This window comes from Mesoplodon mirus, assembly GCF_964341445.2.
Source record: "Mesoplodon mirus genome assembly, chromosome: 5".
Taxonomy (NCBI): domain Eukaryota; kingdom Metazoa; phylum Chordata; class Mammalia; order Artiodactyla; family Ziphiidae; genus Mesoplodon; species Mesoplodon mirus.
Window position 1 is genome coordinate 169,134,798 of NC_138980.1, and position 144,179 is coordinate 169,278,976.

Genomic DNA, 144,179 nt, shown 5'->3' on the forward strand with positions numbered 1-144,179 from the left:
ATCCTCAAGCCAATGAACTTATGGCTCAGACTCTGGACTTCTTCCTCTTTCAGCTCTGTGCCCACAAGTCCAGCCCACTCCAAATGCTCAACCGACTTGCCTGTAGCTGGTTACAGCATGCGTTTCCCAAATTGCAGTTCTTCTGCTGTTCCCAAATAAACTCAGTTTCTGGTAATTTGAGCTTACCTTGGTTTACCTCTTTAGTTAGGTTGACAAATTTCAGAGGATAGAGAAAAAAAAAAAAAGGAAAACCTAAAGATAGTGGTATATAGCACATACAATAAATATGTAAAAATATATTAAGGAGATGGAAAACAAAACCAATTCACCAACAAAATGGAAAGTTTGTTCCAAAAAACTGATATGTCAGATTGACCTTTGCAAATAATAAAGAAAAATTGAGAGAAGTTCAAAAAGTAACATTTGAATGAAAAATAAAGTACAATGACAAAAATATTTTAAGTAAAAGAGAAAACCAAATATGGTAACGTGCAAAAGTAAAAAAAATTGAGATGAAATGTTAAAAAAACATGCTCATTTCTAAATTTGAAATAAACACCACACACACACACAAACCTTGAAAGATAACTATTAAGATAGTTACCTTAAAAAAGTAGTTTACAGTATTTTAAAATTTATTTTGAAATAATTTAGATTTAAAGAAAAATTATAAAACTAATACAGTAAGTTCCCATATGCCTTTCATTCAGTTTCTCCTAATATTAACATCTTGCATAATATAATAAGTTTATTACAGTGAAATCATCCACATGGATATAATATTATAAATTTACCTGAAGATGTACTTGGATTTCCACTTTTTGGAAATTTTCACTTGTGGTATTTCCACTTTTTTCTTCCAGTTCTAGGATCCTAACACTGCCTTATAGTTGTATGTCTGCTCAGTCGTCTCCAATTTATGAAAGTGCTGTCTTTCCTTGTTTTTCATGACCTTGACACTTTTGAAGAGTTCGAGTACATTATTTTATAGAATGCCCCTCAATTTGGGTTAATCTTATTTATCTAATGCTTAGACAGTGATTATGCATTGGAGCAAGAATACCACAGAAATGATTCATCCTTCTGAGTGCTTCAATCCAGGAGTTTCTGATTCTGATATTGATGGTGTGACCTTGATCACTTAATGTAGTGTCTGCTGGGTTTCTCCCCTGGTAATTATTATTTCTCCTTTTGTAGTTAACAAAGAATCTGATTTTTCTCACCATCTTGCCCGTCGATTTTAGCACTCATTTGTAGAATTGACTACAACAATTCTATGTTGTGTTATTGGTGATTTTTTAATTTCCTTTATTTTTTTCTACATTTATTAACTGAAGTTATTCTGTGAGGGAGAGCTGTCCCTTCTCCCTCATTTAATTATTTAAATATTTACTTTTATCAGTATGAACGTATACATACTTTTTTCTGTGGATTTTACTCAATATTATCATTATTTATTTTATTGCTTAAATCATTCCAGCTTTGGTTATTAGGAGCTTTTTCAGGTTGACTCCTATACTTTTTCAACATTCCCTTTTGCTCTTTATTCCCCTTACTTTATTGATGATAATTGACAAATATAATTGTATTTTTTAAGTATATAGAATGATGATTTGATATACATATGTAGAGTGGTATGATTACCAAGATCAAGGCAATTAACACATCCATCATCTCACATAGTTAACACCTTATTATTTTGAGTAATTCTTTACTTTCCAGGACTACATCTTACTCCAGGTTCATCTTGTGTTTACCCTGCCCCGGACCTGGAATCAACCAATTTTTCCAAGCCATCCTGCCCTTAATTGGAGCATAATATGTAGAAACAAAGACCTGGGCTCCAGGTACACTTGTAGCTACTAGAGTGTCACTGAATCTAGACCTCAGAAGATAGACAAGGACATGTATGTATCTATAACAACCGATGCACACACAGACATTATCTATCTATCTATCTATCTATTATTAACAACATAGGCTTTGAATGATACTTCTTATTCCATTCCTACATAGGGTTAATGTTAGCCTTTCTCCTTTCCTTATTTCTATCTGTCCTATCTATCAGTAAGAAATCTGGCTCTCATTACCTACAAAATATTTACTTACTTTTTAGATCCTAGTATATGCAAAACACATTTTCAGGATTCCTATACCCATACTCCTGGAAAAAAAAGATTTATTAACACAAATATATATTTTATGTACAGTGCTTTTTTATTTTCTTCAGTCTTAGATTATTATCTCATCAAAATACTGGTTTCCAAAGTTACTTACGTTACTTATTTTCTTTCCCAACCTCAATATGCTTTTTTAAATACATCATGTATTGCATCCCATTTTGCATTCTTTGTATATCCTGGTTGATTTTTTAGAATTTACATATAGTAAAAATCACTCTCTGTGGAGTTCAGTTAGCTTTGACAAATGTATAGACTCTTATCCACCATAGTTTTGCCACAGTAAAGTTTTACCACCCCAAGTATTACCTTCTGCCGTTCATATTTAATCAAGCCTCCCACCATCCTGGGCAAGCACTGATCTTTTTTCTGTTCCCATAGCTTTGCCTCTTCCAGAAGGTTATATAAATGGAATCAAACAATCTGTAGTTCTTGAGTCTGCTTCTTTCACATAGCAAAATAATTTTAGATTAATTATTTGATGAATCGATAATTCATTCCTTTTTATTGATGAATAATATTTTGTTGTATGGATGTATTAAATTTTATTTATACACAAAATGAAAATTATATGGGTTATATTCAAGTTTTTTTTATTATGAATAGTGTTGCTATAAAAACGTGCATATAGTTTTTGTGTGAACACCAGTTTTCATTTCTCTTGGGAAAATAACCAATAAGTGAGATTGCTAGGCCATATGAAAATGTGTGTTTAACTATGTGATAAATTACCATACTGTTTTCCACAAAATGGCTGTGCTGTTTGGTATTCACAGCATCTATATACGACAGCAGTGCAGGCAGCCCATAGCCTCATCATCACTTTGTTATTGCCAGATTTTTTTTTTACTTAAACACGTTACTAAGTGTTTACTGGAATATCATTGTGGTTTTCACTTGCATTTACCCAGTGACTAATTATTCTGAGTATCTTCCACATGTTTTTTTGCCATCCCTAGGCCTTGATGAAGTGTCTATTTAGATAGTTTATTTACTCATTTTACTTAGGATGATTGCTTTCTCACTGTTAAGTTTTGTTGTTCTCTATTCTAGATACAAGTACTTTGAGAGAAAGCTGATTTGAAAACCTCAGTCTATCTATGGATTATCTTTTCATTCTTTTAACAATGTCTTTCACATAGCAAAGACATATAATATATATGTCTCCATATCCATATTGTTGTTATCTAAAACAACATTACATGAGGTCTAGAATACCTGGTCTAAATTTCTTTTTACTAAACTTCAGTGAATAAAGACCCAGAAGAAGATTATTATTATTGTTATTATTGAGTTGGTGGAAAGGAGGTTTTTGTTTGTTTGTTTGTTTGTTTATGCGGTACGCGGGCCTCTCACTGTTGCAGCCTCTCCCGTTGCGGAGCACAGGCTCCGGACGCGCAGGCTCAGCGGCCATGTCTCACGGGCCCAGCCGTTCCACGGCATGTGGGATCTTCCTGGACCGGGGCACGAACCCGCGTCCCCTGCACTGGCAGGAGGACCCTCAACCACTGCGCCACCAGGGAAGCCCCAGGAGCTTTTTTTTTTTTTTTTTTGTAGAAAATAGACGAAAAGATAGATATTAGACTGGAAATCTGCAAACTGCAAGAATATAACTGATGTTTATATAGCCATAAAAATCATGTATATGAGTTACAAGCAGATGTACAATTGTTTAATCATAATAAACATGTTGACCTCTTTGTAACAAAAAGCGATGGAAGTTAAAAGATACTTGACTTCATGGATAACTATTTTAACATGGACAAGAACCGAATAACAAATAATAATTTAACACTAATTCAGATATATCCCTACTTTTGCAAATGATAGGATGATGGGTCTATGCCATCCCATAATATCTAGTTCCACTGCACAAAGACAAATCAGAGCTGTGCATCCAAAATTAATAGCAAGGTGTTATTTCTCAAATTTTCAGAGAACTTGAAGGATGTCTCAGTTCTGTGAATACAAATCAAAATAGCCTACGTTTAGGAAATTTTGAAAGACATCTGGGTATTTGAAAATGCATTTTCCTAAAATTTCCAGTAGATGGCATAAATACTCCTATTTTCCAGGTGTTGGCTATCATTAGTAATCATGAGAAGGATGCTGTAGCTCTCCAGACAGAAAGAGGAGGTAGGGGGAATATTCTCAGATCATGCGGAAAAGACTGATATACCTCTTGATTTAGAAAAAGGCATGGTTATATATTCACTACCAAATGTCAAATAGATAGCTAGTGGGAAGCAGCCACATAGCACAGGGAGATCAGCTCGGTGCTTTGTGACCACCTAGAGGGGTGGGATAGGGAGGGTGGCAGGGAGATGCAAGAGGGAGGAGATATTCGGATATATGTATATGTATAGCTGATTCACTTTGTTATAAAGCAGAAACTAACACAACATTGTAAAGCAATTATACTCCGATAAAGATGTTAAAAACAAACAAACAAACAAAAAAAACCTTTTGTAAACAGAAATGACTGTTCTGATCTGTTTGTAATTGGTGACTTCAGAGATTTTATCAGAATGGAATTAAGAGTTACTGGTGTTCCTCTAGCATATATCTTAAACAAAATTAATTATTTTTAAATGCACATATATTTTAAAGTAATAGAATTATGAATATGACATAGTCCCAGTAAACTCATGGAAATTAATTACTGAAGTTTGCAAATAACCATTAATTAAGTAATCATAAAACCATAAAACAAGTAATCTAGCTGGATTCTATCCAGAATCCCTGTTTGGTCCAAAGAAGTTGTCTAGATTCACAACAGTTTTTTACATAAGAAACTATAAGCCAGATCACCTAATTTTACCTGTCCTCAACTACTAATGTTTTCCTTAGTCATGTAGCTTCTGTCACTCCACATCATTTAAATGTTCTAATCCCTCTTTAATATTCTTCTAATTCTGGCTGTCTCTCATACCATGTTGTCTATCTATCCTAAGAAATGTTTACACTCAATAGATAATAGCGTAACGGCCCCCATGAAGGACACCACTCTCCATGTGCTCATAAAAATTCACACACACACTCACACCTCATTGCATCACTTCTGTGTCAGTTAGGGTGCTTCAGACAACACAGTTTGGAGCAAGAAGTAGGTTGTTTCTTCTACAGCAGGAAGTTCAGACAAAGACTCTTTTTGGATAGATTCAGTGCCTAATGATGTTCAAGACTGGTGTTTTTATCTTTGTCCACTGTTCCATCCAGTCTGGAAGCAACCCCTCTCATGGTCACTGACGGATGTAGCTTCTCCAGACATGGCCACTTCTGGTAATGAAAAATTTCTGAAAAAACCCTCAGGAGTTGCCCCTTTACATCTTTGTCTAAGGCTAAATATGGTATGTGAGAATGCCTAAATTGTCAGGAGTTGCTTAAACTAAATAATATGTATCCCCTGGTGATGGGGTGGACCCCTGTGGCATGTGATCTCCTGGTACGTAAACGCAAGTAGGGTGTGGAAGAAGAGAAGCATAGCAGTTGGACCGGAGACCACAGATAACAACTTCTTTTATATTCAGGTCTCAAGTCAGAAAGGGAAACATTAATGAGACCTTCTCTGAGAACCCATATGTATACCCTTCCCATTCCCATCACTCCTGCCATTGTGCTCTTGCCCCTCACCTGGCTACTTCAAGAACATATTTTCTTTCAAAGATCTTATTGTTTCCCTATCCTTCCCCTTCCCCTACTATAAAGTCAGCCCCTTTAGAGCAGAAATGCTGTCTGTCTGTTCATCACCATTCCTCCAATTCCTGGAACAATTTCTCCTGTACACTAGATTTAGTTATTTAAGAAATAATGGTTGGATGTAAATATTAATAGAAGCATCCTGATCTTTACTGGCTCCTTGTTTTAACAGTATAGAGGAGGTTAATTAGGAAGTATCTTTTTATCTTGGACATGATTCTGGCATGAGACGAAAATACTTATGGAATTTAATAAGCACCAGAGAACATCAGAACTGGAAGGAGGAGCTGGGTGGTGGTGGTTGGCTATAGAATTAATATCCATTATGAGGACAGAGTGGGCTGGACCACAGCTCAATAAACAGGAAGATTGGACCCTTAGCTAAGGAAAAAGTACACCCGGAAATGATGGGGGTTTGAGTTTTAGTTGAAAAAGCACTTTTCTGTGTATTTGTTTCTAGTGTTGTTACTTAGTAGCTGTGTTATGTTAGGCAAATTACAGATCTTCTGAAAACCTTAGTAGCATCATCTCTAAACTATGGTTGCACGATTTGCAGGATCTATTGGAAAGAACACAGGAGTTGAGGTCAAAGATCTCAGTTGGAATACTGACTCCAGCAGTAAGGACTTTTGTTTGTTTGTTTGTTTGTTTGTTTCTTCCTCTTTAACCACAATAAGTTTCTTGACTTCTCTGAATCTTGGCTTCTTTAAGCGTTAAGTAGATATTTAGAATACATATAATTCAATTGACTCTGTTCCAGCTAGTTGTAATGTTTGCCTATGTGGATCCAATTTTCTCAAACTTTAAAAGTTGGCAACTAATTCGTTACACACACACACATACACACACACACATCAGCAGTGTGCCAATGGGGGAAATTTAAAAAAAAAAAATCTCTGGGATGCTTCTAGCCCATAGCTTTCTCATTCCAGCTGGGCTGCTAAGATGCTCAAGAGACCATCCATTAGTGAGGAAAATGGAATAATCATAAATATTTGTAGAATGAATACAATGGAAATTGGTCAATGAACTTGTAAAAGAAAATATGGCTATTAAAATTTAATCCAAGTTCAGTTCCATAAACAAATTGCAGCAGTGAACTAAAGTGAAAATTTAAGACCTCTTTTGGTCAGCAGTGTTTGAACATAGGTGATATTCTGGAGGTTTATAGTTGACCGATGCCATTTCTCACCCATATAGGCAAAAGCAGTGATTACACAAATGATGAAGTTAACTAAGCAAAATACTAGGGAAAGCAATTTTATATATGGTCTGTTGGCTGTTTGCTGACAGATATAACTAATTGGTTTTCATCAGACTCATTATAAGCTTAATAAGAAAACGTAAAATGTTTTCTTGGTTTACGTGATTGCGATGTTAGTAAAACAATGGACACACTGTAAGCACAGTCTACACAGAAGACAGAAAAGTATTTAAAATGGTTTTTCATAATACCCTGGTTAAGATTAAGAAAATGGGTTATTTTTAAAGAAAATTAGGTGGATTAATCACTGATAGTTTAATGTTTTACTGTTTGATCAATGAAAAATTAAAGTAACCTCAAGAGAGCTCTCTTCGAAGGCTTTGTGTCTAGTGAGAGCTTTGACATTTGTTTCCTTAATGTTTTCATAAAATAAGATTTAAAAAAAACGTTTCTCATATTTGAGTTATGTAGCATTATTTTTACATATAAGAATAAGATTGAATGGAACTTAAGGATCTAAAGAAATGGAATAAATCTAATGACCAAAGACAAGATTCAAGCAATGCTCTTGATTCTAGAAATCAATTGCTTACATGTAGGAATAGAGATGGTGAGAGATGGCCTAGCATCAGCCTATGATGAACGCCTTCTGCATTTACTGTATGATTACACTCCAAGCTGTGAAGTGGCTAGGAAAAAAAAAAGAGATAATATTCTGTACCCATTAAGAATAAAATCTAAGAGGTAATGGTTGAGTTCTACTCTGTTCAGATCACAGCATGCATGGAAATTTTAAAAAGTAATAAAAATCAACTAGATCATTTGACAGCCAGGTTATTTTGTAGAGAGCACAATTAGTATTTCTTTCACAGATGGCCTCACAAATGTATATCTCATCCCACTGGCTCTCCTTAAAATGGGACGTATCCCCCCCTCCATCAAAGGGTAAGATTTATTTTGCCTCCCATTGACCTTTGTAAGTGCCTTGACTGATAGTGTGAGGTGAAATGATGTTTTATGACTTCGGAGACTAGATCACAAGGGGTGATATGTCTTCTACTTCTCTGTCTCTTTCTCTGTCTCTCTGCCTGCCAGCCCCCCAAATGTGTGGACGTAGCAAGAAGATCACCGTCTGCAAGCCAAGAAGAGAGCCCTCACTGGGAACCAAGTTGTTTGGCACCTTGATCTTGGACTTCCCAGCCTTCAGAACTATGATAACTAAATGTCTGTTGTTTAAGCCACCTAGGCTATGGCATTTTTTTATAGCAGCCTGAGCAGACTAAGACAGGGATTAAAGTTATTTGAATGTCTACCACATGTGAAATACCCTAGTTTAATTGTTATAACAAGCCTATAACATAAATGTTATTACAACCTTTTCACATAGGAAGAAAATAAAATTCATAAAGATTAATCCATTGACCTTGTAGCTGCCAAACAGTATAGATAAAATGTAAATCTAGGTCAAAACTCCAAATTCTTTTTTTTTTTTCCTATATGAGCTGCCTCTAGGCACTTTAAAACATTTCTTTAGTATAAAAACCTGTGGCTTTCCTCTGCTGGTTCATAGGTAGAAAGTTGCAAGAGACAATTACTTCCACCCAAACAACCAAAACAACCCAGATAAGTGACAAATCATAGTTTTTTAAACTTAACAGAGATCTGAGAACACAAAGAAATCGAAATGAAGCAAACTCCAGGAAAGAAGGAGTCACTTACCACCAAATGCTTTCATCCCAGGCAGGACTGAAGAAGGAGGAGGAATCTTTCCCAGATGGAGACTAGGAGAAACTAGACAAATGTTTAGAGAACAATGAATAGCTAGTGTGTCAGGTCAGAATTCCAAGGTACCAAGCTACAAAACAAGGGCACCCACCCGCCAACTTTTTCCCATGGGTTTTTCCTGAGGTCTGGAGGGAGTAAGCCAAACCTTGGGGCTGGGGAAATGGTTGAGAGGGAGTCACCTTGAGCAGTGCAGGGGGAGATTGTATGCAAGGCCATCACCTTCAGAAAGTATGGGGGAAGGCAGGGTACAATGTAAAAACAAAGAAAAGGTGGCGGCCTCCAGAGTGAACCTCTGAGAGGCAGAGGGAGAAGATGGAGGGGGCGAGACATAAAAAAAAATAAGTAATAAAAAGAAAAGAAAGACAAGTCCTATGAGAGAGGAATCAGAATTCAGAGGAGATTAATCTATAGGAGAAAAACCATTCAAAGATTTTATAGGGAAGCGTTCATGTAGGTAAAGGGGAAGTCAGCAGATTATAAGAACTGAAAGCAGATTTATACAGTTTATAAACATACTCCTTCCCTGCAGTGCGACTGCAGGGAAGGAGTATATTTACTGAGTATATCTAGACTGGTAACTGCATTATCTTGGTTTGAAGCTGAGCACCACCCCTTAGTACTATAACATGAATTTGCCAATGTAACTCAACTTCTCTGCTTCAGGGTCTTCATCTGTAAAATGGGAGCAATGGGATGGTCTCTCTTAAAGAGTCATTATGACAATTACATGGTTCAGTTCACAGGGAACACTTAGAACAGAACCTGTGACACAGTGAACTAGAAATTTACTAAGATTGGTGGAGGGAAGACATCAAGGTACTTATATTGCCTCACTTATAAATTTCTTTCTGCAACCATGCAGGCTTTGTTCACATCCAGTATCCTCTCTCTGACCACCAGGTTTTCACACATGGCCTGGTGAAGTTCTCTCTTCCTGATAGTCTTTCTAACCCTACTCTTCTCTGGCTAGTAGGGCCAGGTTCATGAGTCACACAGAACCACGTAATTGGTTCAATGCTCTGCTGTTGATTTCTTGAAATCCACAATGATTTTTGAGTAAGGGATCCACATTTTCATTTTACACTGGGCCTCACAAATTATATAGCTGCTTCTGTTGGCTAGCTCCATCCTAAGTCTTGGCTTAGAAGCCATACCACCCAGATAGACTTTTCTGGAACCTGGGAAATTGCCACCACTCTATTTCCTTTTATTACTTTTTATTTCTTCTATTATATTATTATGAAACTCTAGAACATTTATCTCTGTGAGATATTGAAAGTTACAGAAAGTCAGGGGCATTGTCAATCTTGCTGAATATTTTTCTGTTCACCAGCATCTTCGATAGGCCATGGCAATATGTACTCAACAACTATGTGCTAAGTGAATGAATGAACAAAATGTTTGCCATGAAAATAGGGAAATTTCTGCAAACCACTGCCCCATGACCCTATACTACATGAAAATCATACAAATTTCCCCAGAAAGGATAAATCCATGACAAATAGAAGAGTGGAAGGCAAGGGACACAATGCCCATTGAGAAGCAATGGATTTCTCCCAAACTGAGTGCAGAGACTGGCAGCAAGTTGCCAACTGTGAAAGGAAAGAGTGAGTTATTTGAACATTTGACTCAGAAGTTGTAATATTTGCTGAAAGAGGCTGAAAGTGCTACCAGGTAGGTACTAATTACTGGTAATTACTGACGCTCTTAGAAAATGAATAGAGATGAACAGAGAGAGAGAGAGAAAATGCTTGTAAGCAGGTTCTCGAAGAACACCCCTCCCAAGGGGGGTTCAAAAAGACCTGTTGAGCAGGTACAGACACACGTAATGTTCCATATTGGTGGTTTAGGAGGAAGCCTACAGTTATTACAGTTTTTCTCTAGGTTGAAGAAACATACTGTGAGCAAATTTTCTTCTGTCCATGAGATTATTATCATTTGTTGTTGTTTTTGTCATTTTGTTTTCCAAACTATCCAGTAATTTTGAGCTGCTCTAAGATGAGAAGCTTTTATGATCACTTCTTTATCCTCTGTGAATTAGAAAGTAAAAGGTTTGTAGAGTGTTTTGGTAAAATAATCCATAAAGCATTATTTAATAGTTAAAGAATGCTGAGCCCTGAGTCAACATCACATGTGGACTCTCATTCAATTTCTACTAACTCCCTGGATTACTTTTGGCAATTCATTTAACCTTCCTACTCTTCAGTTTCTTTAAAATGAGAAAGCTTGGATGATTTCTAGGTTTCCTTCCAGCTCTACAGTGCCTAAGAGAGAGGGGGGAAAAAAGAACAAATCCTTTGGAGGTATAGGCAGTCAAAATTAGTTTGAGATGTTGTTTACAAGGAAGGGACAGAAAAGCAATAAAGTCAAAAGAACAGAATCTACTGGAGAGGGTGTGGAGAAAAGGGAACCCTCTTGCACTGTTGGTGGGAATGTAAATTGATACAGCCACTATGGAGAACAGTATGGCAGTTCCTTAAAAAACTAAAAATAGAACTACCATACGACCCAGCAATCCCACTACTGGGCATATACCCTGAGAAAACCATAATTCAAAAAGAGTCATGTACCAAAATGTTCATTGCAGCTCTATTTACAATAGCCAGGTCATGGAAGCAACCTAAGTGTCCATCAACAGATAAATGGATAAAGAAGATGTGGCACATATACCATGGAATATTAGTCAGCCACAAAAAGAAATGAAATTGAGTTATTTGTAGTGAGGTGGATGGACCTAGAGTCTGTCATACAGAGTGAAGTAAGTCAGAAAGAGAAAAACAAATACTGTATGCTAACACATATATGTGGAATCTAAAAAAAAAAAAAAAAAAAAAAAAAAAAAAGGTCATGAAGAACCTAGGGGCAAGACAGGAATAAAGACACAGACCTACTAGAGAATGGACTTGAAGATATGGGGAGGGGAAGGGTAAGCTGGGACAAAGTGAGAGAGTGGCATGGACATATATACACTACCAAACATAAAATAGATAGCTAGTGGGAAACAGCCACATAGCACAGGGAGGAGATCAGCTCAGTGCTTTGTGACCACCTAGAGGGGTGGGATAGGGATGGTGAGAGGGAGGGAGATGCAAGAGGGAAGAGATATGGGGACATATGTATATGTATAACTGATTCATTTTGTTATAAAGCAGAAACTAACACACCATTGTAGAGCTATTATGCTCCAATAAAGAGTTTAAAACAAAAAAACAAAAAAAGAACAGAATCTGCACACATTGGAAACCATACAAATTGCACAAAGATTTCCCCAGGACAGCAAGTTTTATGTAGAGGTACAACTGTTAGTAAGACCATAGTCTAGATGGGGATGCATACTTGGATGAGGACATTCCAGTAAAAACTCTCCACTCAACAAAACATAATAAAACAAAGCAATCCAAAAAAACCCAAACAGCAGGAGGAATTAGAGGCAGGCTCTCACATCGGTGTGGGAGTGTATGGCGTGAGTGTAGGCCAACAGGAAAGTTTACAAGGAAAAAGAGGCACCTCTGACTTTCTTATGAATCTCAAGGTTTGATTGGTAATGTTTCCTTCACTTAATGAATAGGCATTTCTTTCAGAAGTCTCCCTTGAATGTTTTGTCACACTCTTAACAATTCTTTGGTCCAGAAAATACCTTCAATGTTTTTTGTAAAGCTGCTGGTTTTGGAAAATGTTCCTGGAGAGGCAACTCCATCTCTTTTTGCCACCTCCCTACCCCTGTGCTTTTGAGAGGAGGGTTTAATAACAACTGTTGAGGAGGATGGTGACAAGATTAAGGTGGCTTGACATGAGTAATGGGAAGGTTCTGCAGCATGTGCACAAGACATCATAAGAATTTTGATATGAGTCAGGAAGAGAAATATTAATAAATATGTTTTATTCTCCTCAATGATTTGGGGTGAGGGATATTATATATTTTTCAATGTTATTATTCTCATAAAGCAGAAGGCTAGAGATATAGTTAGAGCTTTCTTTTTTCTGGAAAGGGTTATAGGGAACATGTGGCTAAAGGTTTGTGCATTTCATGGAACAGAATTTGATATTCCAGATTTGATATGTAACATCAGAGACAGAATCTCTTGGGAAAGTGTACAGTGCTTCCTATAAAGATCAGGATAGAACTGTTTAAAGTATTTTTTGGTCTGATCAAAAGGGTTTACACCCAAGACTAGAGGGCTAAAGACAAAGGCAAGGTGTTACAATTGGAAAATCAGATACTCTCATTGTGAAAGAGAAGCTATCAGGTCTTCTGAAGGCTAAGGTCAGATCTAGCCCAGAGTCCCTTCTACCTATTTCTATTGGCTACAACAAGTCACAAGCCTGGTTCAGACTCAATTCCCATTTGTAGACAGGAAATGTACATTTTTTGGAAAAATTAATATTGTACTAAAATTCATATTGATAGTAAGTGCTATAGCACATATTTGTCTGATTCTATATTTCATTTCACCTCAGCATGCTTCCTTTAAGTTCATCAAAACATTCAATAAGAAATTCTATAATATTATTGGAAATACGATGAACATGCAAGTTGGACAATTAAACGGTTATTCAATACATGTGGGCAATTTATAGGTGTCATAACTCAGAGATTTAAAAACAAATTTTCATCCTGTTTTATTCAACCCTTTTATCAATGACTTTATTTAATGTTTTATTAATTACATTAAGTCAGTAGAAGTCTCAGTAAATGAAGCTAGATTCTCAAATGTATTTTATATTCCAGCACATAAGCTATCTTTGAAATTGTTAGCTATGCTTTTGGAAAAATAGCTAAAATGGAGGATTTAAATCAAACAATAACACAGTTCATACAGTTTTAATATACTTCCTGTTTATGTAGTACATGGTGACAGGGTATACTGCAGAAGTTCTTTATTTCTTTACTTCTATATAATTTCTCTCCTTTCCATCTCTGTAAATCTGATTGGGAACACAATCATCAGGGTTATATAATTTGTAATTGTTTATTTGAGGGATTTTTTTAAGATATAATTGAGGAGGTTTTCCCCAAAGTTTGTATTTTTCCAAACATATCCTGTAACTGCTGAGTTGTTGAGAAATAGACCCAGTGACCTCAGATTCACTACCTTCAGTTTCTAACAGTAAATTTTATTTTGTCATGATTTGGCTTTATCAAGTAGGCTTAGTCTTACACATAGAATGCACCACAATTTGGTGTTTTCTCTCCTTCCAGAAAGGCAATAGAATAAATACAGTAGAAACATCAGAGGGCATAAATAGAGGAGCATAGTCAGAATGACAGAAGACAGCCGCAGGTGATAGAAAGCAGTTCAGGTACTGCAGGACCAACTATATTCAGTTTGCAACCAAGCAGAACCTTATGGGGACTTCCCAGGACAGACCCACACATCTTATGCCTGACTCTTATTTGTAGAAAAACTGTAGCCTCCTAGACCCTCCCTGAGTTCCAAAGAATACATTTAATCAGAGAAGTGAGAAAATGCAAAAACAAAGGAAAACAGTCAAGCAAGACAAAAAATAATAATAATAATCAAGGACCTTTAGTTCCTCCTCAAGGGCTATAGATGACATTCTGAGCCAAATCCTTTGAACAGTTTTACAGATGCTGAAACCCCTACCAGGTGGAAGAAGTTAACTGTACGTGGCCCACAAGCAAGTAGTACCTAGACCAGTTGGAACAAGAAGGTTGATGATGTTGACTCCTGATTACCTACCTCACCACCAACCAATCAGAATAAAGTCCACAAGCTGATCACACACTCAACAACCGCCCTCCCTCACCCTGTTTTTAAAAACTTTTCCCTGAAAGCCATCGGGGAACTCAGGTCTTTTGAGCAATAATTGCCTGGACTCCTTGTTTGGCACCTGAAATAAACGTTGCACTTTCCTTCACCACAACACAAAGTCAGCAGATTGGCTTTACTGCACATGGGCCAGGGGACCCAAATTTGGTTAGGTAACAAGTTGGGCACAGATACTGGAAAGGATGAAAGAGGAAAAAGCTTTTCCTTGATGGTGAACCAGCATCAAAGACTCTCCAGACTGGGAGTGAGCAAGAAGTGGGGAGTGAAAAAGTTGCCTGTGTAACATCCACTCCAGCTCAGGTCCATGTCCCAACACAGGCAGCAAGAGGTCCCCCAAGGCAAAACTAGATAATCCATCCCAAATTCTCCAGACACTGAAAAATCTTTCTGGGAAAGCCTAAGATGCTTGGAAGACATTTTGTAAGTGCTTTCAGTCTGAAGCATGAGTCACTTTTACACTAGAGAATTTTTATATAGTTATTTGATTATTGTTTTCTGTCTTCCCTCTTTGTTCTCCCTTTCTGGAATTAATTTTAAGCAAATATTGCAACTTCTGGATACATCCTCTAGCCTCTCTCCCTCTCCCTTGTCCTCTCACTCTCCCTTTTTTCTTATGTGTTTTCTTTTTGAATTTGCTTGCTTTCCCTTTTTAAATTGATTTCTAGGCAAATCACTCTACTCCACCTGCATGATGATTAATCTGAGAGTTTGCAGGGATCTGGCTCTCAGTGAAAAGATGCTCCTTGTTTACTCTGGCAGGAAATTACCTGGTGCCTTCTATTTCTCTGTCTGGCCTCAATTTCTAATGTTGTAAGTAGCAGGTGATGTGCATCACTTATAAATCTGTTTATGGCTTTACTTAGGACAGACACTGGTGCTTGGCTTCTTGAAACTGGACTCTGGAATAGCCATTCTGAAATCTTGTGTCAAAATCCCTCTACCTGGCCCATGGGATACTTTATCCTAGGTCATGCTGTATCTGACTTAAGGGTTTTGCTGTATATGTACACATATATTTGTCAGCAATCGAATTTATTTTTTCTATATTTTAGACATTTTCCTGTTTCACGTCCATTAATGATAGCCATAGAAGTTTCCTAACAGTTATGGATTATCTCTTATTCTTGTAGTTCTTTCATCTTAATTGGATTTTGGTAGTGAAGAAAGATATACTCATTAGCTTTACTGAACCTGAATCCAAAATCCATTTCTAAAATGTACACTCAAATGCCTCTACTTTAATGGGAAATCAATCAAAGTGACAATGATGGGAAAAAAAACCAAATCGACTGAAGGATATGAGGATTATGATTGACATGCTCTTGGTTTTTGACTAGAGAATTGGACTATATGTCGAATGGAAAACGAACATTAGCTTACACCATTGTAGCTCAATACTAGGGCCTTAAGGGAAGTAAAAAAAATAATAATATTGCATCACAACATCCCCATCATGTCAGAAAGTCATATGATGACTCTTTTCCACTTTTTAACATGTAAATCAATTTACATGAGATTAAAAAAAATTCATTTTACAATTAATTGTGGATTATAGAATTTCAAAATAGAGTGAGGGGTTAATGTCTTACTTTTATCTTTTCAAACTAGGTTATTTATCAGATTATTTCCTTATGAATCATGCTAACCCAATGCTACCCTTTAATGTTCCTCTCTTTTTCTTAATGCTGGCATTGTGGTCTCTCTATCTCATTGCTTTCCACTGTCGACCAAACTACTAGTGCTTTACTTCAGAAAGTTGATGTGAACTGGATGTAGAGTTTTAAATTATTTTTGGTAAAAGCAAAATATCTTTTATCAATAAAAATTTCCAAAAATCATATTTTCAAGTCTTTGGACTTTGTTTTTGAATGTTCCTGCTAGATTATTTTTAACTGGAATTCTCAGAGTGGATACATTCTGAATATAATACCCATAACTACCTCTACTTTCGGCATTCCGTATTTTACTTCTTCATTTTCCAACATAGTGAGAATTCTGGTATTGGTTTCAAATTTATAATCTCATCTATATTTTGATTGGTGTTTGATATTCGTGATGCTGCTATTTTATCTTCTTCACTGCTCCTTTCTCACACTAACGAAGGGGAGATCCAGAGAAAGCACAATAGTATTATCCAGACCAAAAGATGCCATTCTAAACCACAAGATTATCACCCTTAAAACACTTACAACTCTGCCCACTGAGCCAGTTCTCTCAGGTTATAACTTTTTGGTGACCTTAATAATAATTTAAAAAAAGCCTTTACACTTTTATTGCCCAATACACTAAGGAGTCTTATACTATTGTCACTTTGTTCCAAATGTAAACCATCTTTTCTTTACTAGCTCACAATAGACAGTGTGGTATTCCATAACGCCTTCTGCTCTCAGACTCTGCACTTATGGTAATTATCTTTGCCAACAATTTCATTTTCTGCATTTTCCCTTGTGTAATTTCCTAGCAATTGTGTGTGGTTGGTTGCTCTATCCAAATGGCTTTCAAGCTGAACACATGCTTCAAATTCACTTAAGCACTTAGGCAGCATGGGAATTATCTATTACTTTGGGTACTCTCACAGACCATATTTCTATTAGTGAGATAACCATGTCCTTCCTAATCAGAGGGGAAAAAATAGTGTAAGGTCACTATGTGTATGAGTTCAAAACAAATAGCATTCGAAGTCTGCAAATATATCAATGTATCCTGAACATATAAATCATTCAGTTTCTGCCAATGTAGTCAGAGCTGTAAAAATTGAATTAAGGTCTCTCTAATTTAGATATATTTATTTCACTTTGATCTTCATGCATCTCTCCCATTTCCCTTTCTCATTTTATTTATTTATTTTTGGCCAGCACATAGGATATGTGCATTTTAGTGAGATTTTTTAGTGTCATATAATTGCTATAATGTCCAGAATTATAGATGTCAAGTTATCAGGCAAGGAAGCTATTCCATATGTAAAAATTGCCCTAAAATTGACATGAAATATTCACGTTTTACTACTTCTGAGGCAAAGAATGAAAAAAATAGGATGATAAAGACATGTTAAAATAAGCTTGCATTTCCATTTAAAAACGTTATCTGTTGAACAAATATATAGAAGAAAGGCAGAGGGCAGAAGATTTAAAGAAGCATTCATTGATCATCTTCAGTATAAAAGAAACATTTTTATTCTCACAAAAAATGAAGAATTTAGCATTCTGTACATCTAGAGATCCACTATTCAGTTTTAACCACCAATTACATTTCTCTTTCTCTCTCTCCCTCTCTCTCTCTTTTTCTCTGCCTTCCCTTCCCCTCTCTCTCCAGCATTCTAGTTGAGTTTTTATTTTGAATAATGCTATTTTATCTTATATTTATTCCATTAACCAAAAAAAATTAAATTTTTTCATGGGATTATTCATTTATAAATGGATACAGACTATTTTATTCTACTGAATGGATATTAATTTATTAATTTATTTTTCTCTTTTTTATTGCTGGATATTTACATTTAGAGAGGAGATTTCTAGTTGTGCCTGAATATCCTTCCCTCATTTTCCAAAAACAAAAAAATGCAGCTGCATATGCTAATATGATTCCTGTGAGATGAATGTGGACTTGACTGTGTAACTGGACACAACCTCCCGAGATGACAGCATGATAGGCATTCTAGACAGAACTTGAAACCCTGGCAAATTTTGAGGCAGAGTAATTACATGAGGACTAAATTCCCCAGCTCAGATCGTTTGAAAGGAACCTCTATCAAGTCATAAGACATTAATCCAGTCTAAAGTGGATGATAGTTTGGAGGGTCCAGCTTCTTCTCTTGCCCTTGTTTCTACAGACAGCTCTGTACCACTGGGCTTTTAATGCAGTCAGTAATTCTCACATAAAACAAGTGACTCACCTTTGCTTTCTGATGGTCCAAGACATTTGCCTTCTACTATCACTCGTGGGAACTTCTCACATCATCTGTCTCTTTACATCCTATACTCACCTCTCTCTCTGACTAGGAAGAACAGATATTCCTCTGTAAGGATCCAGCCCTTTCACAGAGGATTTTTCACTCTGAAAAGGAGCAATGAAAATTAAACAGAGCATCCTGAGCTGTTGAGTAGTAGAGTTTTTTGTTTTTTTTTTTCATGGAGCTTCAGGACTTGGGTTTGATCAGGTTCAAGTACAGACTCTACATTTGAAACAATCGTCCTTTTCAACACTCAGGGAGTATGGCTTTGCCTAGCTAAGCTACAAGACTAGTACTGACATTATCCTTGTAAGGCTCCATTTTCTCTTATTCTATTCCACTTAACCCCTTCCCCTTTCCCAGTCCATTGGCAATGCTGTTATATTTTTGGACCTCATTTGTGGACAAGTTCATATTCTTTCCAGTGGTCTTCTATGACTCTGTAAGAACTGTAGCTGGATACATGTTTAGGTGACCTCAGGAATTCTATAAAAATAAAAGAAACTTATCTCTCCCTCCCCAAAAGAGAAACTTCAGAGATGTACCAGTGTTAACCTGTCACACCCATGGACTAGATTATATATCCTCTTAAAGCTGTATCTAGGACTGTGTCTCACACATATTATCTAGGTGTGCAAAAACGTTATTTAATTTATTCTTAAACTAAACATAACTTGTGATTCTGAGTTAACAACTTGATCTGAGTTAAACCATATAAATAAGTGCAGTCCAGATATACCAGGTTCTCTCTGCCTAATCCTGTCTATGGGGCGATGTGGCTTAAATTCCCATTAGTATCTACTGTCCTCTTATCCCTTAAGAAATAGGACTCAGGAGTTTACTTGGTATGTCAACTACCCATCTAGAAATTTCATTTCATAGCCTCTTTGTAGCTGAGATTGCATAAATGTAGACAGGCATTTGAGTAAGCTTTGGTAGAAGGAGCTAAAGTGGCATGTGTGATTCCTGGGCCATCTACTTTCAGAGAAGTTCTAAATTGACATCCATCCACAATACAAGCCACATTCCCTTCATAGTGAATTTCACTTTTCTCCTCCACCAGGCCTCTTGTTGGGACACTGGCTTCTTCTTCCCTTTCTGCAGACCGTTCATAAAGCTGTTCTCACCATCTCCTCTGTAGGAAAACACTGCTACATTTTTCTCAGGTCTTATCATGAAATACTTCACATTGCTACATGCTTTCAAAATTTTGCCAGAGGAAAGTAGGATTCTCTATTGAAGACCCCTGCCTTCAAAAAGAATCATCTCATGTTTCTTAAAATTTTTGTCCTCCCTAAAATTTATCCTGAGAGGGTCCACAGGCAAAGATGCAACCCTACTCCCTCTTGTTCTTATGCTAAAACTATTTGTCCCCCCATCTTGGAGCTTCTTGAAAACACATTTAATATAAGGCTGGTAGGAACAGAATGAGAGGACAACAAGGATGCCATTACATTAGAGTTGCATATATTCCCTAATGTTTTTAAACTCGCATTTCATACAGTGTCTTTGGCCTAGCATTTCAGAATGTCATTTTTTCCCCAGAAGTCCATATGTGGGGTGGTTTTGAGGGAATAGAAGTGGCTTTTGATTTCTTAAGTTGTTAGACTGCCACAAATTATTCCATCATGCCACATAGAAAGACTATGATGGGATACATGAAAAAGGAAAGAAAAAAGGGATATGATTAATATGTAATGCTCCTACTATATCTCCAGCCACTGGATAAAGAAAATCAGGGTTTTGATCATTTGCTTCCTCTCATTTTCCTCTGTGCACCTCTTGCCCTCTCCCCTACCTCCAAATGTGAACCCTGCCTGAGTGTGCATTCTCTTTTCTGCTGCAGAAAAGCAAAATCAGCAGATAGAGAGGTCCATAAGGTAAAAAGACTAGAGAGAAAGGGAAAGCACTTGATGAAATAAGCCATATCTGTTTTGTAACAAAGAGTTGACAGGGGAGATGTAAAAGAAAAAGAGAGAACCTGTTTGAGCTAGGAATGGAGAAAAAGCTTTTTGAGACTTGGAAAATTAGAGGCTTCTGAGCTTCGTAGATATGATAACATTTGAGAAAAAAGAAAAAAAGAATATGAGAAGAGTTTCTGGGATAGTTATCTTTTAAATTTATTCTGAACGATGCAAGGTAAAAATAACAATTATTATTCTTTTTTTTTTTTTTTGGAGTGCTTCAAATGGACTGGGAATTATGTGGCTGGCATTCATATAGGCCACTTGAAGACTTCCACATGGGATTTGCATATAAAGATACAACACTCAGCAATGCTTTCTCAGATCAAGGTCACCATCTTAAACTTGTTACCTTCAAATATATCTAGATTCTCATCACTTGTTGCCATCTTTTCTAGTTCCCATTCCACCCTCAGCCAAGCTTTATAACCCCTCTCCTAGAATATTGCTATGGACTGATAACTGGTCTCTGCTCTACATTGCTTCTGCCTTTGCTTTCCTAAGTGTATTCTCCCCAAAACTGATAATCCTTTTTTTTTAAATATATCAGCCAAATCATGGTATTAATCTGCACGAAACTCTATAATAACTTCCCATATCACTCAAAATAGAATCCAAAATCCTTGTAAGGGCCTGTGAGATTGCGGGATTTGCACATTGACATCTATGGCGTTTTTCTTATACTCAACCCTCACATACTCCTTTTCATGCATACTGGATATTTTGCTGTTTTACTGTTCTTCAGGAATGCACTAGCCTCAGGGAATTTTGGATTACTATTTCCTCTGTTTGAAATTTTCATTCACTGTGCATCCGGGGAACAACAAATCTCATTCTCTCACATTTTTCAAGTCTCTGTTTAAATGTAAAATTATCCTGGAGATCTGTTCTGCCTCCCTACTTAAAATAAGGAGTTTCCTTTCTCCCTGTGCTTTTGATTCTGTATATCCAATTTTATTTATTTTACTTCATAACACTTATTGTTCTCTGATATATTATACAGAGGCTTATTTATTTTCTTGTTTTTTTTTTTAATCTCCCACAGTTACAATGTAAGATTTATGAGTTTTTCTCTCTACTAAATCTCCTGTGTCCCCAAAATGTCTGGCACTCAATAAATATTTGTTGAAAGAGTGAATGACTAAATGCCATATACTGAGAAAAGAATGCAAAGTGGTGAGGGAGTGATACAGTTTGAGCCACGTAGCATTAAGAGAATATTGCATAGTCTATGAATGAATTCTGGGGAGATGGTGGCTAGAGTGGCATAGTTTCTGAAACCCCTGAATCCTCCAATAGAAATAAGCAAAGCAAGTAGGATATCAATATTATAAACCCAAAGATGATGTCTAAAATAAAATTTGGTGGCAGCATATGTGTAGGTAGGAGCAAAGCAAGACAGTTAAAAGACCCATGTGTTGTGAATCTACGTGTACTAGGAAGCAGGGAAATGCAAAGACATATCTGATGGACAAGAGAAGAGAAGCCCTCTTCTAGTGAGCAGACATCTCTGAGAACAGAAGCTGAAAATAAGAGGGGTTTCATGAGAATCCAGTTGGCAAATAAAATGCAAGGGAATCCTAGTAAATTCTGAAAGCAGTCTGAGCTCCAGGCATTTTTAGAAACTAGTACTCTTTCTTCCAGAATAAAGCCTAATATAAAGGAAAAATGATATGTAAAATATCCAGGACAAAAAGAACAGAAGATACAGATAAAAGTGAGGGAAGAAGCAGATAAGGCAGATCTCAGAAAGTAACAAGTATATTTTCTCCTTTTTTGATCACTTAATGAAAACAATATAAGAGAGTTCTAGAGCACTAGAAATGGAAAAGTTATCTTGCACCGTCCTCCCTTCTAATGGTATAGAAAAATTTATTTCATTAAAACCCATAACAAAAGTGACTGCAATCAAATTCTTTGTATGGATATTAAGCATAATAAAGTATATATAGAGAATGAAACACTTTAAAAAGATGAAACCACAAAATAAAATTATGACCTAAATTTCAAAATGTTAAATGCATTAAAAATAGAAACTATGAAAGAATAATGTAAGTCAGATATTTTTAAAAACTCAAAATGAGGAAGTTGATCTAAAGAATGAGTTGAGAAGAGGGGATATAAAACTCAGAAAAACGTTAAAAAGAAAATAATTTGAGAAATCAAGGCAAAAATTAGAGAAAGCACAAGAGAAAATATAATGGATATTGTTGTAGTTATATAAGATAGAAATAATCATTTTTGAAATTTAAAAATAAATGAAGGGAGAAATACAAGTGAATCTGAGATAAAGTAATAAATATAGAAGGTAGAAAAAAGGGCCAACATACATTAACTAACAGTCCAAAAAGATAAAACAAAAGCAATGGAATGGACTCATACTAAAAACTATTATTCAATAGAATATTCATAAAACAATAAAAATAACTAAATAGTTAAAAGACAGATCATATGCCTAAGATAATTCTGAAATGTATTTTAGTAAAACTATTAGATTTTTTTTAGAAAAATCAAATTTAGATACAAATAAATGGGGACACATTCCATTTACATGTATAGGAAGACTCAATATTGTCAAGATGTCAGTTTTTCCCAAATTAGTCTACAAATTTAACACAATTCCAAATAAAATCCCAGCAAGTTATTTTGTGAATGTCAACAAAGTGCTTTTAAAGTTTACATGGAGAGGCAAAAGACCCACAATAGTTAATTCAATATTCAAGGAGAAGAATAAAATGGAAGGATTGATATTATAAAGCTATAGTACTCAAGACTGTGGTATTGGTGAAAGTATAGACAAATGGATCTATGGAACAGAATAGTGTCCAAAAATAGCCCCACACAAATATAGTCAACTGACCTTTGATGAAGGAGCAAAGACAGTTCAATGGAAAAAACAGTGCCTTTTCAACAAGTGATGTTGGATAACTAGACAGGCACATGCAAAAAAAAAAAAATCTGGACATAGACTTTACACCTTTCACAAAAATGAACTCAAAAAACTCGAAATAGATCACAGACCTAAATATGAAATGCAAACATATAAAACTCCTGGGAGATACTGTAGGAGAAAATCTAGATGAGCTTGGATTTGAGGATGACTTTTCAATACATAAAGCAAAAAGCATGAAAGGAAAAAAAAAATCAAAGGTTAAATTTCTTTAAAAGTAAAAACTCCTGCTTTGCAAAAGACACCGCTAAGAGAATGAAAAAACAACCCACAGACTCAGAGAAAATCTTTGCAGAACATATATCTGTTAAAGGACTTGTATCCAAGTATACAAGTAACTATTAAAAAGTTAACAATAAGAAAACAAACAACCCAATTAAAAAATGGGCAAAAGAGCTAAACAGATACTTTTCCAAAGAAGACATACAGATGGAAAACAAGACTATTTAAAGGTATTCAATATCATGTGTCATTAGGGAAGTGAAACTTAAAACAACAGTGTGATACCACTACACATCTATTTGCATGGCTAAAATCCAAAACACTAATAACACCAAATGCTAACAAGGATGTGGAGCAAGAGGAACTCTGATTCATTGTTGGTGGGAATGCAAAATGTCACAGCCACTTTGGAAGACAGTTTGGTGCTTTCTTACAAAACAAAACATCCTCATATCATGTGATCCAGTAATCTCACTTCTTGGTATTTACCCAAAAGAGTTGAAAATTTATGTCCATGCATACACCTGCACACAGATGTTTATAGTAGCTTTATTCATAATTGCCAAAAATTTGGAAGCAACCAAGATGTCCTTGGATCGGTGAATTGATAAACCATGGTACATTCAGACAATGGAATATTATTCAGTGCTAAAAAGATATGTGAGTTATCAAGCCATGGAAATACATAGGGGAATATTAAAGACATATTACTAAGTTAAAGAAGCCATTCCAAAACAACTACATTCAGGCGAAACTATAGAGAGAGTAAAAACATCAGTGGTGAGAGAGAAGGGAGGATTGAACAGACACAATAAAAGAGCATTTTTAGGGCAGTAAGACTACTCTGTGTGATACCGTAATGATGGATACCTGTTATACATATGTCAATACCCAGAGAATATACAATACAAAAAATGAAGCCTCATGTAAGCTATGGACATTAACATAATAATAATCCATCAATATTCACTCACCAATTATAGTAAATGGCACACACTAGTGCAAGATGTTAATAATAGGGGAAAGAGGAGAAGGGGAAGAGTGAGTGGGGAGATGGAAATTGTTCTTTCCTTTAAATTTTCCTATAAGCCTAAAACTGCTCAAAAATAATCTTCTAATTGAAAACCATAAATATAAAAATTACCCACTTTCCAAAAATAAAAATCAATTGGATATCCAAGCAATAATGACTAAGTCCAGATTGGTGTCAGGCTCTAAGAGTACCTCTCTATTCCAGAAAACAGTGAATTGACACAGTTAATTTGGTATAGGAAAGAAAATGTGACTAAAGTCTCTGCATCTAGTCAATCTTATCTTTAGTTATGAGGGCTGTGAAAACAAACAAACATGATTGAAAGTGGAAGAACTCAGAGAATATTATTCCCAGGAGCTTTCCTAATGAATCTATTTTAAGCTCCAAATAGCCAAAGTGATTGAAGTGATATCAATTATTTCTCAGCCAGTGGTGCATTGACGGGTTTGCAGATGGTGGGAGCTGTCCACCCTGGCACAGAGGTGTATTTCATCATTGTAATTGTTCCAAATTGCCAGTTCATGGTGTTAATTAAAATCAGAGAGATTATAATCATTCATTACTCTTTACGCTTTCTGCATTCTCTCATTGCCTTCTTACCTACACCCAGGGCTCACCACTACCATCAGCCCAAATTTATATGCCACATAAATCACTAAATCACACGATCAATTGTAGAGTGGAAAAGGAAACAGAGAGAAATATAAAATATACACGCTATTCTGGGCATGAAATTCTCCGTGTTTTATGGGCTGCTCCCCAAAATTGTTTCCTATTTTGAATTGTTCATGGGAAATTCTTAAAAAATGGAGACAAAAGACCTTCTATGTCCAAAAGCTATTACCTTCAGGACCTGTTATTTTTTTATTCGAGTGAAGCCTGCAAAACTACTGAAACTTCTAACAAATTCGACTACTTCTGATAGGAAAAAGTAAGATTATTTTTCAAAACAAAAAGAACAAGAGATTGAATGGGAAAAGCAGAAAGTTGAGAATGGAGGAGAAACTATTCCTTGCCTTTATATTTCAAGAATTTTTTTTTTATATCTTCTACAGAACATTCCCACAATGAAGTAAATACTATTTCATTTCATTCTCTTCCCACCCCTGTTTCCCCACTACCCAGGATTAACACACACACACACACACACACACACACACACACACACAACTTTGTGAACAAGACATCTGGTGACTCCTGTGTTTTCCTCAACTCTATGACTAATTGGCTCTGTATCCTTAGGCCAGGAAGTACCATATTGGAGTTCAATTTTATCATTTGTAACATAAACAATGTTTGGGATAGATGACTTCTAGTGTCTGTATGGGAGTTAAGCAGATGGGGGAGCATGGTTAACAGAAGATTAGGTAAAGTAGTAAGGTGTAATAACAAGGGGTTGGGTATTTGGTCACAGGATCAGAGTTTAAGATGCAAAGTCTAGAACGACCCATTTATCAATACATCTTTGAGCTTAGTTACATAACAGAAAAAAAGATTTTTTACAGTTATTATGCAATAATTTATGACATTTACCTATAAAATGTTATACACTGATGCCATTAAACCATATATGTGTGTGTATATATATATATATATTTAAATGTCTGAGCTGCATTGGAGAATATACAGAAGTTGGAGCTGTTAAGTTTTGAAGTATGCAGTTTCAATCTTGAGGGTCTAGTTAGATAAACAAATGTCTTCAGTATGGTATGATTTCACTCAGTTAAGAAATTCTTATTACCTTCCTGCCTTATGCCTGCCTTCCTTTCACCAAACTAGAAAATTATTTTTTCCCTCCAAAGCAAAACTGGTTTCTTAAGGAATTGATGTCTTTTGGAGATCAAGTTCTCACCTACCCGAATTAGTTCAAAGCTCCCCCTCAGGCTTCACTAAATACACACAGAAATTATATTCTTATTCTGATAAACTTGAATGCATCATGCAAAAATTTTAAGCTCCCTTTTGCCTGATTTTTCTCCATGTACAGAAAAAAAAATTCCTGGTCCAAGTGGACATTTAACCATTTCTTATGAATGCAAATAGTAACTTACAAATAGTAACTCACAAATAGAAAACCCAACTACCTCAATGTTTTGCCACTAAGAAAACAGAGAAAAGCTGGTGGACCAGTAATCTAAGGAAGGTGAGCAGGGAAATGAAGGTCATGGCCAATCATTTATCTTGGTTTTCAAACTTTGAGCCTTGCTGTATATCAATTATCCTAACTGAAGTAGTTGATGTGTGCAGTGAGGAGGTGGTGGGGTAGATATGAGAAAATTAAGAAAAAGTACTGTCATTAAGTGTCTCAACAAGCCAAGCTTTACAAGGGACTACCACATTTAAATTCTTTTCAGCAGAACTACAGTTAACCAAAAATCTGGCTCCAGTTCCAGTAGTTGAACGTAAGTTATATTTAATAGACTGGCAAATGGGCTCCATGTTAATCACCATGGAAATAAGATGAATCCAATCACCAGGCAAAAGTTATGACCCAGTCATTGCTATATCTTTCAAATCCCATGAATAAAAACAAATTTAAGTTTGAAATATATCTTCAATGGGATATATGTTTCAGAGGGAATATATGAATATGCAAATATGGAAAGAAGAAAAAGTTAAAAGTTATTAAAAGACTTAAAGCATGTTAGTGCATATATTTTTAAATATCTTCAAATTATGCTGATTTTGTTTATGGCAATTAGATTTATATTAGCCTATCAATTATTCCCACATAGGAGCTTTGAAGCAGGGACTCTCAAATACATTTCTCTTAACCAGCCTGCTTTATGAAGTAATGCCTACAGGCTTTCTACCTCATTATGTCTCCCACAGCCCCCATCTTCAAATAGTTCTGAAACAGAAAACAAGTCTTCCAAAAAAATTGGCATTCAGTAGCCATTCTGGAACATGACAACACAAATGGATGTATATGGATGCTCCCTGGTGGTCTAGTAGTTAAGATTCAGTACTCTCTCAAATGGATGTATATGTATGGTGGGGACTTTAAAAACAAAAGGAAAAACTTCCATAACTTTACAGTAACAGTCTATAGTCAATCCTTAAATAAGCCTGAGAAAAATAGTGTAATACAAGAAGACAATGTGCAATCCTTGTAATTGAGGTAGAAGGACTCTGGACGTTGGACTTCAGATATAGTAGTAAACACAGTTCTGTAAATTGCTGGGATTTTATTGCCACTTAATTCAGTGATTGGAAACTTTTTCCAAAAAGCATATGATGAGAACTCAAAAGGTGAAAAAGCCAGTGAAAATACAGTGAGGAGTTCCAAGTACTTTTGAGATTATAGTCATCCATCTGTATCCTTGGGGGATCGGTTCCAGGATGCTCCTATGGATATCAAAATCCATGGATACTAAAATTTGCAAATGTTCATTAGGTCCATGGATGTTCATTAGATTCTCAGTTGTTTGAATATGTGAATACAGAACCCATGGGTCTGCAGTACCTAAAAATGTATAAATTTTATCAAGTTGTTTATTTTGTAATAGAACAAAATAAATAAACTCATATGTTGCTAAACATTTTAAAAGAGATAATTCTAATATGCACATGAATGTTCAATCAACATTTCCCCCTCATCCTTGTGGAAATTTAGGAAAAACAAAAAAATATGCAAATTTAAATGTTGGCAGGACTTCCCTGGTGGTGCAGAGGTTAAGAATCTGTGCTCCTAATGTAGGGGGCTCGGGTTCGATCCCTGGTCAGGGAACTAGATACCACATTCATGCCGCAACAAAGAGTTTGCATGCCACAACTAAGGAGACTGCATGCCACAACTAAGGAGCCCGCTGGCTGCAACTAAGACATAGCACAACCAAATAAATAAATAAATAAATAAATAAATAAATAAATAAATAAATAAATATTTTTTTAAGTGTTGGCAAGGCTATAGATAGATTCCAAATTAATGGCAGGAAGACAAAAGCCAACTGAGTCTCTAAAGAAGATACATAGTTGTAGGTGGAGAGGAAACTCAGCCTCTTCAATAGTGAATATTAAAAGGAGTTGATAAAATGTCTATATAAAATATTTTATAAATAAGGGAAATAGAAGAGTATGACTTAGTAACAGATAAAGAAATACTCACAAGATAAATGTTGCCATGTAGAAAATGACATTTGAAATTACACGTTTTGTGTGTGAAATTTAAGCAATCATCTCTAAAAAGTAAGAACATAAAGCAGAAATGCAAGGATTCAAGGAATTGTTGAAAGACAGAAAAAGTAGTTCAGTTTGAGGTAGCAGAACTCAAGAAAGATGTATGAGAAAAAGTAAGATTTATTTCAAAGAAATACAATAAAATTTAAGCAAGCATGGATGAAAAGGTATTAGGACAGCACCAAAAGATATAGAAGCTAGAAATAAGAAAATTAAACAAAATGTGTTGGTATTTTTTTTAATTTGAGAGGAAATTATAAGTATAAAACACAAAATTGATTCAATATATATAAAATTGGAATCCCTGAAGTTAAATTCAACTATTATAATAAAATGTGTATTTATAATTCAGAAACATTTTCTAAAACAAAAGATGCCTAGAAATTCCACAAAAGAGCATCCATTATGTCATTAAAAAATTGACCCACACTTGTGAACACTAAGATACACATTACTTAAATTACTAAGCTTCAAAATTAAAGAATCCTGTGGGCAATCAGGCAAAACTATTAAGGCACATTTAAAGGGGGAGAGAATTAGGCCCTGGCACCTCCGTAGCAAATTTCAAGAACAGATGACAATGTTGTGATAGTTATAAGATCTTTTGAAAAATAATGTGTGAACCACGGACAAACTTAATAGTCCTCAAAAACAAATGTGATAGTAGAACAGTTTTGAACACACAAGGTTTTTTTAGGGGAGGGGACTACTAAAGAACAACCTTAGCCAATCCAAACAGTTTTGGTGAGACTATAAGAAAATTTAGTGCCAACAAATCTACATTATGGAAAATGTTAAAGGAAGTTCTTCATGAGGAGAAAAATAACACCAGATGGAGTCCTAGAAAAAAATAGCTCCAAAATAACAAGTTTGTGGGGGAGGAAAAAAAGAATTTTTTTTTAATTTTAAAATTTATTTAAAAGTCAAATGGCAGTTTAAAGCAAAATAATAACAATATATCATTGTACTTATGTGCAACGTGTAGAAATAAAAGTAGAACTAAAATGTAAGATAAAAATTACACAAGGATGGGAGGAGATAAATGAATGTACAAAGTTGTATGGTACTTACATTATATGTGAAAAGCTATGTTATTATTTGAAGGTAGATTATGATATGATAAAATACATATTATTAATCTGAGAGCAACCACTAAAATTTAAAACAAAGAGGGTTTTTAATATATAATATTGGAGATTAAAATACACCCAGTTATAAATCTAAAGAAGATGAGTAAAGAGAGGAATAAAGAAAAATCAATTAGGTAAAAAACCAAATAACCAAATAGTGTATTGAAATCTAACCATATGATACTTATATTAAGTGTAAATGGACTAAACTCTCCAACTAGAAGTCAGACGTTTTCAAACTGGATTAAAAAGCAAAATCCAACTACATGCTGTCTAAAAGAATCACATTTTAATTAAAGGCCAAGATAGGTTAAAGTAAAAAAAAAAATGATGTGACAGTAAAAATTAATCATAATAAATCTGGATAGCTATATAAATATCAGAAAAAAAAACAGACTCAAATCATAATATTATTATAAGTATGGAGAGGAATTTCTCAATAATAAGGGATTAATTATTAATCAAGAAGATATTACAATCCAAAATGTTTATTTAGAAACTTAATGACAGAGTTCCAAAGTACATAAAGTAAAATATAACAGTTCAGAAAACACAACAATCAAATTCACAATTTTTGGTGGAGATTTCAACATTTCTCAATAAATGAGATAGACAACAAGCATGTGGAAGACTTAGCACTATCAACCAACTTGAGTTGGTGAATATTTATAGGACACTCCACTCAACAACTGCAGAATATATATTTTTTTCAAGTTCAGATAGTATGTTCACAAAGATAGATAATAATCAACATCAAAAAGTGTCTCAATTAAATTAATTACACAGAACATCTTCTCTCAAAATAATGAAATAAAATTAATTAAATAAAGATATTTGAAAATCAATGAGTATTTGGATATTAAATAACACTCCTGTGTCATTAACTATACACCTAAATCTTATTCAATGCTTGTTTGTCAATTATACCTCAATAAAACTGAGCAAAAGTAAATAATACTTTTAAATAAATTAGAAAGAAGAAGAAATGGCATGGGAAATTTTAAAATATTTTGAATCAAATAAAAATTAAAATGCAACTTATTAAAAATTATGGGTTGCAGTACTTTGCAACAAATTTAAGTTTATGTTAGAAGATCAATCTTCTAAGTAGCCATCCTAAGAAATTAGAAATAGAAGACCAAATTATGTCCAATGTAAGTAGATGGGAAGAAAAAATTAATAAAAATAAGATTAAAGTAAAACAAAAGAGAAAATAGAATAGAAAAGTTAATGAAACCAAAAGCTGTTTCTTTGAAATGAATAAGAAAATCAATAAATATCTACATATTGATCAAGATAAAAAGAGAGAAATACACATTACTGATATTAGAAATGATACAGGGAATACGCTAATAGACACTAAATGGATTTGTTGATTAAAAAAATTAGTCAATAGTTAATCTAAGAAAGAAATGGAAAACTTTCATCGAGGTAATCTGAGAACTAAAACCTGGGAGACAGTCTTCATAAAGCTCTGAGGATTGTTTCGAATAAGTAAGGGTGGAGGCCCGTATATACGCCATTTTGGCAAAGCAGTACATGAAATCTAGCATACATTGTGGTAGGTTACTGCTATTTCCAAGGAACAAATATCTTAGTGTTTTTCTAAGAATGAGAAGATGTAAGAAACTGGGCTCACAACATTTTCTCCTGAAAATACCTAACTATCTGAGAGCAGTTTTGACAGTTTTCCCAGAGCACAAAATATCTCATACTGATCTTTGTCCTGCATTCCTTTCAGGGTGTATTGTAGGTCAGCAACTACAATGGTTAATGACTTGATTCTTGTAAACTGGACAGTGGGCGGCATTCTTTATTTTACAATCCCCTCCATTTTGGTCTTAATTTTGATCAAGATTTGGGAGGCACTTTGTGACCAATTTGTCCCAGGGCACTAGGAATGCTCATTACTAGGTCGGGCGAGGATTTTGCTGATAAGCCACTCAATGTGCTGTTACTGGATTAGGCCGCTTAACAGTAGTCAAAAGCCTCTGGACTGCCTGTCTTATTAGCCAATAATGGTCCAGGAAAATGCTCATTGCTTATTCTCATAACTAGAGTTACACTATTATGATCATTTGATCTTATAGAATTATATATTCCATCCATCGTTTCAAGTCACCTAGTCATCATTTTTTTATTGGCAGCTTGGTCACACATTTGATAATGTAAGAAACATTAGTCTTGTAAAATAGGCAGAATACCAGTAATATAGCTAGTGACATTAATAAGGTCACAGTAAGTATTTAAGTTAAAAATTTCCATTAGATGCAGCCCAATGTCCCCCCCAGGTCATCTGACCCAGTCTGTTCTGTACCAATCACTGTCTTTAAGGGAAATGATATATTGGCATTGTACATAAAGTTCCCCAAAGATGTCTGCATGTACAAGGCAAGTGGTGGGTCATTGTGACACCTTACAGGATTGAGAAAAGTATGTTATCTCTTAAGGAGTAACATGGCTGGTGCCAGAAGATGAAAAATTTATTTTTATTGTTGAGCAGGTATTTCTGCCATTGGGGATGTCTGGTTAATGCATAATGCAGATGCCCAATGCACACTAGAGGGGAGGGAGGAGGCTCAAATGGACAGAGAAAATTTTTGTTTAAATTTTTCTTGTCTTGCCTTAAAATATAAATTTTATTTCATCAGATTATAAAGATCTATTATGAACAATTTTATGCCAATAAATTAAATGCACAAGTCCTTTGCTGTTCAGCTTGTAAGAGGTAAAGATGTAAAACAACATTAGATGTTCCATTACATAGTTCATGCTCTTAATCATTGTACTAATTCTTGCCAAATCCATTGTTTTCTTTTAAAAGATTTTGGAAAGCTTTATAATTTATAGAATTACCAGTATGGTAGGAAACTTAGATATTGCCTTTTCCAATTCTTTATTTTACTTTATATAAACACAGCTTTTATTTAATTATTGGCATTATCTTTAAATAATAAAATAATAAAATTATTAGGAAATCATAATAGATCTCATAATATTTTATTACCATCCCATGTTTAGATCTTTCTGCCAAAATGCAAAAAATATTGTTAAAAAAAACAAAATTAAACTGAGTAAATTTAAAAAATCTAATTGGCTTTATTGAACAATTCATGAATTGGACAGTCTCCCATATAGCATGTAGAGGGGAGATCCAAAGACCTACAGAAAGGGAAAGTTGTTTACAGGAAGAACAAGGAAGTAAAGAACAAAAAAAGGTTATTTCAAGTTTAGATAACCTACTTATGGGGGAAGGAAGGGGTCTGTGTGGCAGATTATCTCATGTTTGGGGGATGAAGAAGGCCCATGTGACAGATTACTTTATTAGTGCTGACCAGAAAATTCCTGACTGACAGGTTAAGACTACATTTCTGGGAAAGGTTGAAGTTTTGTTTTTTTTATTATTATTATTATTTATTTATTTTTATTTTTTATTTTTTAATTAGTTTCTGCTTTACAACAAAGTGAATCAGTCATACATATACATCTGTTCCCACATCCCTTCCCTCATGCATCTCCCTCCCTCCCACCCTCCCCATCCCACCCCTCCAGGCGGTCACAAAGCACCGAGCTGATGATCTCCCTGTGCTCTGCGGCTGCTTCCCACTATCTATCTACCTTACGTTTGGTTGAAGTTTTAATTAGGCTAAGCATCAAGCCCTAAGCCCAGGTCTGTTGACGTGGCCTGGCAGAAATGACTCCACTTTGGGCCTGTGGTTTTCTTTTTAACAACATGAAGTCAGTGGGATATAGGAAGAGGGAAAGAGAGCAGAAGCCACAGAATATAAAAATTGTCTTATATTAGAAATAAACCCCTTTTTAACTGAGCAATTTATCATTAATGTTTATAGCGTCTCAATTAGAAGAGGACTCTGAAGTTAACTGAAGCCAAATCTGGCCTCTGTACCCCAACACTGAATTAAATCTTGTAGACAGAGTTTTGGGTGAAGTAGAAAAGAATAGCTTTATTGTGTGCAAGGCAAAGGGGGCCACAGCAGGCTAATTCCCTCAGAACTGTATGTCCCAACCTGGAGGGAGTAGTGAGAAGTGTTATAGTAATAGTTCAAAGAGGGTGTGATCAGCTCGAGGACATTCTTCTGATTGGTTGGTGGTGAGGTAAGTGGGGGTCAGCATCATCAACCTTCTGGTTCCAAGTAGTCTGGGGTCCATGAGCTTGTGTGCAGCATACCTTTGTTAACTGTTATAACCGTTACCTTCTCCAGTATCTGCAAAACAGCTTGAAGATATTCTTGTGGTATCCCTTGATGGGGAACCAGGACCTTGTCCCAAGGCTGCACTATTATTTCTCTTGACTGTTCCTCCCTTGTCCCCTCCCTTCCCCTGTTTGAACCTGCCTTTTGGAACTCAGGGTAGGTCATGGAGGCTGAATGAGGCCTATTTCCTGTAATCAAAGAAATGGGGGACACAGGAAGGCTTTTGTGCCCAGGAGCCCCACAGAATCCTGCTCTGTATTGTAATCTGTGTATTCCATAACTATATCCAAAATGTAGTAACAAATTCACCTTAGTAAAGGCTATCCAACTCATTTCAATGGCACCATTAAAATCATTGATTTTTAAGACATGAATGAATAGCTCATGCCAATTTAATCATGACCTAAATTTACTAATGTATTGACTACCTTCCTCTTTTGGAAGAAAAAAATGCTTTCTGTCTCTTATCTGTTCCTCAAGGAAGCAACTAGAACTAATAAATACTTCTTACATCAGAACACTTAATCAGAAAAAGAATAGGTAACTGAGAAAGGAAGAGTTAATACACAGAGAGAGAAGTCAAGGCAGCTGTATTACCTAACTTCCTTCCACCACACAGTGTGTTAGTTCTAAAGCCAACTGAACATCTACCATGTGCTGTGATAAGTACCATGAACTAAATATTGCAAAAAATGAACTTGTAGGCAAGATGGTTTACCAATAAATATCCACTTCATATTAGATACCATGAGCATTCTAAAAATGTTACACATGTTGAAAGCAAGATTACTTTTCAACTGAGGAAACAAGGTCTTCATGTAGGATCGTTTTTTTACATGGAGCCTCTACTGAAGGTCAGATTCGTCCAACAAGGAGACATGGAGAAATGAAGTACCAGGTAAACCAGTATCATATAAAGAAAGGACTCAAAACAAAGAAAGGTAGGTGTTTTTATGATTAGGTGTTAATGTATTGGCAACATAGAAGGTGGTATATATGGAGAGGTATTTTGAGGTAAAATGTAGAGCACATTTACCATTATGTTAATAAGTTTTCTCTTCAGACTAATCTTTCTAAAGGTTTTGTATTAGGTGTCTATGACTGTAATGAGAAAAAATATCATAGTTATATAAATTTGAGAAATGCTTGGTAAACTCATTTTTCTACTGCAAGACTTCTCAGAGCTTTTAATATGACTTGTGACTGTCACAGGGAATGATCAGAATAAGAGCAGAGAACAGATATATAATACAATAATTACTCAACCTATTTGACCATAAAACTCATTTATTTTTTTCACTTAGTTTTTTGTGAGATGTTTCATTAGCATTTTGGAAAAATAAATAAAAGCATGTGGGGAGAAGCTATTGAAGAAAATGATAAGATATTCCATGAACATTGGTACATAAATGATATGACCATGTGAAAATCCATCTGAATAACAATGTATAAAATGTTTTACAAAGAAAAGATTAATTCAAAATGTTGACTGGACTCTACAGCAATTGTCCAATTGAGAGTGAAGACCTTAAAAGTTATTATCATGAATAGTAGAAACAGAAGACAGATAATGGTGAAAATTTTAGTTTGGCACATTGTAGGAAAATCAGTATTTGGTCATAAATTGTAATTCTCCATATTAAATCTTGGAAATTTGAAATATTTATCCATTGATAAATTTGGAATATCTGTACAAAATCCCATTAAAAAGTTAAATGATAAATAAAATATTGATAAATATATTTTAATACTAGTAATAATCTGAAGTATTAATATTATATATGTAAGCATGTATTATACACGTGTGTGTGCACATACATCTACGTTTAAAGAAGTGAACAAGCCAGTAGAGAAATAAAAAAAAAATTAATATGCAATTACAGAAAAAGAAATACAAATGACTGATATATTTATTAAAAAAAGTTCAACCTCACTAATAATGAATTGCAAAGGGAAAAGAACAGAATTTATTATTTTTGCTTTTTAATTGCTAAAACTTAAAATGCCTGAGTAATCCAATGTTGGTGAAGTAATGGGAAACCAGAGAAATTCCACTGCAGAAAGGAGTCTAAAATAGTACTTTTTAGAGACCAATTTAGAATCCACCATTTATCAACATCTTCTATCAAGTACTTGACCTGTTAAAATGAACACTTTATTCAGAGTGAGATTTGTGACAGGCAACCAGGAGGAAGAAATTTTTTTACCTCTTACATGCTGCATATTTTACACTGAAAATGTAATAGCATGCTGACTGTGAAATTGTGATTTATAAGAAAAATATATATTTGGTTATTCAGATGACCAAAATATTATATATATATATATATATATATATATATATATATATATATATATATATATATATATATATATATATATATATATATATACATATATTTGGTCTTCATCTATGGTTCCTGGTTCACAGCTCCCAAAATCCTTGGAATTGCCTAAATGTTGAGAAAAAGAATTATGTCTTTTGTTATTTTAATGAGGTGACTTTAGGAAAGCACCTAAGATTGGGGGCTGGTTGCCTGAGTATCCAACTGGGATTTGGGGGTTGGAGCTTTCAGTCTCACCCCCTGGCCTCCTGGGAGGAGAAAGAGCTGAAAATTGAGTTCTATCACTAATGGCCAATGATTTAATCAATCATACCCACATAATAAGGCCTCCATAAAACCCTTAAAGGGTAAGGTTCAGAGAGCTTCCACATTAATGAACTCATAAAGATGTGGGGAGAGTGGCACCCTGGAGAGGACAGGGCAGCTCTGAGGCCCTTCTCACCTGCCTTGCCTTTTTCATCTCTTCATCTGACTATTCCTGAGTTATATATATATTTTTTATAATAAACCAGTGACCTAGTAAGTAAAATTGAAACAGGAAGGAATGGGCAGGGCACAACCTTTAAAAGAATGACATAGCCACAGGACATGATAGAAACTGGTTAGAACCAACGAGGTCCAAGATGGCAGAAGATTCAACTTCCAGTAGACCTTGACCCTCATTATGCACTCATTATAATACATTAGCATGCTAAATGACACAACGACCAGCATCATGACAGTTCTGCGGCCAACCATAAAAGGTCAAAAAGTGGGCTTCCCTGGTGGCGCAGTGGTTGGGAGTCCACCTGCCGATGCAGGGGACACGGGTTTGTGTCCCGGTCCAGGAAGATCCCACATGCCGCAGAATGGCTGGGCCCGTGAGCCATGGCTGCTGAGCCTGCGCGTCTGGAGCCTGTGCTCCACAACAGAAGAGGCCACAACAGTGAGAGACCCGCATACCATAAGAAAAAAAAAAAAAGGTCAAAAAGTGGGAGTTGGCCCAATTCCTGGAAATCCCTGTGCCTTCCCCAGAATAATTGGAATAATCCTCCCACTCATTAGCCTATGAAATTATCCAGCCCATAAAAACTAACCACGCTATATTTTGAGGCCTCTTGCCTTCCGAGATGGCCCACACTCTGCCTGTCAGTGTGTTTCTCCCAAGGCTCTCTCACCTTCTGAAATGGCTCACACTCTGTGGAGTGTGTTTCCCTCTAAATAAATCCACTTCTTATCTATCACTTTGCCTCTCACTGAGTTCTTTCTGCGACTAGACATCAAGAACCTCAGATTCACTGGGAACAAAGCTTCTCAGAGTTCTGTGAGCCTCCCTAGCAAGTTAAAGAAACCCAGGGAAAGGGTGGCTGAAATCTATGATCTAACAACCTGAACTTTGACTACATCTGAAGTCCAAGGAGGGTATTGTTGGAACCCTCAATCTATAGCCAGTTGGTCAGAAGTAGAGATGACAACTTGAATCTGCGATTGGTGTCTGAAGTGGGGAGGGGGACTGAACCCTTAACCTGTGGAATCTGATGCTATATCTGGGTAGATAGTGTCAGAATTGAGAAGAATTATAGGACACTCAGCTGATGTGTGATTTCTTGGAGATGTGAGCAAACCCCCCACACACACTTTGAAATTGGGTCCAGGAGCTCTATTAGTGACCAAAAATAAAGATAAATGCACTAAGGGAGTGACTATTTTCTGAAAATTATAATTTAAGCAATCTTTTAAGATAAAAAGATTTTTTTTAATTTCAGTAATCAAATACTGAAATTTCTTAGAGTAGAATGTAGCCATATTATATAAATGCATAGGAACAGGAAATTACCATTTTAAACCATTTTCAAACATAGAATGCTCATTAGTAGAAATATATCAATAGATTTATAATAAAATAAAAATATAGCTAAATATACATTATATTACACTATATTAAAGCAAATCATACATTTTATTATAATATGTCTTCATAATATGCCATGCTTTAGTTCATGTCTCTGAGAAGGCACTAAAATTCCAGAAGGTGCTCTGTGTAGCTGATAAGAACACAGGTGAGGAAAGGATTCAAGCTTTGGCCCCATTATTTACCAGTGGAGTCACTTTTGGTAATCTGCCAACAGGGGCTTTGTCCTTGGTATTTTTACTATCTGAAATGTTCTTACTTAATCATCACCATGATTCTTTGCCTCACTTGACTCAGATATCTACTCAGATACTAGCATATTAGAGCTGTCAAACTGATCACCTGTTTAAAAGAGTGACACCAACTTTTATGTTATTACCCACCATTCCATATTCTGCCTACATTTTCCTCTTAATCCTTATCGAGACCTAGAAATATACCTGCTAGATTGTAAACTCCTTGACCTTAGGGGATATGCATATCTTTGCTTACTCAAACATAGCAAGCATTCAGTGACTATTTGTTGAATAAATGAATGAATGAGGAATAAACAGCTTTGAGCCTCATTTTTCTCATTTATAAAAGCAGGGTAATAATAAAGGTTTCCTGTGGTGTTTTTGAAGATTTAAATGTGATTAAATGTTTAGCACGTTTCTGGTACACATGTAACTGAAATTTTTATTTGTTGTCTCAGTTTTCTACAATGTTAGTGATTTTCCTTTTTGAAGAATCTAATTTGTGAAAATGGTTTTATTGCTTCCTTAGACTGCTCTCCTTTCCTTCTTTTTCTGAATATCTTATTTATGCCTTTTGAATTTATATATCATTGTTTTCAAAATTTTAATTGCAATAGGGCCTCATTAGGAAATTATGATAAAAATATTCTGAGAAGTATAGTTTAAAAGGCTATAAGATACAGCTATTTACTCACTGTTGTCATGAGAATTAAAGATTGCAGTGACTGAGGATAGAGAATGTTTATATGAACAATATGCACATTTTTTGATAGAATCATTTTCTATCAAATGATAGAAAAAAATATTCAAAGGTACGTAAAGAAAAGGATTCACTTATTTCAAAGCAGAAAGAAAAGTAGGTTTTACAAAATGTAAGGTTTGACATAGTTTGCTATATCTGATCTTGATACATTATTGGCTATCTTTCAATGTTCCTGGATAAAACAAAAACAAATATTATTTTTTCCCTAAAAACTGCCATTTAACTTGTCAAAATACATATATTTGTTGTTGCACCCAAGCTCTTGGGCAGTGCCCAAGGACAGCTGCATACTTCTACCCTTGTAATTCACTTCAGTAAAAATCAGATAGTGTAAAGGAAACTTAAGACATAATCTCATACCTAGAGGATATTTGACTTTACATCGTTCTTATTTAAGTAAAAAACAAAAACAAAAACCCTGAGAATTAGGCCACCCTAGAGAAAATTTATAACCTCAGACTGACCTTGACTTTGGAAAGTTAATTCCTTCAGTCTCAGTCTCCTCATTTATGAAATGTCACCTACTTAGTTAATCATCTTATGTAGATTCTTGATCCATTCATTTACCACTTGCCATTTGTGCTTCCATGAGTAGAACACTCAGTTCTATAAACCACCAGCAAATCCTCACTAAAACTTCGAGGATTTCCTTGAGTGATTGATAAAGGTATGTAAACAGGGAAATAATATCTTATAAAAGCAGTTTTTCTATTATTGAAAATGTTAAGTGGTAGTTTAGAGAAATATACTATATTTCCCCTCTAAGGAATATTTGAAATGTACTAGATCTTCAGTATTTTCACATTGGTTTATATCATATTAGTCAGAATTATTCTCTCCTGTTAACCCCTATAGCATTTAAATGCATGCATCAGTCATATGGAACATTAGAGACACTGCTTCTGTTTATTTCTGATTATATTATATCAGTAAACCTTTGTTTATGAACAGATTGTAAGATAATGTGAAATATACATTCAAAAGTTGAAAAGAATTTTCGGTGGAGCTAATATTGACCCAGTTTATAAATCTTATCACAATCTTAAAGATAATCAGATACCTTAAAGTTTGGAATTAAATGTCATTTTCAAAACTGTTTCTTATGAATCTGACAGGAAATATTTGCCTAAGCATATTAATTATTCTAGTTACTCTTTGTAAAATTGTATGGTAAAAAGCAGCATAGGAAAATACTATGAGTGAATTTCCTCCAGTTGCAATGTTTGCAAAATATTTTTTAGCCAAGAGATTTTGGCACCCAGAGCATATTTTCCCATTTGCCATGAGGAATAAATTGCAGTAAAATTGGACTCATTAGGAAGGACTGCAGACTGCTAGACAAGAGGCTTTTGAGAACTACTACAGAGATGATGGGCAGAGTTTGAGTAAAATTTTGAAGAGAAAAAATGACTTGCACTTTGGAGGAGAGATGGATTTTTCACATTGAGTAAGCAAGTTAACTGAGATGCAGATGGATGAGCTCCCCTCTGGTGGGTTCCAGACTCAGAAAGGCACAGAGTTCCCCCAAATGACTTTCAAATGACTTTGTTGTTTGGGGGATGATGAGACGGTTGTATTCCCAGGTCACAGGAAATTTCCACTACCAGTTCTATTTCCTGGGAGGAGAGGTCTTTGATTTTATAGCAAAGAACGTAAATAAGTTTCTTCTATCACTGTGAAAGTGAAAGATTTAGCATTTCAGGAGATTCTTACAGATTTGTTAGACTCTGATATTTTGCCATGAGCATTTAGTTTCCCTTCATATCTCACAGAATGCTCTGTTTTCTTCTTTAACTAAAGAGGATTACCCTTACTTTTTTTCAAATCTTGATTCTGACTATATGTACATGAAAAAAGAAAGTAATTTGAGGGAAAACAGTTGCTTTTCTCAGTTAATAGACGGGGGTCCATGGTTGTGAACAGCCTAAAGCCCAGTTTCTGGCCTCTCTCTCATATGTTCTCAATTCCTGGTTGTCTGACTACACAGAATCCATTTTCCGTGATAAGCTGGAGTCAGTCACACTTCTTCCCTTGCCGGAAGTCACAAATGAGTGTCGTAAAATACTAGAACCCACATTTTCATTGCTTTGCTTGTCTTGTATTTTGTCTTACTTCCTACAATCACCAAGCAGGCAACCCTCTACCATGTATCCTTTCTTTTTCTTGTTGTATTACATTAATGTGACTTTTGCATCTGGCTTGTATTTTCTGAGTATTTCATGGGATATTGAGGGTAAGAATTAATCACAACCATATAGCAGCAATCATAATGGAAAGGCTTTGTGTCTGCAACTGTTTATCTTTTTTTTTTTTGAATTCTGTTACTTATAAGATTCGAAGTAGTCCCTTCCAAAATCTAAGACTTCCTAACAGCCATCATAATCAAATCTTTCCAAAGCCTTAATGCACACAGGCAAGATATTCAAATTTAAAGATTCTAACAGATGTACTTATTTTCACATAATATAATATACTTTACAATTTAATTTTTAAGTCCTAAATTATTTTTCCAGTGTGCATGATAAACATACTCAAGGGAGAGATTAAAGAGATCATTTTCAAGTCCAATCCATTTTCTCTCTAATAATATTCATGTTCCTTCCAAAAAACAAAAAAAAACAACTCTTCCTTCTTACATTTAGAAACTGACTATTTTTTTTACAGTCTAGAAGGCTTCCAGTTCCTTTTTGGGTACTTAAGAATATGTTTTAATTAGTTATTCTGGGTATATTCTTTCGATTAAAGGCATCTTAACAAGACAAAATTTGATAAACATATACATTAAGAAAGAAAATAAGGAAGTTATTCTCTAACAAAGTTATATAAGCTTTTGTTTTTTTCTGCATTATCATTAACATAGCACAATACTTTTCCACTCCTGTTCATTCAGTCATAACACCTTATATCCATAGCCACAATGATTTGATCCAAGTGGTTATGTCATATCCTAAACCAAGAATATCAACGGCCTTCTTTTCTCAGCATTATTTCAACCTGGATTAGAAGAGGTGGTGTTACTCTTTTCTCTTTTCTGGTGAAAAAACTTCCAAGCTTGTTATCCTGGGCTTACAAATAGCTATAACTTCTGTCACAGAAATAGATTCCAGAAGAAAAAGAAGAAGGGTCCTCTTTTGAGTTGAATTCTAGGACATCCCTGCCCCTTGAAATTGCTTGAGATAAGAAGATTCATTTTCTGCCCAAGCAAATTTGAACTTGTCTTTTATCTCTTTTTACTAAATGCTGGACATCGTGGATGTTAGCATTTGAATGTTTGCTTTTTCTCTTGTCTTTTAAACGCCATCGCATTTATTTTAACAGGTAAATTACTTGTAGATCAGCTTGATCTTTTCTAAGATTTTTTTCAGGTTGTTCTTGTTTGGAGGGCCTAAAGTAACCTAGAACTGTTTTAACCCTACCACTAAAGCATACCTATTATGGTGCCTTTCATGAACACCACCATGTGTTTCTGAGGTCTCGCTAACCCTGTCTGTTCAGAATGAAACATATCCAGCAGTTTGAGACTCTTGGGAATTGTTCAGCTTACAACTCCTTAGGAATTGTTCTTTGACTACCCACACTTATAAAATTCTGTGCTTGCTTCAGCTGATGCTCCCGTAATTTGACACAGCCTGGACCACTTTGTTTTTCTGTTTGTTTTTGTTACGACCTCAGTTTGGCATTCTTCTTTTAGGTGTATAAAGTTTCATCCTGTACACATACCTGGCAGCATGTCATAGGTTTTTCTTTTTATTTTTCGGTGTATTTTTCCTATGAGTAAATTGTTTTCTTTCATGGGTCATGCTTTTGGTATAAGAACTCTTTTCCTAGCCCTAGATCCTGAGGATAGTGTCATTTTTTTTTTCTAAAAGTTGTTAAGTTTTATATTTTACATTTTATTGTGTGATCCATTTCAAGTTTCTTTTTGTATAATGTTTAAAACTTAGGTCATGTTTCATTTTTCCTCCAGTACAGTTTGTTGAAAAGGTTATCTTTTCTCCATTTAATTGCTTCTGCCTTTGTGAAAAATCAGCTTCACAGGCTAAAGTCTTTCTGCGAACAATAGGCAGGGGGAGGGAGTCTGTCTTTGGATGGCTCCATAGGGTCCTGCTAGGTTACAGATTCTTTAGGATTATACAAGGAAAAAGAAATCTCAAGAAAGTCTCCATCAGGTCCTTTCTCAGCCCCAAAGTCCTTATCATTCTGCTTTTTTCTGTCCAGGGTTTTCAGCCTTCTTATTTTTGTTATATAATGTCCACGGGATTTACTTATACTTAGTTGGGGGAATAGGGAAAAGTATATCTACTTGATTGTCTCATAAACAGAAGTCTTTAGCTCTTGTTCTGCCACCTTGGGTGCAATCACATAACTTTACAGACTGAACTGAAACCGACTCCCCTTAAAATCAAGTTCCCTTACTGAGTCTATAATTATTATCTCTCTCCAAACTTTACTGTCTTTCTTGTCCCCTCTGACTTCAATTTTGTGCTAACTGAACACTAATTAACCAGAGTCAGTTGACTAAAATTGCTGTTGTTGATAACACTGCTGATGTACTATAATTGCTGTTATCAATATCATCATTGACTTACAAACTCAGGTTGTTTCTCCAGGGCAAGATGAGCTAACAGAGCCATGGACCACCTGGCCAGAGAATTGTAAACCAGAGACATCCTGACTCCCAAAACTAAGATTAAGACATTTCACAGAAATGTCACAAGATGGTGATTAACCCTAGCTTCTTTGTTCTTCCCCTTTCAGATACCTCTAACTCAAAGACCAAGTTGGAGTGGATCTGAGACTTGTTTCCCAGTCCTTTGCTGGATGCCCTGCAATGAATTCTTACTTTTGCAAACCCCCACTGTCAGAGTTTGGCTTTCTGCACTGCAGGCACATGAGCCTTTTGCTCGGTTATAGAACTGCCTAAGAATTTGTACCTTCTGTGTGTGTGTATGTCCAGCTATGAATTTTAGCATGAGCATTTTGCAAATAACAATTCTGTCTGGCTTATTATTGAGAACATCACAACAAATTTTCAGGTAAGTTTGCTTCTATATATACAATTCATGACATAAGTCATCTGTTTCATTCCACACCTATCACAATTGGCTAGCAAAGTGCCTGGCTAACACTAGACATTTAGTAAGTATTTTCTGAATAAGTAGTGAGAGAATAATGCTTACAACAAAACAGTGACACCTAGCTACATGCTTGCCTTCTAAAGTCAGTTATTCATTGTATTAAGTAAATGATTGTTTCTTTTTGCATCTTTCCAGATCATCTGGCATTCAGATAATGTATGATTAATAGTTAAGAGTAAGTAAATGTCTAATGAATATTTAGCATACATTTTATAGCTTGAGCTACCACATCAGCATCTTGGAAGTGCCAGTGTTTGTCCATCTTCCTACCTGTTTCCATGCATATCTATCTACCCAGTCTCCACATAAATGGTTAATTAGATCAATCTTAGAGCTTCACTGCTCTGCCTTAAAAACCTTTTTTTTTTTTTTTATGCTACCTCCATAATGGCAGCCAAGTTCACTATCTGGCCTTTAAAATTCTAGCCCCCATATACTTTTAACTCCTCTTATACTAATCTCTCATATAGGCTAATGCTAAGTAAATTGGTTTCCAAATCAAATCGTACATTTATTCCAAGTCCCAGGTCTCAACAACTTCTGGCAAAAAACATAGTCCAAATTTCTCTTTCTGTCACAATTAGTAGGAGGTCTTACCACTTCGATTTTTAAAAATTGACCATCTCCTTCCTTAACTTATTCCCCAGAAACGTAAGCATTCCCTAGGGAGCTGTTTCTCAAATACTTTGAGACAGTTATCTCAGCTTCTTCCGCTCGAGCCTGCTACCTTGCCAAAACATTCACACTCATGGTGCTGCTGCCATTCCCAAGACCCCGTTTTGCTGAGCACAGCTTTTCTCTGCATCCGACTTCCAGTGTCAGCTCTTGCCTCATTAAGGTGTATGACATCGGTGAAGAAAGATGGTTCTCTCTCTTAGTTATCTCCAAGCAAGTCATCCTTCATTTTAAAAATGACTACAATCCAACTGAAACCAAGTAGTACTTCTAACTCTATTCCACTAGAGTATCATGGATTGAGGGTAAAGTATGCATCACAGAAGGATGCTTTATGTAGTTCTCCAGCCAACCCTGGACTAAGTTTTCTATGAGGTTAACCCTGTGCCTTGTTTTTGCTGCAGGCTCATCTCCACGAATGACTTTCTAATTTTCACACTTCAGATTAAGTCTAGTCTAACTTTTCTTGGACTCTGATAAAGGGATATTTGGAAGGGATAGGATTTTAACAATAAAAAAGAAATAAGCTTTTTAAAATTATTTGTAAATATAGCTCTATGTTTTATGCTTAAGTACAGGATTAAGATTTGTGCTGAAGTTAGCAAATTCAAGGAACTTATTCCATGTGCCTTTCAGTCCGACATTGAAAGAAACAGGCAAGGACTTCCCTGGTGGCATAGTGGTTAAGAATCCACCTGTCAGTGCAGGGGACACGGTTTCAGGCCCTGGTCTGGGAAGATCCCACATGCCGCGGAACAACTAAGCCCATGCACCACAACTACTGAAGCCCGCATGCCTAGAGCCTGTGCTCTGCAACAGGAGAAGCCATTGAAATGAGAAACCCATGCACCGCAATGAAGAGTAGCCCCCTCTCGCTCGTTGCAACTAGAGAAAGCCCACGTGCAACAATGAAACCCCAATGCCGCCAAAAATAAATACATAAATAAATTTATGAAAAAAAAAAGGAGAAAGAAACAGGCAAGAAAAGAGGAAAGAGCTGTAGATTTTGTTTTAGTTTTTTGTTTTGTGGGTTTTAAAAAATATTTCCTACAAAAGCAAGATTTAAGTGAGTGCACAGTTGGAGGTAACCAAGAAGAGCAGAGGGTCTGGCAAAGAGTAAAATGGCAGTCACCCAATCCAACTGTATCAATTAAAAGAAATCCTCCACAAGACCTCATGCATGGAAAAATAAAACATATGAAAGTGAAGCAAATAATTACTTGAAGCAGAGTGAATTTGAATAGCTCTGTCATGATGTAAGATCCAAATATGTGTCTGGGAGTTGTTTCAATAGGACACAGAAGGAGACCTTATGCAAAAGGGTACAGGTGGTCAACTAATGGTGTTTGCAGATCCTGTGTCCTCAGTGGACCATGCTCCTGCTTTCTGCCTATCACGTCTCCTACTGGCACAGTTATGTCCAGCACAGGTAATCTAAGGGTCTGTGAATTTTACATCACATTCCCTTTTTCTAGTCAAAAAGACAGTGTGGTATGAGGGAGTAAAGGGGGACTAGAAGAGATAGGGGAAGGGAGCAATATATAATTATGGTGCTATCCTCATGTAGGTTCTCCTTCTCTAGTCCTCACATCTTGCTCTGGAATCAAACTTTTTAAGGAAGGCTGAGAATAAAATTGACCAGTTCCTTGAAGAATCACAACCCAATTCTAACCCTGATGGTGATTAAAAAAAAAAAAAAATTGTCTCCAAGAAAACTACCTAAAAATATTCTGACATTGGTACATTTTCTAAAGTACAGCTTTCGGTTTCATCTTTAGTCAACTTGTTATACTTGCAGAGTTGGTATCTGCCTTTAATCACGGGTATGGATTTCTGGAAGGAGCAGCAGAGTTTGAGTGAGAAACTATGGTTGAAACCTGATGTTGTGTTTAACAATAATAAATTAATATAGACTTCCTCAACTTAGTCAATTTCAATTATTTGTTCTGCCAAAATTGAATTTGAAATGAATTGAAATGGATATATATGAAGTTGTTGATATGCTGAAGGGTAACGATTCAATTATTTCTTTTGGCAATCTCCCAGCACGTTAGTCTCAAACCAAAATACCAGCCTTTCTTTCAAGACTTTATAGATTAGCATTTTAAGTTCTTTTTTCTTTTCTAAAAAATATGCATTCCATCTGGTATAGAGTTGTCAAATGAGGTATTTCATTCTACATTAAAGATATAGCAAGCTACATAATTATGACTACTATAATTTTTTGTCCTCACTTTGGAATGCAGTTAAGCCTTTTTGTGATCAGAAAAAGAAAATGTCATCATGAATCTTTACATTGTATCAAATTGATAAATTGTATATCATTTATTAGCCATAACTTTTGTTTTGAGATCAGTATATTCAGTTGTCACATTTTCAAATGGTCTTTTAGGCTCTGGTTGGATTTTAGGCCTTATAACTCATTTAAAAATTAGATTCTGAATCCATGCTTTGCATACACTTTCACTTACACAGAAAGCTCCTATAAACTAATTCATTATAAATGATTTTAGAGGCAAGGAACTCTTCCCATTCTCTTTTACCTATTCCTATGATTCACAATATGATTAATGGTTAAAGTTGCAAATTAAGTTCATCTGCAATGAGATGCAGGCTTTAATCACCTTTAAATTTCAGAAATATTTTTACACTTTTATTCTAGACTAAAATTTTAGACTGCTGAGTTGGCCTTGCAGACTAGAACATTTTCTAGTCCTAAGTTTTCCTGAAATTATGTGGAGTCATGTATGTGAGGTCAAAAGGACTAAAATGACTTAAGACTGTAAATATGACTACAAGGTAAAGAGATTGTTCAATGTAATTTGATGGTGGAAATAATTAGCTTTCTAACGTGTGAAGGGTGCAGAATTTAGCAAAGAATTAGGTGAATGAGAAGCACTAACATGAAGTTACCCATTGACTTATTGACTGTTGGTAAGGAACACATTACCTGTATTCACATGTCTGTACGTGCTAGAGAACTTCCACCCCGGACCACAGGAGAAAACAAAAAAGGACAAAAAATGTGTAGGAAGAACCTTCCCAGTTTTGCTCAGTCCCATACCCTCTCCTTTGTATGGGGAAAGTGATATCTGATTGAATTTGGGGAGAAAGCCTTGAGCATGTTTCTTCCAGATTCTATCTTTTCCAGTTGACCTGTCTCCAACAAGAATGTGTCTTTTTAGGAGTATGTCTCTGTCTCCCTAGGGAAACTTTCAGGCTGTCTTGTTTGCTAATAATTGGGTGGATAATTCTGTCTAATTCAGAAAAGTACCAACAACAAATTTCTTGTCGATATAGATCCAGAATATTTTTCCCAGTCAAGTTTATCTAAATAAATTATAAATTTTATCTCTATTTGCCTCTACTGTTTCATTTCTCAAATAACCCCACAGTGGAGTAGGAATGGTCATATATTGCCTAGAGGAAATAGTTTTTAAAAAATATTGAGGTTTGTCAAAATGTTATCTTAGGGAATTTCTGTCCCTACCCAGCTTACATTTTGATTGTTTTGAAAGCAATGTAAAACATATAAAATAAATGTATAGGTATAGATTTTTGTAAAGAATTATGTAACATGTCAAATATCAACATTTTCCAGGCAGTTGTCACTTCTAGATACAACATAGTCCTTGCTCTGGGCATATACTCATTGTTATATGAATTCCTTGGTTGGAGTTTTATGGAGACAATAAATTATACTCCTCTCCCCAAGTTCAAAACCTTTGAGAAATAAACAGGATTTGATGGAGATCAAAATGTCAGCTCTATTAATCATACATTCATCAGAGAATGTAGCTTTACTTCTGTAGACAAATGAGTTCACTAATACTTTACCATGGCACCACATGAAATTGTAGGTCATTGGATACAGAGAAAAAAAATTCCTCTGGAATTTCCACTGATTCTGAAATGGGAAGGTCTGGGCAGAACATGCTCAGGTATTTCTTCTTAATTAGGTTAAGTCATTTATCAGATAAGACAGTTTTCTTCTTTCCATAGTGAAGAAAGTGAGAGGGGTGTGATGAGAAGCCAGGAGTGTTTTTGTAATAAATGTCCTTCATATTTCCAGGAGCCTAGGGAAATGGAAGTTATCCACACAGCTTGTAAATAATTTCCTGTTTTATTCTTGATGCCAGTGCTTTGAGACGGTTACTCAGTCACTTGCCCTAGTCCTGAATTCTTGACCAGACCTTGTCTTTTCTTCCTATCTTCTGATACCTCTATGTAGTCACCTGACTTACAGAGGACAAGCCTCCCTTGGTGACTCTGATCATCCTGGTCTGATCTTGATTTTACTTTATTTTATTAATTTCTTGACTATGTAGATGCATAGAGTCTTCTTTTTCACATTGGGTTGTGATTCCTAAAGGTGGCCTTTAGGTCTCTTGACTGTAAAACTTAATTTCATAATTTTTATTAAGTATTTTTCCTCAACTACTCCTTGAATTTTGGTCTGCCTCTTTGCATCCAAAGTCCTAGCATAGTATGTATTCTGTGTGTGTGTATTTTCCAATTCTGTACTTTGCTCAAATCCTTATTCTGCTTTTCTCAGAATACTCTATTTTCTTTATTCTACCTTTTCAAATTTTGCTACTTCTTCACAACCCAGGTGAGAAGGTATCAGGGTGGTAAAAGCTAGACATAAACTTTGAAATATTGGGAGCCTATATTTGCATGCTACCTCCACAACCTTCAAAGATTTGTGATCTTAAACAAGTCACATATCTAAAACTTCACTAACTTTATCAGAAGAAATTTCTCAGAAAAATGTCATAACTATCAACTATTAAATAAATTGGTATAAAAATTTCTTAACAAATTGTCAGGTAAAATAAAATGACTAGGATGCCCTTATACATGTTACAGTTATATAATTTCCCATTAATTTATGTCATCTATATTTCTTCCATAAAAATAGACTTAGAAAGCCCAGTTTTTATGAATTAATAGTACATTCTACCTACACTATTTCACTTTTGACCTGTACCATTTCATTCATTCATGTATTTAATTACTTTTTGGTTTGGCTACTTCTCATATTACTTAACATTTTATACATTCTTGCCTTATTTTCCTACATTCTCATTTCCTCCATTCTCTTGTGTAAAATCCTTATAGGTAGTTAACGATTGTGTACTTTATGTTCATAAATGTATTAAGCTTAGTGGATTTCACCTCATAGGAATTAATTTACATTATTGAGTGAATAAATGATGCTTAACAATAAATCAAGATGTGGAAAATGGAATGAATTAAAGTATTTTGCCAAACTTTTAGGATAATTTAGGCCAGCTACTTTTTTATCTATTTATTGGGCTGTGGCATTAACACTAAAAGCATGGTGATAGCAGAAAATGTTGTGATTACATAGTTTTCTCTATCTTTTGAGTATGAATTGCATTTCATTTATGTAGAGAATAATTATGAGGAGGTGAATTAAGCAATTTAAAACCTAGAACTGTTTATGTAGTCCTTAAAGGATCTGAAGATAGTATCAGAAGACTACTGAGAAGTGTAGAGGTAGGAGGAGACACACTAATCTCACAAGTAAGATTTCTAATCATGAAAATCCTGTTGGAACATCTGAAACATGATTAACCTATTTTGTATAGTTATAAGATTATATAAGTAAATATTGGTGAGATTTACAATTTTTATTTAAATATCATTTCCTCAGAAGGATTAAAATAGAAAAAGTATAAAATGGACAAGTAATACTTTAGTTATCTTTGTTTCACATCAATACAGTTTCATAAATGAACTACCATGGGACTCAACATCATTTTGGAGCCCAGAAAGTTATTTTGGAAAATTTTCATCTCTCATAAAAGTAAAAACTATACAATGAGGAATGAGAAATTTGCATATGGGTAATTGCTAACATTTATTAAGTCTATGACTCAGACCCTCTTCTAAACACTTCTTAGACCTCGACTCATTAATCTTCACCATCCCTTGGTCTTGCTATTCTCATTGACAAATGAAAACAAAACAAAACAAAACAAAAAAATGGCAGGGGACACCTATTATGTCCTTGGGATTAAAAAAAAAAAAAGAAATAGAAGACATGGTTTCTGGTTTTAATCAGCTCACAGTATAATCAAAGAAAAAATAAATAAACCTATGATTCCAACTCAGTGGAATAAATATTATGACTCACAATTATCCAAGGTACTCTATCAGCCCAGAAGACAAGGCAAAAGTTTCTGCCTGGATGTCCTGCTGAAAAGGCTCAAACCCAACATGATGGAAACCCGATAAGCTGTCCTGCTGCTGCCCTGAGTTCTAGCCATACCATATCACTCACATACCCTGACTGTCCACTCCCTTTCCTGCAACATTTATATCCATTTCTGATTTTATTGCTGAGCCATTTTCTTTACACACACACACACACACACACACACACACTATATATATATATATATATATATATATATATATATATATATATATATATATTCTTTTTCTTCTCCACTTTCATGTAATCAATTCTGACAGAAATTTCTGAATCACTTGAAGTCAGGACTTAGGAAATTTGGTCAGACTATAAATAAAAATGGATTAATCGTATATTAGTCTTGAAAGAATTTCATGAAAAATTCCAATTAAGTTGGAGTTTAGATCCCTGCCTCCAGAAAATCAAAGAATATAATATTTTATCATTGGCAGTTCTTAGCTCCTCTCTTCATTTGTTCCCTTGTGAGAGGGATAGAAGATGAGGGGCAGGCAATGGTTTTGTCAGCCTCTAAAATACAAGTGAGGTTATAGGTTCAGATGACTTTAGTTGTCTTTGTATGATTTCCCACATTTTTTGTCAAAAAATGTAGACAAAAGTAGGTTAAAAATTCAAGTTGACAGACAAGCAATTGAACATTAACATTTTTAAATGACCTAAATAGGATGCTTTTACACTTCTACTCGTTTCCTTTCACATATTTTCTCCTACACTTTATCAATTTAGTAGGGACAGAGTAACTGTGAACTTCAAGTCCACAAGCAATGCCAAACTGTCATTGGTGTTTCAAAACCAGCCTAAGACAGTAATTTGAAGAACTGCTCTCCTTGCCCTAGGTAAGAGGCTTTAACCACCAGTTTGAGGAAAAAATCAACAGCTATGAGTTTCAAAATTAAGAGCTACTAGTTTTCCAAATACCATATATTAATGAATATATATATATGGAATCTAGAAAAATGGTACTGATGAACCTAGTGGCAGGGCAGGAATAGAGACACAGTTGTAGAGAACGGACTTTGGGCACAGCAGAGGAAAGGGAGGGTGGGATGAATTGAGAGTGTAGCACTGACATATATACACTACCATGTGTAAAATAGATAGCTAGTGGGAAGCTGCTGTATAGCACAGGGAGATCAGCTCGGTGCTTTGTGATAACCTAGAGGGGTGGGATAGGGAGGGTGGGTGGGAGGCTCAAGAGGGAGGGGATATAGGTATATATATAGCTGATTCACTTTGTTGTACAGCAGGAACTAGCATAACATTGTAAAGCAATTATAATCCAATAAAGATGTAATAAATAAATTTCCAGGCATAATAAAAAAAATGGCTTTAGTTTTCAAAACTGTGTCAAATACCTTTAAAAACACTTCTCCTTTTATTTTAAATTTTGTTTTGTTAGTTTATGAGTGTTTCTCCTAAAGAGATGCCTGATGATTATAAAGATTTATGGGCATAAGTGTAAGATTTTGTGAAAGTGTCCCAGAATCTCTCCTAAATAAAATTGCTACCATTCTTGATTTCTAAGTGAGGTTAGCATTTGATGTATATGGGTCAACCCTTTAAAAGGAATTATTTCTTTTACTGTAAATATTCACGTAGAAATGCAAAAAACAATTGGGAAAATGAACTCATGCATAAATTAGTTCAGTAGATAAATTAAAAATTATTTTCACCCACAATGCACAATAAAATGAATACAAGGGAATTTTTTCACCTTGATGAACGAAAGTAATAGAATATGTAAAAATATTCTCCTGTAGTTAATAAATAATAGTTTCATGGACAGTCTGTTTTAAGCCAATTAGGGGAAAAAAGGATGAAATTAAACAGTCATTAATAGAGATGTCCACAGAAAATACACATGACTTTGAATGACCCTGAGTAAAAGTGTTGTGATTATATAAACCTAAATGGGTATTTTCATATATAAATAAAATTTCAGTCCATAGCTATTATTTTATTACACTTTTCTATGTGTTTTGAGCTGTCAGTGTTTCCTTTCAGCCTATCTTCTGTAGCTGGTCTTGGTTTTTTTTGCCTAGACTCCTTTCCTTCTATTGAGTAATCTGCTCCTTTACTTTTAGGGAGCTATTCCATCCCCATTACCCATTTTACTTATGGTCTTGAAAAATACTGTTATCTTCATGCATGACTCTGACCTATCTGGAAAGAATAAATCATCTAAGTGTAAGCATGCAAACCAAGCGAGCCCATCAGCATTCTTTCTTAGAATTTTTAACACAAAGAAAACTATTTTCCCAAAGGAAATTTTGGAAACTGGAAAATCCCAAGATTCTGACAACTATTGTTCTGGCACTTTGGAGAAAGCAGATTTGATATTGTAGTGGTCGGTGCAACAAGGTTCTCTTCATAAGGAGGAACTTGATCATAAGTTCTCCTGAGGTATAAATACATTGTAAGCCTTTGTGAATGTGTGTTTTGTTATGTCGAATGAACCCTATATCACAACGGGTAAAGATATGACCTACCAATTTGATGTTCCCTTTCGATGCTTTGTATACAGGGACCTGCTATATAGGAGAAAGCCTATGAGTGATTTCTCAGATTTTCTGAGCTGACCAGGTCTCCTCAGGGTCAGTGACCTTACTGGCCAGTCAGGGGTCCTTGGAGCTCTTCCAAGTCCTCTGGCCAGTATTTACTCAGAGAAATGAAGGGCTAAAGATGCTGTACAAAGCTTCATTTCTGCACCTTGTCTTTGAAGCCATACAAACCATTTGTTTACCTATTCTAATATTTCTGTGGAACTGATAAATTTGCATAAAAAGTAACAACTTTCCTTTGCAGAGAATAAAACTGATATCAAAGAGAGGCAAAGATGAGAGATGGAGAGCCCTGACCAGGCTCACACCACTGTTTACAGTGCCTGCAGTTGCTAAGTTTTTTGTCCCCATCTTTTCTACACTTGAGTGTACTTTCTACACTTTCCTTTCAGTGAAAAGCACTAGTATTTTTCCAGTTAATTTCTCTCTCTCTTTTTTTTTCTGGCTTAGATTGAGCTGTGTATCTTTAAAAATCGAGTCCTGAGTGACAGAGAAACTGTCAATAGAACTGGTACATTACAGGTGACAAAATGGGGACATGAGAGTAGGTGCTGAGGTATCAGACATTCAGGATTGGTGAAAGAGCTATTTGGACTATGCAAAAGCAATATCATCAAACTATAACATTCTGGTCCTTGAACCTCCAGGCATGTATTCACGTATACACAAAAAGCCATTTAGGTGACTCTGCAAAAATATATCAGCTATGTGTTGGTTACTTCTTAATTAAAGTGCTGCTAAAGTAAAACATACTTGAGCCCAAGCCTGTCCATCCCAAGAAAAATCAGGGACTGCAATTCAACCTGATGAAACCCATAGTCAACTAAGAAATTGGTTAAAGAGATTACTTAGAAAAAGATACATATATGTGTCTTCAATATTTTGTTTTAAATTAAATGTACAGTTTTGAGCACAAGTCGATTGATAAGATTTCTGCATCAATTATTTTTTTACATCTACCAAATCCAATATGTATCATTTAAAATTTCTAGTCTCTTTAAAGTGGAATATAGATTTAAATATGCTATTAATCTGCATTCAGATGGCTTTTAGATATTTATAATGTTTACTTTACTATTTTAGTTAATTTATATACACAAAATTCAAGGGTATTTTTGTGTGTGTGTGACTAGTTTTATCAATCTTTCCCAAACATTTCATTTAGTTTTCACAGAAATAACAAACCTCATTTCTTTTTACACTCATGTATCTAATTTGGTGTACATATAGAAATTAATTATTTACGGTGGTAGCAAATGAACTGACAAAAACAAGCTGGGGAAGCAAAAGCAACAGGCTCTTAATCACATACCTCAGCTGCTGGGAGCAGAGGTGCTCAGATGTTCAGGAATGTGGCTCCCGGGGAAACTCAGCAAGCTGGGGGGGGGGGGGGCAGAGGTCATAAAGTTTTACAGGGAAAATAGAGTGAGGGATGTATTCTTTTGCTAAGGCTGCCTTAACAAAGTACCACAAACTGAGTGACTTAAACAACAGAGGTTTTTTATCTCACAGTCCTAGATGATAAAAGTCTGAAATCAAGGTATCAGTTCCTTCTGAGGATCTCTCCCATGCCTCTCCCCTAGCGGGGTAATGATGTGTCATCATTACAGCTTCTTTCACATGATTTCTGTAAGAGACGCCTTTTTTGCCTGTGGCTAGTGATAGGGCTCTGAGCCTGATCACAAGCTGATCTGGTGATCATTGGTAAGTATGTTGGTGACTGTATAATTCAGTTGCACAATGAGAGGTGGGGCATTTGAGGATCAGGACGAAAAAGAAAATCAGTGTGTATATTATTTAAACATGTGATATAGGCTGGTTGCACCTGTCTCCTTATAATGCAGCAGAGCCAATCAGAGAACATCCCTGGGGAGTGTTTTTTGTTTGTTTTTTTCTTTATTTTATTACTAAAGACAATGAGAATGTTATTTTTTAAGGGGTCCTTAATAAAAGCCGTTACTAGTCATGTATAACATCATCATGGGGGGAAGGCTGTTTGAGAGAATGAGGCAGACACACAGAGGGAAGAGAAGAAAAGCATCTCTGCTTCCAGTTCCAGATTTTTTCAGAGCCAATTCTAAGGCATAGCTGTTTGATCGTTCCTTCAACATTGTGAGCAGTCCAGGAATCCTTTCAATACATTTCCCTTTTTGTTTACTGTGGTTCAAAAGTGTTCTTCTTTGTTTCTTCCCAAAAGTATCTTGATGTTTATATTTTCTTTTTAAGGCAATGGAATTTGCACAGTATTTCAGTGTATTTTAAATGATATTATATAGCATATGTATATAAAATTATAGATTTTGTTAAAATATCTTTATATTATTTGTGCACTTAAATATATTTATTTTTAAAATAGTCTTATGTTTATTAGAAAAGTAATACAGCAAATTTTAACAAATCTAAAATATATATAATTTAGTAATAATTATATCTTTATATTTCACTCCTATCCAATTCAGAATATATTAAATTTTTTAGGATGATTATATATTCCCAGGTACTTTTTGTGCTCGTTGGCATAAGATATCTTTCTTAACTTGTATTCTCTCTCTCTCTCTCTCTCTCTCTCTCTCTCTCTCTCTCTCTCTCTCTCTCACACACACACACACACATATACACACACAATTTTTTTTCCATGCAAAAGATCACATTCTACATATTCTACATATTGTTCTGCACCCCGCTTTTATAAATAAACAATAGTTTTTTAAAAAAATCTAAGTGAAAGCATGGAGGCTTATTTTACTTTTGCTAATCACTCCATTTTCTGTAAATACTCAGACATATTACATGTATTTATTTATGCATATTTGTGATATTTCCAGATTTGGTTTGATTTGATTTGGTTTTTGCTGTTACAAATGTTAAAGGACATCACTGCACATAAATCTTCATTGATGCTAGCACTAGTACAGGATAAATTTTCAGAAATAAAATTGTTATTCAAAAATGTGTTAATTTATAAGTTCAAACTACCATTTGAAAAGTCAAATTTACATTCCCATCAAAAGTGTATATGCTATCCCATTACTCTTATAAATCTCATGTGCAATTAAATATTTTCCTTTAAAAATCTAAAAGACAAAACTATTTTCTAATTAATATTTTGATGTATATTTCCTAATCTTTAATGAGATTTGAATAATTTTGTATTTGTATTAGCTGCTTTAATTTATCTTTTTCTGTCAATTATCTGTTAATGTTTTGGCCCATTTTCTATTAAGTTCTTAGAGACAGTGAATATAATTAACTCTTTAAGAAGTTTATGAAGAAGAAGAAATTTAAAAAGTAGTTAAATAGCATGTGTGATTGAAAAGACTTACTTATTTAGTTGGCCATATTCTTGTTTTTAATGGAAATATTTGAAGGTATCCAAAGACCAAGGAATAGCTACAAATATAGTACAGAGGGTAACTACAAAGGAGTCAGAAATAAAAATTGGCAGTAAAAGTTTCTGGCGAAAATGAGAAAAAGTGAGATTCAAACATAAATTGAGATTATTATTTCTTAATCCTCTATCCCCAAGACAAAACTTCAGATAAAATTATCCAGAAATGTCCAGAATGTCACTTTCTTTGAAATGTAATATATGCGCTCCATATTGAAACCATTTTATATAAAATGTAATAAATCTTCACATTATGAAGACTCATTTAGACTTACCATAATTTGAAAGCATCTTAGTTTACCAACTTTTCTTGTATTCTGTATTCTCCACCTTTGCATTTTCATTTTGTGGTAAAAGCACATCCTTAATTCGATTTTCAGAAAAAGTGTTACCTAGATAATGTACTTTCTGAGGGCTTGTGTGCCTCAATATATTTTTATATTTTGAAATCACAGTTGAATGATATTACATTGAATATATAAATTTAGATAAAAATAAATTTTAAAACTTTTGCCATCTTGCCCCACTATCTCACTATAGAGTTAAAAAGTATATACAAAAAAAACTGGACTAAATTTTCTTTTACACATGAAGAAGCTGAGGTTCAAGTGCTTAAATTAATTATGCAAGGTAAAATAACTAGACCATTGACACTGGAACTCATATGTTCTGTATTCTTGTATTAGTTTCCTGGGTCTTCCATAACAAAGTGCTGCAGTCTTGGTGGCTTAACAACAAAGAATTTCTCACAGTTCTGAAGGCTAGAAGTCCTAGATTAGGGCATTGGCAGGGTTTCTTCTAAGTATCTCTCCTTGGCTTGTAGATGGCTGTTTTCTCCTTGTGTCTACATGCTCTTTCCTCTGTAGGTTTCTTTTACATTAATCTAGTAAGGACAAACTCGGTGTTGGATTAAGCTTTACCCTAATGACCTCCCTCCAACTGAATTACTTCTTTAAAGACTCTATATGCAAATATAGTCACATATTGGGATACTAAGGGTTGGGACTTCAAAATATGAATTTGAGGGAGGGACAAAATTCAGCTTAGAAGAGTCCTCAATTCCTACAGTATCTCTATTAAATATATGGACTTTTACAGTGTTTAAAACAACCTATGGCTCAACTCCAGAACCTAATTATATCACTAAGTATACCAAAATAAAGACATCAATCTCTAGGTATTTTAGAAATGATAAGGCAGGTACAGCTCCTTGAGAAATCTTACTTAAATAAGTGTTATCTCTGATAAGTTGACTTCTTCTACTGCCCAAAGCAAGTCATGTCCAGCGTTTATATTTTGTTTTCAAATGAATCATTTATCTTACCTGGAGAGAGCTTACCTCTGACACAAAAGTTACCAACCTCAGCCTCCCCTGTCAGTCATGCTGCTTAGAAAACTTAAAGTAGTTATCAAACATATCAGAGTAAAGTTTATCTTTAAACATAACATAACTGGATAACATCCTCATACATTTTTTCTCATTTTATGCCACTGTTTTCTACAATGAAACACTGTTCCCCAATATCTTACCTTAATATATGGTATTATATATATATATATATATATATATATATATATATATATATATATATACATTAGCTGCTTTTTTAACATAGCAGATGATGCACATTTATTTTGTTTCAAATTTATAGCAAGAGCAGCATGAACAAAACACATCTTTTAGAGTCTTGTTGGATGATAGATGGTTTCCAAAGTCTGGGAAGATTTCCAGGTGCATTTCAAGGAAGTTAGTTTCTCAGTGTTGCTTGTAAAGACTCTTTTCCCCTGAATAAATACCATTAACTACTGTCAATCTAATACTCAGTTTAAGAAAATAAACTAATCAGATAGAAAGTAACCATCACGGGCTTCCCTGGTGGTGCAGTGGTTGAGAGTCCGCCTGCCTATGCAGGGAACGCGAGTTCGTGCCCCGGTCCGGGAGGATCCCACATGCCACGGAGCGGCTGGGCCCCGTGAGCCATGGCCTCTGAACCTGTGCGTCCGGAGCCTGTGATCCGCAACGGGAGAGGCCACAACAGTGAGAGGCCCGCGTACCGTCAAAAAAAAAAAAAAGAAAGAAAGAAAGAAAGAAAAGAAAGTAACCATCACATCAGAAATTTTAGTAACTTTAAGGCTAATAAATTCTTCTATCAAAACGACCCAGCAATCCCACTATTGGGCATACACCCTGAGAAAATCATAATTCAAAAAGAGTCATGTACCAAAATGTTCATTGCAGCTCTATTCACAATAGCCAGGACATGGAAGCAACCTAAGTGTCCATCAACAGATGAATGGGTAAAGAAAATGTGGCACATATATACAATATAATATTACTCAGCCATAAAAAGAAATGAAATTGAGTTATTTGTAGTGAGGTGGATGAACCTAGAGTCTGTCATACAGAGTGAAGTAAGTCAGAAAGAGAAAAACAAATATTGTATGCTAACACATATATATGGAATCTAAGAAAAAAAAAGATCATGAAGAACCTAGGGGCAAGACGGGAATAAAGACACAGACACAGACCTACTAGAGAACGGACTTGAGGATATGGGGAGGGGGAAGGGTGACAAAGTGAGAGAGTGGCATGGACGTATATACACTACCAAACGTAAAATAGATAGCTAATGGGAAACAGCCGCATAACACACGGAGATCAGCTCGGTGCTCTGTGACCACCTAGAGAGGTGGGATAGGGAGGGTGGGGGAGAGGGAGACACAAGAGGGAAGAGATATGGGAACATATGTTTATGTATAACTGATTCACTTTGTTATAAAGCAGAAACTAACACACCATTATAAAGCAATTATACTCCAATAAAGATGTTAAAAAAAAGTTTCTAATCGCATTCCATTTTCAGCTAAGGATCAACATTAATGGAAAACTACTTCAAACACAACTTTTTAATCAAACAGTGCCTGGAATAGTGAATAATTTCCAGAATTCTCTTGAGACAGCATTTTTTTTTTACAGATAAGAAAGCAGATGAGTTAATTGATCTGTCCAACTTGAACAGTATAATGTATGAATAGGTTTCAACTTTCCTAACCTGTTACTAATAGTCCTTGACATGATTTACCACACTTTTTAAATATATTTTTAAATTCATGTTAGTGAATATATATATATATATATATATATATAAAACTATGTATAATATATAACTATATATAAAAATTAAATATATATTTTATATATATATATATTATATATGATATTTTAATCACCCAATCATGGTGGTATTGCCCCATTGAGTCCTAGAAGAAACTGCTGGAACCACTACTGGGGACACAGAATGCTGTTGCTATGGTAATGAATTATCAACCAAATTTTGCTTCTCTGTATCACTAAAATTAGATGAAATATCCCAGATGGCGTCATTCAGGTAAGTGACTATGCTATAATGCTATACTACCTTGCTCATGCAAAACAGCAGTCTAGCATCTTTAGATTCCCTAAGAAGAAATGATGACCAATTCTCATGAAAACTCAAACAACGTTATGGTCCCTAAATATAGAAAGTTGGTATGGTATATACTCAAATTAAATTTACCTCAGAGGTCTACTTTGAGGATAGCCTTTGATTATCCCACATACATATACCTACTTCTCGTATTTCTGCTTCTCAAAGAAATGTCCTGTCTATCATAACCCAGCTGTGTCTGTACATTACCAAAATCATATCACTTCTCTTGGAAGAGACAACCCTAAACTCACCAGTTATTGAATTTACTTACAAATCTAAAATTTTGATTTATTAATCTGTTTCCTGAACTCATTAAATCCTGTCTATTTTCTGTCATCTCTGAGCTAATTTAAAAAGTCAAGTTTATATTCCATTTACATATATATGGAATGTGTAACTTCAGCTAGTGTGAGGGCTGTAAACAGTATGTGTGCCTTTGCTCCTATATCACCCACCCCATGAACTTTTTGTGAGAAACATAGCTATTTGAATCTTGCTGCTTACTGTGGTAGCTTGGTTGCTTTGCCTGTGTCCTCACTTCCATTTCTGAGGATTCTAATCATATGTAGGTCCTACAAACACATGGATGCACGAACTCTGTTTTGCAGCAGCTACACTATTTCCCTTTGATAGGGAGAATTGTTCACTCAAATCTTCACCATAACCCATCTTTTTTTTCCTTTATTTTGTTTTTTGTTTGTTTGTTTGTTTAGGAGAATTAGGAGCTTAAGTTGGCCAGGTTGCAATGCTAACTCTCAATTCAATAAAATCACTATTATTTACCAAGTAAAACTTTTTTTTTTTTTTTTTTTTTTGCGGTACACGGGCCTCTCACTGCTGTGGCCTCTCCCATTGCGGAGCACAGGCTCTGGAAGCGCAGGCTCAGCGGCCATGGCTCACGGGCCCAGCCGCTCCATGGCATGTTGGATCTTCCTGGACCGGGGAACGAACCCATGTCCCCTGCATCAGCAGGCGGACTCTCAACCACTGCACCACCAGGAAAGCCCCCAAGCAAAACTTTTTTCCTTTCACTTAAGAAGATCCCAAGGGATTGAGCAGAGAAATATTTTTCTAATGGGACAATAGATCAAATAGTGTTCACTGATTCCAAGCACACATTGCATCCAATTTGATAGCATCCCAGTCTAGATTTAACCATCCAGCTAGCTCTGCATCTGAATCTTCTTGAGTCATCCCACTGTTTTGTATAGTGGGTCTACTCTACTTAATGAGATACATTATAGGACCAATGGGTAATGCCATGGGTATCAGAACTTTCCTTATTATTTTATAAGAAAGTAAGTTTCCTGGCTTGTACCAAGATTGTGTGGTAGGTTCTGAGGATATTTTGACTGAGGTTGATGGGAGGAAGAAAGATATAGTGAAGAATAGAGAAAGTTTTAAATATTCATATGTAGCAGGGAAATATTCAAAGAGAAGGAAATTATGAATTTTGGAAAGGAATATTCAGAAACGAAGGTGATGTTGATGGTTTACAAAATACACTTACATGAATATAAGACTAATGAAGATACAAAAGCTGTCTCAGTCACATGCTTGGTGCTAGCCACAGTTCCTTCAGTCCATCAGTCTGTTGCCAACAGCTGATTAGGTTCTCCGGTCTAACCTTAAACGTAAACATCAAGCTTTGATTAGGGGACATATGTGTTTGCAAACAACACAAATATAATTGTCTTGATGAAATTGAAACTAAAAATTAGTATAAGATGAAGAAAATCTGCATCATTTAAGATAATAGATTAAATGTCTTTAACACCTAAAGTTTCTCTTTATCTCAAGAATACAGCAATAGTATTAGGAGAAGCACGGCTAGCTTTTATCCTATCATGAATTACAGTGGTTTCCTAAATCTTCTAATGGTTACCTTTAGAAATATGTAAGGAAATTGGCATTGAGATTTTCAGAAGAGTACAGGGTAAGGTTACTTCCATTCAGTGGAAGGGGTTTTAGTGTTTCCAATTATGGCTATTTCCTGAAAGCAATTTTTTTCCTGCCAATTACTTTTAGGAGATAAGAATATTTCATAATTAATTCTCAGTTGTTTCTTATTATGCTTCTAGTGATATATTTCTGTATGCTAATGGGTTGGAGATAGTGTTACAAAATAAATGTAATCCATATTTTCTATTTGTCAAAGACTTTTTTCAGCATGAAAAGTTTTCAGTTTGAAATGGGAAGTTATGTAAATTACATTCAAAGAAATAATTGTTGTTTGGAAAGTTTCCTGTCCTTAATTTTGTGCTGGTTTCTCTGGAAGATACACATAAATATAAACAGTTTCTATTAAAGGCTTAGAGGGAATATAAACTCTTAGGTTGATGGAAAAACATATTGATAAAGTCATAATTCAAAGTGCATTGTAAGAACCCAAGTGTATATCATGAAGGAAGTAATACTTGAATTACTTTTTAAAGAATGAATAGAGTTGATAGGTAAATATGTGAAGAAAGAAAGCCTTTTCAGACAGAAAAAATAAATGTATTTACCCAAGCAAAAATTCAGAGGATAGAAAATTTGAGTAACTACTAGTGAAATACTTTTACTCCAGTTTGTATAGATTGCATAAATCTTATTAAAGTTCAGTCATCTGTAATTCTGGAAAGGTGTATGGTGCCAATACATGTAGGATTTTGAAAAATTAAGACTATGGAATATGGATCTAATGAAATAGTCAATGGAAATGTTTACAACTTTGCTTGAGGACGATTGATCTTACAACACTATAATCCATAGGATAAATTTAGCTGAAATCATAGTAAAGATGAACTTAGCTGGTGGCCATGATTTCAGTAAGCCTAGTTGTATGTGAGGAAGCCTACAGGGTATTATATGTAGAGCTGATGGGAAGAAAGTGATTGCAAACAAAACAAATCAAAGCAAAACAAAAACATATTGAAAGTAGAAAAGTATAAATGTGATTGCTAAAAAGATTTAGGTAAGGAGTGAAGAATAATGCAAAGATGACTAAAGTCACATTTAGCTATTGGAAGATTCATTGTCCATTATCAAGGGTCGTCTGAAGGCATGATTTGAAGCCACGTCTCAGAGACAGCCTAATGGATAGCATATAAGTATCAGTGATTTCATCCTAATAGTTTTGAATGACTATTGTAATATTTAATGACATTAATACACTGATGATGTATTGCCTGAATGACTTTGATGAAAATTTGAGTGATATTTACCTATTAATCTTAAAATTGCAAAAGGGTCTATAGGAATTAAAATCACTTCTTGACATGATATGCTTTCAGGTGATTTTAAACTTCATTCTCCATGTTTATTTTCCAAATATAAGTTATACATTTACAGCACACATACATACACATACAATTATTTAGGAGAGGAGGAGATGGCAAAACACAAAACATACAAATTAAAGGGTTGCTTTGATATTACCTAATTCAAACCTGATAACATTTCCTACTAGTTTTGATTGAACAGCATCATACACCCCATGTTGTGTTTTTGTTGTTTTTCTTTGTTGTTGTTGTTTTTCTCTGTCTTAGATACTGAGTGCAATGATTCTCAGCGCCAAACTCTTTTTAATTTGGGGTTCAGTTAGGTAATGTTCAAAAGTGTATCATTTTCTATCCATATTTTTCATAAGTTTATTTCATTTCAGACTGAAAGAAGATGGGAGATGATATTTCTCATTTTGTGTGATTAGAAGAAAATATATTGCTCTGTTAAAGCTGTGGATGCATTACCTATGCCATTGATTTACAAACCCTTGCAGTATTCTAAGTGATGGGCTTTTCAGTCTCTCATTAGCTACTACTCCCAGCCCCCAGCCCCAAAACCCAGAGTGGCCCTTGTTCTTCTGAGTTAGAGGCTTTGGGGAAGGTTTGATTAAGAGATGGCTGTGTCATGTGAAATCTACAAGAATCACTACGCATCGTTTGAATCTCTCCCTCTCTCTCTCTCTCTTTCTCACATACACAGATCAACTATTTCCTTCAATCCAAGTCTCACAGACATATTTAGCAAAACTATTCCAAGCTTTTAGCATATGGAGGTTTAGATCAGATTTTTTTTAATGTGTATTTTGTTGACTTTTAAATAGGAATTAGGGAATGTTTGGTGCCAGGAAATACCCATGCCCTCAGTTTGCCTTCCTGTTAGGATAATTGAGGTAGGGAGGGAATATATTCTCACAGAGAACAATGTTGATTTTCATAGCACTGTCTTTTCCTGAGCTTAAACGTATTATTTTGATTTTCCCTAGCTCCTCCAACAAACAAAACCACAAATTTCAGTTGCTTAACAATAAATTTTATTTCTCATGTACGTAAAACCTAAAATTTTATTTCTTACTGGGCGCTAATCTCTTGGAAGTAATGATTTAAATACTCAGTCCCTTGCATATTTGGGGGCTGCTGTCTTCAACACATAGTTTCCAAAATACATTTGTTTCCTAAGGCTGCCATAACAGATTACCACACACTGGATGTCTTTAAGACAGAATGAATTTATTCCCTCACAGTTCTGGAAGCCAGAAGTCTGAAACCAAGGTGTTGGCAAGGCTATGCTTTCTCTCTGAAAATTCTAAGGAAGGATCCTTCCTTGTTTCTTCCTAGCTTTAGGTGGTTACTAGCAATCTTCAGTGTTCTTTGTCTGTAAGTACATCACTCCAATCTCTGCCTCTTTCATTACATGGTATTCTCCCTGTATATCTCTGTGTCCAAATTCTTCTCTTCTTATAAAGATCGCAGTCCTTATATAAAGACACAAGTTCTACTAGATTAATGGACCACCCATGTTCACAAGGACCTCATCTTAACATGACATGATTACATCTGCAAAGCCCTTATTTCCAAATAAGGTCATGTTAACAGGTTAAGGATGGACATAAATTTTGAGGTATGTTATTCAATTCAGTACAGAAGTGCACAGGACTTCTCTAAATTAATACAGAAGAGGGTAGATAGAATGGAGGATGAGACCTCAGATATTTCTACCTGGAGTAGGCCTACAACTAGTGTGAACTCCTGCTGTTCCACAACATAATGACAAGGATACACCCATGCCTATGGAGACTGGAAATTATAGCATTAGTGTATAGCTAGGCAGCAAAAGAAACAGGTTTGTGAGCAATAGTCAATGTGTATCACACTTAGTTCCTCTTTTTTTAAAAAAATTTAAAGGTAAGCTAAAATGAAACACATCTGAGAATAAGAACAAAAAATATCCTTCATTGTTTTGGTTTATTTTTATCACAAAAAAGATAATATTGTTAGAACCCTCCTGCTCACAAGATCAGACTAAATCCCATTTCATTTCCAAAAAAAAAAAAAAAAACCACTGTAGAAAGAAGAGTAATCAATCAACTAATATGTCTTCTATGGTCAAAAAAATAACAAATGTATTATATTTTTATCAGATGTTTTCTTAATAAACAAAATGCTATAGATAAATTTAAATGCTCTAGATTTTCTTCTTTAGACCCCTTACCTCCTCCTCTAGAAATAGCTATTATTGTGTAACTGATATGTATTATCAGTTTTACTTTCTTACAAATAAAGTTCTATGTAACTACATTGGAGATAGATTATATTTAGTTCACTCCTTTTAAATGTAGAATTTGACAAGTTTTGACAAATGCATACAATTATGTAACTGTCACCAGCATTAAGATAAAGACCATTTCCATCACCACAGAAAGGTTCCTGGTACCTCTTTGCAGACATTCCCCTACTCTCAACCTTAGCTCCTGGAAAGCAGTTATCTTATTTCTGCTTCTACAGTTTTGTCTTTTCCTTAACGTCGTATAAATGGAATCATACAGTGTGTATACTTTGACTTATTTTACTTAGCATAAATCTTTTGAGAACCATCTATGTTGTTGCATATATCTCCCTGTAGTTCCTTTTTTTTTTTTTTAATTGCTAAGTATTCCAGTGCACGGATGTACTACAATGTGTTTATCCATTCAACAGTTGATGGTCACTAAAGTTGTCCTCAGTATTGGGTTCTCATATCCCATAGGAATAAATTTCCTAAACACATTTGCATGCAGATTTCTGTGTGGACATTTGTTTTTATTTCTTTTGAATAAATAGCTAGAACTAGTATTTTAAGGTCATATGGTAAGTAATGTTTAAATTCATAAGAAATGGCCAGACTGTTTTCCAAACAGCTGTGTTATTTTGCATTTTAAAATCTAAAGATTTCCAGTTGCTCTACATTCTTACCAGCCTTTTTGTTATCTGATTTCTTAATTGTAGTGATTTTCATATATGTATATGGTATCTAATAGTGTTTATATTTTCCTAATGACTAATAATGCTGTGCACCATTTTTTGTGTGTTTATTTTTCACCCATATCTTAGGAAAAGGGTGTGCTCAAATTCTTTTCTCATTTTTAAAAACTGAGGTAATTTTCTTATAAATATTTAGTTGTAAAAATTACAGTTTTATCCTAGAAACAAGTCTCCAATATTAGATATTTCAAGTAGTTCCCCCAGTAAATAACTACTATTTTTCATTTCCTTAACACTGCTTTGAAAGCATGACAAATTTTAATTTTGATGAAGTACAATTTAACATTGTTCCTTTTATGTTCCATGCTTTTAGTCATATACCTACAAAAGTTTTGTCTAATTAAAGACTACAAAAATTTTCTCCTGTATTTCCTTTTATAAGTTTCATAGTTTCAGACTGTACATTTAGAACTACAATGTATTCTGAGGGGTTTCATTTTTGGTATAAGATGTAAATTGAATTGTTTCATTTTTTGCACATATATGCAGGGTTTTTTTATAACTAGAATTGTGACTTATAACATTATACCAGAACATATAAGATTTTTAGGAATTTCATGTAATGTCTGAAACATTTATATTAACATATTTCCATACAAATAACCCAAAGAAAGTTCAGTATTAGTTTTTTTGGGGTTTTTTTTAAATGTTTGAATTTTATTTTATTTATTTTTTTATACAGCAGGTTCTTATTAGTCATCAATTTTATACACATCAGTGTATATATGTCAATTCCAATCTCCCAGTTCATCCCACCACCACCACCACCACCCTGTGGCTTTCCCCCCTTGGTGTCCATACGTTTGTTCTCTACATCTGTGTCTCAACTTCTGCCCTGGAAACCGGTTCATCTGTACCATTTTTCTAGGTTCCACATACATGTGCTAATATACGATATTTGTTTTTCTCTTTCTGACTTACTTCACTCTGTATGACAGTCTCTAGATCCATCCACGTCTCAACAAATGACCCAATTTCATTCCTTTTTATGGCTGAGTAATATTCCATCATATATATGCATCACATCTTCTTTATCCATTCATCTGTCGATGAGCATTTAGGTTGCTTCCATGATCTGGTTATTTTAAATAGTGCTGCAATGAACATTGGGGTGCATGTATCTTTTTGAATTATGGTTTTCCCTGGGTATATGCCCAGTAGTGGGATTGCTGGATCATATCATAATTCTATTTTTAGTTTTTTAAGGAACCTCCATACTGTTCTTCATAGTGACTTTATCAATTTACATTCCCACCAACAGTGCAAGAGGTTTCCCTTTTCTCCCCACCCTCTCCAGCATTTGTTGTTTGTAGATTTTCTGATGATGGCCATCCTAACTGGTGTGAGCTGATACCTCATTGTAGTTTTGATTTGCATTTCTCTAATAATTAGTGATGTGGAGCAGCTTTTCATATGCCTTTTGGCCATCTGTATGTCTTCTTTGAAGAAATGTCTAGTTAGGTCTTCTGCCCATTTTTGGATTGGGTTGCTTGTTTCTTTAATATTGAGCTACATGAGCTGTTTATATATTTTGGAGATTAATCCTTTGTCCATTGATTCATTTGCAAGTATTTCTCCCATTCTGAGGGTTGTCTTTTCATCTTGTTTATGGTTTCCATTGCTGTGCAAAAACTTTTAAGTTTCATTAGGCCTCACTTGTTTATTTTTGTTTTTATTTCCATTACACTAGGAGGTGGATCAAAAAAGATCTTGTTGTGATTTATGTCAAAGAGGGTTCTTCCTATATTTTCCTCTAACAGTTTTATAGTGTCCTGTCTTAAATTTAGGTCTTGAATCCATTTTAAGTTTAGTTTTGTGTATGATGTTAGGGAGTGTTCTAATCTCATTCTTTTATATGTAGCTGTCCAGTTTTCCCAGCACTACTTATTGAAGAGACTGTCTTCTCTCCACTGCATATCCTTGTCTCCTTTGCCATAGATTACTTGATCATAGGTGCATGGGTTTATCTCTGGGCTTTCTATCTTGTTCCATTGATCTATGTTTCTGTTTTTGTGCCAGTAGAATATTGTCTTGATTACTGTAGCTTTGTAGTAAAGTCTGAAGTCAGGGAGTCTGATTCCTCCAGCTCCATTTTTTTTCCCTCAAGCCTGTTTTGGCTATTCGGGGACTTTTGTGTCTCCATACAAATTTTAAGATTTTTTGTTCTAGTCCCATAAAAAATGCCATTGGTAATTTGATAGGGATTGCATTGAATCTGTAAATTGCTTTGAGTAGTATAGTCATTTTCTCAATATTGATTCTTCCAATCGAAGAACATGGTATATCTCTCCAACTGTTTGTATCATCTTTAATTTCTTTCATCAGTGTCTTAGAGATTTCTGCATACAGGTCTTTTGTCTCCCTAGGTAAGTTTATTCCTACGTATTTTATTCTTTTTGTTGCAGTGGTAAATGGTAATTTCTCTTTCAGATTTTTCATCATTAGTGTACAGGAATGCAAGAAATTTCTGTGCATTAATTTTGTATCCTTCAACTTTACCAAATTCATTGATTAGCTCTAGTAGTTTTCTGGTGGCATTTTTAGGATGCTCTATGTATAGTATCATGTCATCTGCAAACAGTGACTGTTTTACTTCTTCTTTTCCAATTGGTATTCCTTTTATTTATTTTTCTTCTCTGATTGCCATGGCTAGAACTTCCAAAACTATGTTGAATAAGAGTGGTGAGAGTGGACATCCTTGTCTTGTTCCTGATCTTAGAGGAAATGCTTTCAGTTTTTCATACTGAGAATGATGTTTTGCTCTAAGTTTGTCATATATGGCCTTTATTATGTTGAGGTCGGTTCCTTCTATGCCAACTTTCTGGAGAGTTTTTATTCATAAATAGGTGTTGAATTTTGTCAAAAGCTTTTTTCTGCATCTATTGAGATGATTATATGGCTTTTCTTCTTCAATTTCTTAATATGGTGTATCACATTGATTGATTTGGGTATCTTGAAGAATCCTTGCATTCCTGGGATAAATCCCCCTTGATCATGGTGTATGATCCTTTTAATGTGTTGTTGGATTCTGTTTGCTAGTATTTTGTTAAGAATTTCTGCATGTATATTCATCAGTGTTATTGGTCTGTAATATTCTTTTTTTGTAGTATCTTTGTCTGGTTTTGGTATCAGGGTGATCTTGGCCTCATAGAATGAGTTTGGGAGTATTCCTTCCTCTGCAATTGTTTTGAAGATTTTGAGAAGGATGGATGTTAGCTCTTCTCTAAATGTTTGATAGAATTCACCTGTGAAGCCATCTGGTCCTGGACTTTTGTTTGTTGGAAGATTTTTAATCACAGTTTCAATTTCATTACTTGTGATTGGTCCGTTCATATTTTCTGTTCTTCCTGGTTCAGTCTTGGAAGGTTATACCTCTCTAAGAATTTGTTCATTTTTCCCAAGTTGTCCATTTTATTCGCATAGAGTTGTTTGTAGTAGTCTCTTAGGAAGCTTTGTATTTATGCAGTGTCTGTTGTAACTTCTCCTTTTTCATTTCTAAATTTATTGATTTGAGTTATCTCCCTCTTTTTCTTGATGAGTCTGGCTAATGGTTTATCAATTTTGTTTATCTTCTCAGAGAACCAGCTTTTAGATTTATTGATCTTTGTTATTGTTTTCTTTGATTCTATTTCATTTATTTCTGCTCTGATCTTTATTATTTCTATCTTTCTGCTAACTTTGGGTTTTGTTTGTTCTTCTTTCTCTAGTTCCTTTTGGTGTAAGGTTAGATTGTTTATTTGAGAATTTTCTTGTTTCTTGAGGTAGGCTTATATAGCTATATACTTCCCTCTTAGAACTGCTTTTGCTGCATCCCACAGGTTTTGGATTGTCATGTTTTCATTGTCATTTGTCTCTAGGTATTTTTTGATTTCCCCTTTGATTTATTCAGTGATCTCTTAGTTATTTAGTAACGTACTGCTTAGCCTCCATGTGTTTGTGTTTTTTTATGTTTTTTTCCCTATAATTTATTTCTAATCTCATAGTGTTGTGGTCGGAAAAGATGCTTTATGTGACTTCAGTTTTCTTAAATTTACTGAGGCTTGATTTGTGACCCAAGATGTGATCTATCCTGGAGAAAGTTCCATGTACACTTGAGAAGAAAGTGTAATCTGCTGTTTTTGCATGGTATGTCTTATAAATATCAATTAAATCTATCTGGTCTATTGTGTCATTTAAAGCTTCTCTTTCCTTATTTATATTTTCATCTTGGATGATCTGTCTATTGGTGCAAGTGAGGTGTTAAAGTCCCCCACTATTATTGTGTTACTGCCGATTTCCTCTTTTAGAGCTGTTAGCTGTTGCCTTATGTATTGAGGTGTTCCTATGTTGGGTGTATATATATTTATAATTGTTATATCTTCTTCTTGGATTGATTCCTTGATCATTATGTAGTGTCCTTCCTTGTAACATTCTTTATTTTAAAATCTATTTTATCTGATATGAGTATTGCTACTCCAGCTTTCCTTTGATTTTCATTTGCATAGAATATCTTTTCCATCCCCTCACTTTCAGTCTGTATATGTCCCTAGTTCTGAAGTGGGTCTCTTTTAGACAGCATATATATGGTTCTTATTTTTGTATCCATTCAGTGAGCCTGTGTCTTTTGGTTGCAGCATTTAATACATTCACGTTTAAGGTAATTATCGATACGTATGTTCCTGTGACCATTTTCTTAATTGTTTTGGGTTTGTTTTTGTAGGCCCTTTTCTTCTCTAGTGTTTCCTACATAGAGAAGTTCCTTTAGAATTTGTTGTAGAGCTGGTTTGATGGTGCTGAATTCTCTTAGCTTTTGCTTGTCTGTAAAGCTTTTGATTTCTCCAGCAAATCTGAATGAGATCCTTGCGGGGTAGAGTAATCTTGGTTGTAGGTTCTTCCCTTTCATCACTTTAGGTATATCATGCCACTCCCTTATAGCTTGTAGAGTTTCTGATGAGAAATCAGCTGTTAACCTTATGGGAGTTCCCTTGTATATTATTTGTCATTTTTCCCTTGCTGCTTTCAATAATTTTTATTTGTCTTTAATTTTTGTCAATTTGATTACTATGTGTCTCAGTGTGTTTCTCCTTGGGTTTATCCTATATGGGTCTCTGCACTTCCTGGACTTGGGTGGCTATTGCCTTTCCCATGTTAGGGAAGGGTTTTTTTTGTTTGTTTGTTTGTTTGTTGTTGTTGTTGTTGTTGTTTTGCGGTACGCGGGCCTCTCACTGTTGTGGCCTCTCCCGTTGAGGAGCAGAGGCTCCGGACGCGCAGGCTCAGCGGCCATGGCTCATGGGCCCAGATGCTCCGCGGCATGTGGGATCTTCCCGGACCGGGGCACAAACCCATGTCCCCTGCATTGGCAGGTGGACTCTCAACCACTGCGCCACCAGGGAAGCCCTAGGGAAGTTTTTGACTATAATCTCTTCAAATATTTTCTTGAGTCCTTTCTCTTTCTCTTCTCCTTCTGGGAGCCCCATTATGTGAATTTTATTGTGTTTAATGTTGTGCCAGTGGTCTCTTATGCTGTCTTCATTTCTTTTCATTATTTTTTCTTTATTCTGATCCACAGCTGTGAATTCCACCATTCTGTCTTTCAGGTCACTTATCCGTTCTTCTGCCTCAGTTGTTCTGCTATTGTTTCCTTCTAGTGTATTTTTCATTTCAGTTATTGTATTGTTCATCTCTGTTTGTTTGTTGTTTGATTCTTCTTGGTCTTTGTTAAACATTTCTTGCATCTTCTTGATCTTTGCCTCCATTCTCCTTCTGAGGTCCTGGATCATCTTCACTATCATTATTCTGAATTCTTTTTCTGGAAGTTTGCCTATCTCCACCTGATTTAGTTGTTCTCCTGTGGTTTTTATTATTTATTTATTTATTTATCTGTCTATTTATTTATTTATTTTATTTTGGCTGTGTTGGGTCTTCATTTTTTTATGAGGGCTTTCTCTAGTTGAGGCAAGCAGGGGTCACTCTTCATCGTGGTGTTTATGCCTCTCACTATCGCAGCCTCTCCTGTTGCAGAGCACAGGCTCCAGATGTGCATGCTCAGTAGTTGTGGCTCATGGGCCTAGTTGCTCTGCGACATGTGGCATCTTCCCAGACCAGGGCTTGATCCCATGTCCCTTGCATTGGCAGGCAGATTCTCAACCACTACGCCACCAGGGAAGTCCTTCCTGAGGTTTTATCTTGTTCCTTCATCTGGTACATAACCCTCTGCCTTTTCATCTTGTCTATCTTTCTGTGAATGTGGTTTTTGTTCCACGGGCTGCAGGATTGTAGTTCTTCTTGCTTCTGCTGTCTGCCCTCTGGTGGATGAGGCTCTATATGCAGTTTTTAATGTTTCTTGGGGTTTGCTTAATTTCTTTGACCTTTAGTTGTTGTCCTTCATTAACTGTGAAAAATATTTACCATTATGTCTTCAAATCCCCCATTGTTGTGCATTCTCTCTCCCTTATTTTTCTTGGACTTCAATTACTCCCATGTTAGAAATTTTGATATTGTCCATATATTTTATTTATTTGTTTGTTTGTTGGTTGGTTGGTTTGTTTGCAGTACGCAGGCCTCTCACCGCTATGGCCTCTCCCGTTGCAGAGCACAGGCTCCGGACGTGCAGGATCAGCGGCCATGGCTCACGGGCCCAGCCACTCCGCGACATGTGGGATCCTCCCGGACCGGGGCACGAACCCACGTCCCCTGCATCGGCAGGCAGAGTCCCAACCACTGCGCCACCAGGGAAGCCTTGTCCATATATTTTAGATGTTCTACTTTGTTTTTCATGTTTGTCCTCAACACTTTCTTTTTCATGTTTGTCCTCAACACTTAATTTTGGATAAGTTCTATTGAACTATTATCAAGTTCAGCATTTTTCAAAGTGTTTTAAAGGAATTTTTCATCTCTGATATCATCTCTTAATTCTAGAATTTCTAGCATTTCTTGTCATGTCTTTATCTCTCTGCTGAAGTTCACCATTTATTTATACATGCTGTCTACCATTTCCACTAGATATTTTAACATATCTAAGATCATTATTTTAAAATTCCCCTAATAGCTTCAACATCTGTATCTTCTGATTTGGGTTATGTCATTTCCTATATCTTTTGAAAAACACTCATTTGTTCTGCTTTTCTGTGTGTCTAATAAAGTTTGACTGAATACTCATCATCATAAACAGATGAGTGTTAAGTATATATATTTAGAAAGGAGCACCATTTTCCTGTCAATCTGATAACTTTGGGGTTTATTAAATCTACTCAGTAGTTGAACTGGATTTCTTTTTCTTGATCCTATCATTACCTCAGTGAACCATAAACTATTTTTAATTGTTTTATTTTTTATCTTTATTGTTATTGAAGTATAGTTGATTTACAATGTGTTAATTTCTGCTGTACAGCAAAGTGATACAGTTATATATATATATATATATATATATATATATATATATATATATATATATATATATATATACATTGTTTTTTAATATTCTTTTCCATTATGGTTTATCATAAGATATCAAATATAGTTCTCTGTGCCATACAGTAGGACTCTGTTGCTTATCTATTCTATATATAATAGTTTACATCTGCTAACTCCAACTTCCCACTCCATCCCTCCCCCAACCCTCTCTCCTTTGGCAACCACAAGTCAGACATTGAAGTTTTTATTTGAAAAGTTCAGTTTGGGTCTTTTAAAATCTTTACTGTTTACTTAAAAATGCTCAATTTTACCTCTACCTTCTTGAATATGTGAATTATAGTTATGTGCATATTTTAATGTCTTTACTAATTTTATCACCTGACATTCTGATCTGATCTTTGTTTTTAATTTTTATTGGAGTATAGTTGCTTTACAGTGTTGTGTTAGTTTCTACTGTACAGCAAATTGATTGAGCTATACGTATACATATATTGACATATATACACTATTTTTTTAATTGGAGTATAATTGTTTTACAATGTTGTGTTAGTTTCTGCCACACAGCGAAGCCATATGCATACACACATCTGCTCCTCTTGGATTTCCCCTCTCCCCATCCCACTGAACTAGGTCATCACAGAGCACTGAGCTGAGCTCCCTGTGCTATACAGCAGGTTCCCACTAGCTATCTATTTTACACATGGTAGTGTATTTATGTCAAACCTAATCTCCCAATTCATCCCACCCTTCCCTTCCTCTCTTGTGTCCACATGTCCATTCTCCATAACTGCCTTTCTATTCCTGCACTGCAAATAGGTTCATCTGTACCATTTCTAGATTCCACATGTATGCTAATATATGATATTTGTTTTCCTTTTTCTGACTTACTTCACTCTGTATGACAGACTCTAGGTACACCCACATGTCTTCAAATGACCCATTTTCACTTCTTTTTATTGGTACTATGTAAAAAATAGAAAACTAATGAGAACCTACTGTATAGCACAGGGAACTCTACTCAATGCTCTGTGGTGACCTAAATCAGAAAGAAATCCAAATAAGTGAACCATAAGCTTTAACACTTCTAGCAGTAAAGCCGCCACTATCTAGTCCTTTATGTTGTTGCAGAATCTTGAGCTCAAGCCTCAGATGAAATTTGCTTTTCCCTCTCCCTCCAAATCAGCAGATCTTTACCCAGTCCCTGTGGATAAGAAAGTTTTCTGTCCCTTTCCCAGTGGCTTAAGGCTTTTGTTTCATTTGGAAGAACATCTCAATTCCTTAAATTGGGGGAACAGAGTTTCCTGACTGTTATGCAGTGGCAGCCAGTCACCACCTGTTTGCCTCATTCACTCACTCATTGTTCCCAATCTTTTTTATGAGCATCTTACGGCAGCCTGTTTAAAAGAACTTGCAAGGAGCTTCAATGTCTCTTAATGTCTGGACTCTCAATCATTCTAAACTGATACATTTGCTGTATTGGTTTGAATAGCGGTGGCTGAAAATATATATCCACATCCTAATTTCCAGAACCTGTGAATGTTACATTATATGGAACATGAGTGTTTGCAGATACAAATAAGTTAAGAATATTGAGATAAAGAGATCATCCTGGATTATCTGGGTAGGCCCTAGGTAAAATGACAGGTACCCTTATATGAGGAATGCAGAAGGCTGTTGAGACAGATGGAAGAGAAGACATAGATACACAGAGGAGAAGGTGATTGAAGACAGAGAGAGAGACTGAAGTGAGGAAGCTACAAGTCAAGAAGTGCCAAATATTGCTGACACCTTCCAGAAGCTAGGAGAGAGGTCCAGACATGAGTCTCCCTCATAACCTCCATAAGGAACCAACCCTGCTAACATCTTAATTTGACTTCTGGCCTCCAGAACTGAGAGAGGATAAATTTTGGTTGTTTTAAGCCACACAGTTTGTGATAATTTATTACAACGGCCCTAGGAAACTACTACACTTGCCCATACCTGGCTTTTAGAAACTCAAAAATATGTTAGCCGATTTCTTCTTACATGCTGAGTGGTGGTCACTTCTTTCCCTTGTACTCTGTTAAGGTATCCTGTCTCTCCTTAGAGGGGCTTGTCGCTCTTTGAAATTCTGTTTACTTTGTTGATTAGTTTCTTTGATAGATTAAAATTCTGTTTACTTTGTTGATTCGTTTATTTCTTCTGTTTACTTTGTTGATTAGTTTCTTTGATAGATTAAAGAAAAAAATATGATTTAGTAGTTTATCTGCAATTTTCTCTTTGTTTGAATGAGAGTTTTATTCTCTTGCTGCTTTCCACATCTTATGAACAATTCTTTTTAACAAGATTCCTATGTATGGTCTCTAAAATATCCTTGAGTCAAAAAGAATACCCATGATAGATTGTGGCTTTGAATAGAAATTAATAAAATACTAAAGCATTTTATTTTCCCTTCTCACAGTAAATGTAAATTTCCAAATACACCAGTCTTGAGGAGGGGAAAGAAAATGACAATATATGCTCTCAGAGAAAGTACTGAATTGTAAGCCAGTGTCTGCCCTAAATATGGAAGTGCCCTTCACTTGTACATGGGAAACAATAAATTTATTACCTCACATTCTATAGCATTCTGCTTCTCATTAAATTGAGATTTCCTATAAAAGATAAAAATCTAAATATGCAATAAATCAAAACAGTTCAGCCTAGTAGTAGGTAATATTTAAACCAATGAGATTTAATTCCCAGGATCCCCATTCTGTAACTGACAAAACCAAGTAAGCTTTGGGCTGAGTGGACAGCATCAGCCATGTAGAGGCTGGAGAGTCTGAGAACTCAGAAGCCACACAGCCAGCTAGCTACATAAGGAGCCTTTGTGAAGTCAAAGCAAGAGAACCACAGAAGAGCCTCTGACAATGACTTCTACAGCACCATGCTAAGAATAGACTTTACTTCCTCTTCACACAAATAGAAAAGATGTGAACAAACTTGACGTTTCACACAGATACCTTTAATATTATTTTGAAATGTTAAGTGAACAAAGCTGAAATCAAGCAGATGAAGCAATAGATTACAATTTCCTGCTACCTGTTTAGAATTATCTTAATCCTGTGCTAACAGAATCATTTGTATCTGTATGTGAACTTTTCACACATTGATATACTTGCATGAAAAATCAATAGATATATCACAGGCTGCCTGCAGATACATTCATTTTGTTTTAAAATAGGTTTCAGTTTGACGCCTATTTTCCAATATCAACAGAGAAATTAGATCATTACAGTGAGAAATAAAATATGAAATTAATGATTTGAAGTTAATATACACTGGTTATCTTCAAAAGAGGGTAACCAAGTTTAACAAATTTGTGGTGAAAAAGTATTTGAATATTCAGTCAGTTAGGAGCAACAAATGACAAACTTTTTTCATTATTAAAAAAATTTAAATACTCCAATAAAAAGAATTAATGGCAGCAAAATTTATGTAAAAGGAAAAATCAATTCTATTATTGTGGGATAAAGTAAATAACCAGAGAATATTTTTAAAGTACCTTTTTGTATGCAAGTTAAGTAAGTAAAATGCCAACAAGTTCTGAAACATAACCTAATATGTATGCAAAACATTTAAATACTGGGTCAATGAGCGTTATTAGGGATACAGAATACAGCAGTATGCATTACACTTAGGTTTATTGCATTAAGCACTATACCAAAATCATCATATATATTTCTTGGTAAAGTTTTCCTTTCTTTTCTATTAAAAAAACTTCCCTTCAATGACATCCATAGGCACTGCTAGTATCATTACTCTAATTAAAGTGTATAGATTTCATAACCACAAAAATGTCCAAGGAAACAGAGGTGATATGATAGCAACAATAACCATCTTCTAGTTTTTACATCTGGTCTAGGTTGAATCATGAGGTGTGATTTTTGTTGCCTGAGACTATCCTTTTAACAATTATTTCCTTCCTTTTAATAATTATTTCCTTTCCTTGTGTAATCCAGGCTCCCTGGCCCAACCTAACTCCCTGATATTAAGAACTTCACAGTTAAATACCTCATATAGTCTATTTTTTCTTTATATTTTTAGTTTTCTATTTTTTTTGGAAGTTTCATAAAGACCTTTTATTTCAACTTGCATTGAGTACCTCATTTAGGCACTCAGAATTTAACTAGTGTTCACCTCAGAGAATATTCTTTTGAAATTAATTTATTTTATTTTATTTTTTATTTTTATTGGAGTATAGTTGATTTACAATGTTGTGTTAGTTTCAGGTACAGAGCAAAGTGGATCAGTTATACATATACATATATCCACTCTTTTTATAGATTCTTTTCCCACATAGACCATTACAGAGTATTGAGTAGAGTTCCCTGTGCTATACAGTAGGTTTTTATTAGTTATCTGTTTTATATATAGTAGTGTCTATATGTCACTCCCAACGTCCCAATTTATCCCCCCCATCCCCTGGTAACTATAAGTTTATTTTCTACATCCATAACTCTATTTCTGTTTTGTAAATACATTCATTTGTACCCTTTTTTAAGATTCCACATATAAGGCATATCATATGATACTTGTCTTTCTTTGTCTGACTTACTTCATTCAGTATGACAATCTTTAGGTCATTGGTATCAACTTACTCTCATTCAAGCAACATGAGAAAGGTAGTCATTCTTAAATTGTGGAAATACGTATTTGATTATTAATATTTCAGTGTGAAATATTACTCATTTCAACAGAGAAATAAAAATGTGCCTTTTAAATTTCAAGAGTTGGAGGTTTTGAAAATGAGAGCCATATAAGTGTAATAGATTTAGTTATCTGATATCACAAACATTTCTTCCTCCACTTAATAAAGCAATCTTGTTCTACCCTTTACAAAATATATTCTCATTCTACATATAATGAAATATCACCAAAGCCCAAGATGCTCTTTCAAGTATTTGACATCAATGAAACTATGTCTTATTTGCTTATATTTTAAGGTACATAACTCTGTTTTATAATAGAAGTATTCCATCTCAAAGCATCTGGGTGAAGCAGAAGCTGCTTTTCCATGTTGCATTTGAAAACATGAACTATTTTAGAAAAATGCCAACAAACTCTCATCCCATACTTACTGTCAAACACTTTCATAAAGATTTTCTAGGTTTTTGGTATAAAGTCATTTCTCAAAAATATAAGTCAATTTCTTGACACTATAATTTTCTCCTAGTAAGCTTAAGAGAAATGTTTGATAATGAAGCATTCAACTCTGCTAGGGTGACCTGAAAGAAAAATAGATGTCACATTTATGCTGTGAAATATTGGCTGAGAAAGTGAAACATGGCTATGTGTACTTTGAGGGTGAACTTTAAATAACAGGAAATGTTGGCAAGCTGCTATAAAGTGGCTCTGTTTCAGGGAAATGGATGTACCATCTGCAAGGCTAAACAGAAATGACAAGCCTTTGAGGCAGAGAGAATAAATGTTCAATCCATTTGGCAGATAAATCAGGTCATGGATTGGTTTATTTAGCTTCAGTTTCACATAAACAATATACAGGCAGAAACAATGAACCATTGCTAAATTCAACAGGAAATTCCATTTGAGGTGATACCTATGCTAAATCTTCAAATGGTCTCAATTCTCCCATTCCATCTCTTTGCCATGTTTCTGTCATGGTTTGCCAATGTATTTTGGTAGTTTAGATAGCAGAATCTATTTGAACAACACACATTCTCTACTGAAATAATAAACTGAATCATCACCATTCCAAAATTTACCTAATTATATTTCTCTAATAGAAGTATGTGTGTAAAGATAAAAATATAAAGAATGCTTTTCATGTTTCTGACAAAAAATGTAGCGGACATATATCTAGCCATTGTAAAATGTATGTTCCTAGCACTTCATGGCCATGTTCATATAGCAGTCTCAAACAGTTCTCAATGCCTTCAGCAACTAATCATCCACAGACAGCAGCCATTCATGCCTCCTTCTACTTTTGATCCTTAAGAAAAATTGTACTTTTCTTTGGTTAGTGTAATCAAATACTAGGTTCCAGTTCTGCTTGACTTTTTGTATCTATTTTATAGAATTTCATGCTACTCTAGAGAGAAAAGGCATATTTTCTTTTTCAATTTTGATGAAAGAATATGAACCACATTTCACCTTCATTCTCTTTGTGAAGGTCATAGTTGAAATATGACAGAGCATTAAGATCCAAGTTCTTTTTCCAATCTCCTATGATCCAAAGCAATAAATGCAGTTTAACAACTTAACTAAACCTATTCTCTATGTATACTATCAGAATATTCTATAATCCAATTATAATATTCTATAATTGGATTATAAGTAAGTGATATCTTATAGAGAGCTGTAAAGGCTGTTTATTCCCACTGCAAGAAACTTAAAGAAAAAGAAATATTTTTTCTTTAGTTTCTCTTTTACTTTAACAAGAGATTTTTAAAGAGTTTGCTTCTCTTCTCCTGTAATTATTTAATAATTTTGTTTTGTTTTTCTTTCAGTATACAATATTATCAGGCAATAACAGACATAAAATCCTCAATTTGTTGCTTATCTGCTTTGCCAAATTTGAGTTGCAAAATATTTACTGCAACAGGTAGGGTCAGTTAACACACACATAAGCACACATGCAATGTTTTGAATTATATGTTTTGTGTTATATTATATTTTGCATTGTATACTATATTTTCTATATATTATATATATACAATATTTTGAGGACATTATGACTTGACTTAATGTGAAATCAATAAAATGATTTGTTGAATATATTATTATGAGATCTAGCTCTGAGAAAAATGTATATATACCAACTACTCTTTACTTTTAATCTAGTGAAAAGTGTTGATTCAAATATAGTTAATATAATTGCTTCTGCACTGGTACAGGCTAAATTCATCATTTGTTCTCATTATCCTCTTATGGTGTGTCCTATGTTGATTGCCTCTTAGCCACATCATGCAGATCCCCTTCAGGACTGAAGGACTTATTCTTCAGATACTTGGAATGCTGCTGCAGACTGTCCTCAGCTGTCTTTCTTTTCCAGGTCTTGTCTTTTGTTGAAAAGGACTGTCAGGCCCAAGTTCATTTCTCCCTCCAGGGGACAGACCACATGAATGAATGGCCAGTGTGAGACTATAAAACCTTGTCCCTTCTATCAAACTTCAGAGGCCTGTAAAGAGTGATTCTAGTTTCAGAGCTTACTGTGGGTGATGTATGGCTTTATTGTAATGGCACTGAACTCTTAAACCTCCTTCTGCCACACCCTGTTTTCTTCCCTTTCCTCAAGAAGTATTAACGCTGAGTTACTACATATAAGTTTCCTGCATTCAATAATCTCCGTCCCAAGGGAATCCGACCAGCAATAGTTTGTATCAGATTCGGTCCAAGAAAGTGGGTGTTACAATGGGATATTGGAGGTGGATTACACAGCATTGTCACTACCCAGTTGGCAATGAGGACCTCATCACTGGTTGTATGTGGAGCATAAGAGTGCCTGGCAGGTTGAAGTGTAATTATTTAACTTTTATTAGTGGTAATTTGGGATTGTATATCTGTAGAATGAAATGCACTGGTGAATGTAATGACAAACATAGTGGAAAGAGTGATTATAACACAGTGGAATTGGATAGTCTTTGTTTAGGGTGAATAATTATGATTTAATAAAAACAGTTGTGAAAGTCAGAGGTCCTCCTTTCGGCATATCTCATCCTCTGAAGCTGGTAAGTAAAGAAAGCTAAAGACAAAACATAGAACTCAGACATAAAAGTTCCAAATAAGGATAAATTCTCAAACTAGGCAGGTCTGCTCTGTTGAGGTCAAGACTTTGATAGAAAAGAATGGGACCCTGGTACAGGGTATGGTGACATCAGGATTAATGCTCTTGTAAACCTTGCATTCCCCAAACCCACACTGCTGAGGGATAGTAAGTGCCCTTTTCTTTGAAGATGATCCAGAAGACCCTTCCTTGCAATAAAAAAAGAGTTCTCTCAATATCTGTCTCCACATTTCTTCACATGGTCATAACATACTAAGGTTAGAGAAGACCTAGACCTTTCTAGGGAGAAAAGAGAGTATATGCATAAGGAGCTACAGGACCTAAGCAAGATGAGTCAGAGGAGACCAGCTAGTGTATATATGACTTGATCCTAAGGGTGATGGATCAAGAAGGGGTGGAAAGTAAAGTTGGGCAAGGAAGAGTTTACCAAATTGATAATATTTTTCTGGGATACTGGATCTAAGGGCCTGACAAGAACCCTGAGAGATGGGATAAATATGCTATTAGGATGGGTTGAAGAAGCTTAAAGAAAATGATGACCAAAACTAAGCGTAGTAAAAATGTCTGAACTATTATGGTCAACAATAGAAGAAAGCGTCAAAGATTTAGAGACTTGGACATGATAGAATTTTTATTCTATGTAAGACCAGGAAATCTAGCAGGTATTTAAAGCACTAAGGATGCACTAGTGGTAGGGGTATGTGTACCACTGGGAAACTACTGGCAGGTCTGATGGAAGGAGATTCTGTATAGAAATGAGCACCCTAATAGCAATGGTGAGGTAGGAAAGATGATCAGGAAGCTGATGACAGTTGCCCTAGTAAGAAGCTATGACCCTTTGCCTAGTTTCTGGACCTGGACCAAATTTTAGACCTAAAACACATTTTGTAAGGGAGTGTCGTGTCCCCAGGCAAAAGACCCTGAAATACTAGAACAACTATGTAAAATAATACCCGTCTTTTCCCAAAGGGACCTACGGTGACTAACGAGTTATAGTACAGAGAGGGAAAGAGAACATCCAGATATTTTAAGGACGATTGAACATGCATAGAAGTTGACATAGATTCTCTGGGATTCAGATACTCACCATTAATTCCCTATTAGAGTGGGAACATATGGAGGACAAGTAATAAGGTCCTGATTCTAGTCCATTCAGCGAGGTCTACTGGGACCATGGATGGACCCAGTTGTTATATCTCCCCCTGCCAATGAATATTTGGAATAAGCTTACTAGGGAGTTGGCAGAATACTTATGTTGGTGTTTGGCCTGTAGGACAGGAGTTTCTCGCTAAAAAAAAAACGTAGTTGAAGCCTCTGAAACTCTTTCCCACATTCTGAGAAAGACGGTTAAGAAAGAACAAGCACATCCCACTAGAATAGAAGATATTAGTATGACCCCTTATTGGTTATCCATTTCTCCACTGCAGAATTTTGTACAAACTATTACATCTGCCTGTAAATCTCTTTTCTTCTATCTCATCTCACAAAATACTACTAATTCTTCAAACTTAGTTGAATCCCCACTTCCTTCTAAAGCTGTCTTATACTGTTTTAATTAGCTCAAGTCTCCCTTTTTTTATGGTACAATATCACAGACCTTTATTTTTTGGTATTTATCTTTCACATATATGATTATTTGAATAAGTAAATTTTATATACCAGAATATAAACACCATCGTATCTAATTATGTCTCAGAATTTAGGATGAATTCAAGAAATACTATCACGAAAGAGCTGATTATACCTAGTCTTTCTATGTTTCTAATACAGGAAAATTTACATTATTGTGCAATTTGATATATCTTATAGGAAAAGATGTTTATTGAACATCAAGAACTTACAGATTTCATAGTACTTTCTTAGAAGAAAAAATCTATTATAATATCCATCTCTGAAATAAGAAAGAGAAATGGATTTAAAACCATCCTAGGAATTAAGACTAGTTATGAGAACATTTAGATAAAGGGGGGGAAATGCTATATAAAATTTTATGATTAAACTATATATATATATATATATATATATATATGAATATAAATGGATAAATATAGTATAATATACTTAATATTCTCACAGATACTCATGTGCCTTTCTATGTGAGTACAAAAAGAGGAATATGTAACTCTGCCTTAACTAGGGGTATTAACCTAGGGAGGATTTTGAGAAGAAAACAGCATCCCAACTGAATTTTAAAGAATGAGAGAAGTTTTACCCAGAAAATGAAAAGGGAAGAGCAAGAGAGTGTATCATTTGTTTAGCCCAAAGCACAGTTTAAATTCCCTTTATACATAATTTTATTTATTATAAGCAACAACTCTGTAAATTAAATCCCATACTCCTACTTTATAGAAACAGCAGGGAAGGAATTAATACTTATAATTATGCAATAGGTACTATAAGTTTTATACATGTGCTTATTTAGTACTCAGAACAACACAGGCTGTAGGTTTTATTACTGTGGTTTTGCATATGGAAAAGCATAAATTAAAGGGAATATTTAATTTACTGAAGGTCATAGACCCAAATAATAGTCAAGACAGAATTTGAACGCAAGCCTGTTTAATCCTGCTCGACCAATGTGAAAAAAGTCCCTTTAGAGTCAGAACAAATCATATATGAATTTAAGGAGTTATAATCAAACTTGACAGAACATGAGACTTTTATTGAATATATTATTCTACTTGCTGTACACAAGCTGCTTTCTAAAAGGTTGTATAGAAATCAACTATATCTTGGTGTTTGGAAAAAAATAAGCTTTATAATGTAAAAGTGATTAAAAATTATTCAAAGTCTTTCTATATTTCACTTTTTACAAGTTTCCAATTATATACAACATAGAGACTCATAGGAAGAAAAATAGATGTAAAGAAAAATGACAAAGAGATTCAAATAAGAATCCACATATTTTCAAAAAGTATGGAATTATTTTAATGTGTTTGCTTTCAAATTACAATGTATAAGATATCTATTGAAGAGTAACATGCACAATAATTTATCCAGTACATTGTGTTACTTTGAGGAAGATTTTTAATTTTAAACTTACATTAATATTACATGAGTTTAGCTTATCAAGTCATATTCAAGAAGTAAAAATGTAGGGCAAATGAAATAACCTAATATTTAAGAACCCAGAATCTTGAATCCTATAATGATTTATTTATGAGCCATCTGGTTATATAAACATGATAGTAGGGTCAAATATGCTCTATATGCATGGAAAGAAAGAATTATTCAGAAAGAAATAATTAGGTTTTATGAGTGAAATCCCAAGGCTAACTACAGAATTTAGGTAACAGACTTTTCTTGCAAGTGAAAAAAAATGTATAAATATGTATTATATTATGTGTAATAGAATGTTACATATATATATATGTGTGTGTATAACTGAGTCACTTCATTGTACAGAAGAAATTAACAGAACATTGTAAATCAATATACTTCAATAAAATTTTAAAAATGTATGTTACATATATAATAAAATATCATATATAATGCATATATCTGTATATATACATATACACATAGCTATTGAATGATTTTGCCATAGCAAGAAAGACTAAGAACTACAACATTTTATCTAGGGGATTATGAATGTGAACAGACACAGTGAGTATGACTCATTCTGGACTCCTGAGGGAGACCAGGGGAACCCAAGACAGCACTGCCTTCCATTTCTGTTATTACCAGCATTAATCAGTTTTTACCTCCCCATCTGTCACATGCGTTTAGTGGACATGCACAAATGTGTGTCCAAGGTTATATCGGGGGTGGGGTGGGGGGATGGGGTGAAACCACAGTAATTTCTTTTCCATGAATTTCTAATTTAAGTACCTCTTATTTGTGGGTAAAATTACTTAATTTTTTCTCTTTGTTGCTAAGGACCAATTTACATTTAAAATAATATATGTTATTACATTTTCATGCACACACATACCTAACTGTATTTAACATGTTTGACTTTTTGAACTCACTTTTCATTTATTTACTATACAATTTCTGTCCATGTAGACCGGAAGCTAATGATAATAGAGCCAAGCTATATATTTTCTTTTTTTATAACCAAGGCATTCTAATTTTCTTCTTATTCATGTGTCAAATTCTTACCAATACTTCTGAAACAAGTAGAAGGGATATAAATTATAACAAGCCCAAAGTTTTTTCCATCAAAAAAATGACACTCCACTATAGCCAAAAATTAAAATGAAAATTCTCTAATTTATAATCAAAGATGCAAGCCAAGGCAACTAAAATTAAAAGCAAAAAATTGGAACAACTTCAGGATAACTTAGACACAAATATGGTAATACGTTGGAAACATATTTTTTCATAACATATATGTTGTACACTGCACAATTTCATTATGCATTCACATTTACTATGATTTTTATGGTGCTCTCCAGCACCATCAAGTTGTGTAACATGGTGGCCTTGTCCATCTATGTTTTAAACATTTATTGTATTTATAACAGTGAAAACAAAAACTTACCAAGGTCCGTGGAAGTTTCAGATACTTGAGCTTTCCACAACAGTCTTAAATACCATTTATCTTTGTTTTCATCTTAACAACCTATCTCTGTTTTGCTATGCAAATGAATAATTTTACCCTCAAGTGAGTAATGTCAACTTGGATAATCTGTATAACTAAATCAATATACACGGAAAATAGATATTGGTTTTTCACCTAAGGGACAAAAATGTTTTATATACCCCAGATTTTTGGTATTTGGGGGGTGGTGAGGAAGCAATCAAATATTTACAAGCATTTATCTTTTTCTGCAAACAATATAGGATGCAAATAATTTATGTTAGTATGAATATATGCAGTTTATACCTAACAATAAACCATAGAGGATATAGTGCAGAATTTATCAATAATACTCTGGTCCTGTGCATTTGTTTCTGATAGAGTGTAACTAAACCATCAACAGCTCTCATTCCTCATGAGAGTCTCTCATTTCTGTTCATCCTGATATAGGGAGATCTTTGATTCCTAGTCATATCTACCCAATGCTAGTGAGCTGATAAAGCTCCTTATTAAATAATGAGGTAGATTATGTATATACCTTCCTAGAACCTGAGATATAGGGTTGTATGGGTCATGAATGTAAATTTATTTCAAGAGATCCATCTCTGGTTTGCATCTTATAAACTTTTGTACCAAATGTCAGTTGAATATAGAATATTATCATTTCCTTACATGATATTGATAATTGTATTTCCTTATTTAAAAGATTCTGTATGTTCTATACAAAGAGCTTCAAGTTTCAAATTTTGAAGAAAACATTTAAACTTCCAAAGAAAATAGGTCAGAAAGAGTTTGTAATGAATTTTAGAATTATCTAAATAGATATGACTATCTAAATTGAAGGGACAAATGGACAATTCAACAACAATATTTGGACTCTTCAAAACCTCATTTTTCATAATGATAGAACAACCAGGTAGAAGATTAAATTTTAAAAGATTGAAAACATATAAAGTGTGCTCTTCAATCATAATATAAATTTGAAATAGATAACAGAGGAAATTTGAGGAATTCTCTAATATGATGAAATTAAACACACACTCACTCCTAAATAATGAATGGGTCAGAAAAGAACTGACAAAGAAAATTTTAAAAGTACTCAAGATGAATGAAATGAACATAACATGCCAAAATTTATGGAATTCAGATAAAGCAGTACTTAAAGGGACATTTATATCTGTAAATGCCTATACTAAAAAAAATTATTTAATCAATAACCTAAATTTCTACCCTATGAAACTAGAAAAAATAAGAACAAACTAAACAAAGTAATCAGAAGAAAGAAATAATACAAATTGGAGATAGAAAGGAAACAGATAACTTAAAAAACAGAGAAAATAGACAAAAAAATAATGTTGACTCTTTGGAAAGCTCAACAATCAACTCTGCATTTGAAACTTAGTTTCTAATTGAAGAATAGATTATTTAATTTCTCATTACAAGAATTATATGTGTGCCTAGCAGGTGGGAAAATATGTTCTTAGTGTTGGAGCCCTAATCAGTATTCTTGAAAGCATATGGCAGAGTAAACTTATGACAATATAAACTTAGACAATGGGAAAATATTTGGGTGGACTGAATTTATTGATATGTTTAGAACCCAGATTTATTTGTAAATATGTAAAATAATTCTTAAAGGAAGGAATTAGTTGTAGGGACAATATGTGTTCCTACCCATAGGTGATGGAGATAGCAGTGTAAGATGAGGTGTGTGAATGGATAGTGTTAGCTGGCTTTCACAGCAGCTGAGAGGTTAAAAGAAGAAAAATTTTACATGATTTTCTGGCTAACAAATCTAAACAATATTAATGAGCCAGTTCTTTTTCTGACATACTGGTCATTTTTTTTTTCATTAAACAAGCTTGTCATTATTACAATTATCCTTTTATCACCATTTTCCACAAATAGGAATTCATCAACTGAGTTATGGGAAAAACATACATTTTCTGGGTCTCATTATTTTATCCAGAGTAGGATAGGACTATAAGCATATCTGTAATTATTAAATATTTATTAAAATTATCAAAAATATTCTAATTGGATTAAATGAATTACCAGTTAAGTAAACAATCTGGGCAGACATTTCTTTTTTTTTTTCCTATTAGTCATCCATTTTATACACATCAGTGTATACATGTCAATCCCAATCTCCCATTTCATCACATCACAAAACTCCCCCCTTGCCACTTCCCCCCTTGGTGTCCTTACATTTTTTCTCTACTTCTGTGTCTCAATTTCTGCTCTGCAAACCAGTTCATCTGTACCATTATCTAGGTTACACATATATGCATTAATATATGAACTTTTTTTTCTCTTTCTGATTTACTTTATATGACAGTCTCTAGATGTATCCACGTCTCTACAAATGATCCAATTTCATTCCTTTTTATGGCTGAGTAATATTCCATTGTATATATGTACCACATCTTCTTTATCCATTCGTCTGTTGATGAGCATTGAGGTTGCTTCCATGACCTGCCTATTGTAAATAGTGTGGCAATGAACATTGGGGTGCATGTGTATTTTTGAATTATGGCTTTCTCAGGGTATATGCCCAGTACTGGGATTGCTGGGTCATACAGTAATTCTATTTTTTAGTTCTTTAAAGAACCTCCATTCTTCTCTCCATAGTGGCTGTATCAATTTACATTCCCACCAATGGTATAAGAGTGTTCCCTTTTCTCCACACCCTCTCCAGCATTTGTTGTTTGTAGATTTTCTGATGATGCCCATGCTAACTGGTGTGAGCTGATACCTCATTGTAGTTTTGATTTGCATTTCTCTAATAATTAGTGATGTTGAGCAGCTTTTCATGTGCTTTTGGCCATCTGTATGTCTTCTTTGAAGAAATGTCTAGTTAGGTATTCTGCCCATTTTTGGATTGGGTTTTTGTTTTTTTAATATTGAGCTGCATGAGCTGTTTATATATTTTGGAGGTTAATCATTTGTCTGATGATTCATTTGTAAATATTTTCTCCCATTCTGAGGGTTGTCTTTTCGTCTTGTTTATGGTTTCCTTTGTTGTGCAAAAGCTTTTAAGTTTCATTAGGTCCCATTTGTTTATTTTTATTTTTATTTCCATTACTCTAGGAGGTGGATCAAAAAATCTTGCTGTAATTTATGTCAAAGAGTGTTCTCCCTATGTTTTCCTCTAAGAGTTTTATTGTGTCCAGTTTTACATTTAGGTCTTTAATCCATCTTGAGTTTATTTTTTTGTATGGTGTTAGGGAGTGTTCTAATTTCATTCTTTTACATGTAGCTGTTTGGTTTGCCCAGCACCACTTATTCAAGAGCCGGACTTTTCTCCATTGTATATCCTTGCCTCGTTTGTCATAGATTAGTTGACCATAGGTGTGTGGGTTTATCTCTGGGCTTTCTATCCTCTTCCATTGATATATATTTCTGTTTTTGTGCCAGTACCATATTGTCTTGTTTACGGTAGCTTTGTAGTAAAGTCTGAAGTCACGGAGTCTGATTCCTCAAGCTCTGTTTTTTTCCCTCAAGACTGCTTTGGCTATCTGGGATCTTTTGTGTCTCCATACAAATTTTCAGATTTTTTGTTCTAGTTCTGTGAAAAATATCAGTGGTAATTTGATAGCGATTGCATTGAATCTGTAAATTGCTTTTGGTAGCATAGTCATTTTCTCAATATTGATACATCCAATCCAAGAACATGGTATATCTCTCCACCTGTTAGTATCATCTTTAATTTATTTTATCAGTGTTTTATAGTTTTCTGCATACAGGTCTTTTGTCTCCCTAGGTAAGTTTATTCCTAGGTATTTTATTATTTTTGTCAGAATGGTAAATGGGAGTTTTTCCATAATTTCTCTTTCAGATTTTTCATCATTAGTGTATAAGGATGCAAGAGATTTCTGGACATTAATTTTGTATCCTGCAACTTTACCAAATTCATTGATTAGCTCTAGTAGTTTTCTGGTGTCATCTTTAGCATTCTCTATGTATAGTATCATGTCATCTGCAAACAGTGACAGTTTTACTTCTTCTTTTCCAATTGGTATTCCTTTTATTTATTTTTCTTCTCTGATTGCCATGGCTAGAACTTCCAAAACTATGTTGAATAAGAGTGGTGAGAGTGGACATCCTTGTCTTGTTCCTGATCTTAGAGGAAATGCTTTCAGTTTTTCATACTGAGAATGATGTTTTGCTCTAAGTTTGTCATATATGGCCTTTATTATGTTGAGGTCGCTTCCTTCTATGCCAACTTTCTGGAGAGTTTTTATGCATAAATAGGTGTTGAATTTTGTCAAAAGCTTTTTCTGCATCTATTGAGATGATTATATGGCTTTTCTTCTTCAATTTCTTAATATGGTGTATCACATTGATTGATTTGGGTATCTTGAAGAATCCTTGCATTCCTGGGATAAATCCCCCTTGATCATGGTGTATGATCCTTTTAATGTGTTGTTGGATTCTGTTTGCTAGTATTTTGTTAAGAATTTCTGCATGTATATTCATCAGTGTTATTGGTCTGTAATATTCTTTTTTTGTAGTATCTTTGTCTGGTTTTGGTATCAGGGTGATCTTGGCCTCATAGAATGAGTTTGGGATTATTCCTTCCTCTGCAATTTTTTTGAAGAGTTTGAGAAGGATGGACGTTAGCTCTTCTCTATGTGTTTGATAGAATTCACTTGTGAAGCCATCTGGTCCTGGACTTTTGTTTGTTGGAAGATTTTTAATCACAGTTTCAGTTTCATTCATTGTGATTGGTCTGTTCATATTTTCTATTTCTTCCTGGTTCAGTCTTGGAAGGTTATACCTTTCTAAGAATTTTTCCATTTCTTCCTGGGTGTCAATTTTATAGGCATAGATTTGCTTGTAGTAGTCTCTTAGGATGCTTTGTATTTCTGCGGTTTCTGTTGTAACTTCTCCTTTTTCAGTTTTATTGAGTTGAGTCCTCTCCCTCTTTTTCTTAATGAGTCTGCCTAATGGTTTACAATTTTGTTTATCTTCTCATAGAACCAGCTTTTAGTTTTATTGATCTTTGTTACTGTTTTCTTTGATTCTATTTCATTTATTTCTGCTCTGCTCTATATTTCTTTCCTTCTGCTAACTTTGGGTTTTGTTTGTTCTTCTTTCTCTAGATCCTTTAGTTGTAACATTAGATCATTTATTTGAGACTTTTATTGTTTCTTGAGGTAGCCTTGTAGTAGCTATATACTTCCCTCTTAGAACTGCTTTTGCTGTGTCCCATAGGTTTTGGATTATCGTGTTTTCATTGTCATTTGTCTCTAGGTATTGTTTTATTTCCTCTTTGATATCTGTAGTGACATCTTTGTTATTTAATAACATATTGTTTAGCCTCCATGTGTTTGTATTTTTTACAGAATTTTTCTTGTAATTGATTTCTAATCTCATAGCATTGTGGTCAGAAAAGATGCTTGATATGATTTCAATTTTCATAAATTCACTGAATCTTGATTTGTGACCCAAGATGTGATCTATCCTGGAGCATGTTCCATGCACTCTTGAGAAGAAAGTGTAATCTGCTGTTTTTGAATGGAATGTCCTATTAATATCAATTAAATCTATCTGGTCTATTCTGCCATTTAAAGCTTGTGTTTCTTTATTAATTTTCTGCTTGGATGATCTGTCCATTGGTGTTAGTGAGGTGTTAAAGTCCCCCACTATTATTGTGTTACTGTCGATTTCCTCTTTTAGAGCTGTTAGTAGTTGCCTTATGTATTGAGGTGCTCCTATGTTGGGTGCATATATATTTATAATTGTTATATCTTCTTCTTGGATTGATCCCTTGATCATTATGTAGTGTCCTTCCTTCTCTCTTGTAACATTCTTTATTTTAAAGTCTATTTTTTTCTGATATGAGTGTTTCTACTCCAGCTTTCCTTTGATTTCCATTTGCATGAAATATGTTTTTCCATACTTTCAGTCTGTATGTGTTCCTAGATCTGAAGTGGGTCTCTTGTAGACCGCATATATATGGGTCTTGTTTTTGTATCCATTCAGTGAGCCTGTGTCTTTTGGTTTGAGCATTTAATCCATTCACATTTAAGGTAGTTATTGATACGTATGCTCCTATTACCACTTTCTTAATTGTTTTGCTTTTGATTTTGTAGGTCCTTTTCTTCTCTTGTGTTTCCCACTTACAGCATTTGTTGTAGAGCTGGTTTGGTGGTGCTGAATTGTCTTAGCTTTTGCTTGTCTGTAAAGCTTTTGATTTCTCCATCAAATCTGAATGAGATCCTTGCTGGGTAGAGTAATCTTGGTTGTAGGTTCTTCCCTTTCATCACTTTAAGTATATCATGCCACTGCCTTCTGGCTTGTAGAGTTTCTGATGAGAAATCAGCTGTTAACCTTTTGGGAGTTCCCTTGTATATTATCTGTTGTTTTCCCCTTGTTGTTTTCAATAATTTTTCTTTGTCTTTAATTTTTGCCAATTTGATTACTATGTGTCTTGGCATGTTTCTCCTTGGGTTTATCCTGTATGGGACTCTCTGTGCTTCCTGGACTTGGGTGACTATTTCCTTTCTCATGTTAGGGAAGTTTTAGACTATAACCTCTTCAAATATTTTCCCAGGTACTTTCTCTCTCTCTTCTCCTTCTGGGACCCCTATAATGTGAATGTTGTTGCATTTAATATTGTCCCAGTAGTCTCTTGGGCTGTCTTCATTTCTTTTCATTATTTTTTCTTTATTCTGTTCCACAGCAGTGAATTCCACCATTCTGTCTTTCAGGTCATTTATCCGTTCTTCTGCCTCAATTATTCTGCTATTGATTCCTTTTAGTGTATTTTTCATTTCAGTTTTTGTATTTTTCGTCTCTGTTTATTTGTTCTTTAATTCTTCCAGATCTTTGTTAAACATTGCTTGCATCTTCTCGATCTTTGCTTCCATTCTTCTTCTGAGGTCCTGGATCATCTTCACTCTCATTATTCTGAGTTATTTTTCTGGAAGATTGCCTATCTCCATTTCATTTAGTTTTTTTTTTTTTTTCTGGGGTTTTATCTTGTTTCTTCATCTGGTACATAGCTCTCTGCCTTTTCATCTTGTCTATCTTTCTGTGAATGTGTTTTTTTGTTCTACAGGCTGCAGGATTATAGTTCTTCTTGTTTCTGCTGTCTGGTGGATGAGGCTATCTAAGAGGCTTGTGGAAGTTTCCTGATGGGAGGGACTGGTGGTAGGTAGAGCTGGCTGTTGCTCTGGTGGACAGAGCTCAGTAAAACTTTAATCCTCTTGTCTGCTGATGGGTGGGGCTGGCTTCCCTCCTTGTTGGTTGTTTGGCCTGAGGTGACCCAACAGTGGAGCCTACCCGGGTTCTTTTATGGGGCTAATGGCGGACTCTGGGAGAGTTTACGTCAAGGAGTACTTCCCAGAACTTCTGCTGCCAGTGTCCTTTTCCCTCAGTGAGCCATAGCTGCCCCCTGTCTCTGCAGGAGACCCTCCAACACTGGCAGGTAGGTCTTGTTCAGTCTCCTATGGGGTCACTCCTCCTTCCCCTGAGTCCTGATGCACACACTACTTTGTGTGTGCCCTCCAAGAGTGGAGTCTCTGTTTCCCCCTGTCCTGCCAAAGTCCTGCAATCAAATCCTGCTAGCCTTCAAAATCTGATTCTCTAGGAATGCCTCCTCCCATTGCCAGACCCCTAGGTTGGGAGGCCTGATGTATGGCTCAGAATCTTCACTCCAATGGGTGGACTTCTATGGTATAAGTGCTCTCCTTTTTGTGAGTCACCCATGCAGCAGTTATGTGATTTGATTTTATTATGATAGCGCCCCTCCTACCATCTCATTGTTGCTTCTCCTTTGTCTTTGCTTGTGAGATATCTCTTTTGGTGAGTTCCAGTGTCTTCCTGTCAGTGATTGTTCAGCAGTTAGTTGTGATTCCGGTGTTCTTGAAAGAGGGAGTGAGAGTATGTCCTTCTACTCTGCCATCTTGAACAAAATCTCTGCAGGTATTTCTTTTAATCCTATATTTTCCACACTTGGGAGAGTGTTGGCATATAGTGGGGACTCAATGAATATGGGTTGAGTGAATTGGTGGATCCACAATGTCAATTCAATATATTTCACACAGTGAGGATGTGGTATTTAAAAAAAAATATCAACTAAATAAATCATCATTTAAAAAGCATAAAATACCTCAATGAGATGCAATACCCAAAAATTTGTCAGGCACTGTAGATGTGTAAAAATAATTTAGTCTGAATTTTTGTGTTGTGTTTTATTCATTATACCTTGCTACATAACATAATGCTATTACCACAAACTTAATGGCCTAAAACAACACACGTTTATTATCCCAGAGTTTCTGTGAGTTAGAAGCCTGGCATGACTTATCTGAATCCTCTGCTTATGAGTCTCAGGAGGCAGCAGTCATGGTGTCAGCTAGGACTGTATTCTCTCTCTGATTCTATCAGGTTGCAAATGCTTCGCTACTCGCACAGTTTTTGGTAGCATTGATTCCTTGAATGTTGGACTGAGAGCTAGTTTACAGGCTATTACCACACTCTCAGAACCCAGAGGCCATCTACAGTTCCTTGTTATCTGGGTTTTCCCAACATAGTTGCTTGCTTCCTTCTAGCCAACAAGAGAGAGAGACTCCAGGAAGACCAGCAATGTAATCTTGTGTAATATAATGCAATATGCAATATGTGTAATATAATGGCATACACATAATCCAAATATTCTGCTGGTTAGAAGCAAGTCACAGGTCTTGCCTATGATCAAGGGTAAGGAATCATACGAGTCTAACACTATGAGACAAGGAACATCAAGTCCACCTTAAAAGTTTGCTTGTCACATGTATGTAGGGGAAAACCTAGAGCTATTCATAAATACATTTCAGCCATAATGAAAGTTAGAAGAGGAAGAATAGGAGGAACTGATCATATCTATTTTAGAAGTTATAGCTTAAAGTATATAAGATAAAAGAAAAAGAATGTTTTGATAGTTGATGCAGAATTATTAGAAAATTTCAAAATAATTTTTGAAAAGCCAAAAAGTATAAGTAGCCCAGAAAATTAACAACTGAAAAATAACTTCTTTACATCCTCCAGTCCCAGTTCACCCATTGCTCACAGGCATGAAAGGATTGTTTCCCTTAAAGATGTCCACTGAAAATACTAAAATTAATTAGTAAGGAGTGATTAGTAAAAATGAGAAAAAGTACAGTAAGTTGCACAGTGAAGATGTTAAGGCTTAGCCAAGCCTTAAATTTTAAGTCACAGGGAAAACATATTTAAGAGAAAAGAGAGAACTTAGTCTGTATTAATAAAGTACAAAGAAATATGTTTTAAAAAAAAAAGATTGCAATTAGAACCTTAGGTAACCTCCTCAAATGTGGAGAACTCAGAATATAGTTAATGGAGCCTAAGGACCTAATAAAGGAAAGAAAGTCCCCCTGTTGAGAACGAAAGTGTTGGTCCACAGCTGATGTGTGCTTTCACATGAGGGCTTCTTTTAGCTGTAGAGTCAGAATGGTAACTGACTGTGCTTTCAAGACTGTTTAAGGATTCACAAGGATTATGTTTATCAAATCAAGTGATTAAAAAATTCTTACAAACAAAAAAAATATTTTGAATTTGAAAGCAATTTAAGCTGTTGGGAAGTGTTTATTTAAAGTGACATTATAAGTGTGATGAATCATTCATCTAAGGCTTCTTAAAAGTAGTTACATATTCATGGACTTATAAATAGAATACAATTTATAAACTGAACATTATATTTTAAGTAAGAACTAAGATTTTAAATTTGTAAATTTAACAAATTTGATATTGGACATCAGCCATAAAATTAAAAGTAGTCTTCTTCTAAAGTAATAGTAGCTACCAATTTTTAAAATAAAAATCAGGTGATTTAAGCCATTTAAAAATTAGTCTAAAAGGAGCAGTTCTCTTCCTGGATTAAGCCTTGATTACAAAAGACTTTTGTTTGGAATAAAGAATCCTAGCATAGTAGAAACAATTGGATAGATACTGAAAGGTAAATATGTGTGACTTTATCTGGAGGGAATCATTTACACTGTCCTCTCCCTTCCTAGACATCGGATGTCCCATGTGCTAAGCCTTCTAGCATATCTCCCATAACTTTAGAGGAGGAACACCATGGTAACAACTGCTGGGTGTGATGCCATCAGTCAACAACTAAAATATGGCTTCAGAATCATGGAAAACATTCTTTAATATTAACATCATATTAACACCATAGTGTGAACAGATATTTTTCCTCAAATACATTAATCATCAGATCAGAAGCATCACTCCCTCAGTGCCAGAATATTGGAACTGGGCTGCCGATCACAGATGCCCCATTAAATAATTAAAAGAAGTCCAACATCAACAGCAGTGAGCTGTCAAACTTACTGAAGTCTGGTATATAAGTAGGTTAATTAATACTTATGTAGCATTAACTTAAAAAAATATGCAAAAGCCAGGCACATGGATTCCAGTCTCTCTTTTTATTAATTAAGAAAGGGCGGGGTTCTTAAGATCAGTTTTCTACATCTCAGTTACACTTTGGAGTACCAAAAAACATATATTTTTCAATAATGGAAAATATTCAAAACTCATTTATGTCAAGATTCATGAAATCATTCCCCTGATTTCCCATACATGTTATGCATTCCCGTTCCAAAAAAAAAAAAAAAAGTGAAAGCACTGACTAAATTGGATTTTTCCCCATCATTGTTAAAGTGTCACTGGAAATATCAATACAATAGCAGCATTTCAAACAACCTTAAGAGAGATAATCCTATGAAGCCCTTCAGAATCAAAATTGAAAGCTGAAATAGCATCACTAGAACTCCACTTAGATGTGACTGCAGCAGTGGCAGTGGATCACACAGCCCTGCTTTCATGGCTATTCCTTTCAGTGTTTGCTCAAGTGTTACCTCCTCAATGGGGTCTACACTGACCCATGCTATTTAAAAATGTACTTGACACTTAACATTCCAATCGCCTTTATCATGTTCTTTATCTTTCCAATTTATTTTCTATTTCTCTCTGGTACTTTTCAATTTCTAGTATAATATAAACTTTAATCGTGTATTAAGCTTGTTGTCTATATCCACTCCCCAATAGAATGTAAGTAAGCTCCACTCAGAGAGATTTTTGTATTGTTCATTGACATCCCAAGTGCCTAGAACAGTGCCTGGCACAAGATAAGTGCCCAATGTTTGCTGAACAAATGAATAAAAGCCCAGAAATCCAGTTAGCAGACATCCTCAATATTTATGGGCAAATTGTTTTTAAATAGGTTTGAAAAATATAGTGAACTATGGCTGCTAATGATCCCAAATCGTGAACACCTCCAATTTTCTGGATATAAATATTAATGGAAGACCGCTTTAATAAACACTCACATTTATGTAAAACAAGGAAGGGGTAAACTTTTTCTGTGGCCACTGATTTATACATCTTTATCAGTGGATTGAGAGCCCAATTCCCCATCCCAGACAGGAACAGGTAAAGGGATCTAGGAACTGGGGGGAGGGGAGAAATTTCATTTTTAAAAAATTGACCTCTATTTTCACATCTCAAAGTGATTTTGGCAAGGGCTTCCTTCCCAGACTCTTCACTGATAAAACATCTCACTTACTTTTGGAGTGGTCTGGAGACCTAAGAATTGCCAGGTGTTTGGAATATCACCAGCTACTCTTTTTGCTATTTTTGGTGTTTTTCCTTCCGTAATTAAAACTAAATGGGTTGACAATCACTTTACATACTTTAGACTTCATGTTTCAGTAAGGAAGATTATAGAAAGGTTAACTTGCAAGTCATGGTTCTTGACTTTGAATTCCAGCCTTAAGATTTGTGTCTCTGAATGGAACCGTGAATGCTCTATCTATCCTCCTAACAGTTGATCTGCTTCTTGGATTCTGTTTCTGAGGAGTCATGGAAATAGGGCAGGATAATCTGCTCCTTGCTTTCAGACTCCTAATTTCTCACCATGTGGGCAATTTTCTCTGTTTTGATAGGAAGGGTGTGGCATTTTTCTAGTTTAGAAGTTGGCAGATGTTTTTTAAAGGGCCAGATAGTAAACATTTTTGGATGTAGGGCTATATGATCTCTGTCACAACTGTTCAAGTCTGCCATGAGAGCACCAAAGCAGCCATGGATGACATGGAAAGAATGGGCATGGATGAGTTCCAATAAAACTTTACTCACAAAGTTAGGTGGCTAGCTGGATTTGATCCCCTGCTCAAACAGTCTTTAGTGTAAAATAAAGAATTTGGCTTCACCCATTCTGCTCACTGCACAGTTATTTCCATCTCATGCATTCTGGAATGTGAACAGCAGGCAAAAAAGCCACCATGGCTTTCAGAATGACCCTTATAAGCCTCTCTTTGTTCTAGGGAAATATAAGGCTCTAATTACAATTTGTCCTTTTAAGAATGAAGGATGAAATATACTGTTTGTCCCAGCCTGATAGGAGGTGAAAGAAATGAACACATTCTTTGCTTGTTTCCTTTGGTTTATTTGTACTAAAATCATAGTTCCTCAATTCATTGACACCCAATCAAAGCTGATAAACAAGAGTAAATATATAAATTAATGATGATTTAAAATTAATATCAAATGATATAAAATGTTCAGCTCTTAGCTTACCAATATTTTCTTAAATTTACACTCTTTCCCAAATTTCAATTTATGTTTTGTAAGATAGTCAATTTACTTGTTCATCTTCCTGAAACTAGAATTATTGTAAATAAAAGTAAGTCTTTGTGTTCCTGAATATGAAGCACATCATAAAAACTCTTTATGAGTGATTTACTTTGACAACCTTCTTGTATTGAAGCATGTCCCTTTACTGCAGGATCTAACTGCAGAATGAAGTAGGCAAAATTTACAAAATCCTGAAACTTTTCTACTTTGTTGCTTAAAGTTCTAGCCTTGGTAAACAACATGGCTTGAATCAAGACTTATTTAAATCAATTACTTTGGCACTAAGTAACAGGAACTAATAACTTCCTAGGTAGAAATTGGAAATTTATTAGTACCCCACACTTATACTTGACTCAGAAAATTCCATACATTTTAGACTATCATTATTAGTGCATGTCCCTTCCATCACCCACCACTGGCAAAAACAAAACAAATAAGCAAACAAACAAACATAAATAAATAACAAAAACAAAAATGAAAGAAACCAAACACTTCCACCTACCAATTTCTGTGTTCATTGGGATCCTTTAACTGCAATTGAATGAATGGAGCCTAATTCAAGTTAAGTTAAGCAAAGTAGGAATTGGGGCCCTCATTAAACTTAATTATAATGCCACCTATCACATAGGTTCTCCCTGTGAAAATGAACACATCACTAGAGTAATATGAATGAAAAAGATTGACCCTATATATTCATCAGGTTAAATAAGGGGAATAAAAAATGGAAAATTTGAGTTTATATGGCAATCTACTTCAAGTCATCATGCTTAAATGGCATAGAAAAACTCTAACAAAATTAGAGTATAATGTTCTAATAACTTACCATATTACAAAAAACACTGAAGAATATATGTATACTATCTATAGAGAGACAGAATATTTAAGTAAAGCTTTAGGCCCACAGGAATTTGGTGAGGGAAATAAAATGTTACATTTACTCGGAAAATAGATTTTGCATTCTATCAAAGTGTTTAAAATGTCTCAATTAATATATATAGTTCTTCTATAATGTAAGTCAAACAGTTAAAAAAATATATCATGGTAGATCTTATTTTAATAACCTTAGCTAGAATTCCCTCCTATTGGTAAGAAGTCATCTCTGACACTCCAGTAGCAATTTGCATATCATTAGAAACAATGTTTTTGCATTTAATTCTGAACAATTATTTTTAACTTGTCAGAGACTGCTGTAACAGAGTGGCCCTGTATATTACTGAGGATGAAGAGCAACGTTATCACAGCAAAAGAAATCGATTGACCTGAATATGACCAGTTCATTCTAGAGCACAGGTCACAAATGATTTTTTAATGTATGGAACAAATAAGCAAAAGACAAAGTTATAGAAGTGTTAGAAAAGTCTAATTGATAACATTCCTATAAAACGAAGTTTTTTGTTTGTTTGTTTTGTTTTATTGCAGTACGCGGGCCTCTCACTGTTGTGGCCTCTCCTGTTGCAGAGCATAGGCTCCGGACGCGCAGGCTCAGCGGCCATGGCTCACGGGCCCAGCCGCCCCGCCACATGTGAGATCTTCCCGGAGCGGGGCATGAACCCGCGCCCCTTGCATCGGCAGGCGGACTCTCAAGCACTGCGCCACCAGGGAAGCCCTAAAACAAAGTTTTTAAAGGTAGTCTGATCCCTTGAAAACAAAAAGAAAACTAGACTTCCTCCTATATAAAAGGTTTAGCAGACTTCATAATGAGATCTTAGTCCTTTTTGCTGTGTTAGACCATTTACTCACTTTCAAGTCATATTTCTTTAACTGACGCAGAATTTACATATGTCTCCTCATTCAAATGTGTCATTAAGATGCAGGCTATGTTACAGGGTTTGGAAATTTTCAGACATCTGTCTCTGGAACGCTTAAGGAGCTTGCTACTCCAAATTGACCCTGGACACTTATCAGAATATGTCCCTGATGCTCAAATAACTTAAAAGCAGAGTTTTATCATTGTTTGGGTAAGGTCAGCTCTGTCAAATATGTAAGCAATGGAATACACATCCACAACTCTAGGGAACAATGTTTCTATTTTCACTGTAATACCAAGAAACACATAGCGCATTCTGGAAAAGAAAGAGAGAGGTGGAATTTTGATCTAAAAAGGCTAAAATCCTGATGCAGGAAGATTTCTTTTAGGTACAACTTATAATACACTTATTGGCCTGATCTAGCTGTGTGGGGGAAGGGGAGCCATAGAGGAAGCAGGATTTCACATTTATGGAAATTTTATTTTTGAAAAATTATCTGTAATATCAAACAGAGGACATCACTTATGAGTTACAGACACAAAGGAATCTGTGAGTTTGTGTGCCTGAATTACTGATGAAAAATATGGAGAAAGCTAACACATTTGCCTAAAGTAAATTGATGATTAAACACCCTGAACTTCTTGTTATCTCTCATATCAGTTTTCTACCACTGCTGTAGCAAATTATCACAAACTTCATAGCTTACAACCTTTATCACAGCTCTGTAGGTCCAATGTCTGGGTGGGCTTGACTGGGTTCTCAGCTTAGGGCCTTATAAGGTCAAAATCACTATGTGAGGGCTTCCCTGGTGGCGCAGTGGTTGAGAGTCCGCCTGCCGATGCAGGGGACACGGGTTCGTGCCCCGGTCTAGGAAGATCCCACATGTCGCGGAACGGCTGGGCCCGTGAGCCATGGCCGCTGAGCCTGCGCGTCCGGAGCCTGTGCTCCGCAACGGGAGAGGCCACAACAGTGAGAGGCCCGCGTACCGCAAAAAAAAAAAAAAAAAAAAAAAATCACTATGTGAGATGGACTGGGCTCATACCCTGGAGGCTCTGAGGAATAAAAAAAAAAAATCTGCTTCCGAGCTCATGCAAATTTTTGACAAATGTCAGCTCATCGCTATTGTAGGACTAAGATTCTTATTTCCTTGCTGGCTGTCAGCTAGTAGACTCTCTGTAAGACTGCCACTATTCCTTCTCTTGTGGCCCTATCTTCAAAACTAGCAATGGGGCTTCCCTGGTGGCACAGTGGTTGAGAGTCCGCCTGCCGATGCAGGGGACAGGGGTTTGTGTCCTGGTCCGGGAAGATCCCACATGGTGTGGAGTGGGTGGGCCTGTGAGCCATGGCCGCTGAGCCTGCGCGTCCGGAACCTGTGTTCCGCAACGGGAGAGGCCACAACAGTGAGAGGCCCGCGTACTGCAAAATAAATAAATAAATAAATCTAGCAATGGCACATCAAGTCCTTCTCCAGCTTCAACTCTCCCTGTCATCAGAAGCTGCTTTTAAAGGCTCATGTGATTAGATCAGGTCCATTCAGATTATCTTCCTGTCTTAGACACAAATTTGCCATATAACATAATCATGGGAGTGATGTCTGTTCATACCCATAGGTTCTTAGGATTAGGACTGGACATTTCTAGCAGACCATTTTAGAAAGTCTACCTATTGCATCTCTTTTCAAGGTTCAGTGATATCCAGCAACAGCTACCCTATTCCATAGTCCTTATAGTTACATTTTTCCTCCTTATTCTCCAGCACCAGAGATATTACACCAGCTAAAGCATCTCCTTCTATCAGTATCCCGTCCCAGTTCTCTACTGGTGAAACTTATAACAATTGCATAATTACAACATGTAGTGCAACTTTCCAGCATCCCTCTGCTATCAGTGATGAGATCTCCATTGCTGGTTGTATAGTGAGTGTTGCATCAGTAAAATCCCAATTTACGCTTGGCTCCTTAGAACCATTTCTGGTATCAACTGTCTTAGAAGGGCTTTCCTGGAAACAGCTTGTGAGAAGGAGATTTTATTGGGGATTGCTTTCAAGAGATACATCTGTCAGGAAGGTAGAGCTATATGGAGGGGAGAGCTTCTCAGTGCAGGGGTAAATGAGGTCTCAGTTGATCCTAGAGCAAGTTCTGGAGATGGAGTGGCCCTTTAAAGCATGGCTGGGCCTTTGTGTCCTCACATCAGCCAGTCCTGGGAGGTAATTTCCTGCAGCAGCTAGCAATTCCCAGTAAGGTGTCAGCTGGGAGTCACCAGGGGCTGATAAGGCAGAATACTACAGAATCTTCTACCATACAACATTACTACCACTACAGTATCTACTAACAATACTATACTACTATCACCACAGTAGCTAATAAAAATATGACACCACTATCACTAATGTATCTACTATCACCACAGTATCTACTATCACTACAGTATCTACTGTCACTACAGTATCTACTATCACTACTGTATCTACTATCACTGCAGTATCTACTATCACTACAGTATCTACTATCACTACTGTATCTACTATCACTACTGTATCTACTATCACTACTGTATCTACTATCACCACAGTATCTACTATCACTACTGTATCTACTATCACAACAGTATCTACTATCACCACAGTATCTACTATCACTACAGTATCTACTATCACTACTGTATCTACTATCACTACAGTATCTACTATCACTACTGTATCTACTATCACTACAGTATCTACTATCACTACTGTATCTACTATCACTGCAGTATCTACTATCACTACAGTATCTACTATCACTACTGTATCTACTATCACTACTGTATCTACTATCACTGCAGTATCTACTATCACTACTGTATCTACTATCACTACTGTATCTACTATCACTGCAGTATCTACTATCACTACAGTATCTACTATCACTACTGTATCTACTATCACTACTGTATCTACTATCACTGCAGTATCTACTATCACTACTGTATCTACTATCACTACTGTATCTACTATCACCACAGTATCTACTATCACTACAGTATCTACTATCACTACTGTATCTACTATCACTACAGTATCTACTATCACTGCAGTATCTACTATCACTACTGTATCTACTATCACTACTGTATCTACTATCACCACAGTATCTACTATCACTACTGTATCTACTATCACTACAGTATCTACTATCACTACAGTATCTACTATCACTACTGTATCTACTATCACTGCAGTATCTACTATCACTACAGTATCTACTATCACTACTGTATCTACTATCACTGCAGTATCTACTATCACTACTGTATCTACTATCACTACAGTATCTACTATCACTACTGTATCTACTATCACTACAGTATCTACTATCACCACAGTATCTACTATCACTACAGTATCTACTATCACTACTGTATCTACTATCACTGCAGTATCTACTATCACTACTGTATCTACTATCACTACAGTATCTACTATCACTACTGTATCTACTATCACCACTGTATCTACTATCACTACTGTATCTACTATCACCACAGTATCTACTATCACTACTGTATCTACTATCACCACTGTATCTACTATCACTACTGTATCTACTATCACCACAGTATCTACTATCACTACTGTATCTACTATCACAACAGTATCTACTATCACTACTGTATCTACTATCACAACAGTATCTACTATCACCACAGTATCTACTATCACTACAGTATCTACTATCACTACTGTATCTACTATCACTGCAGTATCTACTATCACTACTGTATCTACTATCACTACAGTATCTACTATCACTACTGTATCTACTATCACTGCAGTATCTACTATCACTACAGTATCTACTATCACTACTGTATCTACTATCACTACTGTATCTACTATCACTGCAGTATCTACTATCACTACTGTATCTACTATCACTACAGTATCTACTATCACTACAGTATCTACTATCACTACTGTATCTACTATCACTACTGTATCTACTATCACTGCAGTATCTACTATCACTACTGTATCTACTATCACCACAGTATCTACTATCACTACAGTATCTACTATCACTACTGTATCTACTATCACTACTGTATCTACTATCACTACTGTATCTACTATCACTACTGTATCTACTATCACTGCAGTATCTACTATCACTACTGTATCTACTATCACCACAGTATCTACTATCACTACTGTATCTACTATCACTACTGTATCTACTATCACTACTGTATCTACTAACACTACAGTATCTACTATCACTACTGTATCTACTATCACTACTGTATCTACTATCACCGCAGTATCTACTATCACTACTGTATCTACTATCACCACAGTATCTACTATCACTACTGTATCTACTATCACCACAGTATCTACTATCACTACTGTATCTACTATCACCACAGTATCTACTATCACTACTGTATCTACTATCACTACAGTATCTACTATCACTACTGTATCTACTATCACTACAGTATCTACTATCACTACTATATCTACTATCACCACAGTATCTACTATCACCGCAGTATCTACTATCACTACAGTATCTACTATCACTACTGTATCTACTATCACTACTGTATCTACTATCACCACAGTATCTACTATCACTACTGTATCTACTATCACCACAGTATCTACTATCACTACAGTATCTACTATCACTACAGTATCTACTATCACCACACTATCTACTATCACTGCAGTATCTACTATCACTACTGTATCTACTATCACCACAGTATCTACTATCACTGCAGTATCTACTATCACCACAGTATCTACTATCACTACTGTATCTACTATCACCACAGTATCTACTATCACTACTGTATCTACTATCACTACAGTATCTACTATCACTAATGTATCTACTATCACCACAGTATCTACTATCACTACTGTATCTACTATCACCACAGTATCTACTATCACTACTGTATCTACTATCACCACAGTATCTACTATCACTACAGTATCTACTATCACTACAGTATCTACTATCACCACAGTATCTACTATCACTACTGTATCTACTATCACTACAGTATCTACTATCACTACTGTATCTACTATCACCACAGTATCTACTATCACTACAGTATCTACTATCACTACTGTATCTACTATCACCACAGTATCTACTATCACTACTGTATCTACTATCACCACAGTATCTACTATCACTACAGTATCTACTATCACTACTGTATCTACTATCACTACTGTATCTACTATCACCACAGTATCTACTATCACTACTGTATCTACTATCACTACAGTATCTACTGTCACTACTGTATCTACTATCACTGCAGTATCTACTATCATTACAGTATCTACTATCACTACTGTATCTACTATCACTACTGTATCTACTATCACTACAGTATCTACTATCACTACTGTATCTACTATCACCACAGTATCTACTATCACCACTGTATCTACTATCACTACTGTATCTACTATCACTACTGTATCTACTATCACTACTGTATCTACTATCACTGCAGTATCTACTATCACTACTGTATCTACTATCACTACTGTATCTACTATCACTGCAGTATCTACTATCACTACAGTATCTACTATCACTACTGTATCTACTATCACTACTGTATCTACTATCACTGCAGTATCTACTATCACTACTGTATCTACTATCACTACTGTATCTACTATCACTACTGTATCTACTATCACCACAGTATCTACTATCACTACAGTATCTACTATCACTAATGTATCTACTATCACTACAGTATCTACTATCACTGCAGTATCTACTATCACTACTGTATCTACTATCACTACTGTATCTACTATCACCACAGTATCTACTATCACTACTGTATCTACTATCACAACAGTATCTACTATCACTACTGTATCTACTATCACAACAGTATCTACTATCACCACAGTATCTACTATCACTACAGTATCTACTATCACTACTGTATCTACTATCACAACAGTATCTACTATCACTACTGTATCTACTATCACAACAGTATCTACTATCACCACAGTATCTACTATCACTACAGTATCTACTATCACTACTGTATCTACTATCACTACAGTATCTACTATCACTACTGTATCTACTATCACTACAGTATCTACTATCACTACTGTATCTACTATCACTACTGTATCTACTATCACTGCAGTATCTACTATCACTACTGTATCTACTATCACCACAGTATCTACTATCACTACAGTATCTACTATCACTACTGTATCTACTATCACTACTGTATCTACTATCACTGCAGTATCTACTATCACTACTGTATCTACTATCACTACTGTATCTACTAACACTACAGTATCTACTATCACTACTGTATCTACTATCACTACTGTATCTACTATCACTGCAGTATCTACTATCACTACTGTATCTACTTTCACCACAGTATCTACTATCACTACTGTATCTACTATCACCACAGTATCTACTATCACTACTGTATCTACTATCACCACAGTATCTACTATCACTACTGTATCTACTATCACTACAGTATCTACTATCACTACTGTATCTACTATCACTACAGTATCTACTATCACTACTGTATCTACTATCACCACAGTATCTACTATCACCGCAGTATCTACTATCACTACAGTATCTACTATCACTACTGTATCTACTATCACTACTGTATCTACTATCACTGCAGTATCTACTATCACTACTGTATCTACTATCACTACTGTATCTACTAACACTACTGTATCTACTATCACTACTGTATCTACTATCACTGCAGTATCTACTATCACTACTGTATCTACTATCACCACAGTATCTACTATCACCACAGTATCTACTATCACTACAGTATCTACTATCAACACAGTATCTACTATCACTACTGTATCTACTATCACTACAGTATCTACTATCACTACTGTATCTACTATCACCACAGTATCTACTATCACTACTGTATCTACTATCACTACTGTATCTACTATCACTACAGTATCTACTATCACTACTGTATCTACTATCACCACAGTATCTACTATCACTACAGTATCTACTATCACCACAGTATCTACTATCACTACTGTATCTACTATCACCACAGTGTCTACTATCACTACTGTATCTACTATCACCACAGTATCTACTATCACTACAGTATCTACTATCACTACTGTATCTACTATCACTACTGTATCTACTGTCACTGCAGTATCTACTATCACTACTGTATCTACTATCACTACTGTATCTACTAACACTACAGTATCTACTATCACTACTGTATCTACTATCACCACAGTATCTACTATCACTACTGTATCTACTATCACCGCAGTATCTACTATCACTACTGTATCTACTATCACCACAGTATCTACTATCACTACTGTATCTACTATCACTACAGTATCTACTATCACTACTGTATCTACTATCACCACAGTATCTACTATCACTACTGTATCTACTATCACCACAGTATCTACTATCACTACTGTATCTACTATCACTACAGTATCTACTATCACTACTGTATCTACTATCACCACAGTATCTACTATCACTACTGTATCTACTATCACCACAGTATCTACTATCACCACTGTATCTACTATCACTACTGTATCTACTATCACCACAGTATCTACTATCACTACAGTATCTACTATCACTACAGTATCTACTATCACTACTGTATCTACTATCACTACAGTATCTACTATCACTACTGTATCTACTATCACCACAGTATCTACTATCACTACTGTATCTACTATCACCACAGTATCTACTATCACTACTGTATCTACTATCACCACAGTATCTACTATCACTACTGTATCTACTATCACCACAGTATCTACTATCACTACTGTATCTACTATCACCACAGTATCTACTATCACTACTGTATCTACTATCACTACAGTATCTACTATCACTACTGTATCTACTATCACTACTGTATCTACTATCACCACAGTATCTACTATCACTGCAGTATCTACTATCACCACAGTATCTACTATCACTACTGTATCTACTATCACCACAGTATCTACTATCACTGCAGTATCTACTATCACCCCAGTATCTACTATCACTACTGTATCTACAATCACCACAGTATCTACTATCACTACAGTATCTACTATCACCACAATATCTACTATCACTACTGTATCTACTATCACTACAGTATCTACTATCACTACTGTATCTACTATCACCACAGTATCTACTATCACTACAGTATCTACTATCACTACAGTATCTACTATCACCACAGTATCTACTATCACTACTGTATCTACTATCACTACTGTATCTACTATCACTACTGTATCTACTATCACTGCAGTATCTACTATCACTACTGTATCTACTATCACCACAGTATCTACTATCACTACAGTATCTACTATCACCACAGTATCTACTATCACTACTGTATCTACTATCACTACAGTATCTACTATCACTACTGTATCTACTATCACCACAGTATCTACTATCACTACAGTATCTACTATCACTACTGTATCTACTATCACCACAGTATCTACTATCACTACTGTATCTACTATCACTACAGTATCTACTGTCACTACTGTATCTACTATCACTGCAGTATCTACTATCATTACAGTATCTACTATCACTGCAGTATCTACTATCACTACTGTATCTACTATCACTACTGTATCTACTATCACTGCAGTATCTACTATCACTACTGTATCTACTATCACCACAGTATCTACTATCACTACTGTATCTACTATCACCACAGTATCTACTATCACCACTGTATCTACTATCACTACTGTATCTACTATCACCACAGTATCTACTATCACTACAGTATCTACTATCACTACTGTATCTACTATCACCACAGTATCTACTATCACTACTGTATCTACTATCACCACAGTATCTACTATCACTACTGTATCTACTATCACCACAGTATCTACTATCACTACTGTATCTACTATCACCGCAGTATCTACTATCACTACTGTATCTACTATCACCACAGTATCTACTATCACTACTGTATCTACTATCACTACAGTATCTACTATCACTACTGTATCTACTATCACCACAGTATCTACTATCACTACTGTATCTACTATCACCACAGTATCTACTATCACTACTGTATCTACTATCACTACAGTATCTACTATCACTACTGTATCTACTATCACCACAGTATCTACTATCACTACTGTATCTACTATCACCACAGTATCTACTATCACCACTGTATCTACTATCACTACTGTATCTACTATCACCACAGTATCTACTATCACTACAGTATCTACTATCACTACAGTATCTACTATCACTACTGTATCTACTATCACTACAGTATCTACTATCACTACAGTATCTACTATCACTACTGTATCTACTATCACCACAGTATCTACTATCACTACTGTATCTACTATCACCACAGTATCTACTATCACTACTGTATCTACTATCACCACAGTATCTACTATCACTACTGTATCTACTATCACCACAGTATCTACTATCACTGCAGTATCTACTATCACCACAGTATCTACTATCACTACTGTATCTACTATCACCACAGTATCTACTATCACTACTGTATCTACTATCACTACAGTATCTACTATCACTACTGTATCTACTATCACCACAGTATCTACTATCACTACTGTATCTACTATCACCACAGTATCTACTATCACTACTGTATCTACTATCACCACAGTATCTACTATCACTACAGTATCTACTATCACTACAGTATCTACTATCACCACAGTATCTACTATCACTACTGTATCTACTATCACTACAGTATCTACTATCACTACTGTATCTACTATCACCACAGTATCTACTATCACTACAGTATCTACTATCACTACTGTATCTACTATCACCACAGTATCTACTATCACTACTGTATCTACTATCACTACAGTATCTACTATCACCACAGTATCTACTATCACTACAGTATCTACTATCACTACTGTATCTACTATCACTACTGTATCTACTATCACCACAGTATCTACTATCACTACTGTATCTACTATCACTACAGTATCTACTGTCACTACTGTATCTACTATCACTGCAGTATCTACTATCATTACAGTATCTACTATCACTGCAGTATCTACTATCACTACTGTATCTACTATCACTACTGTATCTACTATCACTACAGTATCTACTATCACTACTGTATCTACTATCACTACAGTATCTACTATCACTACTGTATCTACTATCACTACAGTATCTACTATCACTACTGTATCTACTATCACCGCAGTATCTACTATCACTACTGTATCTACTATCACCGCAGTATCTACTATCACTACTGTATCTACTATCACTACAGTATCTACTATCACTACTGTATCTACTATCACCACAGTATCTACTATCACTACTGTATCTACTATCACCACAGTATCTACTATCACCACTGTATCTACTATCACTACTGTATCTACTATCACCACAGTATCTACTATCACTACAGTATCTACTATCACTACTGTATTTACTATCACCACAGTATCTACTATCACTACTGTATCTACTATCACCACAGTATCTACTATCACTACTGTATCTACTATCACCACAGTATCTACTATCACTACTGTATCTACTATCACCGCAGTATCTACTATCACTACTGTATCTACTATCACCACAGTATCTACTATCACTACTGTATCTACTATCACTACAGTATCTACTATCACTACTGTATCTACTATCACCACAGTATCTACTATCACTACTGTATCTACTATCACCACAGTATCTACTATCACTACTGTATCTACTATCACTACAGTATCTACTATCACTACTGTATCTACTATCACCACAGTATCTACTATCACTACTGTATCTACTATCACCACAGTATCTACTATCACTACTGTATCTACTATCACTACTGTATCTACTATCACTACTGTATCTACTATCACTGCAGTATCTACTATCACTACTGTATCTACTATCACTACTGTATCTACTATCACTGCAGTATCTACTATCACTACAGTATCTACTATCACTACTGTATCTACTATCACTACTGTATCTACTATCACTGCAGTATCTACTATCACTACTGTATCTACTATCACTACTGTATCTACTATCACCACAGTATCTACTATCACTACAGTATCTACTATCACTAATGTATCTACTATCACTACAGTATCTACTATCACTGCAGTATCTACTATCACTACTGTATCTACTATCACTACTGTATCTACTATCACCACAGTATCTACTATCACTACTGTATCTACTATCACAACAGTATCTACTATCACTACTGTATCTACTATCACAACAGTATCTACTATCACCACAGTATCTACTATCACTACAGTATCTACTATCACTACTGTATCTACTATCACAACAGTATCTACTATCACTACTGTATCTACTATCACAACAGTATCTACTATCACCACAGTATCTACTATCACTACAGTATCTACTATCACTACTGTATCTACTATCACTACAGTATCTACTATCACTACTGTATCTACTATCACTACAGTATCTACTATCACTACTGTATCTACTATCACTGCAGTATCTACTATCACTACAGTATCTACTATCACTACTGTATCTACTATCACTACTGTATCTACTATCACTGCAGTATCTACTATCACTACTGTATCTACTATCACTACAGTATCTACTATCACTACTGTATCTACTATCACTACTGTATCTACTATCACTGCAGTATCTACTATCACTACTGTATCTACTATCACCACAGTATCTACTATCACTACAGTATCTACTATCACTACTGTATCTACTATCACTACTGTATCTACTATCACTGCAGTATCTACTATCACTACTGTATCTACTATCACTACTGTATCTACTAACACTACAGTATCTACTATCACTACTGTATCTACTATCACTACTGTATCTACTATCACTGCAGTATCTACTATCACTACTGTATCTACTATCACCACAGTATCTACTATCACTACTGTATCTACTATCACCACAGTATCTACTATCACTACTGTATCTACTATCACCACAGTATCTACTATCACTACTGTATCTACTATCACTACAGTATCTACTATCACTACTGTATCTACTATCACTACAGTATCTACTATCACTACTGTATCTACTATCACCACAGTATCTACTATCACCGCAGTATCTACTATCACTACAGTATCTACTATCACTACTGTATCTACTATCACTACTGTATCTACTATCACTGCAGTATCTACTATCACTACTGTATCTACTATCACTACTGTATCTACTAACACTACAGTATCTACTATCACTACTGTATCTACTATCACTACTGTATCTACTATCACTGCAGTATCTACTATCACTACTGTATCTACTATCACCACAGTATCTACTATCACCACAGTATCTACTATCACTACAGTATCTACTATCACCACAGTATCTACTATCACTACTGTATCTACTATCACTACAGTATCTACTATCACCACAGTATCTACTATCACTACTGTATCTACTATCACTACAGTATCTACTATCACCACAGTATCTACTATCACCACAGTATCTACTATCACCACTGTATCTACTATCACTACTGTATCTACTATCACCACAGTATCTACTATCACTACAGTATCTACTATCACTACTGTATTTACTATCACCACAGTATCTACTATCACTACTGTATCTACTATCACCACAGTATCTACTATCACTACTGTATCTACTATCACCACAGTATCTACTATCACTACTGTATCTACTATCACCGCAGTATCTACTATCACTACTGTATCTACTATCACCACAGTATCTACTATCACTACTGTATCTACTATCACTACAGTATCTACTATCACTACTGTATCTACTATCACCACAGTATCTACTATCACTACTGTATCTACTATCACCACAGTATCTACTATCACTACTGTATCTACTATCACTACAGTATCTACTATCACTACTGTATCTACTATCACCACAGTATCTACTATCACTACTGTATCTACTATCACCACAGTATCTACTATCACCACTGTATCTACTATCACTACTGTATCTACTATCACTACTGTATCTACTATCACTGCAGTATCTACTATCACTACTGTATCTACTATCACTACTGTATCTACTATCACTGCAGTATCTACTATCACTACTGTATCTACTATCACTACTGTATCTACTATCACTGCAGTATCTACTATCACTACAGTATCTACTATCACTACTGTATCTACTATCACTACTGTATCTACTATCACTGCAGTATCTACTATCACTACTGTATCTACTATCACTACTGTATCTACTATCACCACAGTATCTACTATCACTACAGTATCTACTATCACTAATGTATCTACTATCACTACAGTATCTACTATCACTGCAGTATCTACTATCACTACTGTATCTACTATCACTACTGTATCTACTATCACCACAGTATCTACTATCACTACTGTATCTACTATCACAACAGTATCTACTATCACTACTGTATCTACTATCACAACAGTATCTACTATCACCACAGTATCTACTATCACTACAGTATCTACTATCACTACTGTATCTACTATCACAACAGTATCTACTATCACTACTGTATCTACTATCACAACAGTATCTACTATCACCACAGTATCTACTATCACTACAGTATCTACTATCACTACTGTATCTACTATCACTACAGTATCTACTATCACTACTGTATCTACTATCACTACAGTATCTACTATCACTACTGTATCTACTATCACTGCAGTATCTACTATCACTACAGTATCTACTATCACTACTGTATCTACTATCACTACTGTATCTACTATCACTGCAGTATCTACTATCACTACTGTATCTACTATCACTACAGTATCTACTATCACTACTGTATCTACTATCACTACTGTATCTACTATCACTGCAGTATCTACTATCACTACTGTATCTACTATCACCACAGTATCTACTATCACTACAGTATCTACTATCACTACTGTATCTACTATCACTACTGTATCTACTATCACTGCAGTATCTACTATCACTACTGTATCTACTATCACTACTGTATCTACTAACACTACAGTATCTACTATCACTACTGTATCTACTATCACTACTGTATCTACTATCACTGCAGTATCTACTATCACTACTGTATCTACTATCACCACAGTATCTACTATCACTACTGTATCTACTATCACCACAGTATCTACTATCACTACTGTATCTACTATCACCACAGTATCTACTATCACTACTGTATCTACTATCACTACAGTATCTACTATCACTACTGTATCTACTATCACTACAGTATCTACTATCACTACTGTATCTACTAGCACCACAGTATCTACTATCACCGCAGTATCTACTATCACTACAGTATCTACTATCACTACTGTATCTACTATCACTACTGTATCTACTATCACTACTGTATCTACTATCACTGCAGTATCTACTATCACTACTGTATCTACTATCACTACTGTATCTACTAACACTACAGTATCTACTATCACTACTGTATCTACTATCACTACTGTATCTACTATCACTGCAGTATCTACTATCACTACTGTATCTACTATCACCACAGTATCTACTATCACCACAGTATCTACTATCACTACAGTATCTACTATCACCACAGTATCTACTATCACTACTGTATCTACTATCACTACAGTATCTACTATCACCACAGTATCTACTATCACTACTGTATCTACTATCACTACAGTATCTACTATCACCACAGTATCTACTATCACCACAGTATCTACTATCACCACTGTATCTACTATCACTACTGTATCTACTATCACCACAGTATCTACTATCACTACAGTATCTACTATCACTACTGTATTTACTATCACCACAGTATCTACTATCACTACTGTATCTACTATCACCACAGTATCTACTATCACTACTGTATCTACTATCACCACAGTATCTACTATCACTACTGTATCTACTATCACCGCAGTATCTACTATCACTACTGTATCTACTATCACCACAGTATCTACTATCACTACTGTATCTACTATCACTACAGTATCTACTATCACTACTGTATCTACTATCACCACAGTATCTACTATCACTACTGTATCTACTATCACCACAGTATCTACTATCACTACTGTATCTACTATCACTACAGTATCTACTATCACTACTGTATCTACTATCACCACAGTATCTACTATCACTACTGTATCTACTATCACCACAGTATCTACTATCACCACTGTATCTACTATCACTACTGTATCTACTATCACTACTGTATCTACTATCACTGCAGTATCTACTATCACTACTGTATCTACTATCACTACTGTATCTACTATCACTGCAGTATCTACTATCACTACAGTATCTACTATCACTACTGTATCTACTATCACTACTGTATCTACTATCACTGCAGTATCTACTATCACTACTGTATCTACTATCACTACTGTATCTACTATCACTACTGTATCTACTATCACCACAGTATCTACTATCACTACAGTATCTACTATCACTAATGTATCTACTATCACTACAGTATCTACTATCACTGCAGTATCTACTATCACTACTGTATCTACTATCACTACTGTATCTACTATCACCACAGTATCTACTATCACTACTGTATCTACTATCACAACAGTATCTACTATCACTACTGTATCTACTATCACAACAGTATCTACTATCACCACAGTATCTACTATCACTACAGTATCTACTATCACTACTGTATCTACTATCACAACAGTATCTACTATCACTACTGTATCTACTATCACAACAGTATCTACTATCACCACAGTATCTACTATCACTACAGTATCTACTATCACTACTGTATCTACTATCACTACAGTATCTACTATCACTACTGTATCTACTATCACTACAGTATCTACTATCACTACTGTATCTACTATCACTGCAGTATCTACTATCACTACAGTATCTACTATCACTACTGTATCTACTATCACTACTGTATCTACTATCACTGCAGTATCTACTATCACTACTGTATCTACTATCACTACAGTATCTACTATCACTACTGTATCTACTATCACTACTGTATCTACTATCACTGCAGTATCTACTATCACTACTGTATCTACTATCACCACAGTATCTACTATCACTACAGTATCTACTATCACTACTGTATCTACTATCACTACTGTATCTACTATCACTGCAGTATCTACTATCACTACTGTATCTACTATCACTACTGTATCTACTAACACTACAGTATCTACTATCACTACTGTATCTACTATCACTACTGTATCTACTATCACTGCAGTATCTACTATCACTACTGTATCTACTATCACCACAGTATCTACTATCACTACTGTATCTACTATCACCACAGTATCTACTATCACTACTGTATCTACTATCACCACAGTATCTACTATCACTACTGTATCTACTATCACTACAGTATCTACTATCACTACTGTATCTACTATCACTACTGTATCTACTATCACCACAGTATCTACTATCACCGCAGTATCTACTATCACTACAGTATCTACTATCACTACTGTATCTACTATCACTACTGTATCTACTATCACTGCAGTATCTACTATCACTACTGTATCTACTATCACTACTGTATCTACTAACACTACAGTATCTACTATCACTACTGTATCTACTATCACTACTGTATCTACTATCACTGCAGTATCTACTATCACTACTGTATCTACTATCACCACAGTATCTACTATCACTACAGTATCTACTATCACCACAGTATCTACTATCACTACTGTATCTACTATCACTACAGTATCTACTATCACTACTGTATCTACTATCACCACAGTATCTACTATCACTACAGTATCTACTATCACTACTGTATCTACTATCACCACAGTATCTACTATCACTACTGTATCTACTATCACTACAGTATCTACTATCACTACTGTATCTACTATCACCACAGTATCTACTATCACTACTGTATCTACTATCACCACAGTATCTACTATCACTACAGTATCTACTATCACTACTGTATCTACTATCACTACTGTATCTACTATCACTACTGTATCTACTATCACTACAGTATCTACTATCACTACAGTATCTACTATCACTACTGTATCTACTATCACTGCAGTATCTACTATCACTACTGTATCTACTATCACCACAGTATCTACTATCACTACAGTATCTACTATCACTACTGTATCTACTATCACTACTATCACTACAGTATCTACTATCACTACTGTATCTACTATCACCACAGTATCTACTATCACTACTGTATCTACTATCACCACAGTATCTACTATCACTACTGTATCTACTATCACTGCAGTATCTACTATCACTACTGTATCTACTATCACCACAGTATCTACTATCACTACTGTATCTACTATCACCACAGTATCTACTATCACAACAGTATCTACTATCACCACAGTATCTACTATCACTACAGTATCTACTATCACTACTGTATCTACTATCACTACAGTATCTACTATCACTACTGTATCTACTATCACTACTGTATCTACTATCACTGCAGTATCTACTATCACTACAGTATCTACTATCACTACAGTATCTACTATCACTACTGTATCTACTATCACTACTGTATCTACTATCACCACAGTATCTACTATCACTACTGTATCTACTATCACTACAGTATCTACTGTCACTACTGTATCTACTATCACTGCAGTATCTACTATCATTACAGTATCTACTATCACTGCAGTATCTACTATCACTACTGTATCTACTATCACTACAGTATCTACTATCACTACTGTATCTACTATCACTACAGTATCTACTATCACTACTGTATCTACTATCACTACAGTATCTACTATCACTACTGTATCTACTATCACCGCAGTATCTACTATCACTACTGTATCTACTATCACCGCAGTATCTACTATCACTACTGTATCTACTATCACTACAGTATCTACTATCACTACTGTATCTACTATCACCACAGTATCTACTATCACTACTGTATCTACTATCACCACAGTATCTACTATCACCACTGTATCTACTATCACTACTGTATCTACTATCACCACAGTATCTACTATCACTACAGTATCTACTATCACTACTGTATCTACTATCACCACAGTATCTACTATCACTACTGTATCTACTATCACCACAGTATCTACTATCACTACTGTATCTACTATCACCACAGTATCTACTATCACTACTGTATCTACTATCACCGCAGTATCTACTATCACTACTGTATCTACTATCACCACAGTATCTACTATCACTACTGTATCTACTATCACTACAGTATCTACTATCACTACTGTATCTACTATCACCACAGTATCTACTATCACTACTGTATCTACTATCACCACAGTATCTACTATCACTACTGTATCTACTATCACTACAGTATCTACTATCACTACTGTATCTACTATCACCACAGTATCTACTATCACTACTGTATCTACTATCACCACAGTATCTACTATCACCACTGTATCTACTATCACTACTGTATCTACTATCACCACAGTATCTACTATCACTACAGTATCTACTATCACTACAGTATCTACTATCACTACTGTATCTACTATCACTACAGTATCTACTATCACTACTGTATCTACTATCACCACAGTATCTACTATCACTACTGTATCTACTATCACCACAGTATCTACTATCACTACTGTATCTACTATCACCACAGTATCTACTATCACTACTGTATCTACTATCACCACAGTATCTACTATCACTACTGTATCTACTATCACCACAGTATCTACTATCACTACTGTATCTACTATCACTACAGTATCTACTATCACTACTGTATCTACTATCACTACTGTATCTACTATCACCACAGTATCTACTATCACTGCAGTATCTACTATCACCACAGTATCTACTATCACTACTGTATCTACTATCACCACAGTATCTACTATCACTGCAGTATCTACTATCACCCCAGTATCTACTATCACTACTGTATCTACAATCACCACAGTATCTACTATCACTACAGTATCTACTATCACCACAATATCTACTATCACTACTGTATCTACTATCACTACAGTATCTACTATCACTACTGTATCTACTATCACCACAGTATCTACTATCACTACAGTATCTACTATCACTACAGTATCTACTATCACCACAGTATCTACTATCACTACTGTATCTACTATCACTGCAGTATCTACTATCACTACTGTATCTACTATCACCACAGTATCTACTATCACTGCAGTATCTACTATCACCACAGTATGTACTATCACTACTGTATCTACTATCACCACAGTATCTACTATCACTACAGTATCTACTATCACCACAGTATCTACTATCACTACTGTATCTACTATCACTACAGTATCTACTATCACTACTGTATCTACTATCACCACAGTATCTACTATCACTACAGTATCTACTATCACTACTGTATCTACTATCACTACAGTATCTACTGTCACTACTGTATCTACTATCACTGCAGTATCTACTATCACTACTGTATCTACTATCACTGCAGTATCTACTATCACTACAGTATCTACTATCACTGCAGTATCTACTATCACTACTGTATCTACTATCACTACAGTATCTACTATCACTACTGTATCTACTATCACTACAGTATCTACTATCACTACTGTATCTACTATCACTACAGTATCTACTATCACTACTGTATCTACTATCACCACAGTATCTACTATCACTATTGTATCTACTATCACTACAGTATCTACTATCACTACTGTATCTACTATCACTACAGTATCTACTATCACTACTGTATCTACTATCACTACAGTATCTACTATCACTACTGTATCTACTATCACTACAGTATCTACTATCACTACTGTATCTACTATCACCACAGTATCTACTATCACTACAGTATCTACTATCACCACAGTATCTACTATCACTACTGTATCTACTATCACTGCAGTATCTACTATCACTACTGTATCTACTATCACCACAGTATCTACTATCACTGCAGTATCTACTATCACCACAGTATCTACTATCACTACTGTATCTACTATCACCACAGTATCTACTATCACTACTGTATCTACTATCACTGCAGTATCAACTATCACTACTGTATCTACTATCACCACAGTATCTACTATCACTACTGTATCTACTATCACTACAGTATCTACTATCACTACTGTATCTACTATCACCACAGTATCTACTATCACTACTGTATCTACTATCACTACAGTATCTACTATCACTACAGTATCTACTATCACTACTGTATCTACTATCACTGCAGTATCTACTATCACTACAGTATCTACTATCACTACTGTATCTACTATCACTGCAGTATCTACTATCACTACAGTATCTACTGTCACTACAGTATCTACTATCACTACTGTATCTACTATCACTACAGTATCTACTATCACCACAGTATCTACTATCACTACTGTATCTACTATCACTACAGTATCTACTATCACCACAGTATCTACTATCACTACTGTATCTACTATCACTACAGTATCTACTATCACTACTGTATCTACTATCACTATAGTATCCACTATCACTACAGTATCTACTATCACTACAGTATCTACTATCACTACTGTATCTACTATCACTACTGTATCTACTATCACCACAGTATCTACTATCACTAGTGTATCTACTATCACTACAGTATCTACTATCACTACTGTATCTACTATCACTACAGTATCTACTATCACTACTGTATCTACTATCACTGCAGTATCTACTATCACTACAGTATCTACTCTCACTACTGTATCTACTATCACTGCAGTATCTACTATCACTACAGTATCTACTGTCACTACAGTATTCACTAAAAGTACTGTATTACTGTCACTACAGTATCTACTAAAACTACTGTATCTACTATCATCACAGTATCTACTATCACTACTCCATCTACTCTCACTATAGTATCTACTATCACTACAGTATCCACTAAAACTATGGTACTTCTATCACTACAGTATCTACTAAAACTACTGTATCTATTCTCACTGCATTATCTACTATCACTACTGTATCTACTATCAATCACTACTGTATCTACTAGCACTACAGTATCTACTGTCACTACAGTATCTACTAAAACTACCGTATCTACTAACACTACTGTATCTGCTAACAATACTGTATCTCTTAATTATACTGTATCTACCAACACTATGGTAACTACTAACACTAAAATATCTACCAAGACTACAGTATCTAACACTATGGTATCTGCTAACACTACAGTATCTACTAACACTACAATATTACTAACAGCACCATAACTACAAAAACCACCATTGTATCTACTAACAAACACTACAATATCTACCAACACTACAGTATTTACTAACATTGTAGCATCTATACAATTGAAAGGGAGAAATTATCTTTTTTGTTCAAGTGGAAGTTTCCTGATTTCCATTCCAAATTAGACAAAAGATTCTTGATTTTAGAATGCTTGTCTTATAACTACAACATGCTTGATTGCCATCAGGATAGACAAAAGTAAAAAAATGATAGACATCATAATTTTAAAATGCGACATCTTTTCAGATAAGAATGTAGGAATTTAAATATTCTCTCTTTTAGTATAAAACATTTAAATGGTAAAATTCTTCTTCCATCTAATCCCACCTACTAAGCTAAATAAGCATCACTTTTCAACTAAGTTGTGCTTGTTTCATATTTAAACTTAGTGGGAGCCCAATGCATTAGTAGAGGGAAGACTCTCAGTGCTAGAGACCTAAATTTTAGCCCTTTCTCTTCAGTGTAACCTTGAAGAGGTCATTTAACTTCATCCTTTAATTTTTGAAATGAAAGTATTGGAATATTTAATATTTAATGTTCTTTCCAATCCAGAAACCATAAGCTGCATACTTGATTTTATTCCCCTTATGAAAAATTCTTCTCTCTTGAGCTTAGATTTCACAATCTGTTGTCCCCATTTGTCATCTTCACCACTTGAGCAGCCTTGACTTGAAATGTGAGGCCACCCCCATACAAGATGTTCTGATCTGCCAAGCTGTCCACTCTCCACCCCATGGTTGAGTGTGTGAATGAGTGTGTGTGTGTGTGTGCGTGTGAGTTTTATATATCCTGGCAATAGAAATTCATAGCACTCTTGCATTTAAAACATTTCCTGTATGTGAGCTAGCACCTCAAGTAACCATGGGAGAATTTAGAAGCTCCAAAAGGAGAATTTCCGACAATTACAAAGGATGCTTTTACATTAAATGAGCAAAGTTTTTCTTTTCTAAAGTGATTTGCTGGGATCCTAAGAATTTGACTCATATCTGTGACTCTGGCTAATTTGTAGGGAATTTTACTGACTCCCAAGGAAAAGGCTTGCCTTGGGTTTGCATGCCAGCATTCCAGCACTAGGGCTGGTCATACACCTCCAGGCCCTACTCCTTTCCCACTAGCTTCCCTTTCAATTATTTGTTGCTTCCTCTTATGTTTGGAAAAACACACTGATAAAGAAGAAATATTCTCACCACCTAGCAGTGAACATTGGTAACATGTCAATGTGCTTTTAATGTTATGATGCTTTATCATGCACTGGGTTTTTAGATTTTGTGTCATCAAATATCTGAGCTTGTTCAAATATCATTCCTTTAATTTGGAATTATTTTTATTATTTCAAGAAAAAATAGTTTTGTGAAAAATTAGATTGAGGAATGTAATATGAAGATGGCTAGAATATATCGCTGTCTTCCAGGTTAGTTGATAGAGATTGTCGCACTATATTATTTGTCTCAGCGGCAGAGTATTATAATTGGTAAGATGACAAAGTTTGGCATAGGATAATATTGGCTTTAAGTTCTGGCTTTGCCACTTAAAAGATGTCTGACTTCTGGCAAATTGCTTAAGTTTGCTAAGTAATTTCTACATTGATGAAAAGAAGATGTATATTTCTTAGACGTTTTATCATGACATTTAGAAAGCTTATATTATAGAGCCTGAGAATGAAAATGTGCTTAGCATTTATTTTTATCAAAGCAATAATCATAATAAAGACTAATACCAATCTAGCACTTGCTGGGTCCCAGACACTGTTCTAAGCACTTTACATATGTTACCTATTATTATAATAATTCTCACAACCTTTTTATGAGGCAGGTACAATTATAAATTAGCCTCATTTTACAATCTAGAGAAGTGAAGAACAGAGAAGTCAAGTAACTTGCCCAGGATCACACAGCTGGTAGGTGATAAAGTCTGGATTTGGATATAGTCTGTGCCTTTACCCAACAGTCCAAATTACAGAAACTGCTTAATCAATTTTATCAGCTTTATATTTGAATAAAGTTTCATATAATAATCATAACTTATTTCAGGTACAAAGGATTGCCTAGAAAGGTGGTTTAAGTTTATCCAGTTCGACAAATAAATAAGATTGATGCATAGATTTATTTGTGACTGGCTAATCATTTTTATCATCTGCTTTAAGAATGTTTAAAATAATGTAAGTATTTAAGTAATATATACCTTTATCTGAAATTATTGTTATGCTATTAATGTGTACTTCATAGACAAGGTATCTGTATTACCATCAATTCTATATTATTAAAGTTAGTATTATTAAAGGGTTAAGAGCCAAATTCTAACTTCAGGCTAGATATTCAGTGCAGTGGACATCTGTGAGTTTGGGTAGTGGTCCAAGATTCATCCACTTCCTTCTGGTAGCAGCATCTTGACTTTCCTTTAGGGAACAGCTTTCCCCTTACCCTGAGCACATGTGCTTTAGGCAGGTCAAGCTTACCTTCTGGACACAGAAATAGACCTGTGACCATGGAATGGGTGACAGCATATCCTCTTCTGTGCCTCTTTTTGCCATATCCTACGCCACTCACTCACACAGCAATAGACTAAGGGGTGGACCTGTGACCTAAGCCAGGCAGTGAGACATGATGCCCAGACATGTTGAAATCCTTCAGAGAGATGCATTTTTTTTTTTCTCTCTGGGCTTGCCAAACTGAAAAGATGTGAGCTGGGAGCTTTGGGACGCCAATATTTGGAGAAGAAAGCAGAGGTAAAAAATGGAATAAGAAGAACTGAATCTGGTGATACAGCATGCATGTAATAAATGATTTTTAAATAAATATATGAGGAAATAATTAAATATAGAAAATTCTGAGACTTTGGGTTTTGTTCTTACAGCTGAGTAGAGCAAGATCAGGCAGGAACAGAGGACTCTGATTTCCGGGTGCATCAGGAGCTAATATAAAGAAAACCTGTTTGCATACTTGCAATGAAGTATACAATCTTTTAAGCTTAAAGTATTGCATACTAGACACTCACAAAAAGATATATTCCAATCTCTCGGTAATTAATTGAAGAAATTTTGTTTTATTTATTTATTGTCACATAGACACATACCTATACACATTTTTAAACTATATTTTACCTAAGAAAATGTTGTTTTAATACATTTTCTAATACTTTACAAATATAATTAAAATTATAACTTAAATCACAATAGTGTGATATGCATAATATAATGACAACAGGTATATAATGATGAGTAGTAGAAAAATAGTTTTGCTCATTTCCAAATGAAAGACAATAAAAATGGAATTAAAATAATTCTAAATCTGTTATCACTTTAATCTACGTGGCAATTTACTGAAGTTTTAGAGAAAGAGAGCAAGAACTTCTTAAAATAAAATTAAAAATTCACATAATTAAGTCTTTTAGCACTGCAACGATTTTCATATTAGAGTAATATTTCTAAATGAAACCTTGCTGTGTATGCAGGTTGTGGGAAAATATCAGCACTAAAATAGAATGTTTTTTTCTATTTCAAAGAGAAAAAAATCACTACCTCATCAGTGGCTTACCCTATACTCCTGATAACTGAGATGCTTGAACTTCATGCCCACCTTAAGCTTCCAGTCACTCCTGCCTGTGAGCAGGGAGGATGAGAGCAGTGGATCAACTGGATTAGGAGACCTAGCATCTGTCCACATTGCTGCTGTGTCTGGTCTAACCTGTGATCCAAAGGCAGATCCTATCCTCTCTCTAGCTTGCAACAAGCTTCCACTTTGAACCATCCATCACACTAATTCCAGTCACTTGGCCCTGCCTTATTGTCTGTTAACATTTCTCTGACTTAATAAGCTACTGAATAACCTCGTTCTCTAAAGACCAGTTCCCTGATTTGTTTTTATTTTCCTTTATAGTATATATTTTATTTTATTTTATTTTTTAACATTTTTATTGGAGTATAATTGCTTTACAATGGTGTGTTAGTTTCTGCTTTATAACAAAGTGAATCAGTTATACATATACGTATGTCCCCATATCTCTTCCCTCCTGCATCTTCCTCCCTCCCACCCTCCATAGCCCACCCCTCTAGGTGGTCACAGAGCACCAAGCTGATCTCCCTGTGCTATGTGGCTGCTTCCCACTAGCTATCTATTTTACATTTGGTAGTATATATATGTCCATGCCACTCTCTCACTTTGTCCCAGCTTACCCTTCCCCCTCCCCATGTCCTCAAGTCCATCCTCTAGTAGGTCTGTGTCTTTATTCCCATCTTGCCCCTAGGTTCTTCATGACCTTCTTTTTTTTTTTTTTTTTTTTTTTTTTTAGATTCCATATATATGTGTTAGCATACAGTATTTGTTTTTCTCTTTCTGATTTATTTCACTCTGTATGACAGACTCCAGGTCCATCCACCTCACTACAAATAACTCAATTTCATTTCTTTTTATGGCTAAGTAATATTCCATTGTATATATGTGCCACATCTTCTTTATCCATTCATCTGTCTATGGACACTTAGGTTGCTTCCAAGTCCTGGCTATTGTAAATAGAGCTGAAATGAACATTGTGGTACATGACTCTTTTTGAATTTTGGCTTTCTCAGGGTATATGCCCAGTAGTGGGATTGCTGGGTCATATGGTAGTTCTATTTTTAGTTTTTTAAGGAACCTCCATACTGTTCTCCATAGTGGCTGTATCAACTTACATTCTCACCAACAGTGTATGAGGGTTACCTTTTCTCCACACCCTCTCCAGCATTTATTGTTTGTAGATTTTTTGATGATGGTCATTCTGACCTGTGTGACATGATATTGCATTTTAGTTTTGATTTACATTTCTCTAATGATTAAATGATGTTGAGCATTCTTTCATGTGTTTGTTGGCAATCTGTATATCTTCATTGGAGAAATGTCTGTTTAGGTCTTCTGCCCATTTTTGGATGGGCTTGTTTGTTTTTTTGATATTGAACTGCATGAGCTGCTTGTAAATTTTGGTGTTTAATCCTTTGTCAGTTGTTTCATTTGCAAATATTTTCTCCCATTCTGAAGGTTGTCTTTTCATCTTGTTTATGGGTTCCTTTGCTATGCAAAAGTTTTTAAGTTTCCTTAGGTCCCATTTGTTTATTTTTGTTTTTATTTCCATTTCTCTGGGGGGGTGGGTCATAAGGATCTTGCTGTGATTTATGTCATAGATTGTTCTGCTTATTTTTTCCTCTAAGAGTTTGATAGTGTCTGGCCTTACATTTAGGTCTTTAATCCATTTTGAGTTTATTTTTTATGTATGGTGTTAGGGAGTGTTCTAATTTAATTCTTTTACATGTAGGTGTCCACTTTCCCCAAAACCACTTATTGAATAGGCTGTCTTTTCTCCATTGTATATTCTTGCCTCCTTTATCAAAGATAAGGTGACCATATGTGTCTGGGTTTATCTCTGGGATTTGTTTCAGTGATTTGTAGAAACCAGTAACTATGCCAAATAGTTGGGATATTAATTAAAATAAAATTAGATGATTTCTGATCGCAGGAAGCTCATTATCTAATGGAGAAAAAGACATGCTACAAAATGAAAATTCTTATACTATGAAAAGTACAGTGAGAAGTGTCCAGTGTACATCTGTCTTCTATACTTAATCTATACATTGATTCAATAAGTTGACAACCACAGAAGGCTATAGTTGAATGACAGAGTATTTTAAAGCTTAACAATATAAAAATAATAGTACAGGAGACAGGCGCTGGAAGAAGGGGAAAAGGAGGTGACACACAAATACTTCATCTCATACAGGGGCAAGTCACGATATAAAGTCTAATGTCAATGAATAAATTAAATAAAGAATCAAGTACATAATTTAACCAAGAGAAGAACTAAAATAAATATGTTAACTTGATTAATCATGAAATAGAGACATAAGCATATCATTTACACTTAGAAAGAGAACCACTAGAAAAAAGTATGACAGAAATGTTTAAAATTGAAATCCCTTGAGGACTGGGATTGGAACTTAGCTTGAGTAAAGGAAAGGAGAGTTTTATTTTTTATTCAGTATCCTCTTCCACTACTTTTGTTATCAAATTTATGTATACTTTATTTTTTTAATGTATTTTATTTTTGTCAATATTCTTGAAGTATAACATGCCAAAAAGTATGCAAATTTTAATCATACAGCTGAATGTATTTTCACATAGTGAATGCACTGCTGTGATAAATTAAATGATAAAGTAATCATGAAATTAAATTATGGAAATAATTTAGGAGCACAACTATCTAAATTTGAAACAAGCTGCTTTGAGAAGGAACAATATCAATCTCCGATATAGATATTCTCGTTATTCACATTTTACAATTTGAAAAAGAGAGGCTCAGCGATTTTATGCAAATTGTCCAAAGTTTAAGTGGTAACAGGGAGGCTTGCACTCAGTCCTATCTGAATTCAAAATCTGTGTTCCCAGTCCAAGCCTCTTGCTTCCAAAATGCACACTTTTCCCACTAACTTCTGTACCACCCACCTAAAGTTCTAGCACAGTGACCTCACCTATTTAGAGTTTTTGGTTAACGCTTTGGGGACAACTTCATTATTGAATTATTTGTTTAATATATGATACTCATGATCCGTCTTATCATTAAATTTATTTCACCTTAAGAATATTTATTGAATGCCATCTATGACTAAGCATTTGTTAAATTTTGAAATAGAATATAAAAATTAAAAAGATACTACCTCTATAACTCAGGACAGTAGACTATGTGGTGTAGGCAATGGCACACACCACAGAAGGAAAAATCGGCAGGGAGTCTTGTCTATTTTCTTACGTGGCTTCTTCTGGAAATATGAATTAACTTCAAAGTCCAAAAGTCCAAAAATACTAAAATGTTATGAAAATAACTTTGGTTCTCAAAGAGGTAAAAATACTATGAAGGCTCTAATCACACTTGAAACTTATGTCCAAATATTTTCAAAACATTTCCAGTATTTGAACATGTTCTTTAATATGATATATTTCCTTGGCAACTGGAAACTGTTCAGCAGTTTAAATCTATCGGTGATTTTGCTGAGAATAAAATCTCCCTGTTTTTGTCAGGTTAAATGATTCCCAAGTTTTCTCAGTAGACATCAATTTGTGAGTCACTTTTTAATTTTTATTGTTTCATCACTCTGTAATTTTCATAAAATAATAAAGGGAATATGATAAAACAGTATTCCAACTTTTTAGTAGAATACATTCTTCAATCCAGACATGATCTGGAGAGACAATATGTACTATGGATATAAATGGAACCTCTATCATCTTCTCTCTGCGTCTCTCTTGGATGTCCTTGAGGAACTTTGCAGAAACACTAGGCTGCAGAGAAACCTGTAAGAAATTACTGCAGTGAAATATTGAAATATGGGCTTACAGAAACCTCACTATTCCAAGATGGCAGAACTCCTAAATGGAACTATGAATTGTTAGAGCAGGTCCCCAAAGGATAAATCAAAACTGTCTGAATAGGAATATTAAAAACACTTTGAGTGACAATATTTAATATCTTAACATTCAGGCTGTTTGAAGGTCAAAAGTATAAAATTCGAGGGCCACCTGTATGTGGGAAACTAGACATACCCACTGGCAATGGCCAGCACCCCTAGAAGATTCAAACATATGCTGGTGGACTAAGACCAGAGAAATAGTATCTCTGCATTTTTTGGCTTTTTCCATTTTTCTTCCTTAATCATTATTTTCATCTTTTTTTCATTTTTTAGCCATATTTTCCTTCCTTTCCTATACTATCCTGCATTTCTTTGTTTTTATAGTAACAATGGCTAAACTTTTATTTATATCCATGGTCAAAAAAAAAAAGAACTTATGTTCCCATCAGTGAACAAGAAATTTTTCTCCTGCTTTTGAGCCATTAATTATTTTCAACATTACTTACCATAATATTTAATCTCTAGTCTTATCCCTATTCCAGATAATTTAAGTTAAAAGGGTCTAGGTACCACTATATGAATGCCTACTGTTTGAAATTATTCTGTGTAATAGCCACTAAATACAAACAGAATTAAGGATTCATCAATCTTTACCCACATTGCCATTTACTTTGATAGAATAATTGTGGTATATTGGAAAAATATATAGGGAAACAAAGGAATATGGGGCCCATCTTTAGGTACCTAACATGTATTTATTTATTCATTTATTTATGAATCAGGAATTTTCCCTAGTTTTTTACGTAGCTTATCTCATTTAAGTTCACAACATTATGAGATGCTTTATTCCCCCAGGATTTTGACTACAAGCAACAGCTGCAGACACCATTTAAGGTTACCCAGCAGTTTTCTGAATTGCTGGGAAAGCTGGAGAGCAGACTCAGGGCCTAAGCTTTCAAGAATAGTTGCCTAAACCATGAGCAGAACTCATTGACGAAGAAATAACTGTTGTAGCCAAGCATGAGAAGCTACAATCATACATCAACAACTTCAGTATTTTCGCAACTGCTACCCGTATCTTCATACAAGTCCTTCCCTTCTGTGCCAGGAACTCTACCTTCTGTTTCACCAACACCACATGTCCTATCCCAGAGTGAGCTCTCCAATTCCCTTCCACATTACTATCTGTGCAGTCAACATCTGGAATAGGTAAATTGATCAGAAGATTATAGATTAGATGCCTCTTGTCTAGCTGAAAAGGAGATTGAGTAAGTGGGAAAACAAAAGTCTAGCATTTCCAGCTACTATATGGAAAGACAGTCTTTGCTCCCCAAGGAGACTTCTATAACCAGAGAATTTCTACATCACAAAAAGAAGTGAAAATTTCAGTTTTTGTTTTCATTTTTGTTTTTGTTTTTTTTTATCTTGGGGAATAGAGCTAGGGCCTGATCCAGGTGGGTGGAGCATGCGGTTTCGCAGGAAAGCAAACAGAGTCCAGTTGTGGGTCCCAAGGGTGCACTATATGATTTTGGGTGTGTGTGGGGAGTTAGTGTGGGTCCTGGCAGAAGGACAAGGAGAGGATGGGCTGGGATGTGCTGAGCATCAGGGTTGCCCCAGAGGAAAGTGGAATCAGGTTCCAGGTGCTGGGTGGTGCACCGACCACTCTTCCTAGAGGAAGCCTGATCTCTCAGGGTCTTGGGGTCTCGACATGCTGGAGGGGAGTCCTGGAATGAGACACGCCCGAGTGCCCCCATATCCCAGACTCCTCAGCAAGGAGTCTGACTCACACCACCTATCAGAGGTAATTTAGTACAAATCTTTATTCACTATCCTATGCTCCTGGATACCTCCAGCCTTCAGATAGCCAATCATTATGTTGTATACCTGAAACTAATACAATGTTATATGCCAATTATATCTCTATTAATAAAAATCAGAAGCCAAATACATGACTTACGTCCATAACACATAGATTTTAACACTCATCTAATTTGCAAATCAGAATCTTAGATAAACTTACCCACATTCACACAATTATTAAGACATAGGGCTGGCATTTAAATCCAAGTTTATATTCTTTTTTTTTTTTTTTTTTTTTTTTTTTTTGCGGTACACGGGCCTCTCACTGTTGTGGCCTCTCCCGTTGCAGAGCACAGGCTCTGGACACTCAGGCCCAGCGGCCATGGCTCACGGGCCCAGCCACTCTGCGGCATGTGGGATCTTCCCGGACTGGGGCACGAACCCATGTCCCCTGCATTGGCAGGCAGACTCTCAACCACTGCGCCACCAGGGAAGCCCCAAGTTTATATTCTTAACCAGCATTTTTACTCTGCATGTGATTTTGATTAATCACTTGACGAGCAGTTCTCAAACCCCTGAAGTTTCTCAAGATATATCCAAAATCAAAACTCTTCCATAGCAATATTATGTGTTATTTCCCTATTTCATTGAATTGGTATTTGCACCAATCATGCAAAAACATTGGTGGATATAACTTCTGGCACCTTAATCACAAAACAAAATGTAAGAACAAAATCTAAACTAATAGTCATTGTATTCTCCACTGTTACAGATGAGCTAATAACATTGGGTTGGCCAAAAAATTCCTTATAATATATAATTATATAATCATTATATAATAACAATAATAATGTTTCATTTAAGTTTTTTACGTGGACCTCTCACTGTTGCAGCCTCTCCCTTTGCGGAGCACAGGTTCCAGACGCGCAGGCTCAGTGGCCATGCCCCACGGGCCCAGCCGCTCCGCGGCATGTGGGATCTTCCCAGCCCAGGGCACAAACCCGTGTCCCCTGCATCGGCAGGCGGACTCTCAACCACTGCGCCACCAGGGAAGCCCTCACTTAAGAATTGATGCAGCAGAAAAAGTACTGATTTGATTAAATCTCTACACATCAGTACACATAGTTCTAACATTCTGTGTGAAGAAATGAGGAAGTATGTTTAAAGCCCTCTGCATCCTGAATGTACATGGTTGGCTGGAGGAAAATTATTTGGACAACTGTTTGCATTGTGGACTGAACTAGCTGTTTTTTTTTTCACAGAATACTATTTTCCTTGAAAGGACAGGCAACAAACTATGGTTATTCATACTCAAACATTTTCACAGCAGACATTTTCTCAAAAATTAATGAAAAGAGAGTTTGTCAGTTCAAGGAAAACTGATATTTTCTGTTGGCAATGATAACAATCAACTTTTCAAGAAAAAAATGTTTTCTGAAAACTTGTACCGACCATATAAGCTTGATACTTCCCAATGCGTACTTAAAAATATTTCTCTTGAGATATTCTGATAATGTGTAACAAAATATGTCAACATTTGGAAAATTTATATATCTTAGTGAACCAATATTTGCAAAATGGTCAGTTCATGATGGTACAAAATCATGCACGGGTAAAACCATTCAAAATACAAGATAAACAACTGATTTTAATTTAACAAAAGAAATAAAAAATTAATGGATGAGGCTTTAGATTCCACGTTTCAGTTAAATTTTAAAAAGTGACCATCAAGTTTTGGTGTAGTATCAAAACAAGAATACCCACAATAATCTGAAAAAAAAAACTATGAAATAGTAATCTCATTTCCAATTACATATTTGTGTTGGCTGGATTTTCTTCATATACTTCAAAAAACCAACATATTGCAATAAATTGAGTGTGGAGTATAACTGTCTTATATTGTCAGGTAACTAGTACCTACTAACCTAGTATCTACTAAGGGCTTTGTAAGGGTTTTCTAATTTTGATTCATGCTATCATTATTAATATTTACTTTATTAGTAAAGAGCATTTATTTACACAAATATGTCAAACCATAAATAAATCAAGTTGTCATTCACTTGTATTTTCACGATGTATATTTGAAACAGGACTAAGGTTGTGTAATTGAGTTTTTTTATGAAGTTGATTTTCATTCATCCATACAATAAGCATTTCTTAAGCTCCCAGTTTCAGCTAGGCATTCCCCTGGACATTGAGGAAACAAAGAATTATAAGACATAGTCCCTACAATTAAGGATTTCAATTTAGTCAAGGGAGACAAGAAGGAATTGAACAATTACCATGTAATGTAGCGATTACAAATATAAGTACACAAAATGCAAAAGCAACGCCTACATGAGGAGGTGAGATAAAGATTATATTTTTCTTTTTCATAAATACCTAAATCAAAAACAAAGACCTCAGTCATCGTATTGCTAATTTAGTTATTATGGTAAGGACCTAATCATAAACTGAGCCATTATACGTATCTAAATAGTAAAATAATTTTACAGTCAAGACCTGGCATTACAAGAAGGAATTAGCTTTCATAAATGAAATCCACGGATAATACAAAGGCTATTTTACCCACTAATTTCAATATTCTCCACACGCAGTGCTATTTACCATAGCTCCTTGTGCAGCAAAAATTATAAATTTGAATTTTATTTATTATCCTGTAGGATATTTACACGGAAATGGAGGTGTCAACAACCACAAGGCAGACAAAAGAGGGAAGTTAAAAAAATGAAGTTGATAATTAAAACCATTAAAAATTTAAAAATCTTAGAGGTAATTTTGTACAAATCTTTAATGTTAGAGATGAAGGCATAGGGGTCCCATGTGGGCTTGGATTAATGTCACTCAGCTAGTTGGCTACAGAGCAGGAACTATAACCCAGGTGTCTAAACAGCAATGTTCATTAATTTATGCTAAAGAAATTGACAGCTGTGCAACATTTCAGAAACATAAGCCTTTCTCTTATTCACTAATGCATTCCACAGTTCAAGGTCAATAATTAAAGGAAAGGCTTTCCACCAATGTATTCATTCCTGGAGAAAATAATATAGAAGGCTCCGGGGCAGGGGCGAGAATGGTAAAAAACCCAAGGGGTTAGGAATTGGTTGTACAATATTCAGAGGACTAACAAGCACAGATTTTAAATTAAGCTAAGGTAATAGCAATGGCCTAAGACTTAAAAGAAAGAACTAGGGGAAAGTAATGTTTCAAATAATGGATATATTTTCAGAGCTGATACATTAACTAATTTTTATTGAAATCAATTCACAGTTTAATAGTGAAAAGTATTGAATGCCTATAAAATTATACAAATACTAGTGTCTACAAATTCATAGATTTTTGTCTTTTTTACAAATGGACAAAAGTTAAGTTTTCAAGCAAATAAAATAATTTGTCTTTGATGCTCACATTAAAGGGTTATTTTCTTAAAATATAAAACCTAATATACTTTGTTTAAACTCATACAAAAATATGATGAATGGGTTTTTCCTGGTGGTAGTTATTTTCTTATGTATGAGTTGCATAATATCTCTTTTACCCTTTTCTTACCAGTTTTTAGGTTACTTCACATCTACGTTTTACAAAATTGAAAAATTAGTAGGCATTTACAATATGCTATGTATTTGAGGATCTGACTCTGTTTAAAACAGTAGGATGATGAAACATCATCTAGTTTTTGTAGTCAGTTCCACTTCCAAAATTTAGCTTTGTGATTGTGATGTTCTTCATGAAAACATTCCTTTTTATTTCATCAGTAGTTGATTGATGGGTAGTTCTTCACACATGATTGGTAGTTTCTAGGAAAGTCTCTATAAGTAATATGTTATATTAAATTTGTGGTTTTATACTACCAGTTTTACAACATTAGACTGAGAATTAAGCTCGTTTTAAAAGGAAGTAACAACCAAAATAAAAAAACAAAAAACAAAAGATCAAGCATAAAGACAAATTTGGAGTTATCCCAGGAATTCAAGGTAAGGTTTACATATTTACATCTTAGCCAATTCAACATATAGACTAAATTAAAGAAGAAGAAAAACATCATGATCAACTAATAAATGACAAAGTCTTTCAATAATATTCAGCAACAATTTGCAATACCACTCTTAAGAATCATATAGCAAATTAGGAATACAAAGAAATATTTCATCGAACATATGGTAAAATAATAGCTTTGCTTTCTTAGTAAATCTAATAATAAATTTACTTTGTGTTCTGGAAGATACTTGGTCTTAGCTTTGGTCATTTTTAAAAACATATTAAGCTTTCAGAGACAATAGTTATCAATAAAAACATATCAATTAATTATATTACAGATTTTTATACATCTAACAATTTCTATCATGGTCTTATCCTGCTATTTAACCATGTAATTTGAAGTACATACTGTTGCTTGCTTTTCTTTCCAGCTTCACGTGTTCCTTTAAGTTGCCACACTTTTACGTAAAATTCACTGGATTCTACATAAGAAAAGTGCCCCAATGTTCACTGTTTTATACTTTCAGTAAAAAACATTTTATCTTGAACTGTTTCTCATATTTCTATTTGTCTCAGACACCAATTTCTCTCTTTATTTCCTTTTTATCCATTCTTCCCACTGCCCTCTAATTTGACTTCATTTATGTATTCATCCATTTTTTCCAACTAACATCCATTCAATTTTCTTTCATTCAATTTTTTGATAAATAAATTGCAAACTGTGGTAAATGCTACAAATGACAAAGAGCAAAGCTGAGGGATGCAGTTACTTATTGGAAACTGTATAATGAATAGAGTGTGGTCAGTAATATTTTTTTTCTTTGCCAGTGACATTGAGGAGTAAAAGATGAGCAAAAATAATGGGGATAGCAGATCAAACCATTTATAAACCTACAAACTTACTTCTGTATTAATGTTGGCACTTAAATTTTGCAATGCTACCTTGGATGGCCTTACATAATGCCCCTTTTTAGTTCATCTGATGTTCCAGCAACTTTATATGGCCCCAGGTGGCTCTAAGCCTCACCTCGAATGGTCTATATTTAAGGTCAGGATTTAAATAAATAGCTCTTTTTTGCAGGATTTTTTTCCCCTCATATCATTAGTTTTATTCTGCTATTAACAGTCTTGAAAATTCTTTGTAGAAAACAAGAAATATAGTAGGTCAATAAAAACAAATCACTTTATCCACCAAGGAAAACCACCATTGATATTTTGTATATATATTTCACAAAAGTTTCCTATCAGCTTATAAACAAAATGGATGATGTTGTTACAACTGTATTTTCATTTAAAAATAGCTGTTTCCATTAAAGTAAATATACACATCATTTTATTTGCTGCAAATGGATGTAGCATTCTTTTTACCTATTTATATTGTCATATTTTTCTCCATTTGTCCACCATTATTAATAAGGCTGCAAATAAATACCTGCACATACATACTTACACAACTCTGTTTATTTTCTCATTATAAATTCTTAGATTTGGAATTTTAGATTAAGTAATAGAGTAAGCTATTTTTTAACTAGTAACAAATTGAATTTCAGAGATGTGTATTTTTTTTAAACTGAAATTTTAAAATTTGTAAGTTTAAATATCTCTGGCTTCCTGTTGGTATCATTGTAAGAATTAACATAAACATTAATTATTTTCTTAAGGCTTTTATTCACTTTTAGACAATTCTGAAATATTTCCAGAATTTATTTTGAAATTAAGTGTGATCAAGGGAAATAATTTCATCTATTTTTTCTTCGAATAGTTAATTGTCTTAACACACAATCAATGTATCTAGTCCCAAAGATCAGAATAGTAACATAATTATGTATAAAATTTATGTGTGTATAAACATATATGTTATAAAATACACAAATATATACTCATATATTTTATTATACATATAAAATATTTTCCACTGACTTTCCTGTCTATTCTTATCACTACAATAATATTTAACAGTTAATGATTTAAACATGATTTTCAACTGGATTAGTTAAACTTATTCCCTTTTTTCTTCATTTATTTAAACTATTTAATGGCTCATCTCATATATTTAGGGTGGTAGTATAATTTTAGGATAGCATTTATATGGTTCCTTTTTTCATAAAAGGATGTTGTTTCTCAGAACCGTGTTAAATATATAGAACTATAGATAGAATTTCCACCTTTACAAAACTGAGTCTTCCAATACATGTATATGGAATGTCATCATTTGCTATTTACTCAAATTATCTTTTAAAGTTCCTCTATATGGGTGAGCAGGATGTGTGTGCAGGGAAAACTTTGTGTATGTAGATTTATCACATATCTTCTTAAAATTATTCCAATTAACATATTTTATTCCTATTATAAATAACTTATATTTTTCATTCTATTACCCACCTGGCTATTAATCTAAAAAGAAAGCTATTGATTAAAATATTCATTTTGTATTCAGCTACCTATTCAGTCTATATTAATTAACAGCAGTTGCTGAGTTGATTCTCCTGAGTTTTGTAGCTCAACAGTTAAATAATTTAGGATTTGATGATACTCATGCTATTGTCTTTCCACCTCTCAGATTATTGCCTTTGTGAATTTACTGTCCAGTTCAGTTAAATAATAGTATTGATACTAGGCCCTCTGGGCTTGTATTTACTTTACCAGGGATTTCCCTGTCTCTTTTATCAATAAACTTTATATTGACAATATTTTGAGCTTTTATGATAAGTTGGAAATACTTTACCTAAAGAATGGCTGTTGAAATAAAATCCAGATACCTTTTAATCATATATTAAGATGGTTATATGTTTTATTTTCTCTTATGACTAATATTCATAAAAAATGCATTAGTAGATTTCTTAATATTAAATAATATATACATCTAGGGGGAAAAAGTTTTTGTGGTAAGGATGGAATTCATTTTCAAAAACTTTATGCAACCTTTCTGAACCTGTATTAGTAAGGTTGACTTGTTCACAGTGGTGACTAATAAAGGCTATGTTTTCAGATTTTGGTCCCAAAATTATAATAGCTATATAAAATAATTGTGAATATTTTCTTCTTTCTTTAAGATCTATAGACCTTGAGTTCAACTAAAGCACTATTACCAATTACTAACATTTTTGTAAAATATATATATATGTGTGTGTGTGTGTAAGGAAACTGGAATACTTTCTGAAAATCTAAAATTTCTCAAATAGCAGTTCTTTTAAATTACTGCCCAATGCTTTTGTTTACTATCTACTGTCTGATGGGAGGCAAAGTTATTAATTCCTTTTACTTATTCTAAGAATATCATATAGAGAAGAAGGAAAAGTGGAACTGTATATTTTTGTCTTTATCTCTTATCTGAAGTCTTCTCTGATTAATCTTTTTGATTTCCTTGATTCATTATTTGAATAAGTTATTTTCAGCTTGTATTAAATATAACACAATAAATATTAAGCCATTCAAAATATGTAAATAAAAGGAGATAAACAGTACAGACACAATAAAATGCAATAAGGTGAAGAGGCAATTCAATAAGGTGAACGAATACTATGGAGAATTTTACTACAAAACATTACAAAGATAAATTTTATGTCAACATGTTAGTGCTTTTTTGTCCCAACAGATCTGAAATTGTTGCACCAAGCAGACTATTTTTCATATTGAGTAGACACTAGTGTTTTCTGATTAAGTCATGAAATCACTGACACTTGAGACTAGTTATGGCAGCTTTTTGTGTAAAGCCGTATCTTGGTTTATCTGAGGCAAATTTTCTAAAATTACATTTCAGTCATTGATTTATTAATTTATTTATTCACAATTAGACCTTCTTTCAACACACATTTTCTGAGATTTACTATGTATTCTGCATTTTTCTAGAATCAAGATTCCAAATAATTAAGACACAATCTTTGCACTAAGACATTTTACAAGTTGGTAGCAGAGATGGACATAAATATAAATAAATATTATAAAGGGTGGTATCAATACATTAAGTAAATTAATGATATTAGAAGTGTGTACAAGGTACAATGCTGACATAATATGGAATTAGTTTGATAACAAGCACAGTCATACTTGGAGATATTGCGGGTTCAGTTCCAGACCAGTTCAATAAAGAGAAGGGTAATCCTCATCCCATTACCTCCAGTTGCTGCACAGATCTATTAGTACTATTACCATATCTGCTTTCATACCCTCAATATTTCCTCTCTGGTGTGTTCCACTTCCAAAAGCTGGCACCTGCCTCTCTTTATTGGAAAGTTGTCCTTGAATCTCACTTTTCCTAGATGAACATAGAAGTACAGTGACTGGGAATGTATGCCCTCCCCCTGCCAGCACATTTTCTATCAAATACTGGGGAAAGTGGTGGGCTAGAAACTCTAGATCTCTTCTGCTCATCTAGACAAGTTTGATTTGTGATTTTCATCCAGAGTTCTCCAGTGAGATTGAGCCAAAACTTCCCTCTGTGGGACTCAACTTGAAAGTGCTCCCTTCTTTGACTTCCTTCCATTTCTGGTTCTACTTTCCTACTTCCCTACTGTTTTTTTTCTGTAAATTACTTTCACATAATCCTTGTCTAGGGCCTGCTTGAAGGAAACCCAACCTACAACAGTTGCCTTGGAAGATAGTATGAAGCATCTGCTGTTAAGTCTATTGCCAGTAGAATTCCCGTCCTCCAACGGGATCAATTCAGAAGATGTACTGAGCATCTCGTAGGGCAAGATATGAGATTAGGTTAGTTAAATCTGAACTAATAGCTCTTCTACGCCACCTTCTTTGTATTGACAGTTTTGTTTCCTGTGTAAGCAAATATGCATATGCATTTTTTCTAAAGTTTATTTTGTACTTTGGTCCATTTTATAGAACTCATGCCATTATCAAGTTAAAAGAAAAGCAAATTAACTTTGTCAAATATAGTAAGGTCTGGGAAAATTTTGAGGGCTCTTTTTTTTCATGAATTGCCTAATTTCTGCCCAGAATACTAAAAAAAATAGAGACACGTAAAAAATAAAATAAAATAAAAATAAAAAAAGAGACACGTGTTGGCAGAAACTGACTACTTACCTAACAGGCATTTCGCTCTTCTCTAATAACCAGATTCTGAATTTGTCCATGAATTAGGCAGCAATCAGAAGGGGAGATGAGTCTGACTTCTGTTATAGGTATTGAATATGTGATTAAGGTTTGATCAACTTGATGTAAGAAATCTGTCTTTTGCTCTCTAATTATAAACAAAACAATTATAAACAAAACAAAACCAGAAATGGGTGAACTGTTTTTGTTTCTTTTTTAGCTTAAATAAATTGATTTTTTTAAGTGTTAAAAAAAAAAAAAACTAGCAGTGTGTGACAAAAACTTGCTGATGTTACTCTTTCATAATATATCTTCTGGAAATGCTACTGAGATATCTGGAATGGCAGGAGCTTTCTTGTTACCATGAGGCACAAGCAGGAGGACAGAAAGCCAACACACTTAGGATAATGTAGCAGAGTATAAAAAGAAATTAGATCCTGTTGGCACTGCTAAGCGCTGAATCAGCCCAGAACTATCTACTGCAAAAATTTTAAGTGAGATAATTAAATGTCACTAATCCTTAATGTCATACCTTTAGTTAAATCATTATTGATTGATACAAAGTGTATCATGAAAAGATTTTAGCAGCTAGTAGTACTTGAAATCAACTTCAGGAAGTGGTTTCAGAAATGGTGAGTATAACCCTACAAAAGTAGGAAATTACCTGCACATATAACACCGGGGAATATGCAGAGAAAGAATGAACTGTTTTGAACTCTAGAAAACTATCTTAGAAGAGAACTAATGTTCAGCATTATTTAAGCTGCATGTGTCATACTTTGCAGAGGTCTTAGGTCAAATGCTCCAATAATTTGAAAACAAAAATACTTAAACATAGCATATATGTAAGAAGTATATCACCTTTAAGTTTTAAAAAATTACATTAGGGCTTCCCTGGTGGCGCAGTGGTTGAGAGTTCGCCTGCAGATGCAGGGGACACAAGTTCGTGCCCCGGTCCGGGAAGATCCCACATGCCGCGGAGCGGCTGGACCCGTGGGGCATGGCCACTGAGCCTGCGCGTCTGGAGCCTGTGTTCTGCAATGGGAGAGACCACAACAGTGAGAGGCCTGCATACCGCAAAAAAAAATAAAAAATAATTTAAAAAATTAAAAAAATATGAATAAAAAATCATCCCCTTTCTAAGAAAAGGCCATATATGTATATATTGTGTGCATGCATGTACATACATGATTTTTAAATCTATTCATAACTTGGTTCTCCCACATAATGGATAATAATTTCTCTGCCTCTCATTAGGAGGATTCTCATTCATTCTCCCCCATTATCCCAACTCAAAGTCTTTTATTTGTTCCCAAAGAAGCTGAATTCCACCTGACAATAGTTTCAATGTAGTTAACGTTATGATTTCCATTATTCTCTTTTACTGGGCATAATAAAAACCAACAACATACCTGTAGCTGATGAACAATGAGAACAATGTATCAGCAGATGTTTTAATACTTGGCCAAAATTTCTCCCATCTGACCTATATTATACTTTTTAAGTGAAGTCCAATTAAATGCTAGCTTTGTTGAACATATTCATCATAAAATAAATGGAGCATTGTTAGTAAAATAGCCAGTTTAGAGCTCCAGTAGTATACAAAACTGTTTTGCTATACAACCAAAACCACTTATTTTGGAGTACTTAAACCTAAGCACAAAGCCGAAAACAAGAGAATGAGATTGAGAATAATAAATTATGGAAATCAGAACTAATTGTACTTTCAGGGGTTTGATAGATTATTCTTTTAAAAGAGGAGAGAAGAGCAGGGTTTTTTATTATTGCAATGCTGAGATGAATTACCCACGACCTTATGTAAACTGAAAGCTTGTATTGACCTGTTGAAATGGGAAAGCTTGTAACCATGGCAACGGAGGACAAGTAAAATTGGTTTTTTCTGCAGTTATAAATAAGGTGGAGAAACCTTGGGCTTTTCTTCCCTCAATCTGTGACAAAGACAACACAGAGAATAAAAAACACCATTTTTCTCTCTATGGTTTTTACAGTCATAAAATGCAAGTCAATTTATATGAAAATCTCCACAGAGGCAGACTGTTATCTACAAGGTGTGAAGGAAGAGAAGGTAGGTAGTGGGGATTGGGGAAATAAAGAGTCAGAAAGATATAGAAGCTCATAGGCAATGCCACTGATTAAAAAATTATTTCTTAGATGCATGCCATATACAATATCAGTGTTGTACATTTCAAGGTATCTAAACATACTTGAGCCAAAGCACAGGAGAAAACCCTCAAGCTATTCCAAATTGTTATGCTGTATCTCTCTTCTATCTAGAATAAAAATGATATTAAACACTGTATATTTGTAACTATATCTACTCTTACTATGTTCTAAAATAAATGAATAATGATATATGAGGCTTTGAAATGTGATTCTGTACAGGCTTAATGGCCACTAAGGTTAATTCTGTTAAGCCTTTTAAGTCTGAATTTTTATCAAGTATTTTTCAAAAATTTAACCTCTTTCACCCAACACTTGGTGGCACTACTACTTCATAAGGCAAGTCCCTGAAAATGATTCCCAAATCTTCTGTATCAAGGCTTTGGAAGATATCTTGTCTGCCAGACTAGACTGTAACCTTTCAGCTCTAATGCTTTGAATATGCTGCTGGAGACATTAATAAATCTTCTGCCCCTCCCATGACAAATAGGGGAAAAAATTGTTACAAGCACTAATTTTTATCATACTAGGTTAATAGGGATGAAAAATGGAAGAAAGGCACTTTCATAGAATATTTATTAGGCTAATGCTTTAGAGTCTACACTGTCTAGGGGAACTTTCTGAAATGATAGAATGTTTCTTTGGAACACTAGGATGATGGAGGTTGGCTTGTCTAAGATGCAGCTACTAAACACGTGTGGCTATTGGACACTTAAAATTTAGCCAGTGCCATGGAGAAACTGAAATTTTCTTTAGAAATGTTTTTAATTAAATCAACTTAAATTTCATTAATCACAAGTGGGCAG